We start from the raw sequence: 118,025 nt of genomic DNA, 5'->3' as shown, positions 1-118,025 counted from the left end.
TCCAAATTCTGCCTTCTCTTATAAATGCTATTGCTATATCTACAAAGAAAGGCAATTCATATTTTCAATTCAACAGGTACAATACTTTAAAATAAAATGTTAAAGTTTTTTACAATATAATGTTCAGAAACAACTATTAGGGTTCATTTTACTGGGAAATCTGAGCAATCCATTTTTCTTTTGTCTTATCACAGTCTTCGCCAGCTCTCCTATAGCAAACACTGCTTTAAATATGAAACACTTAAAATTGTGTGGTGACGTAAAATACATTTGCTTTACAAAGAGTACACCATTTGTGCAGACTGATCCTATGCATGTTTAACTTGGAAGGAAATAACACCATCAATAATAACTTATTCCCAAATAAATACTCCTAATACTGCAGCATTACAAATATATGTTTCGTCATCAGTCACAAATGCTTACAAAACAGACAAGACCCGTTACAACGTTCTTCATAATTATTTGTTTGTTATGTTATAAACGTTTTGAAAAAATGAAGTAACATGATCTTATTTTATGTCCCTTGTCAAGATTAAACACAACCAGTTTTGCTACCAGGCCAAGTTCAAGGTTCTGGTTTTGGTGTACAAAGCCCTGTGCAGCATGGGACCAGGATACCTGAAAGATCATCTTACCCCTTATATACGCAGTCAGTCATTGTGCTCGGTGAGTGAGGCCTCCTGCAGATACCATCTGATCAGGAGGTCTGTTCTGCACAACATAGGAAGTGGACCTTTAGTGTTGTAGCACTGACTCTTTGGAATTCCCTCCTCTTAAATATTAAACAAGTGCCATCCCCATTATCTTTTTGGTGCCTACTGAAGACCTTCCTCTTTCAACAAGCCTTTTAAGTAGAGACCTTATCCTCGTCTGCGTCTGTGTTGGAATTGCTTTTTTAGATGTTTTTAAAGCTTTTCTAAAAAATGTTTTTAAAGATGTTTTATTTTAATATGTTTTTAAAGATGCTTTTTAAAATATGTTTTAAAGACTTTTTTAAAATGTTTTTGTGTTTTTAGTGTTTTTGTTTGCTGCCTTGGGCTCCTTCTAGGAGGATGGGTGAGATATAAATTTAATAAATAAATAAATAAATCCATGTATATATAATTATTATGTGTGTGCCATCTCCAGTTTGAAATAACCAAAACATTCTAGAAGTAACAAGAAATGTAAATTTATTTTTGCTAGACATCCAAAATAATAGTTAACAACAAGATACATGAAAGATCTTTACATTCCTTAAATTTATAAAGCAATATTCTGCAACTACATGTATATAACATTACTTACAGGCTTGTTTATACAGCTATTTGTCTACATATACAGAACACTGAAGGTAACTTCGAGAAAAATAGGATTTGACTTGGCAAAATAAAGTCAGATGAAAAGAAAACTATGAAAACCATTTCTTTAGAATTAGATATCATATGATAAATTGGTTAAGGGCAGCTGCCATTTTGGCCAAATACTTTTTCAAAAACATTTGTTGGTATATACTGAAAAATTCAAATAATGTTTTAGAACAAGAATGGCCAACAATGGCCCATGGTCCTCATCCCAATTTTGTGTAGCCTGTATTCCAGGGTTGGGGAACCTTTGGTCCTCCAGATGCTGCTGACCTACAGCTCCCATCAGCCCTAGCAAGCATGTGGCCAGGGATGATGGAAGTTATAGTTCAGCAATATTTGGAAGGCCAGAGGTTTCCCACACACTTGCTGTATTCCATCCATCATTGAGAGAGAGGTCAAATCGGATTCCTGGACATATTGCCACATTGTAGCACCTGGAAGCAGTGCATGAGGAGCTGCTTCAGACCAGGCATGCACCTCACATAATGTGGCAGCTCACCAGATAGGCCTCTGCAATAACAGAGGTCAATGGTGTTTTCAGATTGCACATACCGCTGTGTACCAGTCCCAAAGCATCTGATTTTTGAGTCACCCACTTCCACTCCCAGAGTTGTCAGCCTTAGTTTATAATAGAATTGTTGGACCTCTTGAAATATAGCGACTAATAAGCTGAAATGTATCTCACTACCATCATCATCACCAATACAAATGGATATTACTCTGTCAGCCTGATCTAGGGGTTCCCTGTGTGTGTGTAGAAACTTCCAGTATATGTACAATGATCTTGTGTGCTTCCTTATTTACCACAGTGTCAGTAATAGAGCTATGTATACATCAGTACTACAGGGTGGGATGCCTCTGCTATTTTAGTGCATAGGGCAGTTCAGACTCATGAGAATCTCTGTGTTCACAGCAGCGCACTAGCAAAGCTTTGTAGCAGGGCAAGATCCCTTTAATCATTTAACTTATACCCAATATTGAAAGTTATTAACCCAGGGAGAAAGCTGTATCATCTAGCTTTGTTAGTGGATAAACATATAAAAGCAAGAAGCTAATGAATCTCTAGGCAGACAGAGTAAAGTGAAACAATGTCAATACTATATATTCAGTCTTAGCCTGCAACAGGTTTGACCTCTTACTTGCATTCACTGACACTGTCCATCTTGGTGCTGCAATTCTGAAGCTGTATTCTATCAAGGATGTGGTCAAGCTTATCCTATTCCCAATTAAGATTAGATTTGAAAAGATTCTAATAAAAAACTCCAGTCTGATGATATTAGTTTTTAAAATCTATATTCATTTCAAAATGGCCAACATACACTGATCATTGCTTATGAAAAAAATACAAAAGGATAAATACCTTCTCACTATTTGTCAGTTTACTTCCCAGCAATATTTTAATTTCTTTCACTATTTGAATCACATTAGAAATCTATAAAAATGCTTAAAGTGGTGATCAAGTAGTTACTCCAACATGCAACAATCAAGCTGAGCTGTAACATGATTGCAGCCAAAATTGAAAGCTTAATCTAGCAGAATATGTTGATGTATCTGCATAATTCTAAAGAGTGGAATCTTAGCTTTCAGTCAACTAAATCTAAAACGCGAGCATTTATGCAGCACTTATGGCAAGCCCAGACAGTACTGTACAATAACTCAACAATTTGTCTGTATTTAACTTGGACTTGTACTGGTTCCTACATGACCACATACTGCAGTGGTTAAATGAATGTGCTTGCACCTGTTATCCAATTCATGTTTGTCCCTCACTTCATGTACATACAGAATTAGTGCAAAGATTGATTAGAAAGTGACATCAAATCGGAACACATACATACATATGAAAAGTAAAACTCAGGGCGATAAGCGGTTTGGTGAACTATTTCCTCCTCCACTTGTGGAAAGCTTGAGAGTTGTCAGCTTATGCGGAGGGTGCTGAGGACTCTTACGAAGGTTATCATCCATCTGCAGAACAACATAAGTAGCAATTCAGCTCTTTGAAAGGTATCTATAACAAAAACGTCAGGTAGTAGCATTCATATATGTATTTTACAAGCAAGTACCCTAAATATACACGGTGCAGTCTCATTGAGGCAGTGGCGTCACTAGGGTTGGTGTCACCTGGTGCGGTAACTCATGGTGTCACCCCCATGGACCTCCTCCCATACCAGACCATACAGAATCCTTAGTAATGTTTTTTGTACTAATGTTACTCGTAAATTGTAATTCCCATATATCACTGAATGTAATGGCAATAGTAGTGACATAAACAACTAGCAAAATTAAAATTACACCTTTAAATTACAATATCATACGCACACCTCAAATTCTTGCTCTTATTACTAATGGGAGTTAATTATCTTACATACGCCCATAGTAAATTTTCAGATACTTTCAGACCCTCAGCAATTTTCAAGTGGTCTACGTAGAAGAAAGGTTTGGGAACCCCTGGAATAAGACACCTGCTTATGTCCCTATGCTGCTCTCTCCCCTCATTTAGGTGCCTGGGATGCATGCGTGTGGACACACCTCCTTACAATTATGGAAAGTGATTCTTAATAATAAGTCTCCAGACACAAAGTTACATAGGTATTTATCAGTTGTTTAGTAGAAAATTCAGAGCTGCAGGGTCCCTTCATGATAGTTACAGCCACGTACACCCTTTTTTGCTCCTGGATTAAGAATGAGATCTTTGTTAATGCATTCTCTCACAACAACAAACATCTCTAGGAGCCAATCAGGATGTAAGTGGAGAGCGTTAGCAACTGAGAAGAGTCTTCTCAGCAGCTGACTCACCTCCTTTCACTCTGAGTGACTCCAATCTGCAGAAAAGACTCTTCTCAGTGACTAACACACTCCCTTTTTATGCTGACTGTAGGATGCTTGGAGACATAGGGACCCTGCTCCTAAAAAAGCAGAGGGACTAAGATCCCCTGGGCGACTACCCTCCTGGTGCTTATGGACATGACCGTAATATATTTTGTGATGTGCAAGTTCGATATTATTTATTAAGTGTGTTTAGGATTACACTGATGGCATTCCCAAATATGTACTTTCACACAGACTTTGGTTTTCCATAACACAATGTTTGTCCAAGCCTCCACACTTGGGGGGGGCACTACTTGCACACCCCTTCCATAAGCACATCAAAGTTGGATACACACCTGAACCAAGACCCAGACAAAAGGGCACTCAAAACAAAAAGGTAATTACAGTGGCTGAGTAGATCTTGTACAGTGGTTATACTGACTGGGCAGCCACTGTCCTTCACATTTTACAAAATACTTTTTCCTATACAAAGATTAAATTTCTGTGTATGAAAAAGTAATATATGAAGTGGTCTCAATAGTGAGAAAAGTAAACAAGTGAATGTTGATCCAAATGTTTTTCATTCTCACGTTATGAAGCTAGCTGCCAGATGATGTATCACCTTCCCTACGCATGCAGCGTAGACTGAAAAAACAGCACCCAAGCCACCATTCAATATGTGCATGTGTTCTTTCCGACATGAATCTACAGGTCTCAAAAACTAATGTGTGACAAAGTCCTCAAACACCTTATAACATGCCTCAGACATGGTCTCTTGTTCTAACAGCATGCCTTCACACCATCACTTTGCCAAAACATAAGGATAGGTAAATTGCTTTTAGGGAGGTTCACAATTATGATTTCCTATTTATTTAATCTAAAAATATTTAAAATACATAAAAACAGCCAGGGGAAGATATTGGAGAAATATAAAATAAATACAAATTAAAAAGGGGGGGAGATGAAGAGACCTTAAATGTGCTACTCACCATCTCTCAGCCTATCCTCCCCTCAGGATGAAAACAATGGAGAACCATGACCACCCCCAGGAAGAAGGGCACACTTAAAATGTAGAGGAAAAAATCATCTACAACCATAGTGTGAAATCAAATACTTATTGGGACACAGTATGAAGAAATATTTATATAAACATGACTATCAAATATGTTTATGAATTACACAATCTTTAAATATATTTATAGTGCAATCCGATGTTTGTTTACTCAGAAGCAAGTCCCAATGTATTCAATGGGGCTTACTCAAACTGGGAAGTGTGCAGAGAACTACAGCCTCAAGTGATAAGGAACTTGTTCTTTCAACTTGTTCTTTTAAGTTGAGACCTTATCCAAGTCTGAGTCTGTGTTGGAATTGCTTTTTAATATGTTTTTAAGCCTTTTCTTTTTTTTAAAAAAATGTTTTTTTAAAGCTTTTAAAAAATATTTTCAAAGATGTTTTAATATATTTTAAAGTCTGTTTTTATGATGTTTTAAAGTGCTTTTAGTGCTTTTGTTTGCTGCCCTGGGCTCCTACTGGGAGGAAGGGCAGGATATAAATCAAATAATAAATAAATAAACTTCATTCACCCAACCCAAAATTCAGAATTGTTTAGGCTGTTTTCCAACTGTTTATTCTTGCTTTATGGTTATTGGATTTTAAATGGCTTTATTTCTTGTTGTGAGCTGCCTTGGTTTCCAACCCTACCTCACAGGGTTGTTGGAAAGACTACACACACACACTGCAGATGTATAAATACATACAGCCCATATAATAGTTTATTGTCAAACCAGTTGGTCATTGCAGAAAAATCAGTATTAGTTTTTAAAAAATCAGTATTTGTTTCCTACAGAATAAAAACTGTAATACCTAAGTAAGCCCTGCCTACTTGTTTTAAAATAGGACTGGAGGAGGGGGGGACAGAAAGACAACACAAACACAATTCTTTTTTACATTCACTCCAAAGTCCCATTGATTTTCAGCACATTCATAACCATGTCTACTCAAAAGTAAATCCTATTGAATTCAATGGGATTTACTCTGGAGATATGGGATTAGCAATGCTTTTACCCCCACAAAAGCAAGTATTGGGAAGGTTTTCAAAACACTGCCCAGGATCTGACTCCCACACACAAGAGGGGAAAAAACTGAAATGTATATACTTACCCAATTTATGAGATTTTCAGATAAACGGGGAGGAAACCACCATTTTCTGGCCTTGCAATGAGGTTTACTAGACACTGCCACAGGTCAAACAAACACTTCACTGATTGGCTGCAATCCTGAACGGGCAGGGTTAAAGCTACAAAGTGCTATACAGTAGTTTAAAAAAAGATTTAACGGGAGCGGCTGACGTTTTTATGTATATCTCGAGAACCGGACCACCTAGAAACTTAATTTTTTTAAATTAAAGCTGAGAGTCACCCCCCTCTGATGGTGTCACCTGGTGCGGTCCGCACCCCCCGCACCCACCTAGTGACGCCACTGCGTTGAGGTCATGGGGACCAGACCAATGTGAATGTTCAATAGATCCAGCCCCCTTTCCAATGACCATCCCTTCTTTCTACCTGATTAAAGACAAAACTGGCCCAAACGCACTAAACTGCCATTGTCAAGTCAAATTTGGTCCTTAACTTGAATAAGATCAGAAAAATGCAGAAAAATGACCTTTTCAATTAAGTTAGATTCCTTGTTTACGAGCTGTGTGAGTTTTTGTAGATTTGCATCTATCGTATCTTGACCCACTGGAGAGGGGCCTAAATAGGCAAAGCACATAGAAAGAGAAAAAAGTTAGCAGGAACTGGAACTTCTTAGAAAAAGCTTTTTCAGATTTTACACAGGGAAAAGCAATTTAAGCAATTTAACCTCCCCCTACCAACCAATACAGAGTCCTAAGTCCTCTACTATCTCAATTAAAAAAAAAAATAGAGAAACTTACAAATAATAAGACTTCTAAAATTCATGGTAAAAGAAATTAATTCTAGTGTAGATTTAATGCAAATGTAGGCATTCCTCTTTTGAAAATAGAGCACATGTTGAAAGAGAAATATATGGCTTACCTGATAAGTTTACTCTGAAGTAGCAACTCAGAATGTCATCACAGAAGCGACATAAATTGGAAAGCTGCTTCAAATGATCTTGCAACTGGACTTTGGGGAATGGTACTTTATAAAGAGGAGCAAGAAAACCAAACACAAAGGCATCAAGAGTTGTAGGCCTATAGATAACAAACATGGGACACTGCTATCTCAAATTCCGTAAGCCAATTTCTAAGTAGAGAAAAATATCAAACAAAATGTAGCTGTGTTTGAAGATTCTCACATGTAGCACAACTGCATGAGTACTAATGCAGAATTAAACTCATGATGGAAGATAAAAATATGCTTGACTCAACATACGGTGTAGGTAATTATTTTCACAATAGTTAACATTGTGTTTTGTCATTAATAACTATAAGATATCTCCATGAATGGGCTAAAAGGGACAGTTATTCAGAACATCTAACTGCTATGCCATTTTACTACAGAGACTGAGCAAGATTCAACTGCCTATGGGCTACACATATAGTTATAAAACAGAACCTGCTGTCATGTTCTAAGGCTGTTTAGAGATATTATTATCAAACACTGTCATACTTTCAAGAAGGCCAGCACCTTGCTGAAGTTAAGCAGGTTTGGGTCTGGTCAGTGCTTGGATGGGAGACCGCCTGGGTACCACATGTATGCTGCCTTGGGTTCCATGGCGAAAGAATGGCGGGGCAGAAATGTAATAAATAAATAATTTTACCTGCTTTCTTGGTACAGCTGTATAGGAACTGATAAATGAATATATCTAAATGGAATGTTGATATATAGAGGATGATCACATGGCATCAACAAAACTCAGGTTTACACAGCACTGGAGCTGCTTCAGGCTAGATCCTTCCCATGCCGTCCCAGTAACATTTAGATGCAGAAACTACATAGGCAGGACAAGTTACATAATTTTTTCCTGTGCCAGCATCACTGATTCAGCCTCATTCCATGACCATCACTGCAGTAATTTTGGAAAAAGATGTAAGATGGGTCCTTAGAAGGCAACAGTGCTTGGCACACTAGGACAGAATCACACCAACATTTGGGGCAATGCCTCTTTTCTGTCTGAAATACAGGTGGTACAGAGACCAATGCAACTTGATTCCACAGGGCACACTGTGGAACAGGAGGTCAGGCTGCAATACAGTATATCGAATGAGGATCAGATGCCATCCCAAAAACTGTGTGGATATGCTCTTATAAATAAAAATGCTATAGTTAGGGCAGGTGTGGTCTGTTTTTCATTATCCAAGTTAAAAAAAATAGTGATCACCAACAGTGCAGAGAAGATATCTAGGGAAAACGCAGACATATCAAGTATGGGGCAGTAAGGCTATGGTCAGCTACAATCTATCTATTCCTCTCAAGCTCTAAAAAAAATCCTATTTTCAAGTTTGCAACAGTAGCCAGCTTAGTGTAGCACTGATTGGCTGGCACCTGTGATTCTGCCACTATACCACCCACAACATGGAAAAGTTTTGTACTTCAAAAGGATGCTTTTAAAAAAATAATAAAGCCACAAATGAACGGATAAGCAGATTTTAAAATGGTGTGCTTTAAATTAAAAAGAAAAATACATTGCCTGCCTGAGGCATGAAGGAAGACTGATGGCTGAGCCAGCATTCAATTCACTAGCATGCAAGTATGTCATTTTACTTGCAAAGCCATGAGGATGCCAGCCTCACTGCTTGTGAGCTTTTTTATATATATTCTGTTTTTCTTCATTTCTAGTAATTTAATTGGACATCCTGTAGCCTGTGACAATCATTAGTTGAATGAAAGCTGATGTTAAAGCTTGCATTTTAAAATAAAGCATTTTTAATTCACAAGGATAAAACAACAGCAACAACATACTATTAAAAACAAGTATTTTAGCATTAATATTACCACACTATCTATGTTGTAAACATGTACGCACGTGCTTCCAAAGAAAAATGGAGATGTCCCCAGTCTGTTTGACAGAAGGTTCAGGCATTCCTTGGCATCTCTATAGATCTGAAAAGAATAGAAATCAAAGCTTATTTGTGCACCATCCTTTCTAGGAACTTACGTCAAATTAATGCAGTGCTTGCATGATAAACAGCTAAGAATCCATGTGGCACAATCCCAGATGAAAGACGGTTCAAAGTATACAACTTCAATGTGTAGTGCTAAAGGTGTGCACATACATACCCAAAGAAAATGGGTTGTATCCAACGAAGTTCTTTTCAAAGTAATTAATTAAATTAATTAATTAATAACCCCAAGGTGGTCTTGTCCACTCATTTCTATGTGTTCTGAGTAGAACTTAGCTGGATACAACCCAGTACCAGAGAATTTGAAAGCCATGTGTCCTTGGGCAGACACACAATCTGCTTGTGGCCACTCCTTTGCATGCTAACTTATTTTTCCCTTGCATGCAGGTGTGTTCCCCATCCCCCCTTGTCATTTCATGAACACATTTTCCCCATCCCCTGGGGGAAGACAGGGATCTTGTGTTTTGGAACACAGGAAGCTGCCTTATACCAAGTCAGACCATTGGTCTATCTTGCTCAGTACTGTACACACTGACTGGCAGTGGCTCTCCAGGGTTTCAGGCCCAAAGGCTTAGCTTGGGACTTTTTGGATGCAAGCGACGTGTTCTACCTCTGAGCTGCAGCCCTTCCCTTATGAGGTGTTTGTTATCTGTTGTTTTTATGATGTTTTAGAGTGTTTTTAGTGCTTTTGTTTGCCGCCCTGGGCTCCTACTGGAAGGGTGAGATACAAATCCAATAAATAAATGAATAAATAAATAAATCCATGCCTTGATGATCTCATGGATTAATTACTGCAAGTTGCTGTATGTTAGTCTGCCTTTGAAAACAGTTCAGAAACTTCAGCTGGCAGAAGAATGACTTTGTTTATTTATTCAATTTTATACCACCCTTCATCTGTTGCAATCCCAGGACAGTTTACAAAATAATTAAAATAATGCATTCGACACAAAAATATTTAAAAATTTCATTATAATTGTAAAACAATATTAAAACCATCACAGCACTACAGCAGAAGGCAGCATCAGTACATCTGGCCTAAAGCACCTGTCTCTCCCAAAGACACAAGTGAAGACATGCCAGGCAAAGAGAATGTAAGGCACCAGTTCTTTCCATCTGCGCTGGCTGACAAAGGTGATAGCTGGCACAACTCAAGGTGCTGGTTTTAGCTATAGTGCCCTATGTGGCCTGCACCTTATATACTTGAGCAGAGGTGAACAACAAGTGGATCACTTGCCAATTTCTGGTAGACCAGTGAATTCTTAAGCAAGACCATGGACTCAGGATCACATAATACAGATTGGCCATGATTTATCGCAGGGGTAGTGACCCTCTGGGCTGAGAGCCTAATTAGGCTCACCAGGCTTCGAAGACTGACACACCCCTGACTGAAATGAAAAAGAATCAGAAGTGCACTGTAAGTATGCCTCCAATTTTTCCTTTGAATCGCTGGCTTGAATTTATGCTGGTGATGCAAAGGATCTTTCTCTGTCGATACAGCTTAAGCCACAAAGGGAAAATATTCCTTTGGCTTCCAAAGGGCGGCTTGCTATAAGTGCCAATCGGCTTTGTTTTGTTTTTTGTTTATTGGAATGTTAAGGCATCTTGAGTAAATAACTAACTATACTTGGGAAATGTGCAGATTTTTTAAAAAAAGTTGATTAAGGAAGTTAATGGACGAGTAAGCTTCACTGATCCTTCCTGTGTTATCCAGTAGAAATCTGTTGTCACAGCAAGTATTAAAACAAACACCACCATATTTAGTATGCAATTCTAGTACATTTGTATCAACTTCAGACCTAAATTACCCATAAAGTGAAATATACCTGTCCTTCCACTTCAGTGAGACTGTAGAGCGGAGGGCCCCCCTTTGTCAGCAAGATCCTATTAAGTGCTTCCTCAAACATCTTTCTAGGCAGATACCAACTCAGTGGAAATGGCATCCTTGAAGCAAACCATGGTTTTGTCACATTGTAGTAATTATCAGCTTCAACCCAGAAAGTGTGCAGCTATATCATGATGATAAAGAATGTTAACATTCAAGAAAGGACATCAAGCTTCCCATTATAAAGAACCAAACTGCTGTCCTAATTTTTGTCTATCACTGGATTTTTTAAGACGCTAATAGGCTCCAGTGTTCAGGCACCAAGTTCTTTTATCAGCAGACTCAAGTTAAGATATTAGATTATTAATAGATATACATACCAATTTTTAAGTATATAGCCCAGACTAAAAGGACAAAACTGGCTAAGGGTGCAATTCTATACACTCTTACCTGGGAGTAAGTCCCACTGAACTCAATGAGGCTTACTTCTGAGTAGACATGGATAGAATTGTGTTGTAAAAGTAACTAGAAAAGGCAGCAAATACCCAGAGTATTCTATTTAGTATACCATATTTATTTATATTCAATTTTTATTATTCTCGCACATAATCCTCCTGTCATGTCAGCATTGTTTTAGTAACCAAAAGTAACCAGTTTAAAAAACACACATGCTTGCTGTGAGTTGCAAATCTTTTCTATCCATTAGTTGAACTTCTATGGTATCACTGGCCTAGCCCTTCCAAACCTTACAAATAGCAAGAAAACTACACATTAAAAACCTAGCACATTAAGAAGTCTAAGCCAGAGAAGTCTGTTCTTCTTTCATGATATTTCATATGGTGTGTAAGACCCACCTACATCAGAAAGCATTTGGGTAATGAGCTATTGCATATTGCAGCTGCTCAATTAGTTTGTTTTTTTTCTGATTTTGATGTTGTGTATTTTGTATGAGCCACCTTGAGCATTGGAAGTGTGTCATATAAACTTTTAAGTGAAATAAATAAGGCTAGAACTTTTCTTATCAATTTCTAGTTTTCTTTGTGGAAGGAAATTTTTGCATGGAAGAAAATTCAGTCATGTACAGTCTGAAGAAGGAAAATCCAGACACATCCGCTGTTTGTAAGAACTAAGCCACAGAGTAGGGGTGGAGAATCTATGGCCCTCCAGATGTTGTTGGATGCCAACTTCCATCAGTCCCAGACAGCATGGCCAATGGTCAGGAATGATGGGAGTTGGGAGTCCAACAACACCTGAAGGGTCCACTCATGTCACCAAGCTGTCCAAACTTTTGCTTCAGCTTACTGAAATAACCTTTTCTTCAACAAGCTACTTAAGTGTCTTTAATATGAATGCTAATTTTTAAAAGACCTGATTTTAATGGTGATTACTGACCTCAAAGTCAAAGTTTATTCCCTAAGGCATCTCACATATTTGTGTGTTCCTAAGAGTTCGATGCAAAGTTAAGATGCATTAACTTCAATGAGCCAACAAAGCATATGCTTGACTCCAGGCGGATGGTGCTGCAATGTATCAACTTTGGTCACAAACAATAACTGTATCTTACCAAAGCAGGGTATAGTTTTTCTTCAAGTAATGCAATGTATGCCAGTGTGTCTGCTCCTTCTTTTGTAGACAGTTCATAATCAGCATTATACTTCTGCCAGTAAAAAAGCAATACTTTAAGGCAGCAAACAGTCATATGAAACTTTCTAAAGAGAAAATAAGTACAAAACTGGAAGGTTCCTATAAAGTTAGATAATATATTCCCTGTTGCATAAAATAATAAATCCAATTGCACTCTTTACCTTTTCTTCAAGTTAATGATTTCAAAGTTTATTTAACAGTAATGTTACTGCTGAAGTTATATAGACATCTAACTCTAATCTCAATTATATCTGCATAAAGACAGACTAATGGAGATATTCTAACAAAATCAACTTGTAATATAGTTGTAACATGGCCTCCTACTAAGAGAAAGGGCAGGATATAAATCAAATAAATAAATAAAATATAGTTAAGGTGTGCTTGCCCTTAGTATTTAAATTGCTTTTAGTGATAGCATATCTTGAAAGATGAACACTTAAAAATGCATCTCCATTCCTCTAAAAGATACATTAAAACTTACTTGTGCTCTTGTTTGACCCTTTTATTGCATAAAGAGAATCTGAAAGAGTTGGAAATTTATGAGGTACAGTCCTGATCTCTTAGTGAATATATGCAGATATCTTATTGTGGAACAGCTTGCTATAGGATCCAAACAGAACCCTTCCCTCCCTGAACCTGCAGTCATATCTGAATGTGCCATCAGTGAAGCATTTTACCTTATGTAGAAGCCATTCTCTGCATTACATAGGACAATCCAGCAGCCAATTTGTCCCCTGATCTTGCCTATGCAGAGTGATGTCAACAGAAGCAGAAACTTTGCCATATGTAGGGCCAAAAGACAAGTGGACTCTGGGGTTATCCTATACAAATCACTTGAGGTAAAATGCCTAGCTATGATAAAAGTGCACAGGCAATGCTGTGGCCTGTGTGGCAAAACAGCAGCAGGGAGAGGGGAGTTCTGTTTGGCTCATGTGGTGATCCACTCTACAGATTGATTTCCACGTGCTCTCATAAGCTAGAAAAGAAGGAATGCATTCTTCAAGTTCAAGTAGTACTAAGTCTCGTTACGGTTGTTTTTAATGGTAGACAATTGATTTCTTTTTTTGCCCTCATATCTTAACAGGAGAGGAAGAGGTGGCAGTCAAACCCTAGCAAAGTCCTTTCTCCAGAACATTCCTTAGTCTTTGGTTACAGTTTTAAGAACTCTGCCTCAAAATCCTGATTTTTCAGTTTTTCATTTCCTTCATTTTCCAGTCTTCAGTGAAACTTGCAGGCTAGCCACCAACTGAATTTCTAATGTTAAAATTAAGGAGGGAAAAATCCTTAATAAATTTAAAAAAATAAGCCCCTCTCTATGAACAAAGAAGCAAACAACAGCACAAGTACTTTACCATCAGTCTTACATAGCTTGCAATTAAAGCTGGAACCGTGCTAAGCCCAAAGCCCCTTGGGCAGAAAGAACAAGTTGCACAGCTCTTTGGATACAAAGTAATACTATGCTCTGTTTGACTGTTTCTATTACATTCTATTATGTCACACAATTTCAATCATCAATGTAGATGAAAATCAAACCAAGGGAGATGAAGAAGCGTATTGTGGTGACTGGTAAGGAGCCTTAATGTATTTCTACACAGTTATGGTAAAAATAATAAATATTACAAAGGCAAGGATTGCATAGTTCAGATACACCAGGCACAGCCTGATGAACAATTAAGCTCACAGTTCTACTATCAAAATTTTCAAGCCTTTTTGAGCTTTGTGGTTGCTCCACCTTAATTTTATTAAGTTGGAGAAGGAGCATAGGTCAGTGGTAGAGTATCTGCTCTGCATTCAAAAGTTCCTAAGTTGAATCCCCAGCATCCCTGCATAGGGCTGGGAATATTTCTTGTCTAAAAGCCTGGGGAGCCACTGCCAGTCAGTGTAGACAATACTAAGCTAGATGGACCAATGATCTAATTTGGTATAAGGCAGCTTCCTATGTTCCTTTGTCAGTAAATATTAAAATTAAGGTATTTTCAAGTAATTGTTGATATTCTGTAAAATTTCAAAGAATAAATAATTATTTTAATATAACATATTTGAATTCTGCACTCTGCAGTTGTTTCATTATATACCAGCGGGAGCCTTAGAAAAGTTAGTTTTGCCTAAACTGAAACATGGGTTAACTTTCTCTGTTCTATGACTACCTTAAGAGATTTTTGTATAATTCCTAAAATTTGATTTAAAAATTCTCATCTTAATCTTCAAAGTGTTTTTTTCCTGAAAATCTGTTTTTTATTCTTTGGAACCAACATGAATAAACTAGCTAAAAAAAATACGAAAATACAATGCTATAAAAAGAATAGCCATTCAAATAAACATAGAATATGGGTAAGATCAATCTTAAGACCATTTCAGGGAAAATGTATTATGATTTTAACATGCCAGAAAAGAAAGATTGCAAAATGTTTGGCTAGGAAGAATGATGAAAGTTCTCAGTAGGTTCTTACTGCAAATAGATTGCTTATTCTAGGTACAGAATTCTGTGATTTCGAAGACAGAATGTTAGAGAACTTTGCTCTTCAAATTTAGATAACCTAAGCGTTTGATAAAGAAACAGCTACTTATTTGATTTATGAGGGATGTAGGAAGTGGGGTCCTCCAGGGATCTGTGTTGGGACTGGTGCTTCAACTTGTTCATAAATTGTCTGGAGTTAGGAGTGAGCAGTGCAGTGGCCAATTTTGCTGATGACACCAAATTGCTCAGCATGGTATAAATAAAAGGGATTGTAAGGAGCACTGTGGGAACAAGATGCTGGCCTAAATGGAAACTGGAGAAAAATAAGACCAAGGAAAGTGCTATTTATGAAACTCACCTGTTTTCTTAAGAAGTTTAGTATTTTAGCTGGCTGAGAAATAACAGTGTCATCTGATACCAATAATGGTACACTCCCTAAAAACAAATGATCAGTCAAGATCATGCAATCAAAACAACGTTATTAATAACATAACAGGTGCTTAAGTTTGCTCACATGAAAACTCTGATCAGCACAATACCAAGGATTGGTGCTGCATCAGACTTGCCTGTGCAAGGCAGTAGTATCCTATTTGGCCTATAAACTTTCACTTTTGTTACTCATCTTTTTGAATTAATGGCCTTATTTTGGAACTACAACATTGTGCCACTACAACAGAAGACTAGGGGTGGTCCTTCATCCTACTGATATGAGATAATGCTAAGAATTATTACTTCACCATCTTATCATCATTCCCTCACACCCATATTTGATTCATAAAAGGCTTTTCACAGTACAACTGCCCTCTCCTGAGTTGCTGCACTGCTATACCATCCCAGGTATTTTGCTGCACTGGTGCAACTCACAGCTTGCAGCATGAGGTCAACACAAAACTGAGTTTCATCTGATCAGATCCACTCTTTGCTTTGTACAACAGACCATAAGATTGGGCTATAAGCCAAGGCTGAGAGTCTTCCTATTTGTACAGAGTTACGTATGTATGTATGTATGTATGTATGTATGTATGTATGTGGAGGAGTGGCTGCCATGTACCAGGTACAGTAGCAGGTTGTGAGGTTGGGGCAGTTTGGGGCACAATGGCAGGAGCACCAGATTGGTTCTATTTGTGCCCCTGCACCACCCTGGTATGTGTCAGTAATGCCACTACTGAGAGGGCCAGGTATGTGGCACTTTTCCCCATTGGCCACTCCTGAGGTAGCCATTACTGAATATGTGGCCTAAAATGCTAATATACATATTTAAAATGCTAAATACCTCTTGGTGCTCTCCATGAATTATCTATAATATTCACTTTCAATGGTGCACCACAAAACCTGGCATAAGCCTGCAAGAAAGGTTACAAAATAATTAAACTCAATACTTTACCCTTCAGAATTTAGATAACCTAAATGTTACATAATGAAGCAGCTAATTTGATTTATAGCCTGTCCCATCCCCAAAGCCCAGGGTGCACAATCATATTATGCCATTGCCACAATAAGCATCACAAATGCAATACTCAACTGTTGGAATTAATGGACATTTTTATGGATTTCAATGGGATGTCAGTTGGCTACGGGGTCAAAAAAACTAGGACGGGACTAAGAACTGTGGCCCTCTCAGGGTTGCTAGATTTCAACTCCTGTCATCTCTGACCATACGCCATGCTAGCTGGGGCTGATGGGAACTGGAATCCAACAACTTGTGGAGGGCCACAGGTTCCTCAGCCCTGAACTAGAGGAAGGCATTGCTAGTTTTAAAATGCACTGATCTAAAGAGCCTTTTGACCCACACAGCTGATGACTTTTTAAATTACATACAGCTGTATACCCTCTTTGATCCGGCTGGATGTGACCTCTGATGACAAGATATGAAACCTCATTCGATACTGCCAGCTGTTGCACTACACTAGATGTACACAAATAAGAGCGTGAATTGGGCTGAGATCAACAAATAAGATCATTTTTAAATGATAATTTAAGTATCATCTATCTCTACATAGCTGTGGGATGGGCTTTTATGTAATTTATTTAATTTTGATTAGGTTAAAGTGTTGATTAGGTAAAGTGTTTGATTAGGTTAAAGTGTCATTCTGCACTTGATTACAGAATGAATTATTTTTTGCCTCATTAACCTAGGTCAGGAGTTTCCCCACTCTATCAAGTCAACAGCACAACAACACAATGGCCTGGTTCATACGTAATGCTACACCAAACTATGACTTGGCATGAAAAAGCAAGCATGCTGTTGCATATTTAGAAAATTGTGGCTACTTTCCTCCTCCCCAGGTCCTCCTGCTGCTATTCTATAGGAAGCATTCCATGTGAACACGGGCTCATGGTTTGTTTCACTACAAGTAAACCATGAGATGTAAGCAAAGTTTGTTCTTTGGCTACTGCTCATGGTTTGTTTGGGGGAGGCAAGCCATCAGCCCAGGTTCACACATAATGCCAAGCCAAACCATGGCTTAGCTCCTGGTGGTGCAGCAGCAGGACCTGTTAAGAAAACAGCCATGGTTTTCTAAATGTGCATGAGCACACTTGCTCATTCACACTTCTCCATGGTTTGGCTTATGTGAAAACTGCATGCAACTTTAAAAAGACATATAAAGGCAACCAGAAAACAAAATATCCAAGGCCCATTCTCAAATTACCATTTTCAATATATATCAGTCTGCCTTCTCTTAAAACAGATGAACAAGTTAAATCCATGACAATATGCACAAGTGACAAAAGTTAACATGCCTCATCTCAGTAGTCACAAATGCTGAAGTTTCCTTTTTTTTGAGTGAATGCTCATGTCTTGAAGTGTTGCTGTAAGAGTCAGCTCTGAAAGCAGTTGCAACCTATTCATAATTTTATTTTCCTCCCTCCCACAAAGATGCATGAAAAACGCTTTAAAAATCGGTTTTAAAGAATTTAAACAAAACTGACTTTTTAGTCAATAAACTTTTCTAACGCGAAGTTTCTAGATCTTTTGGTGCTGGACTGCACGTGATAGCTTGCAGTGTTTTCAAATTCCAGCAAGACAGCTGTTTTGCAGCACAATCCTATACACAATTCACTCAGAAGTTGTCCCACAATGTCCAATCAGGCTTACTCGTAGGTAAATGTGCACAGTATTGCAGCCACAGTCTGTTATAGCAAACACGTGATATTTTCAGGATTAATCGATTTTTGTGTGATATAAACTCTCGTGGACTAGAACTCATTTAATATTAGATCCTTCCAATGAAATGAGCTCTAATCCACGACATTTTATGTCACAATAAATGCTAGATATTACTTATTCCCAGAATTTATGCATCGCTATTGAAAGGCTCTTTATAAAGCGGCTTAAGCCTATTATTGAAGTTTTCCTTCCACACTGGAAATGTCTGAACGCCCCTTTCCCCAGGTACAATCCAGCATCGGCTACCCAAGCCAAATCTCCCATCAGAAGAAGAAAGCACAAGTCCTCAGCATGGTACTCCCGAAGCCGGCGACTCCTCACAGCACCTCCATCTCCTCCCCCCTGTATCTCGGCCTTCGCCCGCGCAACCCTTCAAAACCGCTGTTACCATGACAACGAGGCACTCCGCGTGCACAGACGGCAACCCCCAATCACCACCCCAGCAGCTCAGTTCCATGGGAGACGCCATGTTGACGCGACAAACCTTTGCCCTCGCAAAGCCCCGCCCCTAGCCCGCCCTTTCTCTCCTCACAGACAGTAGCATGGGCTGGGCAGAGAAGGCTGTTTGATTCTGCTCATGGCTGGCCGTGCAGTAGTGTGTGTGCTGTCTATAGTGCCTAGTAGTTCCTTGGGGTGGCTGTGGGGCAAAAGCAGGAGGGTGTAACTACTCGGCTGTATTCTAACTTCTAAAGACAAAGCGTTGGTGTTGAAGAACTAAGGTGTAGATGTGCAATAAACCACCTTCCAATTGCTTTGCTCAGCTTCCAGGCTGTTATTTGACAAACTGATTAATTTTAGATAAAAAGACAGGCAAGAAAAGCTGTTTTACTAATTGCATTATTAAGGAAATGAAACAGCAGAAAGGCATAATCTAAATTTATATACTGAATTCAGGTAAAAAATATACACACTAAATACGTATAACTACATCCAAATACACAATTAAAAATATAAACAGCCATAAGTTCCTGGCTCGGCATTGGAGACCCTTGTTTGTGTGCCCCCCCCAAGGAGGTGCGGATAGTGGCCTTCTAAGTGGTGGCCCCCATTTGCGGGACACTCTCCCGAGGGAGGTATGCCTAGCGCTATCATCCAGCTTTAGGCACCAGGCAAAAATATTTCTCTTCTCCCAGGCATTTGGTTCTTAACTTTGGAAGGCTTTTGCAGGACTTCTGTTGTATAGCCTTCCTAAGAAGATTTGCTCCACTGTCTATGTACAATTTTGTTTTTAACTTTTTTTTAACTTAAGTGTAATTCACTTTGAGTGCACATTTGTATGGAAAGGCGACTAACAAATTTAATAAATACTTCAAATAAAACATTTAACTTTGCACTAAAAAGAACAAAGAGTGGGTGCCAAGCAAATGCTTAGGGAGGCTATTTCATACTCTGGGTGCCACCACGGAGAAGGCCATGACCCTGGTACCATATGTCTGACCTCAAAAAGCAGGGGCATCTGGAGCAGGGTGTTGACCTTAGTAACTGGCAGGATCATACGGAAGGAGATGATAGTTCAAGGAGGCTGTTATCTATTTTGTCCTTGAAAAAGTTAACCCCAAGGAGTACACAGAAAGGAAAGACACATGGATGGGGGAATAAAGGTCTCAGAAAACAATAAACATCCTCTCTGGACAAGTCACTAAAAGCCCACTCCTAGCTTCTGAAAATTCCCCAGACCACACATTTTTAATCCTATCTTCATGGGTTTAAGGGCTAGAATAGAGGCGGTTAATGTGGCGCCCTCAAGACGTTGCTGAACTACAACTCACATCATTCCTGACCATTGGCCATGCTGCTTCAGACTGATGGGAGTCCAACAACATCTGGACTGCACAGGTTCTCCACACCTAGGCTGGAAAATTAATTTAAGGAGAGAGAGTGCTGAAGTTGCCACACTATTGAATTCTGTCCTCAGAATGAATTTTCTCTGCTTGTGTAGTGTGATCGCAAACCTGAGGACCGGCAATCCTGCATGCACACTGGCCCAAGGAAAACTTGTATATCAGGGGCAAAGAAAAGTTGCAAAAAATATTTTAATGCTAATAAAAAGATAATATTTCCATACCAATAATTAAAGTATGTGGAGTGTTTATTTAAAAAAAGTACATTCTAGAGAGAAGGACTGAAGATTACAGGAAATTTTCCTTGCACAAGTGTTATACTTGTAGAATAAAGAAACTGAGATATTTTCATATGGCTATCCTACACATGGTAGCAGCAGAAAAAGCACGGGTACAGCCTGTGCATTTTGGCTCACAGCCCATAGATTTTGGTAACCACTGCAAACACTTAAAAAAAAATGTGGTGCTTGTTTGCAAAAATCCCTGAGCATGGTGGATGTATGCAACTAGGCCACCAGAGGCTAGCAGCTAATATGTAGACAATCCTGGAGGAACCACATGCTAGTGATGTGATTTGGCTGTGAGTTACTGATCATTTAAAGCGGTGCAGGTGTCTGGAATGCAGACGGTCACAGATTCAACCCCTGGTATTTGCAACTGAATGCCATTTAGTACAGGGCTAGATAAACTAATGATCTAACTCAGTAGGAGGCAGTTTCATATGCTGTGAATTTTCTAGACTTATGTAAAGGTAAATGTTTAGCTATTGCTTCTACAGGGCTATAATCTTCATCTCACTCACTTAATTCACAGAGGTCATACTGAACAAAGTGGGGTTTAAGCCAGAATAAGTTATTTGAGAATGGCAGGATTATTTTCCTCGTAAAATACTGACTCAGAATTGTTTTTGAAAGACATTGGGTCTTTTGTGCTGCTTTATGAACAAATTGTAAAACTTGACTTAATCAATTAGTCATTTTTACATAGCTTGGAATATGAACAAGACGCTGACATTTTCTTAAATAAAATAAACAGCAATAGATAATTTTTCTACAGCCAAAAATGCAGAATTCTTTTGATTAAATAAAAAGGACAGACAAATATTTTAACAGTTGAGCTGAAACTCAAACAGATGCTTTATTAACCTTACAGTTATATGTAGCTGAAAATAGCTTTATGAAAGTCAATTGCTAAAGTCTCAGAAATGATCTACATACTTCATAAGATCAGGTAAAGTAAGGTCCTGTCCACAGGAGAACCCCTTGCTGACATATTGCTCTTCTCTAAGCAGAGAGAAATAGATCTTTGATTGTGGTTGTACATGACACTTAATGTAGTGCTGTATTCTCCATTAGTATCCCACAACATCCGCTCCCCAAGACAAAGCAAAAGTGAGTCATACATTACTGCAATCCCAAGCAAAAAAAGTCAGGTTTGCTCATTACTTTTTATTTCTATTAGTGCACGTGTGTTTTAGCACAAAAAGGATTTTTTTCTTAGCACCCTTGCACTTTAGCATAGAAACAAAATAGTTTTTGAAAAAATTTAGAAAACAAATGCCAGCAGCAGAAAAATAAAAGGACATACGGTAGGACATTTAATTGCAGAGGTTCAAGAAGCTAATGCAGGTTAAAATCCTGCCAACCCACTGTTTAGCAAGAAAGGTGAGGCTGAATCTAGCCTTTGCACCCTCTCTTGAACAGCTGATTACTTTGTAGAATTTTAATTTGTTTGAAACAGCTCCATGAGTGCAGGACAGGTAAGGTAATACAACCGGGAAATGCAGGGTAAGCAGTGCAGAAGGCAGGTCTTCACCACCCACATCACCAACTGCCTCCTGGATAACTTCTATCACCAGTCCAAACAGAAAGACTATCTCCAGGACTGCACTGAAAGAGAGAAGAATTCCCACAAAGCAGGTCTCATAAAAGCAGAGCTTGGAAAAGTTACTTTTTTGAACTACAGCTCCCATCAGCCTAATCCAGTGGCCATGTTGCCTAGGGCTGATGGGAGTTGTAGTTCAAAAAAGTAACTTTTCCAAGCTCTGCATAAAAGACAGGATGCAATAGCAAATACACTGGAATGCAATAGTTTGGCTGCAGCAACATTGTCTGGATTCTCTGAAATGAATGAATGAATGAATGAATGTCATTTCCAGAGAAAACCCAGCTAAAATGTAAATCTTCTAATATTCTAATCATGAACTCCATTATTAAACAGAATTAGACACAGAAAACAAGAACTATAAGCATAATCTTCCAACAATAGCTGCGCTGGCACACAAAGCAGTTGCCTTGTGTTTCAAGAGCATCAGCACTCAAGACTCCCCAGTCTGCCTAACCGCTGCATGAGGACATCTGTACAGATTTCACCAGTTATACACTGTTATTCATGAGAGGATAAAATAATGAAAAATAGAGTACCATTTGAGTTTGTATTTCCCTAGCAAGAGAACTGGAGGGAGAGTGGACTGAAAAAAGCCCCGGCTCCCTTTTGCAGATCCCTTGAAAGTGGAAAAACTGAACTGAGGATTCAGCATTCACTTCTTTCCCTTGTCATCTGTGCAAGGTAATGATGGAAGACCAATGCTCAGAGGCTTCATATAGTTTTCACTACTATACTGTAAACCGCCCAGAGAGCTTCGGCTGTGGGGTGGTGTATAAGTACAATAAATAAATAAATCAGGCTGTATCAGCTTACCAGAGGATCATAGCACTTCCCCAGAAACATAGTGCAGCCATTGCACTACCACCGGGTTCTCCCCCTTCCTCACAACAACCTTGTAAGGTAGATTAGGCTGAGACACAGAGACTGGCCCAAGGTCACCCAGTGAGTTCCATGGCTGAGCGAGGGTTTGAACCCTGGTCTCCCAGGCCCTAGTCTGTCACTCTAACCACTACACCACATTTTGCACTACAATAACTGTTTTGGACATTGCTGTCAGTCATTCTGCTAATCTATTTGGAGTAGCAACAATGGGCATCAGACTACTGCACCATACCAAAAATTCAAAATGATTACTCCTTCTGACGACAAACTCAGTTGTAAAGTGCCAACAGGAATGAAGCCAAATAGCACTAATGAAACACATTACATATCAGCAGGCTCAGTGGTATGTCTGCAGAAGTACAAAAACACTTTTTTTTAAAATCTGGGGAGAATCCCCCCCCCCCAAAAAACAGCCAATTAATCCTGAACATGCTCAGTCATGGAATGTAGAGTAATGGGGGAGGTGAAATGCCCTGCTTGGAGGGAATGAATGGATGGAGCCTTGAACAGGAGCATTTCTTTTGGGAAGGATACACTACAACATTTTGTTGCAGCTCTGACTGGTATGTCCTATATATAAAACTCAATTAGAAGGTGAAACTAGTTACTATTATTTAAAATTAGACCCTCAGCTGCATTGTAGCTGCAAAAATCTTGTTAATGGTTCCTCCAGAGTAAATAGCCAGGATCCCTTGGCAATACCAAAGGAAATTAATTTTCTTTAATCTGCGACAATGGACTGGATGAGAGTTAATAAACTGAAGCTCAATCCAGACAAGACTGAGATGCTGTTGGTGGACGGGTTCTCTGATCGGATGGTGGATATATACCCTGTCCTGGATGGGATTACACTCCCCGTAAAGGACCGGGTTCGTAGTCTGGGAGTCTTTTTAGACTCTTCCCTCTCACTTGAGGCTCAAGTAGCCTCGGTGGTTAGGAATGCGTTTTACCAACTTCGGTTGGTAGCCCAGCTACGTCCCTATTTGAGTAAAGAGGACCTTACATCAGTGGTACATGCTCTGGTAACCTCATGTTTGGATTACTGCAATGCGCTTTACGTAGGGCTACCTTTGAAGACAGTTCGGAAGCTACAACTAGTGCAAAATGCGGCGGCCAGATTGCTGACAAGGACCAAGCGGTCCGAGCATATAACACCTGTTCTGGCCAGCTTGCACTGGTTGCCAATATGTTTCCAGGCTAGATTCAAAGTGTTGGTATTAACCTATAAAGCCTTATACGGTGCGGGACCACGATACCTTGCGGAACGCCTCTTCCGATATGAACCGGCCCGTGCACTACGTTCTGCTACGAAGGCCCTCCTCCGGGTTCCAACTCACAGGGAGGCCCGGAGGGTGATGACAAGATCTAGGGCCTTCTCAGTGGTGGCCCCCGAACTATGGAACAGTCTCCCCGAGGAAGTATGCCTGGCGCCGACTCTGCTCTCTTTCCGGTGCCAGGTCAAAACCTTCCTATTCTCTGAAGCATTTTAAGTTACACTGATTTACTTTTAAAAATGTTTATTGTATTGGATTGTTGATTGTATTTTAGTATTATTTTGTTATTCATTGTATTTTTATGCTATTTTATGTTCACCGCCCAGAGAGCTATTGCTAGTCGGGCGGTATATAAATTTAATAAATAATAATAAATAATAATAAAATAATAATTCTGAAACCCCAGAATATGTCTTGTATTCATATTTTTTTAAAAATGCTCCCCTAAAGGTACCGGATGGCTAACATATATATATATATATATATATATATATATATATATAAAATAAACAGATAATATGGGACTTAAATCAGTGGGACTTATTTCTCAGTAGACATGTACTTGATTTATTTACTTATATACCACTTAACGCCCAGATGACTTCATGTGGAACAGGCACTGTTACCGGTGCCACATAACCTTGTTTTGCACTTCTATGAAATCGTTCTTTTAGTGTGGCAGCACCTATTCTCTGGAACTCCCTGCCTGTTGACATCAGGCAGGCGCCTTTGCTCTATTTCTTTTGTTGCCTCCTTATTTGGGCAAGCCTATCCAGACACATAGATTATTTTTTTGTTAGTATGTTTTTAATTACTTGTTCTGTTTTATTAATCAATTATAAATTATCAGTAATTTTAATGTCTTTGTTTTTTTTTTCAATAATTTTTATTCAGATTTTCATAAAACATACAAGACGAAATCATAAAACATTCAAAGACAAAAAACAAAATCAAAAATAGTTAAACAAAAAAAAAAAAGAAAAAAAAAACAAAAATAAAAAATAAAGAGTAAAATATTGACTTCCCATTTGTCAAAGATCAAATCAGTTATAAGTCTATAATATATAACAATCCTGTCTCTTAAGTCATATTATAAAATCACTTTCCTCCAGTAGTCATCTTACTTAATCATCAAATCTCATAAACATTACTTTATTCTTTCCACAAAAAGTCAAAGAGAGGTTTCAATTCTTTAAGAAATATATCTATCAATTTTTTTTTCCAGATAAGCATATCGATTAATCCATCTCATTACTAATTATGATAATCTTATTGTCATAACCATAGTCAAAATAAACATTTCAATTAATCCATCACATCAGAATCTGTTAGGTTCAGTAATTTCAGTAGCCATTGTTCTATTATCCCTATTAGTTCCATTTTCCATCTTCCATCTTCAGTAGTCTTGTTAAGTCCAGTAATTTCAGTATCCAATCTTCCATTATCAGTATTCCATAATAATCTTGCTGTCAAAGCCATAGTCATATAGTAAGAGTCTGATGGGAATTACCTCTATCCCAAATATTTTCTTGCCATCCATTCTGAATAGGTTGCTGAAATACTGCTGTAAAATCATATCTCTGTTCTTTTTTTCAAAATACACTGGGTCATCTCTTGAAAGTTTTTCCATTGTCACATGGCTGCAGTTAATTCCATAGATTTTCTCTATATTGGGCTCCATCACATCATTCCAGTCCAGAAGATTATCCATGCCATTGATAACTTTATCTCTAGAATCTTCATTAATTTCTTCAGAGATAACATTGAGTTCCAAACAATAAATTTTATTTCTAAAGTCCATAGACTCCAAATCTTGTTCCTGTTCCACGTTTGTTCCAATCTCCGGGATCTCCTCTCTCACAGGGACCCCTGTTCCAGTCTCCAGGGTCTCCTCTCTCACAGGGACCCCTGTTCCAGTCTCCAGGGTCTCCTCTCTCACAAGGACCCCTATGTCTTTAATCTCCTGTGTCTCCAAACAATAGATTTTATTTCTAAAGTCCATAGACTCCAAATCTTTTTCCTGTTCCACGTTTGTTCCAATCTCCGGGGTCTCCTCTCTCACAGGGACCCCTATATCTTTAATCTCCTGCGTCATTTTACTCAATTCAATTTTCAGCTCCTTACAACCCTGTCGCAGGTTTTGTTTCGTTATCTCAATCTCATCCATTATTTTCTGAAACATAGTTATTTCCAGATTCTCAGCCACTTTCTTAATTGCCATTTTAAAAGAAAAATATAGGAAAACCACTTCTTATTTCAGCAACAATTGGGTTAATACTCCAAACTTGGTGACATCACAGTATAAACAGAGCAGACAGCCTTATCTCTCCATGCTTAAGTAAACAAAATGCAGTTCCCAGGATCGAAACAATTAATGGCGGTCGTCAGGAAACAGATTCGTCAAAATAAAATAGACCAAAAAGAAAGTAGTCTCAGACAATATAATATTCTTCAAAATAAAAATCTGGAATAGAAATCCCTCTTCTGTGTATATCTTTAGAATGCAAATCCAGGACAGCTTTTTGCAACAAAAACAGAGATAAGCTATTAATTAGTGAGTAGCAGAGAGAAGTTATGGCTCCCCAGTGAGATGTCAAAAACCGATCAATCTGGCAAATCTCTTTTAAACAGCAACAATTTAAGTCAAGTAAAAGAAAAATATAGAAAGAGGGGTGCTTGCCTGTTAGTGCGTTCTCTCTTAGAAGATAAGATGAACGTTCGCTTTATCAGATAGAGCTTGTTGTTGAAAATCCGTCCCACCTTCGTCGGCTGGACCTCGTCCCATAAATTAATGAGATCTGGTCGTCCCAACAAAAATAGGCTTTGAGGTTAATCTCTTCGTTTCTCCCTACCCGGGAGAAGTTTAATCAGTCAAAAAAAAAAAAAATCTGACTGATATATCTGAATAAGCTTCTTTTGAGGCAGGAGCCCGTCTCAAAAGCAGGCACAGGCTAAGTCACCCTTCCCGGAAGTGTAATTTTAATGTCTTTGTAAACCGCTTTGAGGTCTTTACATTCGCACAGTATATACAATTCGTTAAATAGAATAAATAAATAAATAAATGTGCAGATGGATAATGATAACATTTTGCAGTGACGAAAGAGAAATTCCAGCACCACAGAATGAACCTTAGTGGGTGACCTTGGGCTAATCACCATCTCTCAGCCTACACACAGAGTTATTGTGATAATAAAATGGGGACAGATACGTGTCATATATAAATGTAACAATAAAATAAACAATGAAAGATCATGTTAGAATCGCACGCGCATACACATCTTGAGTTCACGTATTTTTATGTTTAAAAATGAATAATAACATCAAAATTTATTTAACATATTTGTAATAAGATGTGGAGAAGCATTTCATGCCCAGATTTTCCCAGGCAGCCAGGACCTGCTGGTGCTTTCTCCCTTATTTGGCAGAAACATATTGGTTCTTCTGAAAGTTCGCCGACTTGGAGACCTGTCTGTCTGTCTGCGCGCTCCCTGACCTTGGCAAAACCCAACCTCCCCGCCTTGCTACTAGTTTCTAGCCAATGGCTTGCAGCCTCTGTCTCTTTAGCCCCGCCTGTCATTGCCCTGGTTAGGGTTGTCTTCTCTCTCAGTTAAATAGCCCTTGCCTGGGCTGCTGCCGTTCAGAGAGCGCCCCAGTTTGCCTCTATGCTGTTCTCTTAGAGGGCAGGTCCTCGCACATCCCTCTCCATCCGAACAGAAGCGCCACAGCAGAAGACGAAGAGTAGCCTCAAGGGAACTGTAGCTCAGCTACAGGTTGGGGCATCTTCCTTCGCTGGACTGACCGGTGGGCAGGATGAACGGACGCAAAGCCGCCTTCCTTCTCTTGCAGATCGTCCTGCAACTTTGCCCTGGCTTTGCCGCTCACGCTCAGCCTGCCCCTCAAGGTAAGAAGCAGCGGACCCTCCGGTGAGGCGTTTCTGTGTGTCCCTTGTTACTGGAGCTGAACTTTGCAGACGGCGGTGATGATGTGGGAATCAGGACTCATCGAATGTTTATTGTTTGGAAAGTGGAGACTTGATGGGAAACACATGGCAGCAGCTGGATCCTCAAGTCGGGTACTCGCCCCCCACTCTTGAGCCAAGAAAGCCCAAAAGGTTGAATTTACACATCAGACTAGACAAAAGAGATTAATGTTTAAATCAGTCCTTGTAATAGGGAAGGTAGGTGTACAGAATTAGGAAGCTTTGTTGAAGGGTAAGGTATTGATAAAGCAAAATCAGAATAACTGGGCTTTTCCCTTTTTCTTTCCAAGGAATTCATTTAGAATTAAGTTAGAATAAAGATAGTAAAGCCCATTTAATTTTTCTTTTGCTTTTTGGAGTCTGATGCTTGGATATCCAGAAACACATTCCGCAGATACTTGAGAACAATCTCAACTCTTGAAAATGATCTGTAGAAGCATAAGGATGTACTTGCATCTGGTTTTATTTCTGCGCCCCTCCTTTTTTCCCTCGCTTTTGTCCAGGAATGAAATAATTCCTTGCTTTAATATATATATTAAACCAGGGCTCTGGCCTGCGAAAGGTGTCCTGTTTGAATAACAAACTGAACAATTTATGTATCTCTCTGAATTCAAACCATGTATTTAAAAATTGTGATATGAACAGTGGAATCCAATGCATGAGTAGTGAGAAATACGTTCCACTGAGTTCATTGGAACTTACTCCCAGGGAACTGAGTATAGGATTGCATGCTGTAATCCTAAACACACTAGGGCATAAGCCCCATTGAACACAGTGATACTTACTTCTGAGTAAACATGTATGGGATTGCAGTAACAGATATTATTTATTATCTTATAAAGACAAAACAACAAATAAATCAAAAGAAAATATAGACAAATAGAACAAACCATTAAGGAAAATCAGATACAGCACAAGCAAAAAAAAAAAAACCCACAAAAATTAACAGCAATAATATAAACCACAGTAGTCAACAAAAGCCCAAGTCCCAGGCTATGTCTGAAGGCACATATGTCCAGCTCCCTGGTCAGGTCTGGTCAGTGCCTGGATGGGAGACCGCCTGGGAACCATATGTAAGCCACCTTGGGTTTCATGAAAAAAGAAAGGCGGGGTATAAATGTAATAAATAAATAAATAAACCAGGATCAAATAAAGTAATTTCAATGTACCTAAAATGCTCCTTGGAAAAGCCAGGGCTTAGCCTGGTACCTAAAACGATATGATGACTGCATTCACACATCACAATAAAGAAAGTACTTTTGTGATGGAAAGGCATCTAGATGAGCCTTGAGATCTCATTCTTCCCTCTCCTCCTCCCTTCTCCTCTTCTGATGAAGCTGCAAAGAGATCAGAAGCTTATGCTTTTGATCTCATTTAACCACAGTTTAGTACTATGTCTTAGCCTTACACTGTTGTGTTGTTGAAATAGGCCAGCTTCATAGCCTATGGTTTGAAGTTGACTTGTTTCAATCAAATCAGTTAAGATTAACCGCAGTTTGCTATGTTCAGATAAAAAACAAATTTTGGTTAATCAAAGATGAAAATGAAAGCTTCTGAACTCTTCCTTGTGACTGTGCTGTGTGTGTGTGTGCGTGCGTGCAAGCCCACTGCTCACTTAGGCTTGCTCCTGCCACAATAAACTATAGTTAATTGTGACTTCCAAATTGGTGGGCTTCCCACCTCAGCACCTCAACTAAAAAAGCCCTCCTCCTAATAAAATTAACATTTGAAGCTTATTGTCATGATATAATTAAAACTGAAAAATAAGTTTGGGTTTTTTTTAAAGACTTAGACGTGCAGAAAGTAAGCACAAGGCCATGAAACAAAAGGGATTACAAATCCTAAAATTGACCCAGAGATGTGTGCAGGCAGGCTGATCCATGCATGCAGGCAGGTTTTTCCCGCTGATTTCCCTGAACTATGGCTGCCTTCTCCCCTCCCGGGGCTGTATTACTTTCACACTCCCTTGAATTGAAGGAGAAAAAAACCACTCTGTATGATATACTAGTAGAAGAGATGTGGGAAAGAGGTTTTATTTTAATTTAGGATAGTCACTAAAAAGCTCTGGTGCATTCATGCCCCCAAGCCTCTGTATTCACTGCAAATAAATAAAAATGGGCCACCATGTGTATCTGGGCTGTCTATAGCGTTTTAGGAGGAGGACAATGCTAAATGCTTAAACCCAGTGGGGTTTACTTTGAGGTGTTCAAATACATCATCCCCCCCACTGTCTTCTGGATCTGATACTAGGGCACTAAGACTTGCCTTCCCCATAACAATCTGGAAAAGCTATAATTGTATCTACGCATGTGATTGTGGCCATGACCCTCCTCGAAGAGTTTTGGAACAGGAAAATTCTCTGCTGTGAAGGATTTTTAGTTTTGTCTTAATTGATTCATTATGGTTTCCTAAATTTAAGTGCAGGCCAGTTGCTAATGAAATGCAAGATGAGCCTGCAATCCTCACTTACCTGAGTGTAAGCTCCATTAAACTCAGTAGGATGTACTTCTGAGTAGACTATTGCTCTGTTAATACAGCAGAAAAGTGAGTGAAATCTGGAAAGAAACAGAAGAAGGAAACACAGGAAAGGAAAATGGTATTTAAAGACAAAAGACAGAGTTCAAAGGAGTCCATTTTTGAGGGCACTGGAATGACACTTACTATGTCAAGAGCCAGGCCTGTAGTTGGGGGGAGCTAAGGGGGGCCCTGCCCCCTATTATTATTCTTCCCCCAATTTGTTTACAAAAATTAAATGATTTTTTTACAGAAAATAAAATTTCTCCCCCCCACACACACTTTTTTTGGTGCCTCCCACTGAATCTTTAGTCTGGCTACAGGTCTGTCAAGAGCATTACTCCATTGTAAATTGTATATTTGGGGGGGAGGATTAAGAGACTTTGAAAAAATATACTCCCTTTTAGGGAATAATGTAGTAAAATTTCCTTATTTCATTTAAAATTAAAAGGATAACCCAGGCAAAGTGAAGCATTTAACAATGCAATCATATACATTCCTATTCAGAAGTTAGTCCCTTTGAGTTCAGTGGGACTTACTCCCATTTATGTCAGCAAAGGGTTGCAGGCAGAAAGTCTTGATTCCTTGCTTGGAAATCAGTAAGCTTTAAACTTGCCTGGATTGTTTTAACTTTTAAATGTAACGTCCTCCCCTAAACTACATTTAGAACAGCTAATCCCCCCCCTCCCCAGGTTGACTTGAGGTTCATCCTTTCGGGAAAAGTTGGAGAATCTGTTTCTAAAGTTACCAATCTGTCTCCAAGTGGCCTCTGGACTGCATGAGCAATTGGTTTAATTCACTATGGGAAGTCATGCATTATTACAGGCTAATAAGCTTTTGTAGATCTTCAGCTCTGTTGTGATGACCCCTGTGAATGTCAGTAGTTAGTTTTTTAAATAAGCATGGCTAAATAAGATGACAATTTACTTAAAAGGCCATTTACCATGGCATACTATTAGCAAATGGGTGATCTGTAACAACCTGCCAACTGATGGTAAGAATTTTTCCACTTTCCTGCTCTCTTGAGTTTTAATTCAGGTGTAGATATGTGGTTAAATTCTCCACACCATTTACAGATAACCATCATGGATGCACACCATGGTAGTTTGCTGCTTTGTCAATGATTGCCCATATTCACTCAATGGCAATCTCCATAGGTCTGGTTTCACACACTGACCCTGGTGAAGGCACAGCATGATGGAGGAATGAACACACACTTTTCCTTTCCACCATGCACATAAACATAACATGTGAGATAGATTTTGGGGTTGGGGAACCTGTGTCCCTCCAGATGTTATTGGACAACAACACCCTTTATCCCTGACTATTGGCCATACTGGCTAGGGCTGATGGGAGTTGGAGTCCAAGAACATCTGGAAGACAAGAGGTTCCCCACCCCTGCTCTATATGGGAGCCCATGAAAGTGTGATTTGTATTACTTTTCTGTCCTTTTGGGGAGAGAGAATCACAGAAACGTGACAACTACATATACAGACTTCCATGTGGAGCACTTGTGTCTCACAGTGTTACAGTATGTGTCATGGAAAAGAGGGGAGTGTGCTTGTAAGCTCCTCCACTGCACAAATACGGTTCCCATCTCTGTGAGGCCACATTCATACCATACTGTATATTTATTCCACTATTAATCCACTTTGAACAGTCATGGCTTCCCCCAGAGTATCCTGGGGAGTGTCATTTATTAAAGGTGCTGAGAGTTGTTAGGAGACCCCTATTCCCATCACAGAGCTACAGTTCCCAGAGTTCCCTGGGAAGAGGGATTGAATGTTAAACCACTCTAAGAACTGTAGCTCTGCGAGGGAAATAGGAAACTTCTAACGACTCTCAGCACCTTTAACAAACAACATTCCCCAGGATTCTCTGGGGGAAGCCATGACTGTTCAAAGTGGATTAATAGTGGAATAAATGTATGGTGCGAATGTGGCCTGAATCTCTGAATAGGGCATAAATAGAAGAGACCTTGCTTGCTCCTCTCCCAATCTTCTCTGCATCTTTTCAACTTTCTTTCCCCTCAGTGGATATGACACCCTCTGTTGATGAATCATAAAGCCAAGATGTGGTTTTTAGCTTCTGAATGTGTGCGCTCCTCTATTTTATCATTCTTTACAAATATCTGGCCTTTGTTTCTTATTGTCCCTTCATATGACACTTTTAATAAGCAAAGAGTTTGATAACCTTGTCTATTCAACAACCACTCACTTCAGCAAAGTGCCATCTAACAGAATTGTGCTCTGTGGCTAAATCCAGAGTGTCTCCACCCAGAGCCAGAAATAAGCCCTGTCTGCTGTGAGAAATGTACCACCTACAGTGGAAGCTTCCAGGCAGCAGTGTTTTCTATCAACAGTGTGATTTATATTTGAGTACAGCTTTGTCAGGGAACTAGCACCATGTTAATTCCTGAAACAACAAAGTTTAATTTGATTCTTGGCATCTATAAAGTCACATCAGTTTAATTTAAAGAGCTATATACCAAGAAGAACACATTTTAACTTGACTACAATTATTAGAAAGATCATTTGACTTAAACCTTTTTTTCATATTGGACCTAAAACAATCCAACAAATTGTTTCAAAATAGTCATTAAATATGCTGGACATGATCCATCCAAAGTTAATCATCTTTAAGTCCCATTTATTTCAGTGAGGGAGATGAATACATGCTTAATTTTTTCTCAATTGAAACCAATGGGACTTTCTCAATTGAAACCAATGGGACTTAACATTGTTTAATTTTGGATAGATTGTTCCCATAGGATCGGATCTTAGAATCATAGAATTGTAGAGTTGGAAGGTCCAACCTCCTGTTCAATGCAGGAATCCAACTTAAAGCATGCCCAACAGGTGGTTGTCCAGCTGCCTTTTGAATGCTTCCAGTGTTGGGGAGCCCACCACCTCCCTAGGCAAATGTTAATTTTCTAATGTTAAAGTCTAGCATCAAATAAGCATCACCCTTATGATGTATAAAAGTTTTCTATCTTGCCAGAGTGGTTTAATATGCAGTTCTCCCAGAGAACTCTGAGAATTGTAGCTCTAGGAGAGAAATAGGGGTCTCCTAACTACTCTCAGCATCTTTCACAGGATCATCTTTCTAGGATCATTTGAGGGAAGCCATGACTGGTTAAAGTAGAATAATAGTAGAATAAATGTATGGAGTGAATGTAGTCTTAAGTTATACACACATATACATAGGCCCAAATCACATGGTTGATTCCTGAATTTTGGAGAAGAAATTGATTTTGGGCCTACATCGGTTAATTTTTATATATGTGCACCCTACTGAGATGTTACACTTACACATGAATTACCAGGGTTGTCAGAGCTTGGACAGGCTCATCCTGTGGGCAGGGTGAGAAGATGTGACCCCACTCTGTTGCTGCACATAGAGAGAAGGAGAGGGAGTATCATATAGACTGGCCCCTGGGGGCTTGGGTCTCATTCACAGGGATCCCACAGAGAGCTATGGGTGTCTGTATGCAGAGGGCTCAGAGACATATTGCCACCCCCAACCCCGAATCCTTCCAATATGGAAGCATGCATGCATACACACACACACACACACACACACACACACAGAGTATTCAGTGTAATAATGAACATTTTGTTAGTCACTCCCTCTAATAGATAACTCAGGCAATAGGTTCCAGTGGCTATGTTGGCCAAATAGGGCCACTGAGAAACATGATGAGGGTATTAGCATGTTGTGAGGAACCCTGAGGTTTGCAAAATTACTAAATAAATAAATAAAATAAACACAGCCCCCCCCCAAAGCCTCATGAGAACTGAGCATGTTCAATACCCATGGAATGTTGTGTCAGTTGGGAGAGGGATAATGCAAAGCTGGGGGTGGTAGTGGACTGACACGTCCTGTAGGAGGCCGTGGCTGGCTGAAGCCCCAAGCAGAAGCATTCCTGTTGTGAGGATACACAGCAACAATGTATTGCAACTCCCACTTGTATGTTATTTATAATCAATAACTTCTTGAAAAACTTTTTATCCCTTTATAGTTTTTGATCTTCTTTCTACACCCAACCAGAGGCTAGTAAAAACCTTCTTGCAACATACATTGACCGATTCTGGACTGAATGAAGTTTACGTGCTGTCAGCATTCAAACTGCAACCCAAAAGTACAGCTGTTGTGTTTGGTCTATATTCCTCCACTGAAAACAGAAAATATTTTGAATTCACAGTAATGGGGCGGGTGAATAAAGGTAAGTCCTACAAAAGTGTGTGCGTGTGTGTGAAAATATTTTATGCAGCTTATGTTTAATGAATAAAGTGATGTTATTGGGCACAGTCTATCAGGAAGGTCTCACAGAAAGCCCATGATCTCATACAATCCTTACATATTCTGTGATGTTTCAATTCATGTATGTATGTGATATATAAAACATAGATATTTGTACACAAAGCTTTGTGTACAAATATCTCTGTTTTATATATCACATACATGTTGAATACAATCCAAAAGAAAGATGCACTGGTTCCCCCCTTCTCCTTATGAGGGAAATGGTGGACAGTTTTTTTTATAACACCTGATTAAACTTTGCCAAGGGTTGGCTGAAATTGCTTTGGGACAAAATCCAGCTCATCAGCTGCCAATATGCTATACAAATCCTAGACTGTTCTACCATTTTTTTAGACTTCTTCTGAATCCTTTCAACCTTGTTGATACCCTCCTTGAATTGTGATGCCCAGAGAAGTCTTATCAGTGCAGGAAAGAAGGCTAATATTCTTTGGCCTAACACTTTGCTTCTGCTTTTTACTGCCTACTTGCATACTCATTGCATTCCACATTTCAGAGAAATAGGAGCATTACCTTATGGCAACAGTCTGTCTCTGCATTCTTGAACAGCCTTGATTCTCAAAAAATCAGGTAAAAAGTTTGTCTTTCTTTTTCCCCTTTGGGAAATCACTGTTTCAAATTACTGAGGAATTTGATAGATACATGCACATGCTGTATTCAGCATATGAAAGATGGGAACTTAATTTAGTTGATCCCGAAGTTTAGTTTTGACTGTTCAAGATAAACATTCCTGTTGTGGCTGATTTTATAAGGCCTGTACATGACAGACAGTGCCCTTGGTTAAGTGAATGTGCTTGTTTAGGGCCACAGTGCTGACTTGTGTGAAGTTCTGCCATGCTATGGTAAATTCATGAATGTACAGCATGAAAAATGTGCAATGTTATTTACAAAAGGAAAAACTATTGTGAAATGAGTATAAACCTAATAACTAATATTGCTTTCTAGGAAATTATTTAAAACATTTGGTTAAATTCCCTTTTAAATTAGGGCTGCTGTGCTTATTTACTAATTGGTTAGACTAGCTGATTTTAAAACTTTTGATCGGTGAAAAGGTGAGCCAATTAATTGGGCAGCAGGGTTTTTTTTTTTTTTTTTTTAAGTGTTTGGTTGGATCAGTGCAGTAATATACAAAACACATCCCACTGACTTTAATGGGATTTACTACCAGGTAAGTATCAATAGAACTGCAATCCTATATAGGTCTACTGAGAAGTAAGCCCCGTTGATTTACTCCTGGGTAAGTGGGTGTAGGTTTGCAACCTAAGGGAATAGTCTGGGGCTGTTCCTAGAGCCAATATTGTCATTCAAAGCCAAGGTGGCCTCATTGGCAAGGACTTGCCTATTTCTAGCTCCAGCTAGTTCACCACCTACAACTGTTCCTGGACTGGAATAGCCTAGCCACAATTCTACATGCTCTAGTAACCTCATGTTTAACTGTATGTGGGGCTGCCCTTGAAGATTGTCCAGAGGTTTCAGTAGGTGCAGATGCAATCATATTACACAAATCCTCAAAGAGCTGCACTGGCTGCCTGGTTGCTGTGAGGTCCAGTTCAGGTGTGCCAGTTCAGGTTTACTACTCAAATATTTGAAGGGGTATCTCTCCCATTATCTGCTGCCCCATCCAATAAATTCTGCAGGAGAGGCCCAGTTAGTGGTTCCAACAATAGGCATGGTCATTATGCAGACACAATACAATGCCTGGCTTTCTCTCTGGTGGCACCCTGGTTATGGAACTCCCTTCCATTGGAGTTATATTTTTCTGCTCCATTGACATCCTTCCCAAGTCAAGTGAAGACGCATTTATTTCTTCTGGCTTTGGGGGATAGATGAGTATGTAAGATGGTCCACTTACTGTTGCAATTATATTCTGCTGCAATTGTGTTTTTCTGGTTTTAATTTTGATGTTTTGATATATAGTATCTTACTGGGATAGTTATATACCAGTCTGGAAACCTTCAGATTGAAGGGCCATTTAGAAATGTAATATTTTAATAATTTTAATGATGTTGATGATAAATTTGTAAATACAAATATATGCTTTTTGCTTTTGAACAAAATTTAGTCATATAAAAATCAGTGCCTATATAATTAATTCGGTAATGAATTAATACTCATATGATTAATTTATTAACATTTCTTTGACCCAGTGATGGCTGTCATTTAAATATTTGGCTGATATATTGCTAAGTTCACATCTAGAGCAGGCTTGCGCAATTCATGATCCACCAAGCCAGGTGCAGCTGAGCAATAATTTATGGCAGCAGGGACATGATAATCATCTGGTTCTCTGCCCCCTGCCTGAGAACTAAAGATCCAAGGGAAAGTAAGACATCTCTTGAATTTGATAGAACAACATTGTATCTTGGAACTGTTTCTACAATTCTTAGTGCATTCTTGGGCTTTATTGCCAACCCCTCCAATCTTAGCAAATGAGAAGTGATTGAGCTTGTTATAGAGAGGATCTTGCTTGGAAGTACAAGATATGTGTATGTTGCTGGGTATGTATGAAGGTTTTCTGGCTTTGCCAGTAGAGGAACAAAGTATGGTGTATGAGTCAATGTGCTTGGGTATGCTGTCTTGGGACAGTTCCAGATGACCTGTTTATTTGGCATTCATCCTGATTTGTTTGCACAAAACTTGTGGGGAGGTTGTATGACGTCTGCTGTTCTTGAGCATTTGTTCTGATTTGTTTGTGAGATTATACAGGGTTGCAACAGGCTGTTGTTTTCTCGTTTGTTTGTTTATTTGTTTATTTATTTATTTATTGCATTTGTATACTGCCCCATAGCCGAAGCTCTCTGGGCGGTTTACAATAATTAAAAGCTTTAAAAACAAATATACAAATTAAAAACACATTTTTAACAACACATGCTAAAATGCCTGGGAGAAGAGGAAAGTGTTGACCTGGCACTGAAAAGATAACAGTGTTGACGCCAGGCACACCTCATCACCAAAATCATTCCATAATTTTCTTAACTGCAAAAAGTTTTTTTTTTTAGGGAAGCAGGTTTGTTACACCAGAGTACCAAATCCAGTTTAATTGTGCGACCTGAATTTATTGGTATATGATTGATTCCCACCAGCAAAATAATAACAACCTGGAAACAGCCTTGGTCACTCACAGATAGAGATGTTAAGGCCCAAGAAAAAAACAGAAAAATTAGGAGGGAGGTCCCCCCCTTTTTACATTTTTTTTGGGGAGAAACAATTCATTTTTTCTGGGGCTTCAGATCTCTACTCAGGTATTAATTAGTGTATGTCTCAGAGGCTAGAAGAGTGTCAGAAGATAATTTTTAAATTATTTTATAAAAACATTTATATCCTCATTTTTTCTTAACACCAATGTTATAAAATTTGTAATCCATAATAAACATTAGTAGAGATGTGAAGGCCCAGAAAAAAACCAGAAAACTGAAAAAAACCTTTCTGAAGCCTTTTTTGTTTTTTTCCCAAAAAAATGGAAAAATTGAAGAAAAAATGGATTATGGAATGTTTTATTTTAGCATGATGAATAAAATGTTCCATTGAATCTTGGTCCCCCCTTTTTCTCAGTTCTTTTTATGGGAATGGATGCTTTATGTCTGCTTGACACGGTGGAGGACTGGCAGAGACATAAATAATTTTGTTTGTTATTAATGTTGATGATTTCTTCTTTTTTTAAATTGTTTTTTGCCTGCTCCTCATAAACTGGCAAAACAAAAGAGGTTCCTTACAGTTCAGGATCTTCTAGATCCATTTGTTACAAAAAAAGTAAAAAATTTAAAAAGTAAATTCAATTTGTAATAATTGTTTGAATAAAATGTACTTTTAATATACCAAATGTGATAATTTTATGCCAAACCAACTTGTACGTAATTACATTTGATATTGCTGAAGTAACAAAGTGACTTTCAATCTGTAAAAAGTGCTAATATTGCATTTTTTTTTATTTTTCCAAAAATTTCCAGGAAAAAAATGGGGAAATTTTTTTCCCCATGGCTTCAAAATTTCCAGAAATTTTATATCTCTAAACATTAGGCAACATCAAAACCAAATTAAAATTAACAAAATAAACCCCAAAACAGCGACAAGAGATTCAGCAGCAGGAAATAACTCATAAAGGCTTTGCCTGAGTGAACAGATATACAATGTTATGAAAAAGCAAATATACATTTTAGAGATAGTGGGGAAGATTTTATCGCTAAGCACACACACTCAATTATTGTTTAATATCTGGAAAGTGGTAAAGGGAGAGTTATTCATTGTAAGAGCTTTCCAAGGATATTTTTCAGCTATTGAATACAGGTACCATAATAAAATGGCCAGACATAGCATTTCAATTTTGTAATAATAACTAGGGATGGACAAATATGTCAATATCGGTTCTCCAAGTTTTAGTTTTCCTAACTTAAATTCAGTTCTCCACATTTCTGCAACAATTTGTGCATTTAAAAAAAATCATGAAAATTTGTCAGCATTTTAGCAAATTTCTTCTAATAAATATATTTTTGCAAGCACTTTCCCCTAATATGTATTTGGTATGTTATTCTCACTAATGAATACATTTTATACACACTTTACCCTAGTATATGCATTTTTGTACACGTTACTTGACTGGAGAACTGCACTGTGATTTTTGAAGAATGGCTATATTTCAGTTCACATATTGTTTTGAAAAGTGTGAATTTGGTAAATTCACCTTTAAATGTGAACTGAACCAAATTTCCCTAGGCATTACAAAGTTGAATCTATGATTTTTGCTGATTTAACCAAGCAAAAAGAAAATTTGGGCTGCATGTTGATAATAGCCTTTTAGAGACTTAGAAGCTGTTGGTGCCTCCAGTATACACATTTAGTTTTGGGGTCCTGATGTGGGCTGTGATGAAACTGATTTTTCAGGCTTTCAAAGCACTTTACACCTGCAAAATCAAAACTAGCCTTTGGGGGCTTGAACTACAATGCTGTGATAGGCAGCGGTATATTTTGGTACAACTGTCATGGGTGCCTGTTGGACAGTGCCTGCCCCTAATGCAAGGAGCATTATTAAAAAATCACATTTATTTGCATGTTTTTAGTATGTGACAGGATGGTTTCATATCCTTACATCTACATACGTACTCAAGGAACACTTTAAAAAGAAAAATACAACAGTTAGGTATCTTTTTCCTCTCAATGATGCTCTGCTATTCCAGAACATTTGTTCTTCTCTCTCTCTCTGAAACCAATTAAAGCAGTATCTGCTTGCAGTCTGGTCTTGTCAATTTCAAAACTGTACAGTAGGGCCCCACTCATACGGTGGGTCCCCCGCTGTAAAGCGAAAACCGCTGTAAAGCAGAACTCATTGAATAGAATGGCGCACTATGTGCGCAAACCGCCGTAAAAGTGGAACAAGTGTATGAGTGGGGCTTTAGTCTAATTGTGTCTAATTGAGACTGCTGTATTAGCGAAGTGCTGTAAAGCGGGGTCCTACTGTACTGTACTTCACTAATATTTCATTCTCTAAAGAAAATAATCTTAGAAGGAAGGCTAGAATTGAATTGAATGTTTATTTCGGTCCATGACCAGCTAGAATCTGCTTGTGATTTGGTCTAGTTAATTTCACCCTTTCTATTGCCTTGGGGATTTGGAAAACAGAGTGAATGGCCTTTTTCTTCTGAAATTAGCCTTCCTTTGCTTCACCGTTAAATTTCTACAGTTATCAGTGATTGATGCTGGTCTAGAGTAGTGCTATAGTAGTATTAATGTGGATGGAACTCTTGTTGTATTACAGAAATAAACTCACCAGCATATAGCCTTGGATATCACATTAAAGTCCTTCACTAATATACTGTTCTGCAGTTGCCTTCTACACATACTGATTTGGATGGATTTTTTATATGTATTTTTATTTATTTTATTTATTTATTTGTTCCATTTTTAAACTGCTCATAGCGAATAGCTCTCTGGGCGGTGTACAAAAAGATTAAAATACAAATATCATAATAAAAACAGCCGAACAATAATAAACACAAACAGAAACCACAGAAATATAAAAGTAAACACATTAAAATGCCTGGGAGCATAGCCAGGTCTTAACCTGGCGCCGAAAAGATAGCAGCGTAGGCACCAGGCGTATTTCTTTGGGGAGGCTATTCCACGATTCAGGGGCCACTACAGAAAAGGCCCTAGATCGTGTAACTGTCCTCCGGGCTTCCTGATGTGTTGGTACCCGGAGGAGGGCCTTAGCTGCTGAGCGAAGTGACCGGGTAGGTTCATAGTGGGAGAGGCGTTCCACAAGATATTGCGGTCCCACGCCGTGTAAGGCTTTATAGGTCATGACCAGCACCTTGAATCTGGCTCGGAAACAGATGGGTAGCCAGTGCAAATGGGCCAGAACAGGTGTTATATGTGCTGACTGGCTGGTCCTTGTCAGCAGTCTGGCTGCTGCATTTTGCACTAGCTGAAGTTTCCGAACTGTCTTCAGGGGCAGCCCAACGTAGAGCGCATTACAGTAATCCAACCTAGAAGTTACCAGAGCATGAACAACTGAGGCGAGGTCATCCCTGTCAAGATAGGGGCGTAGCTGGGCTACCAACCGAAGGTGGTAGAACGCATTCCTTGCCACTGAGGCCACTTGTGCCTCAAGAGACAAGGAAGGATCGAAAAGCACCCCCAGACTACGAACCTGTTCCTTCAAGGGGAGTGTAACCCCATCTAGAACAGGGTAAACATCCACCATCTGAACAGGGAAGGCATTCACCAACAGTGTCTCGGTCTTGTCTGGATTGAGTCTCAGTTTATTAGCTCTCATCCAGTCCATTATCGCGGTCAGGCAGTGGTTCAGCACATCCACAGACTCACCTGTAAAGGATGAAAAGGAGAAATAGAGCTGCGTGTCATCAGCGTACTGGTGGCAACGCACTCCAAAACTCCTGATGACGGCACCCAGAGGCAGCATGTAGATGTTAAAAAGCATGGGGGACAAAACCGAACCCTGAGGGACTCCACAATGGAGAGTCCAAGGTGTCGAGCAATGCTCCCCAAGTACTACCTTCTGGTGACGATCCGCCAAGTAGGAGCGGAACCACTGCCACGCAGTGCCTCCAACTCCCAACTCCGCGAGTCTCCCCAGAAGGATACCATGGTCGATGGTATCAAACGCCGCTGAGAGATCAAGGAGAATCAACAGAGTCACACTCCCTCTGTCCCTCTCCCGACAAAGGTCATCGTACAGGGCGACCAAGGCTGTTCCAGTGCCAAAACCAGGCCTAAAACCGGATTGAAACGGATCCAGATAATCGGTCTCATCCAAGAGCGCCTGGAGCTGACCGGCAACCACCCGCTCTAGAACCTTGCCCAAAAAGGGGACATTCGCCACCGGTCTATAGTTGTTCAGGTCATCTGGGTCTAAGGAAGGTTTCTTTAAAAGAGGTCTTACTACTGCCTCTTTGAGGCTACTAGGGACTACTCCCTCACTCAAGGAGGCATTTATCACTTCCTTAGCCCAGCCGGTGGTACCAGTCCTACTAGCCTTCACTAGCCAAGATGGACAAGGATCCAGCACAGACGTGGTCGCACGCACCATTCCAAGCACCTTGTCCACTTCCTCAAGCTGCACCAACTGAAACTCATCCAATAATGAAGGACAAGACCGTGCTCTGGACACTTCAGTGGATTCAACTGTCATAACATCAGAGTCTAGGTCCCTACGGATGCATGCGATTTTATTTTGGAAGTGCCCTGCAATGTCGTTACAGCGAGCTTCAGATGTTTCAATGGTATCTTGAGGACCTGAATGTAAGAGTCCTCTTACAACCCTAAAAAGCTCTGCTGGGCGGCAAAGAGACGTCCTAATAGAAGCAGCGAAGTAAGACTTCTTCGCCGCCCTTACCGCTTTTATGTACGACTTAGTAGAGGCACTTACCAAAGCATAATTGCATCCGTCTGGAGTTCGTCTCCATCTGCACTCCAGCCTCCTTCTCTCTTGCTTCATCGCTCTCAGCTCCAGGGTATACCACGGAGCTGTATGAGCTCTGCAACGAAGAGGGCGCGCGGGAGCGATCGTGTCAATAGCCAGGGTCATCTCCGTATTCCACAGTTCGACCAAGGCCTCGACAGGAGCGCCAGTACTATCAGCCGGAAAAACTCCCAGAGCCCTCTGAAAACCGGTAGGATCCATGGGTCTCCGGGAGCAGACCAACTTAATAGGTCCTCCACCCTTGCAGAGGGAAAGAGTCGTCGTAAGTCTAAAACTCAGCAGGCAATGATCTGTCCATGACAATGGGGTAGATGAAAAACACCCCACCTCCAGATCACCATCTCCATGACCAGTGGCGAAGATCAAATCAAGAGTGTGACCCGACACATGCGCTGGGCCAGTAACAAATTGAGACAGCCCCATGGTTATATTGTTTATATTGTTATAAATCATTGATTTTTCCATTTGACTGTTTGATGCATTTAAATAATAAAACTGAATCCTTTTCCTTCTCTTCAAATCATAAGGAATTGTTTTTTAAAAAGTGAGAAAATTACCATTTTTTTCAACCAAGTTAAGCGTGTTCCAAAAGTGGACAATGATCACAAAACCATCTGCTAATCCATCCAGATATATGCTGCAGACTCCCCAGATACTTCCATGTCTACTTTTTTCTCTCTTCTGGTCTTCCTTCTTGCCTGGAGATATGCTTAGAGAAAGAATTGCCCACCTTTTAAAAACAGCATTTTAAGTTGTGTGAGCTTACTTAACAGCAGTACTTTGAAGCCTATTCAAATATCCTACAGAATTTCTGATATCCTAAAGTGAAATCCTTTTTACTGCCTTTAGAAGCAAAACAGCAGGGACTTTGGTGTTCTCCACAATGAATATGACTGAAGACTTCATTGTCCATTGGCACCATTAAATTCATTTTTCCCTGCAGTGGAAGGGTGTAGCAAGACGGGTGGTTTTAATATTATCATGTCTTTGGTCTTTCCTATCAAGCATTTTCCCCTCAGCTCTCTCCAAAAACAGTATTCCACCCCCTCAAATGAACCTTGATCTTCTATCCAATCCAGCTGCCCTCTGGCAATCCTGTCTCATGGCCATTGGCCAGTTGTGAGCTCTTCCACCTTTTCCCTCTCTTTCTATCTGTTTTTCTCTGATTCTCTGCTGCATTCGTCTAGTCATGCTCCAGATGCAGGGTCTTACTTATAGGTCTTGCCAGATTCTGGAGAAAGCTGGAGAATGTTCACATATCTTTAAATCTGCAGGAGATAAGCAGCTGCGGCTCTTTTTGCCCATTCCCTCCCAGGCCCTGTCATCCCTGCCATTTCACAAACTGCTGTAACAAATCATTGATGGCTTCATTTCTGGGGGAAATAGTGCAGGGGGCATTTTTCCTGGGACTGCAGCACAGGGAGAAAGGGTTAAATCCCCCCTCCCTGTTCGTCATGGCCCTGTTCCTTACTGCTGCTCTCCCTGGTGGCTTTTAATTTCAAAGTAAAAACAAGACATGTTCAAGTTTGTCTAATTTGGTTCAAAGTTAATAATAGCTTGCTACTTACGTACCACCTTTTAGTAGGCAAAATGCTTTAGTATTACCTTTGTCTGACAATCCAGCAGGGCAAAACTAGCCCTGCAGTTAGACAGTAGGGCCAGTGCCTAAGAGCCAAAGTAGACCTGGTGTCTCCCACATTACATCTAGTTTGGCCCTCAGGGAGCAGATATGGAGCAACATTAAAGGGGAAGAAATTATCAGTTATTTACTCAGTTATTGGATATTTAGCATGGGGAGGGAAATGCTATCTGGATTTTTCCTCCTCAGACACCCAGATGTCTTTGGCCAACCCTGCTATAGTCCTTCGTATTTCTGGTTAATAATAGGAAATGGAAGCTGGGAACCAGAAATTAGCCAATGACTCCCCAGTATGGTGGCCAGGTGCAAAAGAGGACTGGTCCCCTGCATCTATTTCTGTTCCACGTAATATAGAAAAATATCAGAGTGGTGCACAATATGATAGAAAACACAATAATAATAATAATAATAAAATCAGTTAATTAAATTTCTATCCTGCCCTTCCTCCCAAAGGAGCCCAGGGCAGCAAACACCAAAATGGTAAAAGAACAGAAATAAAATAAAAACATTTAAAAACAAATAAACATATACAATGAAACCACAATACAAACTACTAAAAAAAGCAATAAAAGTGCAGAAATGCATACAAGCATTGTTGCATACATAAAAAGATAGGGTCCATCTTAATAATCAGAGAAAGTCGGGGGTGGGGAAGATGCGTCTTCAAAAGATATCTCAAGCAGGTTGCTTAGTAGTTGTGCAGAAAAAGGAAATCTGCTGAAATTCCCTCTTCTACACAACTTTTAAAGGTGTAGGAGCTGTGTCCTCTTTTTGCATATCACCACCCAATGTATCTGAACATGGACAGAATTTCTACTATTGGGTTTTTTACTCCTTGTGTCAGCTATTTTATTTTTATCTGCGTCTAGCATAATGCTCCACATGGTATATGCATTTAGAAGCTATTTGGTAACTAGAACGCTGAACTGTCACAACAGACACAATCGAACTAAGAACAGCCAAGCTGGCAAGGATTTACTGTAACTTCCCATAAACTTCCTGCTCTGTTGGCAGAGGTTTCACCCTATACCAATTATATTGTATTCTCACTTTACAATAATAATGTTATTTTGTGCTAGTTTTCCTTCGGTATTTGAGGAATGATGGGAAATCAAATGCTGTGATCTTCAGCAATGTGCCATTGGCTGATGGGAAGCGCCACACAGTCCTCCTCAGGCTAAGTGGCCTGCAACGTGGCTACAGCAAAGCAGAATTGTACGTGGACTGTGTGCAGATGGATTCTATTCAAGATCTGCCTAAAGCCTTTTCAGGACGGTTGCAAAGCTCAGAGTCAGTGGAATTACGAACACTGCAGAGAAAAGCACAGGTGAGCAGCTGTAGAGAAGCAATGGAATCTTCATGCAGAAGCTCCTCTTAGGTCAGAGGGCTTGTCAATTGCTTGGATACATGCCATGTCTGAGACACATGTGCTCCAGTTGTCAGGGTCAGAATGGAGAGAGAGCAGGGAAGGTGAGTGTGCTCATCTGTCAAGTGATCCCTTTAGTCCTAATGGTTTGGAGAGTGATTTGTGAGTGTAACTTTCCCTCGAGGCTAGAGGCCTCTTGGGCATCATCAGAGATCTTCAAGAATATGTACTTATATGTATAAAAGAAGGCCAGTTAGTGTTGTCAGCTTTTGTTTTAGAAAGCTCTGGCACCTCAAGCTCAGAGCATATACTTTCCTTTTAAATGGGAAATCAGCTTCTGTTTTGGATAATGGAGTTAAAGATATGCTACATCTAGGCATGTGCAGTATTCCCTTTGCCTTTGGCGCAAATCAGCTTTTTAAAAAACACTGATGGAAACTCTGAATGCCACTGAGCATGTGCAAATTGCCCTTTTCTGCAATGAATAGAAAGCCAGGAAATAACAAAAATCCCAATAACACATACAGTTTTTCAAGTTTTATATTTATTTATTTAAAAGATTTATATCCTGCAATCATCAAGGTACCTTATAATAGGTTTAAGAATCCACATATACAGACTCACATACACCAAACCCACACAACCCAGCAGCCTTTAGTCCTCTGGCTGATGGATGGGATTGGAGTGTGCATTTGTGCATCCCTTCAGCTCTGCAACCCCACCTGAAGCCGAGTGTTTTTTCTAGCAGGAAGTAAAGAGGTGAACTCCTTATAGCTGCACATTTGCAGGCTGATAGATGATGCAGGGTTGATCTCCCCCTTGCCTTGATGCTATTCCTGGAAGGTGGGGTACAGCATCCCAGCAGCTCAAGGTCCCCTGGCCTGTGACAGAAGCCAGAGAGTGCCTATCTTCAGCTCTGCAGTCCCATTCTATCCTGGCAACAAAACTACAGTTCCCAGAGTGGCTTAACAATCCTTCTTCCCAGGGAACTCTGAGAATTATAAGTCTGTGAGGGGAATAGATTTCTGTGAGATCTCTTAAAATCTCTCAGCGCCCTTATCAAATTGCAGTTCCCAGGATTCTTTGGAGGAAGCCATGACTGTTTAAAGTGGTATCATAGTGCTTTAAATGTATGGTGTGAATGTGGTCAGAGACAGAGAGAGAGATTTGTTATAACAGTTTTGAACTGCATGTCTCTTCCTTCCTTACGTCAGCGTCTGATGCCCGAAATCTCCTTTGCCATTCCAGGACACTTTGGAGGAGTTGAAGCTAGTAGTTAGAGGATCATTCTCCCAAGTAGCCAGCCTCCAGGACTGTTTTCTTCCACAGATTGAGCCATCAGTTCAATATCCAGGTAATTTTTACATAATGAAATAAACATACTTGGCCATATGTAAAATTGTATTCTGAGCATAGAAGGGAAAAAGTATCTAATTATTTTTATCCTAGCTGTACTGCAAGAAGAAACAAACATACGCCATACTTCCAAGGGAGTGTCCTGTAATTAACCAGTAGAGTTGCTACTTCTTGTCCTGGACACCAGATGTTCTTTAATTCTCCATTTGATGGAAGAGAAAAGGCAGCCATAGAATCATAGAGTACTAGGCTATGATCTGAAGGCACATAAAGCTACCAGTTCAGTGAAACTAAGCAGAGTTGGGTCTGGTCAGTGCCTGGATGGGAACTACATGTCCGCCTCTTTCAGTTCCATGATGGAAGACAGGTGGGCTTGTGCTGGAAGGGCCCTTGGAAATCAGTCCGACCCCTTTCTCAGTGTAGGATCCACAATGCAGGATGCATCTGCAGCATCCCTGACAGATGGCCATTCAGCCTCTGCTTAAATATCTCAAGTGAAGGAAAATCCACCAACTTTCTGGGACAGGCTATTACACTGTCAGACAGCTCTTAACATTAAGAAGTTTCTCACAATGTTTAGCCAAGATCTGCTTTCCTGCAATTTCCACTCTTCGATTCTAGTGCTGCCTAATCAAGCAACGGAGGACAAGTCTGCTCCATCATCAGCATGACAGCCCTACTGATTTTTGAGGGTTAATATCACATGCCTGGTGGCCACTGCCTTTTTCACAGTTTTCTCTGGCTCCTCTGACCCATTCCCTCTGGTCCTGTCACTTGTGTTTTCTCTCCTTCTATGTCCAGTGTGACAGGAAGGGTGTTTGGAAGCAAACACAAACACCTTTGTCAAAACAACTTTTATTATAAATGAGGGAAGGAATAACTTTTCTCCAGCATATAATGCCCTTCCAAGGCTGTATCCTTTTATGTACAATGAGTCAACACTGCTGTCCATTCCCCCAGTTGAATCCTATATGATACCATGTTGTTGCCCAGGTGTTTCTGTGAGGTGATGCTCTCATTCTGCTCCTTGGCATTGCAGGCCGACGGATCCTCCTGTACTTGATTTAATATTTAATTTATTTATTGGATTTTTACCCCTCTTTTTTGCCAAGGCACCCAAGGTGGTTTACAGTTATACAATTCTCCCACCCACTCACCAGCAGATAAAAGACAAAACACAAACATAATTTTTGAGATTCCCTCTTAAGTGCCCATGCAGTGCTTTGCATGTTTGTTGGTCACACTCAGAAGAAACATGCAGGATTTTTTTGTGAGGTGCTTATGAGTAGACCTGTCATGAGTACTCAAAAGGAGGCAAGTTTCAGCTTCAGAGGCACTCCCACCCACCTTGTCATTAGTGCATCTTCTTAGTAGAAGAGGATTGTATCAAAGGAAGTTCCTCAGACAACAGGGCAGGCACAAAGGTCAGAGGAGGATGGAAACAGCCTTTCTGCCACATACATCTGTAGCTTTAAATAGGGCACTCCATGTTTTTTTTCCTCCTGTGAGAGAAGCTCACTGTCCAGCCGCCACCACAGAACATTTGAAAGAGATCAATTCAAACAGTTATCAAGCAGTTGTCTCTTGTACTCTTCCCTCCTAAGGATGAGCTGAAATGTCTTAGAAAATAAGATTTCTTTCAGTGTTCTTTTTTGAGCCTGTCCTGAACTGTTGGGGAGTTTCAGTCTTCCCCTGGTGAACATTCAGTGAAATGGCCTATCCATGAATTTTGAGCTCAAATGTGGATCCAGTTTTAATATTGTTTAATAGTTGTTTTAATATTGTTGAAGGAAACAATGGACTTTGCCCCTCCTCCTTCCAGTATCTCTCTTTATTCACCCACTGCTTGCTTCCTGTGCCAATATGAACTGATATGAACTGACAGTACAGCTGCATTCAGGGAGCTGCATTTTCTCAGAAAAGAGTTTTCTGAAGAAAAACTATTAAGGGATTTTCAACTCCCCTCTGAAGAATATTAAGCAAATCCGTCATACACCCCCATTTCATCACCCACAAATAGAGTGGGCTGTTTAAGAGGTCCTGCACACACACACACTGTATCTTCAGGCAAGTTGTTCACTTTTTAAAAACAGTTTTAAAGCTCAGCATGAACTTTTTTTTTTCATTGAAGTAGTTTTGGTGCTTTATTTTTTTAAAGAGGGTAATCAGTGCAGAAAAAGCTGGAAACTTGCACCAAGGATGTTGGGGGAAGATGGATTTGTGCACATTGCACACACCAGCCAGTCAATGTTATGCAAAGCTAATGTGTGTGGCAAGCTGACAGAACTGATTTCCCCTGAGCTTAATCATGGACAGGAAAGTGTATGTCTGCAGACTGGTGAATGCCATTTCACAGCGCTTGATCACTCAAACAGTGTATGTCTGTAAGTACCCTTTCCTTTCTGTCCCTTTCTGAGGAATGCTGCCATGTCAGCAGCAGCTTTAGTTTGATGCAGGTGCTTGTAAGATCTACCAATGAGTAAGGATGGGAATCAAGTAGCAGCAAAGCATTTCTCGGAAATGTGAAAGCTATTTTTTTTTTAAGAGTAGGTGTGTATGTTCTTACAACAGTATTAGCTTGGGTTGCATTGTACCATGGGCATGTTTTCTAGTATTTTTCTAGTAAACCTGTTCAACAGATATATCAACCTCGGAGCCAAAAACAATTTAAACTGAATTGCTTTAGCATATGTTGGGGGGGGATTGGAATCATGTCTTCACCAGTGCATGGAGGTCTCTGTGTTTTGTTTATTAGAATGAAGTCAGTGGTGGTTGACCTTGTGAGAGCTGTGGCACAGAAATCTGTAACAGCTGCATTTCTTCCACTTTGGACAGATGTGCATCTTAAGATTGCTGCACAAAACATCAATGTCACATGAGGTCTAAGGTGCTAGTACTGCTGTGTTTATGATGCCCACTTATATACTTCCTGTGAGGAAAGCCGGTATAAAACTGGTGTGTCTTTCAACAACCATAACTGTGTGCATGTGGAAGGGTGGTGGTGAATATGGAATCGGTTACATGACATCATTTCAGTGATTCCTGCCACCTCCATGTGTTGATTAGTGTCCTCCATGCAGGATTTTATTTTATTTTATTTTATTTAGGTATTTCTACAAGGCCTTTCAGAGCCACACAATCCTCTCAAGGCAGGTCATATTTTAATATACAGAGTGTTATTGAAGAGTGGCCCGCTCTAGGATGCACACCTTAACGTGGTGAGGGGGTTTGAGAGTTGAAGAAGCTGAGAGCAATGCCGTCAGGAGTCTAGACCAAGAGGCTAGACTCCTAGAAGGGGCACCCACGGCAGAATGGTCAAAGCTGAAACACCAGACTAAGGTGCATCCAAACTCAGACGAAGGTGATGGTAAATCACCTCTGGATACCTCTTACCATGAAAACCCTATGAACAGAGTATCCAAAATGCAACACGAGATAGTGCTGGAAGATGAGACCCCCAGGTTAGAAGGCATTCACCGAGCTACTGGGGAAGAACAAAGGATGAGTCCGAGTAGCTGGGTCAAAGCCGAAAGGAAGCCCAGAGGCTGATGCGCACAGATGTGAAAGGAGAGTTTGGAGTTGTACGATGCACACAATAGGAACATGGAATGTGAGAAGCATGAACCAGGGAAAGTTGGAAATTGTCAAGCAAGAAATGGAACTTATCAGCATTACAATACTGGGTGTGAGTGAATTAAAATGGATGGGAATGGGACATTTTCAATCAGGCAACTACAAAACATTTTATGCAGGAAATGAGAAATTAAGAAGAAATGGGATTGCTTTAATAGTGAGATGTGTTGTAGCAAAAGCAATTAGGAGCTACAATGCAAGGTCTGAGCGAGTGATACCAATGAGATTAAACGGGAACGCTATTAACATAAAAATCATCATCCAAATCTGTGCTCCAACAGCAAACACAGAAGAAGAGGAATTGGAAAGATTTTATGCAGAAGTACAGGAAGAAATTGATCACACACCAAAACAAGATGTGCTGATAATCATGGGGGACTGGAATGCAAAAGCAGGGAACAGAGAAGAACTAGGAATTGTGGGGAAATGGGGCTTAGGAGACAGAAATGAAGCAGGAGAAAGACTTACTGAATTCTGTGAAGCCAATAATTTGTTTCTTGCAAACACATTTTTTGAGCAACTGAAAAGACGACTGTACACGTGGACATCACCAACTGGTCAATATAGGAATCAAATTGATTATATAATTGGTAACAGAAGATGGAGAAGTTCAATAATTCTGCTTTGATTTGGATTCCTGCATTGAGCAGGGGGTTGGACTTGATGGCCTTATAGGCCCCTTCCAACTCTACTATTCTATGAAAACACGACCAGGAGCAGACTGCGGTACAGATCATGAACTGGTCATATCGAAGATCAGAATAAAGCTAAAGAAGAACAACAAAGCAATCATAATGCCAAAACACAATTTAAATAACATCCCAGGAATATAAAGATCAAATAAGGAACAGGTTTGAGGCTTTAAACTTAGTTGACAGAGAACCAGAAGAACTGTGGAGTGAAGTCAGAGACATTATCACGGAAGAATGCAAAAATGATAAAATCTTTAGCATCTGCCAGGACTTAGACTCCAGTGTTATAGCAGGTGAATCAAGCGAGGTATCCAGAGCACAACCTTGTCCCGATTTTTTGGATGAGTTTCAGTTTGTGCAGCTTGAGGACGTTGTCAAGGTGCTTGGACAGGTTCGTGCAACCACTTCTGTGCTGGATCCTTGCCCTTCTTGGCTAATAAAAACTAGCAGGGATGGAACAGCTGGCTGGGCCAGGGAAGTGATTAATGCCTCTCTGCAAGAGGGTGTGGTCCCTGGCTGCGTGAAAGAGGCAGTAGTGAGACCACTCCTGAAGAGGCCCTCCCTGGACCCAGAAAATCTTAATAACTATAGGCCGGTAGCAAATGTTCCATTCCTGGGCAAGGTCCTGGAACGAGTGGTGGCAGGCCAGCTCCAGACACTCTTGGATGAGACCGATTATCTGGATCCACTTCAGTCGGGTTTCAAGCCTGATTTTGGCACAGAAATAGCCTTGGTTGCCCTGTATGATGACCTTTGTCGGGAGAGAGACAGGGGGAGTGTGACTCTGTTGATTCTCCTTGATCTCTTAGCAGCTTTCGATGCCATCAACCATGCTATCCTCCTGGAGAGACTGGCTGAGTTAGGAGTGGGAGGGTCTTCCGGCAAGGATCTTCTTCCGGTAAGAAGCCTATCTGTAAGCTCTTGCAGACAGTAGAATTCTATAACAAATACGTGTTTTAATCTTTTACGATTTGGAACTCTGACATTACCATATTCAAGCTGCTTTTGCTTAGCATCTGCTGGTATCAGAAAGATTACAGCAAAAAGCAATAAAAGAGTGGCAGCAGGGTAAACAGAAGCCCTACAGTTGGACTAATTGCTGCCATTAATCTGGGCGACTGCTACATTCCTTGCAACTCTGCAAGAGTAATTATCTGGAATCCTTTTAAAACGTCTCTGATCTGCGGACAACTATATGCAAAAGCAGATAAGCAGATAAGCACTGCAGCTATTACGAGAGCGGAAGGTGCTAGTGTTTCAATGTAACATATCAAGCAATGGCTACAATAAGGAGAGCTAACGCTTGGGAGAGGTGAAGAGCTTGTCATGGAGAATGGAAATGGATCAAACAAACGGCAGCCCAAGATAACTATTTCCCTCGAATGCAGGATGTATTGCATCCCCTGAATACACAGAACCCTCAGACAAAGGTCCCTTTACAAGCAGTGGCACATGAATGGTCACTAGGGAAATCTTTCCTCATCAATAATCAGACAGAAAATATTGCCAATGACACGGCTATAAGTTTAGCGGAGGAGCTGTGAGATGCAGGATTTAACTGCTCTCTAAACTCTCTCAACTCATCCCACGACTCACCCCCCTTGGAGACTCTCACCATTGACTCATATTACGAACAACTCAGCGAAAACTCCCCTACCATAAAATCCTTTGGAGATTCTGGACCATGCTTCCCGGTAGCTGAGGCTAATGACGCTTTTAAAGGATTAGACTCAGATGGACAACTTATTATCTTACAGGAACTGAGACTAATCAAATCCTTCATTAATGAAACAAATAGTCTACTAACCGCCTTGGTGAAGTCCTGGGGGTCACAGTTCGTATGTGGCCATCTGGAGCAGCCAGCTCCTGTGGGGATGGGTCCTGGCTCGCCTGGCTCTGCTCAGCAGCTGGTGCCTGCAAAAGGAACAGCTAAGAAAGAAGAAACAAAGGCAAACAAAGAATTGTAAGAAATCCAAGGAAATGGACTTCAAACCATTATTCAAATTACTTGAACCACAAAAACCGACCTCTACTATGAGAGAGCATGTTTTGTCACTACCATCTAAACCAAGCAACCTCCAGGAAGTATCTCCTTCACACCCTAGAGGGAGCTCTCTCAGCGAACCTATTTCTGACGAAGAGAGCTTTACTTCAATGTCTGCACAACAGAACCAAAAGACATTTTATACTAAAATGCAGCCTCATCCTTGGAATTTGGTTCTGCAGCCTGGGAAATTGGTACTATCATATAACTCTAGGGCGACAAGGAGCTGGCCCTCTTTTCCAAATATAAACTATCTGGATAACTGTTTTGCCCAAATTTTACATCCTGGACAACCTACTAATTATATTAAATCCATGATCAATGTATCCACTAGACCTGGAACATGGCGCTTAATTGTGACATTACATTCCACGGTAATAACTAATCAGATATTTCGGAAAAGAGAAGAATTATATGGCAGAGGCTTTTTGATACAACGTTATTATACCAATTCTGCAGCTCCAGAACCACTGTGGCCTCACCTTGGAAGCTCAATGAGTCCACATTACTCAGAGACAGAAACAGAGGCAACTCTGTATCCTGTATATCCACAACATAAAGAACGAACTCTGCCTGACATACCACCTGTCCTGGCCCTACCCCTCTCGACCTTACTGGGGGAGCTGGAACTGGAAGAGATTCAACTGACGGATCTATACTCTCAATTAACAGAACTGGAGAGAGTATGGTTATCAATAAACTATACTGTCTAATACAACGCCTTTTAGATACGAATCAACCAAAGAGCTCCACTGAGGAAGTGCCTACCTCCTCCACTCCGGATACGACCTACTCTTCAACTGAACTATCTTTGTCCCAGCCCACAACCTCGAAATCGCGCCTACCCTCTGGGGCAGCACACAAGGGAGGAATGAACCTACTGAACCATACTGAAATGCTGCATTGACCTTCCCAGCATAAGCTACCCGCACTAGAGGCAACTTACCCTACATGTAAATCTAACACCTTACCGTTTACTGTATGTATATTACGGATGCTGTCCTGGAACATAGCTGGCTGGCCTGCTAAACAAAATGTCCCAGACTTTATCAACTTCTTAAAACATCAGGATGTAATCTGCTTACAGGAGACTTGGCATACCAACGACTTAAATATTGATGGCTTTAACTCTATATCCTTACCTGCAGTCCCACAACCAATTCTATCTAAGGGACGCCCTAAAGGAGGGTCGGCAATCCTGATCTCCACAGCATTAAATGCCCATTGTAATAGGATCCCATCTTGCCACAATTTGGCCATGGCTGTTCACTTGACCTTTGACACGCTATCTTTCTTACTAATTAATGTTTACATTCCCCCGGCCACCTCTAAGGCACTTACAGAGCAAATATGGGAGGACTTAGATCACTTCCTTATAGAGCTGGAGGCACGATTCCCCAAAGCCCTGGTAATTATCCTGGGGGATTTTAATGCTAGGATTGGCCAGAACAATGAGAGCCTCTTGGCTTCTAACCTATGGAGGGGTGAAGCTAACGCACATCTAGTTCCTGAGCCAGAGAGAACCTCCAAAGATCACAGCATTAACTATCTGGGAATATGTCTGACTCGCATTACCGGCAGTCATAATCTTACCATCCTTAACGGCCTAAACCCCCTCGATGCCTGTGCGGAATATACATACATTTCAAATAGAGGAAGTAGTGTGATCGATTACGCGATCATTTCGCACCATCTTCTGAATTCAATAATGGACTTTTCAGTTGGCAATAGACTAGACAGTGATCACCTTCCTCTATCTCTTTCATTGCGATTAAAGACGAATGGCCGGCTAGAGGCAAAATGTAATCAGGCTGTCAATCACTTGCTCCAATACAAATGCCCTATATGGACTCAGATAGTTGCCTCCAAAATAGCGGAATTTATAACATCTCCCCTGGCGAAGACCTTACAGGAGTCTATTGAGAACTCCCCCAATCTTTCCCAAACGCTAAATATATTCGATTCCCTGGTTGAGATATTTCAACCATTATTAGCACCTAATAACATTCCCAGACGAGTAAATGTCCATTCAGGCCCACACAGATGGTATGATCAAGAATGTTTAGACCTAAAGAGACAACTAAAAAAGATATATATTCGCTATCGCCACCAAAATGCCAAAGCCTTGCCTGAGGCTTATTACACGACCAAGCGGGACTATAAGGCTCTTATAGTTACTAAAAAACGGCTAGCGCTACACAAAGAGTGGGAATCCCTGAGACAAGCAGCCCAAGATAAAAATCCCAAAAGATTTTGGTCATTAGTCAACGGTGCTACCAGACCCTTCAATTCAGCCCCTTGTAATATCCTCCCAAGTGTTTGGGAGCAACATTTTGCGGACTTCCAAAAGGATCTGCAGCATCCCCTCCCAGTGCTCCCTCCAGCAGACAATTATGAACCTCTCCCTACATGGCCACCGGTCTCGCAGACAGAAATAATTGACTTGATCAAAAATCTAAGACCGGCTAAAGCACCTGGTGGTGACAATTTATTTATTTATTTATTTATTGTGCTTTTATACCGCCCTTTAGCAATAAGCTCTCAGGGCAGTGTACAACAATAAAAACAGGTTAAAATACAAGTGAGTATAAATAAAATGCACTATAAAACATATGTGAAAACAAGATTGCAACAACAAAAAAATTAAAATTTGAAATTTAAAATTTAAATTTAAAAAGCCTGGGCAAAGAGGTAGGTCTTTACCTGGCGCCGAAAAGATAACAAAGAAGGCGCCAGGCGTATCTCATCAGGGAGGTCGTTCCATAATTTGGGGGCCACTACTGAGAAGGCCCTAGTTCTAGTTATTGCTGTCCGGGCCTCGCTATGCGTTGGAACCCAGAGAAGGGCCTTCGACGTCAAGCGCAGCGAGCGGGTAGATACATAGCAGGAGAGGCATTCCACCAGGTATTGCGGTCCGATGCAGAGATCTTAAAATCACATCCAGACTGGTGGGCACCCATTTTGGCCAATCTTTTCACCTTGATTAATAATAAAGGACACTTTCCACAGTCTTGGAAGGAAGCCATAGTTGTGCCTATCTATAAGAAAGGACCTAGGAATAAGCCCGCCAGCTATAGACCTATTAGCCTACTTTCGGTGATTGGCAAGCTTTATGCCACTTACCTTAAGAGGAAACTGTCCAACTGGATGGAGGAGGAAAACGTGATGGGATGGGAACAGACAGGCTTCAGGAGCGGCAGATCGGTAATGGACCACTGCCTTCTATTAAATCATCTAGCTGAAAAATACAGAAACCAGGTAGGGAGTGGCCTATACGTTGCCTTCATTGATTTGAAGTCGGCGTTCGACTCTATTCCGAGGGATATTCTGTGGGCCAAATTGGCTAAAACATCTATTGACAGGAGGCTGCTGTTTTTGATATGCAATTTGCATTTGAATACTTCCCTCCGAGTCCGCTGCGGCCCTAAGGGAGACCTCTCCAATTCAATTACTACGTCAAGAGGGGTCAGACAGGGATGTGTGCTGGCCCCTCTCCTCTTCAGTTTTTTTTTTCCTGAATGATTTGGCTCCCAAATGCCTCTCGCCGGACCTACACCCGCCCAAAATTGGAGGAAAGAGCTGTCCCATCCTGCTCTATGCGGATGCTGCTGCTCTGCTTTCTTTTACTAAAGTTGGCCTTAAACGCCTGATTAGGATTTTCATGACCTACTGCTCAGAGAATTCCCTCACAATTAATTTTTCAAAAACCAAAATCCTAGCATTTGCAAAATCCTCCTCAACCCCTGTATGGAAAATCAACGGACATACTATTGAGCAAGTTAGATCCTATAAATATCTAGGCATTGTATTTCATTCCTCCCTTTCTTGGGTGCCACACATACGTGCGTCAGTGGCGACGGCATGGACAGCGATGAAGAGTATTATACGCTACTTCTATAAAAATGGGGGACAATACATACCGGCAGCCATCCAGGTGTTTAGAGCTAAAATACTACCCCAATTACTGTATGGTGTCCAACTTTGGGTACATGCTTTCAATCCTTCGGTTGAATCAGTATTTTCTTACTTTCTCCGACGGATTTTTGGAGTCCCCAATTGTGTTCCAAATGCTGTTTTGAGAGTAGAGGCGGGATCTAGCTCGGTCGAATGCTGAGCTTGGTCCCTTGCCTTTAATCTCTGGATCCAAATTACTTTTGTACGTCCGTCAGGCTTCCTGTCGCTCCTTGGGGAAGATCGGTACCTTTCCACTTGGATGAAATGCTTTCTAGAAAAGCTTCCTTATCTAGGCCTATCCACAGAACCTCTTGCCTCCCAAGATCCCAGTAAGGCTAGGCAGATTATCAGGTCCCGGCTTAAGGACATTGACAGTCAATCCACAATGCAAGCTGCAGCTAAAGTCTGCTCCCCCCTTCAACACAACTTGAATGTTAACTTTCCAAAACATGCTCCCTATTTAGACATCTTAACGAACCCTAAATACAGATTAGCCTTCTCTAAGGCCCGTTTCAACTGCCTAGAGTCAGTCCTACTGGAGGGTAGATTTAAGGGAATCCCACTAGCACAATGCCTTTGTCTGTGTAAAGAAGGACATGTAGAAACACTTTCCCATGTTCTCTTTGCTTGCCCGTTATATGCTGAGGAAAGGGACCGATATATTACACCCCTCATACAAAAGCACCCTCACAGATCTCTAAAGCAGTGGATGACATGGTTGCTAGCCGGCAATGATAGTCCCCATTTGATTGCTGTGGCTAAATATTTTAATGCAGCTCAGAGCAAACGACCGTTATTTACTCTTAACCTTCTCTTGTAGTTGATTTATTGCCACTCTAGTATTTGAGTGCGAATTTTATTTTAATTGATGCACTGTTTGTAAATTTTATGCGTTTGATGGGTCGTTGACCGCAATAAAGAATGATGATGATGATGATGGGAGTGGGAGGTACTGCATGGCAGTGGTTCCGCTCCTACTTGGCAGGTCGCCTCCAGAAGGTGGTGCTCGGGGAACATTACTCAGCACCCTGGACTCTCCAGTATGGGGTTCCTCGGGGGTCAGTTCTGTCCCCCATGCTGTTCAACATCTACATGAAACCTTTGGGTGTGGTCATCCGGAGCTTTGGAGTGCGTTGCCATCAGTATGCTGATGACATGCAGCTCTATTTCTCCTTTTCATCTTCTTCAGGTGAGGCTGTCAATGTGCTGAACCGGTGCCTGGCTGAGACAATGGACTGGATGAGGGCTAATAAACTGAAGCTCAATCCAGGCAAGACTGAGATGCTGCTAGTGGGTAGTTCTTCTGACCGGATGGTGGATGTCCAATCTGTCCTGGATGGGGTTGCACTCCCCCTGAAGGAGCAGGTTTGTAGCTTGGGGGTTCTCCTAGAACCATCTCTGTCACTTGAGGCTCAGGTAGCCTCGGTGGCACGGAGTGCCTTCTACCAGCTTCGGTTGGTGGCCCAGCTACGTCCCTATCTGGACAGGGATAACCTGGCTTCAGTTGCCCATGCTCTGGTAACCTCCAAATTAGATTACTGCAATGCACTCTACATGGGGCTGCCTTTGAAGATGGTTTGGAAACTGCAGTTTGTGCAAAATGCAATGGCCAGATTGGTCACAGGGATCAGACGGTCCGAAGCTATTCTGTCCGCTTGCATTGGCTACCTGTATGTTTCCGAGCTCGATTCAAGGTGCTGGTTTTGACCTATAAAGCCTTACACGGCTTGGGACCACAATACCCGATGGAACGCCTCTCCCAATACGAACCCACCCGTACACTACGTTCAAGATCAAAGGCCCTCCTCTGGATGCCTACTCCAAGGGAAGCTGGGAGTCTGGCAACAAGGGAGAGGGCCTTCTCAGTGGTGGCCCCCAAATTATGGAATGATCTCCCTGATAAGGTGCTCCTGGCGCCAACACTGTTATCTTTTCGGCGCCAGTTAAGACTTTCCTCTTCTCCCAGGCATTTTAGCATGTGTTTTAAATTGTTTTAAATTTTTAAATTGTGTTTTAAATTGTTTTTAAAATATGTGTTTTAAATTGTATATTTGTTTTAATGTTTTTGGTTGCTGTAAACCGCCCAGAGAGCTTCGGCTGTGGGGCGGTATAAAAGTGCAATAAATAAATAAAAGACAATGCCTCTAGTTAAAAAGAGAAAGACCTCAATGGATGACTGATGAAACTCGTTAAATTTTTAGAGAGAGAGAAGGAAAGCAAAAGGAGATAGAAACACGGTTAGAACCCTAAATGCAACAATACAGCGATTAGTATATAGGGACGAAGAGAACGATTACAATTGTTATTCTATAGAAATAGAAGAGGACAACAAAAAGGTAAGAACAAGAGCCCTATTCTAAAAGAATAGAGAAATGAAAGGGAAATTTAAACAAAGAGTAGGGATGTTGAATAATCAACAGGGAAACACACTGACTGACCCAGATGAAATAAAAGGAAGATGGAAGCAATACACTGAAGAACTCTATAAAAGAGATGCAAGGATGACAGATTCATTCATGGAGGCACCGTATGCTGATGAACCAGAAATTTTAGCATGTGAGGTGAAAGCTGTTCTTAAAATACTTGGAAGAAACAAATCAGCAGAAACAGATGGCATACCAATAGAGTAGCTATTTGCTACTGAGACTGAATCTGTCCAAATTTTGACAAAAGCTTGCCAACAAATATGGAAAACTAAGCAATGGCCTACAGACTGGAAGCGTTCAATATACATCCCAATTGCAAAGAAAGGGGATCCCAGGGAATGCAGTAATTATCAAACTATTGCCTTAAAATCGCATGCAAGTAAAGTAATGCTCAAGAGCCTACAACAAAGGCTGTTACCATATATGGAGCAAGAAATGCCAGATGTCCAAGCTGGATTCAGAAAGGGAAGAGGCACCAGAGATCATATTGCAAACATATGTTGGATAATGGAATGGACCAAGGAATTTCAGAAGAAAATCACCCTGTGCTTTATAGATTACAGCAAAGCCTTTGACTGTGTAGATCATGAAAAACTATGGAATGCTTTAAAAGAAATGGGGGTGCCATAGCATCTGATTGTCCTATACTGTGGACAAGAGGGTACTGTACGGACAGAATATGGAGAAACTGATTGGTTCCCCATCGGAAAGGGTGTGAGACAGGGGTGTATTTTATCACCCTATTTATTTAATCTATACGCAGAACAAATCATACGGAAAGCAGGATTGGACCAAGATGAAGGAGGTGTGAAAATTGGAGGGAGAAATATCAATTATTTAAGATATGCAGATGATACCATACTACTAGCAGAAACGAGTAATGATTTGAAATGAATGCTGATGAAAGTTAAAGAAGAAAGCACAAAAGGAGGACTACAGCTGGACCTCAAGAAGACTAAAGTAATGACAACAGAAGAGATGTGATTTTAAAGTTGACAATGAGGACATTGAACTTGTCAAGGATTATCAATAACTTGGCACAGTTATTAACCAAAATGGAGTCAATAGTGCTTCCTTGAAAGAGGGTGCACTGCCATCTGCCCTCAAGGAGGCGGTAATAAAACCTATTTTAAAAAAGTCCTCCTTGGATCCCCAAGAGCTGAACAACTTTCGCCCAGTCTCTAACTTACCATTTCTGGGCAAGGTGATTGAGCGAGTGGTGGCCAAGCAGTTACAGACACACTTGGAGGAAACAGACTATCTAGATCCATTCCAGTCGGGCTTCAGGACTGGATATGGATATGATTTGAAGAGGGCGTTAGACAGGGGAGAACATTCTTTCCTCGTCGTCCTTGATCTCTCAGCGGCTTTCGATACCGTCGACCACGGTATCCTGTTGGATCGCCTGCGGGGAATAAGAATAGGGGGCACGGTTCTACGGTGGTTCCATTCCTATCTCTCAGACAGGCATCAACGGGTAGCTTTGGGAGATGAGGTTTCAGACCCTTGGCCTCTCAACTGTGGTGTGCCACAGGGTTCTATCCTCTCTCCCATGCTATTTAACATCTATGTAAAGCTGCTGGGGGCAATCATCAGGAGATTTGGGTTGCAGTGTCACCAATATGCGGATGACACTCAGCTCTATCTCTCATTCAAGTCCTCACCAGAGTTGGCTGTGGATACTATTTCCAAGTGCCTGGAGTCCGTAAGTGATTGGATGGGAGGTAATAGGCTGAAGCTGAACCCCGACAAGACCGAGGTACTGCTTGTGGGAGATAGGAGTAGGTTGGGGGATATTGACCTGGTGCTGAATGGGGTAAAATTGCCCCTGAAGGACCAGGTTCGTAGCCTCGGGGTCATTCTTGACTCCAAGCTGTCCATGGAAGCTCAGGTTTCTGCGGTGAGCCGGGCAGCTTGGTATCAACTACTTCTGATACGGAGGCTGTGACCCTACCTTCCTGTCCATCTGCTCCCACGGGTAGTACATGCCCTGGTCTCCTCTCGCTTAGACTACTGTAATGCGCTCTACGTTGGGTTACCCTTGAAGACAGTCCGGAAATTACAGCTGGTACAGAACGCGGCGGCTCGGTTGATTAAAAACGGCCGCCGCTATGATCATATTACTCCTGTGTTAGAAGAACTACACTGGCTACCAGTTGTTTACTGAGCCCAATTCAAGGTGTTGGTTTTAACCTTTAAAGCCCTACACGGTTTCGGTCCAATTTATCTAAAGGAGCGCCTTCAGCATCACCAAATATCCCGCCTGACGAGAGCTGCCTCACAAGACCTTCTCTCGGTCCCACCAGCTAAAACAGCTAAGCTGGTGCGGACCAGAGAGAGGGCCTTTTCGATTGTGGCCCCCACCCTCTGGAATTCTCTGCCATATGAACTTCGTCATGCCCCCTCCCTAGTAGGTTTTTGCAAAGGATTAAAAACTTGGTTGTTTCGGCGAGCCTACGGGACTCCTGGGTAATCTGGCAGACCCTGATGTGGGGGGGTTGATTGATCAGAGATGTTATTTTGTATTCATATTTTGTATTTTAATTCTCATTTTATGTACGTCGCCTAGAGTGGCCGTTGGTTCGGCCAGATAGGCGGCTTAAAATAAAATTTTATTTTTTATTTATTATTATTATAAGAAATCAGAAGAAGGCTAGGACTGGGTAGGGCAGCTGTGAGAATACTAGAAAAGGTCCTCAAATGCAAAGATGTATCACTGAACACTAAAGTCAGGATCATTCAGACCATGGTATTGCCGATCTCTATGTATGGATATGAAAGCGGGATGGTGAAAAAAGTGGATAAGAGAAAAATCAACTCATTTGAAATGTGGTGTTGGAGGACAACTTTGCAGATACCATGGACTGCGAAAAAGACAAATAATTGGGTGTTAGAACAAATTAAACCAGAACTATCATTGAAGCTAAAATGATAAAAGTGAGGTTATCATACTTTGGACACATAATGAGAAGACATGATTCAGTAGAAAAGACAATAATGCTGGGAAAAACAGAAGGGAGTAGAAAAAGAGGAAGGCCAAACAAGAGATGGATTGATTCCATAAAGGAAGCCACAGACCTGACCTTACAAGATCTGAGCAGGGTGGTTCACAACAGATGCTCTTGGAGGTCACTGATTCATAGGGTCGCCATAAGTCGTAGTCGACTTGAAGGCACATAACAACAACAACATTGAAGAGTGGTATTGTCATTGATGGCTGGTGACATCATTTCCAGCTTTGCTGCCATCTCCATGTGCAAACATTATATCTTTAATGCTTGATCTGTGATGGTTCACTAACACCTTTAAGTGATCATTTGATACTGTGTTATTGGGTTGGTCCTGTAGGGCTGATCCATGCATGCCTCGATCAGCCCTTATGCTGCAACGCAGTGTTTAAACTACAAGACTAAGGCTTTAATCCTATGCACAGTTACTTGGGAGTAAGCCCCACTGGAACAGTGGGACTTATTTCTAAATAAACATGCATAAAATTGTGCTGCATTGTTTCATTGCTAATCATACTTACTTAGAAATGAATCCTGTTGAAACTAATGGGACCTCAGTAAACATGTTTGGAGTCAAATGGTAAATTTGTTGGCCTAGATTCTAGATTAACAGGATAGGGTTAACTTACATGAAACACTGTGAAGACTGGATGTGTTAATATTGCTAGATTTATGAACTTCTGCATTACACATTTTTGTGTTTTCATTTTATTATTGTAGGTGTCTCTACAGATGACTTTAATAGGCAATTATTAGGTCACATGATGCAAATGAATCAAATTCTAAGTGATGTGAAAGATCTTCTCAGACAACAGGTATAGTACACATTTTTATGTAATACATACTTTGCTGATCACTAGTCAAATGGGTATCTTTTTAATTCTGCAGAAAATTAACCTACACTGAAGTGTCTGAGCTCTTTGCTTCACATTACAAAATGTATAACCAGTTCTAGAGAGAGAACTGATTGTTTTTAGATATGCATGTCATAGTTCATTCCTGAATCACACCATTGGCCTCCATGGACTAAATTCCGGGAAAGAATATGGCTCAGAACATGGTGATACTTGACTTTATAAAGATATTTATGACTGGTGAGGGCCTGATCCTGCACAATTTTCCAGACTTGGCAAAATTACGGAGCCCCTCCGGTGCTAATTTTATGACATGTGACAGCAATAAAATGAGGCAAGATTGAGGTCAGGCGTTTTTTATTAAATGTATATCCTGCCCTTCCTCCCAGAAGGCATGTGCCTACAGTTCACTCCAAATTATCTCAGAAAAATTTAACCACCTGATCACCACCTAGTCAGTGTCTAGTTCCAAATGCTTTGCTTGTATATGACATAAACTAGTTTTGGCCAATTTTAACATTTGGGAGTTCAGCGATTAATTTAAGCACAGAATGTAGGTGGTAATTCTTTCAGCAAAGGTTTAAAGCCCAAATCAAAGTTCAAGCACAGCATTAATATTTCTGATTGATGTGCAGTGGCTTTTAAGCTGAGGCAAATGCTATGTGCTTTAAGTAGTTCTGCTGAAGAAAACAGAAGGCTAAATATGAAATTATGACTGTTTACATGGAGTAGACTTGTCGCGTGGTCCAATATGGACAATTACACCAATCTAATAGAGTATGGAAAAATCAGTACTGTTTGAAAAACCAGGTTGTACTATTGCTTCAATTGTATTCTCTGCAATTCAAGATAACAAGTCTGATGAATGTACTTATTTTATATACTTTAAAGGTTAAAGAAACAACATTTTTGAGGAATACAATAGCTGAATGCCAGGCATGTGGTGAGTGCTTTTGTATTTCATGATTTAAAATATGTTTTGATAAACCATATGATCAAACAGAGGAAGGCACGTTTCTTGTCCTTAGCCATGCTAACTATGCACATGTACTTGGGAATAAGGTTCACTGAATGTAAGTATACATGGAATTGGATAGCATAGTTTTAATTGATTGATTGACTGATTAAAACAATATACAGCCCAGTCCTATGCATGTTTACTCAGAAATAAGTGCCACAGTATTCAGCAGTGTTTACCCCGAGGTAAGTGTGCACAGAACTGCAGTCTAAATGAATGTCAAAATAAAGAGATGCTTAACAGCCTTCTGAACATACTGATTGTCTGAACACTGAATGGGAAATAACCCAGTTCTGGATAGTTTTGGGCATATTTTAATACACACATCAGCACAAACAACAAAATTGTGGCACCTTGAACATAAAAACTGATTATGGCACAAATGTTTGTGGAATTGATTTCATGGGAGCTTCTGCCATAGCAAATTTATTAGCCTTTAATACTGTTGCTTTGTTGCAAGAGGCTAACATGGTTCCCCTCTGCCAACTGGTCAGTACTAATCTCTTAAGCAAGAAGCAGATGAATTCTCAGAAGCCACAGCTAAATTGCCATGCAGAATTCAGAATCACACCTTTTAGATTCCCTATGCAGTTATTATTTTCTGCAGAAAATTGTACCCTGGGTTTTTGTGTATTGAGATGTGTAACACAAACACGTTTCCCCCTGCCCCACAATGACATGCAGGGCAGAGTGGTCTGCAGGGCTGGCATCAAAAGTCAGCATTGTTGGGCACCTGATATGGCCAACACCCCAGAAGGGCGAGCACCACTGACCCCTAGAGCCCTGTAGCCCTACTCTTCATCTTCCTTGCTGTTGCTACCTGTTTACCTGTCCTCTCCAAGCATAAGAGCAATGCCAAGAGCAAGGAGAAGGAGCACTTGCTTTGCCCTCTTCTTCTGAACAGCTGTAGGGGGCAAGTAAATGGGTAACTGAATCTGGAGCCAGTAATGGTGACTGGCAGTGGTGGTGAGTGGTTCCTGTGGCATGTGTAAGCAGCAAAATAGATACACATTGCATTCTTCACATGATTATCTCAGATGATCCAACATGAGGATTAATCCACTACATTGCTGGGTGCAATTTTTTAACATTTATCTCAAGTTTTACCAATCAGCAGGTGATCATTAAAAAAATGCTGTACTTAAAATCATAGGTTTGGGAGCCGAAAATTTTCCCACTCCACCCCCACAGCCCCCTAAGCCCAAATGCGAAGACAGCACTTGTTTCCGAGGGGTGCGATGCACTGACACGGCAGATGGATTTCAGTGCGGGCCTTGTCCTGAAGGCTTCACTGGAAATGGAGTTATATGCACAGATATTGATGAGGTAAAATGTTTAAAATAATTTATGCTCAGCCCAGTAAGAAAGCGCGGGGAGCATGTGAATTTTGGAGCTGCTTGAGAAATCTAGGAAGTCTCCTTGTTTGTCGACTGAAAGTAATCTGGTGCCCAGAGGACAGAGGCCCTGAGGGTGAAATTTGTAATATCCCCCAGGTATTGCATTAGAAAACAGGTGGGGAACCTGCAGGCCAGGTATCCCATCCAGCTCTTGGCCTGATTTAATGTAGCCTGTGGAGTTAATTGATTCATGTGCCTTTCTTTTCGGGTTCAGGTATCTGCATTGAAAGAGTAAGGTCACATCCACACCATACTTTTAAAACACTCTTCTACCACTTGAACAGTCATGGCTTCCCCCAAAGAATCCTGGGAACTGTAGTTTGTTAAGGATGCTGAGAGTTGTTAGGAAACCCCTCACAGAGCTACAGTTCCCAGCAACTTTTACAAGCTACAGTTCCTAGGATTCTTTGGAGGAAGCCATGAATGTTAAAGTGGTATAAGAGTGCTTTAAAAGTATGATGTGGATATGACCTGAGGCAGAGAGGTAAGGAGGGGGGAAAAAGCTGATAGAGAAGTGGAGAGAAAGGAGAGGAAAAAGCATCATATATACTGTAACTATGGGCTTTTCCGCACTTACCATTTATAGTGGTATGGTTACTGGTTTTCCTCAGATTTTTTGGCATGCTGCCACATGATGATGTCATGATTTCGTTAGTATTCTGGAATAATGTGCTGAAAACCCTGTTTCTTCTCCTACTGCAAAAAAATTCAACTTTTGTGAAAGATTTGGCATGGATTATCAGTATGTTCATGTGTGTGGCATGCTTACAAGCATCATCCCTTTTTCTGTGGGGAGAGAGTGTTGGTGGGCATGGTTTTGGAGACGTTTCGTGGCACTTCCCTCTGACAGGTGCAAGCTATCATTTTGCCAGCTCAGTTCAGAGGAGAAAGATGGCAGATAGTGATGGGAGCCATAGTGGCAGACACACAGAGTTCCTCTTGTTTAACCTCTTCTAATCTCTTATACCCCCATGAGAATAGAATTCCGGAATACTAGGCACTGTGGTGTGTGTGTATGATGTGTATGTCCTGTAAAAGGGCTATCCCCGTGTGCCTGCTCACAACTCTGACATATCCTGGCTGGAGAAACTTGAGGGTTCACAATAGTTTAGTTTAGTTTAGTTTAGTTTAGTTTAGTTTAATTTCATTTATAAACCGCCCATAACCAACGGCTCCCTGGGCGGTGTACAACATAAGATAATACAATAAATCAACAAAAATCACGAAATATAAAAATACAGATACATAATAACAATAATGTAATATTAAGATCACTAAACCATTAAAACATTAAAATACTTTAACATGAATTAAAATGCCTGGGAGAATAGAAAGGTTTTAGCCTGGCGCCGAAAGGATAACAACATAGGCGCCAGGCGTACCTCCTCGGGGAGACTATTCCACAATTCGGGGGCCACCACCGAAAAGGCCCTGGATCTTGTCACTACCCTCCGAGCTTCTCGATGAGTCGGTACTCGGAGGAGGGCCTTAGATGTCGAACGAAGTGCATGGGTAGGTTTGTAGCGGGAGAGGCGTTCCATCAGGTATTGCGGACCCGCACCGTGTAAGGCTTTATAGGTCAATACGAGCACCTTGAATCTAGCCCGGAAACAAATCAGCAACCAGTGCAAACGGGCCAGAACAGGTGTAATATGTGAGGACCGATTGGTCCTCGTCAACAGTCTGGCTGCTGCGTTTTGCACTAGCAGCAGCTTCCGAACCGTCTTCAAGGGCAGCCCCACGTAGAGTGCATTACAGTAGTCCAATCTAGAGGTCACCAGAGCATAAACAACTGAGGCGAGGTTGTCACTGCCCAGATAGGGGCGTAGTTGGACTACCAACCGAAGGTGGTAGAACGCATTCCGAGCCACCGAGGCTACCTGAGCCTCCAGTGACAAGGAAGGGTCGAAAAGAACCCCCAGACTACGAACCTGTTCCTTCAGGGGGAGTGTAACCCCATCCAGAATGGGATGACTACAGCCACAGCACTTTCCTCAGTTTGGGCACAACTCTCAGTAATGTGGAAAGGAAAATTCCACACCCACTCTCTTATAACACGAGCTAGAGGGAGCCCCAGCTGACAAAGCGTCAAGGCGAGTTAAGCAGCAGAGCGAGTTCGGCAGCAGGGCGAGGAGGCCAGGGCCCCCCACTCTGCCCGTCTGTTCCCTGACCTCAACTAAACCGCAGTCTCCAACCCATTGACGTAATAAACCTTAAACAAAACTATGCAGGTAAGAAGCCAGCAGGGGTGTGGGGGCTTTCCAGTGTTTTGCACCGCCTGCAGCATGTACGACTATCTGCCTGTTGGACAGAAGTCACAGGTATGCTCTCGGTGCAATGAGCTCCTGGCTCTCCGGGAACGACTTCATTTCCTTGAGGCCAAGGTGGCGGACCTGGAAAAGCTGAGAGAGGCAGAGATGTGTGTGGAGGAGGCCTTCAGGGACGTTATAGCTGTGTCCCACTCCAACGATGATAGCTCTCCTGCTATCATGGACAACGATGGTCTCGGGGAAGGAGAGCATCCAGCTGAGGAAGAGGGAAACGATCCCTTAGAAGGGACCCATTCCTTGGGGGATGAGCAGCTATCCTCTCGTGCCGAGGATATATCTCCAGGGGGTGGAGGGATCCTTGTAGTGGGTGATTCGATCATTAGGAACATAGACAGTGGGGTGTGTGATGGGTGTGTAGACCGCAAGGTGTTTTGCCTGCCTGGTGCGAAGGTTGCGGATATCGCCCGTCGTTTAGATAGTTTGGTAGACAGTGCTGGGAAGGAGTCAGTGGTCGTGGTGCACGTTGGCACCAACGACATGGGGAAATGCAGCCGTGAGGTCCTGGAAGCAAAATTTAGGTTGCTAGGTAGGATGCTGAAAGCCAGGACCTCCAAGGTGGCTTTCTCTGAAATGCTACCAGTTCCACGCGCAGGACCAGCCAGACAGGCCCAGCTTCGCAGTCTCAATGCGTGGATGAGACGATGGTGTCGGGTGGAAGGGTTCGGATTTGTTAGGCACTGGGGAACATTCTGGGACAAGCCGGGCCTGTACAAAAGGGACGGGCTCCACTTGAACCAGAATGGAACCAGACTGCTGGCACTTAAAATTAAAAAGGTAGCAGAGCAGCTTTTAAACTGACTGAGGGGGGAAACCCGACAGGAGCTGAGAAAGGTCCGGTTCAGAATAAACCTCCCCCCTGGGATAAAAACCAAAGAAATGATGAAATTTTAAAAGGGGTAGGCCTAGAAGTAGGCATTGTGAGAGCAGGGGCACAGGATATAAATTCAGAAGAGCAAAATTACCACAGGCCTAACCACAAGTGCCAAAGACACTTGAAGAGAGACACTGCTTACAAGTGCCTGTACGCTAATGCTAGGAGCCTGCGAACCAAGATGGGAGAACTGGAGTGCTTGGTCTTAGAGAAGAGCATTGATATAGTGAGCATAACCGAGACCTGGTGGAATGGAGAAAACCAGTGGGATACGGTTATCCCTGGATATAAACTATATCGGAAGGACAGGGAAGGACATATTGGTGGTGGAGTCGCTCTATACGTGAAAGAAGGCATTGAATCCAGCAAGCTCGAAACCCCAAAAGAGGCAGACTCCTCCACAGAATCGTTGTGGGTGGTGATACCGTGCCCCAGGAGGGACTTAATACTGGGAACGATCTATCGTCCCCCTGATCAAAATGCTCAGGGAGACCTGGAGATGAGATATGAAATTGAGGAAGCATCCAAACTAGGAAATGTGGTAGTAATGGGTGACTTCAACTACCCGGACATAGACTGGCTGCAAATGTGTTCCAGTCATGACAAAGAAGCAAAGTTTCTAGATATTCTAAATGACTATTCCCTAGACCAGTTGGTCATGGAACCAACCAGAGGGACGGCAACCCTGGACTTAATCCTCAGTGGGGACCGGGACCTGGTGCGAGATGTAAGTGTTGTTGAACCGATTGGGAGCAGTGACCACAGTGCTATTAAATTAAACATACATGTAACTGGCCAATTGCCAAGAAAATCCAACACGGTCACATTTGACTTCAAAAGAGGAAACTTCACAAAAATGAGGGGATTGGTAAAAAGAAAGCTGAAAAACAAAGTCCAGAGGGTCACATCACTCGAAAATGCTTGGAAGTTGTTTAAAAACACTATATTAGAAGCTCAACTGGAGTGCATACCGCAGATCAGAAAAGGTACCGCCAGGGCCAAGAAGATGCCAGCATGGTTAACGAGCAAAGTCAAGGAAGCTCTTAGAGGCAAAAAGTCTTCCTTCAGAAAATGGAAGTCTTGTCCGAATGAAGAAAATAAAAAAGAACACAAACTCTGGCAAAAGAAATGCAAGAAGACAATAAGGGATGCTAAAAAAGAATTTGAGGAGCACATTGCTAAGAACATAAAAACCAACAACAAAAAATTCTATAAATACATTCAAAGCAGGAGACCATCTAGGGAGACAATTGGACCCTTGGATGATAAGGGAGTCAAAGGTGTCCTAAAGAACGATAAGGAGATTGCAGAGAAGCTAAATAAATTCTTTGCATCTGTCTTCACAGTGGAAGATATAGGGCAGATCCCTGAACCTGAACTAACATTTGCAGGAAGGGATTCTGAGGAACTAAGACAAATAGTGGTAACGAGAGAGGAAGTTCTAAGCTTAATGGACAATATAAAAACTGACAAATCACCGGGCCCGGATGGCATCCACCCGAGAGTTCTCAAAGAACTCAAATGTGAAATTGCTGATCTGCTAACTAAAATATGTAACTTGTCCCTTGGGTCCTCCTCCGTGCCTGAGGACTGGAAAGTGGCAAATGTAACGCCAATCTTCAAAAAGGGATCCAGAGGGGATCCCGGAAATTACAGGCCAGTTAGCTTAACTTCTGTCCCTGGAAAAGTGGTAGAAAGTATTATTAAAGCTAGATTAACTAAGCACATAGAAGAACAAGCCTTGCTGAAGCAGAGCCAGCATGGCTTCTGCAACGGAAAGTCCTGTCTCAGTAACCTATTAGAATTCTTTGAGAGTGTCAACAAGCATATAGATAGAGGTGATCCAGTGGACATAGTGTACTTAGACTTTCAAAAAGCATTTGACAAGGTACCTCACCAAAGGCTTCTGAGGAAGCTTAGCAGTCATGGAATAAGAGGAGAGGTCCTCTTGTGGATAAGGAATTGGTTAAGAAGCAGAAAGCAGAGAGTAGGAATAAACGGACAGTTCTCCCAATGGAGGGCTGTAGAAAGTGGAGTCCCTCAAGGATCGGTATTGGGACCTGTACTTTTCAACTTGTTCATTAATGACCTAGAATTAGGAGTGAGCAGTGAAGTGGCCAAGTTTGCTGACGACACTAAATTGTTCAGGGTTGTTAAAACAAAAAGGGATTGCGAAGAGCTCCAAAAAGACCTCTCCAAACTGAGTGAATGGGCAGAAAAATGGCAAATGCAATTCAATATAAACAAGTGTAAAATTATGCATATTGGAGCAAAAAATCTGAATTTCACATATACGCTCATGGGGTCTGAACTGGCGGTGACCGACCAGGAGAGAGACCTCGGGGTTGTAGTGGACAGCACGATGAAAATGTCGACCCAGTGTGCGGCAGCTGTGAAAAAGGCAAATTCCATGCTAGCAATAATTAGGAAAGGTATTGAAAATAAAACAGCTGATATCATAATGCCGTTGTATAAATCTATGGTGCGGCCGCATTTGGAATACTGTGTACAGTTCTGGTCGCCTCATCTCAAAAAGGATATTCTAGAGTTGGAAAAGGTTCAGAAGAGGGCAACCAGAATGATCAAGGGGATGGAGCGACTCCCTTACGAGGAAAGGTTGCAGCATTTGGGGCTTTTTAGTTTAGAGAAAAGGCGGGTTAGAGGAGACATGATAGAAGTGTATAAAATTATGCATGGCATTGAGAAAGTGGATAGAGAAAAGTTCTTCTCCCTCTCTCATAATACTAGAACTCGTGGACATTCAAAGAAGCTGAATGTTGGAAGATTCAGGACAGACAAAAGGAAGTACTTCTTTACTCAGCGCATAGTTAAACTATGGAATTTGCTCCCACAAGATGCAGTAATGGCCACCAGCTTGGATGGCTTTAAAAGAAGATTAGACAAATTCATGGAGGACAGGGCTATCAATGGCTACTAGCCATGATGGCTGTGCTCTGCCACCCTAGTCAGAGGCAGCATGCTTCTGAAAACCAGTTGCTGGAAGCCTCAGGAGGGGAGAGTGTTCTTGCACTCGGGTCCTGCTTGCGGGCTTCCCCCAGGCACCTGGTTGGCCACTGTGAGAACAGGATGCTGGACTAGATGGGCCACTGGCCTGATCCAGCAGGCTCTTCTTATGTTCTTATGTTCTTAACAGCAATATTATTATTAGCTTTATTATTAAATGTATATCCTGCGCTTCCTCCCAGAAGGAGCCCAAGGCAACAACCAAAAAACACTAAAAGCACTCTAAAACAGCACTAAAACAAATGACTTTAAAACATATTAAAAACAAAACAGCTATAAAAACATTTTTAAAAGTTAAAAGAAACAGCTTTAAAAACATCTTGAAAAGCAGTTCCAAGCACAGACACAGACTGGGATAAGGTGTCTACTTAAAAGGCTTGTTGAAAGAGGAAGGTCTTCAGTAGGTGCCGAAAAAATAACAGAGATGGTGCCTAATATTTAAGGGGAGGGAATTCCAAAGTGTCGGTGCCACAACATGTCACCAAAGGTACAGACAATCAGGTACAAATTCACTCTTGAAAACGTTGTATCAAATAGCAACTATCCCTATAAATAGTAAGTATGGAAAGGCCCTATTACTGCCCTTCCTGTAATGGTATAACCTTGGTCCTACCCACTGCCAGTTCTGACCCATGCCCTCATCACCCTTCAGGGGAATGTGGCCCCAAGAGAAAAAAGGCTGCCCACTGTATTGTAAAAAGTAGTTTATGCTTCTAATCAGTGTCCAAATGGGCTCTTCTTTGCTGGCTGATGCTGTACAATTTGTACTTAATTCTGACACGGATGGTTTGACTTTTAGTGCCGATATCATCCATGCTTCCCAGGGGTGAGATGTGTGAACACAGCTCCAGGTTTCAGATGTGAGGCCTGCCCACCAGGATACAAAGGGCAAATTATTCAAGGAGTGGGAATCAACTCTGCCAAAGATAACAAACAGGTGTGTGATCTCACTGCAATCCATCAAAAGCAAGTAAAAGTCTGGTACTCTATGTTTTTGGGTGGATTACACAGCTGAATGTATTTTTCTTCTTAAAGAGCTTAACAGATGTCTGCAAAAATGTCTACATTGTTTCTGAATATTAAAGACTGTATTAATAGGTTTGTTTGTTTGGCAGTGATGTGGGGTTTCCAGAAAAAAGTCATATGCAAATTAGGGTAATTTGCACAGGGAATTTTTCAGTCTATATCAAAACTTTTTTTGATGCTGTGTAGAGTGATCTTATTTATCATGCCTGTTTTACTTGTATTTAGTAAACAAAGCTCAGAACATTGAAACTGCCAAGCTTGCCTAATACTGTATTTGCAGTTGGCATCCATTCATTGTTACTAATGAACTTACAAAATAGAATATTTTCCATGGGAAAATAAAGCACTGAAAAAAATCTGTTTAAATTAACACCCAATCTATCTCATAGCTTCAAAGTGTTTTATAACATTTTAGGAGCATTTATTCTTGATATGTTTCTGTCCTTTTTCCCTTTTTAAAAAACGTATGTTTAAAACATTAAGTTCAAACCATTAAAAAAAAGTCAGTATACTGCTTATCTTGTGCTTATTCTTTCCCTTTTCCTTTTGGGTATGGGATAAACCAGGAATGAGAGGGGGAAAGGTCCGTTTAAAGAAACCATATCCATCTATATGCAGGCAAAAACATTTGATTATGTTTTTCCTGGCTCGTGTATTGTACAAAATCATACCAACTCAAAATAAATGTAATTCTTTTACTTCAACCTCTAGAGACTCTCAGTTTTTGTGTTAGTTTGTCTAACAATGCTTCATTCCAGACCAGCTTATACCAATATTCTATGTTAGCACCAGATAGGTCCTTCCAAAAACATGCCACTGTGAAACAAGCTGTGTGTAGTAAGCAGTATACTGAAAATTGTAAATGAACATATCCCAGCTTTAAAAGTTGAATTTCATAAATGCGCTGTAACACCAACTAATGTGAGTTTATTTTAAATTATTTTTGAGTATTTAAGTTTGTTAATGTTGTATGATTTATATATGACATTTTGATGATACTTCATTATGTTTAATAATGTTATAAAATGAATAAAGATTGATAAAAAAATAAAATGCAACAAAAACATGCCATCTCCATGGCAACTCACACATAAATCAATCTTTTCAAAACAACAAGCTTTCACAAAAATGGTGATTATAAAGTACACAATTTTCAAATCAATACTAGAGTTAAGCTCACCAAAAAATATCTCTCCATAGTATAGTAGGGGTTGTTGGAGGCTGATAAAAGGTGTTGCTTCTGAAAAATGGAAACCATATAGTGTAAAACTTGTCATGTTTGACTGCACCTTTCATTACTCTACTGTGATGAGTCAAGTATGTCTGAGAGAGCTACTTCCCACACTTTGCCTCACCACCGTTTCTTCAGTCTGTTCTGATGCCATTCTTCCTACTAGCTCTCTTCAACCTCCAGATAATTTTTTTTAAAAAAACCTAGAAATTCTAACTTAATGTCTTACCATCTTCACCACGCAGAAGCACCTGTTTTTCCAAATATAGTAAATACTTCCCCATGATTCAGGAGCTAGTGTAGTGTTATTTTGAGTGCTGTGTGAATGGAATTGAGTCATCATTATGGACACTTGTTTGAATATTGTTGTGTTTGCAGTTAGTGGCAAGAGACACAGCTTTCCTGTTTCACTTTTTTTATATATACGTATTTCTGGTTAAATAACCACAAATGTAAATGATCACAAGTTTTTCAGTACTACAGAGTCTGAGTTGCTGTACCTCTCCAGCAATAAGAGTACTCATCTAGCCTTCCAAACACATACTACAGTGTAAATTTTCCTCCTGCAGTTGTGGATACCACTGTATGAAAAATGGAATGTACAAATTGGAGACTTCATATCTGGCACAGATATGAACCCGGGTCTCTGTTGTACTAGCTCAGCAGCTACAGCAGGGACTAATAGATCTACCTACTGCTGTGGAAAGATCAAATGACCTTTTACTGTGCTTGTTTGATACATTTTTAAAGACTTAAGCTAGTCATTTTATACCTGGATAGCTGACTCATTGTAATTAACTTGTTTTTGTTTCAATTGTGTTAGATCTGCTCGGACATAGATGAATGTCAGAACAGTGGAAATGGAGGTTGTGTCCGCAATTCCCAGTGTATAAACACTGTGGTAAGCTCATGGTTATTTCAGATTGTTTGAATCTCATCTATGTTTCATTACTTGTCCCCAAAACAGCAGACTTAATGAAGTGCCTTTTGCAACCACAAGAGACTCCAAGTGGGCCATGAAATTCCCTTCTCCCCAGAGAATTTCCTCCTTCTCAACCACAGTTATAGGGATATTAAAGGTTCAGAAGATCCTCTTCATTGCATCTGAACCAGTACATTGTATTACTCTTGTAATTCTTTGTCATCTATAAATATACCTTCTAAGTAAATGAAGCATGTGCTTGAACCTGTCTTTCACAGTGTTGATGGACACTTCGAAAAACAAGCAAGCATGGAGTAAGTAAGCATGCAAGTGGTGATCAGGTACTCTTCATGCACTCTGGCATTTTTGTACTTGGATATCCACATCTGAATCTCAGACCTCTCAAGAGAAGCAACTTTGAGTTAATCAGAAGTGCAAGTGTATCCAGCTGTGTTCTCCTATTAATGGAAGGTTCTTTGATCCCCAAAAGGTCCTATGATTGGAAAAGGGAGACAGGCAATTGTCACAAATCTCCCCCCACTCAACCTCTCATGATGTTCAGGGGAGGGGTGTCCACCAGCCTTCTGGAGCTATGCGTTCCACTGGATGAAAGAACTTTTTGTGAAAAGAAGGCCACCGTTAGATATAACAGTGCAGGTTCACCTCTCCTACATGGCTTAAGGCAGGCCTTCACAGCTGGTGACCCACCAAATCGAATGTGGCCAGCTAACTGCATATTGTGACTTAATATGCATTTGACAACATGTCTGTTTTGGGAGCGACAAATATGGGGCTGAGGTTGTCCGCATATGATTATCATACACGGCTGGTTGCTGAGTTTGGATTAGTTGGTTGCATGATTTGATCATGGCATAAGCTTACAAGGATAGGGACTCTGTGCTGCTCCAGATGTTCTTGGTCCCAGTGGTGAACATCTGGAGGGCCACAAGGTCCCTGTCCCTGGCTTCCAAAATTAAACAGATCAGTGACACTACTGTTCTGAGAAAATGTCCTTATCTTGAAGCAACAAAGAGAAGGGCTGAAACTTTTAATCAATTAATTGTTTAGATCCATCAATTTAATTTTTTGGAAGGATTAAAAAGTTGCCTCCAGTTAATCAGGCAGCAATCTCTCTCTTTTTCTCTCTCTTGTTTTTAATAAACATGTTTGACAAGCACCATGTTAAAAGAGGCATTCTCTGTTCAATGATGCCTCCTATGATATGGTGTGTGCACCATTTAAAAACAAAGGATTTTTTTTATACTTCAGAACTATTGTTTTTACACCTATGCATATTTAACCAATTAATTAATCAATCAAGTCAGATTTCTTCAGTTGGGTGACAGGCTTAGTTAATAGCAATGACTGTCTGGATAGTTTATGCACTTGCTTGCTTGCTTCTGTCAAAGGGCTCCTACCGATGTGGAGCATGTAAACCGGGATTTACTGGAGACCAGATCAGGGGATGCAAGACTGAAAGAAGCTGCAGAAGTCAAGCTCTGAACCCTTGCAGTATCCATGCACAATGCTCTGAAGTACGGCAAGGAGACATCTCATGTATTGTAAGTGGATCTTGCAGATTTTGTTTAACTTGATCCCAGAGCAATAAATCCCATTTTGACATTCTTCAGTAAAATCATACTTTGTAATTAATTCATGCTAAAAAGCAAAAACAAAACATGCATTGTACTGTCTTTTGGGGTGAATTGTATTTCCCAGTATCAAAAAAAATCCACATTAATTTGACTCTGTCCTTAGTATGTATTTACACCGTCCTGGTCAGAGCATATTCTAAGTTTTCTATTTACATATACAGAATTTGTAGAACGGTCTCCTCAGCCAGACTTTATTCTGTAACACTTTTGTTCACAGTGTGGGATTGGCTGGGCTGGCGATGGTTTTGTGTGTGGAAAAGATGTTGATATTGATGGCTATCCTGATGAAGAACTTCCATGCTCAGCTGAAAGCTGCAGAAAGGTAAAAAGATTTGGGGGTGGGGTGGGGAACTTCTCTCTAGTTATTTGCCCATTTAAAATCACAATTCTATTTAGGGAAGTGCATAGGAGGGCAAGAAACTAGACACATGTGGGTACTGCTTGTGGGTGCACCCAGGTCCCAAGTGGTCTTCTCTGGGACCCACAGGGTCCTATCCTTCCACCCCTTCCCTGCTGAAATTAGGCTTGAGAAAATTAACTCTTCCCCCCTCAGCTGCCGGCACGTTCATCCCTCAATTAGGATTGAAAAAAGTGAAAATACTTTTTCAAGCCTAAATGCTGATGGGGAGTGGGGAGATGAATGTGCATGTATGTGCACAATTGTGGCATGTACATAGTGCCCATTATAGCTTCTCCTTTTGCAAATGTGACCATAGGCCCAAAAAGGTTGGCAACCCCACTCTAAAACATTGATTCTATCTCTTCATCTTGGTTTCCCCATAGGACAACTGTAAGTTCGTTCCAAACTCTGGACAAGAAGATGCTGATGGGGATGGAATAGGAGATGCCTGCGATGATGATTCTGATGGGGATGGCATTCCTAATGATCAGGTACATATATTATTTATGGTAGTAATTTACATCTCTTCTATACTCAAGCAACACTATCATGAAAGTAGACAGCATCAACCTTCCTATCAAGCACCTACACAGCTTCTAATGCCATCATTTATCAACAGTGCCCTTTTGCTATTTACATAGGTCAGACAAGTTCATTTATATGAAACAGGACTCAAATTAGAAATTGAAAATGGTAATAGAAATCAGCAGGGGAGCATTTCAGTCACACAGGACACTGTGCAGCAGACCCTTGAAGAATTGTCATGTATCAACACTAACAACAAAGTTTCAAAAGGGGATTCCTGTGTGAACCCTCTCAGCTGAATTCATTAGCAAATTTGACACTATAGAACTTGGCCTCAAAAGAGATGGGCAATATCTTGCTCACGCTGCAGAAAATTACAATCCCTTTGTACATGCTTATGTATTTATATTTTATTTAACACAATTTATATACCACTTGATTGTAATAAAACCTCTAAGTGATTTACAAAATAATTACAAAAAGCAATTAAAACATTTAAAAGATATTTAAAATTAAGAGTAAGCTAAACAGATATTAAAGCACATCAACATCTATGTGTCTGGATAGGCTTACCTAAATAAAAATGTTTTGAGCAGGCACCAAAAAGTGTAAAATGAAGGCCTCTGTCTGATGTCAATAGTGTTGCAAAGTGTAAGTGCTGCTGCACTAAAATATCAGTTTCTTACAAGTGCAGAACAAATATTATGCGGCACCTGTAATAGTACCAGTTTCACAAAGTGAAGCAGCCGAGTGGGCACATATGAGGTGGAAGGCAAGTAAACTAGCCAAAGCTGTTAAGGGCTTTATATTCCAGTATACCAATTGTAACGCCTTGAACTTGGGCTGGTAACAAATTGGCAACCAGTGCAGATCCCCGAGCAGAGGTGTAATAGTTTACAGAGTCGAACACCTGTCAGCAACCGCGGTGCAGCATTCTATACTAACTCCGTTTCCAGATCATGCACAAGGGAAGCCCCACATAGAGTGCATTGCAGTAATCTAGTCTTGAAGTCACCAGTGCCTGAAGTACTGTGATCAAGCTGTCCTGGTTCAGGAATGGTAGCTGTCATACCAGGTGCAGCTGGTGAAAGGTGCTTCCAGCCACTGGGGCTACCTGGGCCTCCAGTGACAAAGCTGGATCCAGAAGCACCTCCAGACTGTGTACCTGCTCCTTCAGGAGGAGTGCAACTCCATCTAGGGCAGGTAATTGACCAGTTTTCTTGGACACAGGAACCATTCACCCACAGTGTCTCCATCTTGCCAGGATTCAAGTTCAGCTTATTTCCCTTCATCCATCCCACAGCTGTGTCCAGGCGCCAGTCCAGGGCCCATATGGCCTCTCCTGATTCAGATGTTATGGAGAAATAGAGCTGAGTTATCAGCGTACTGATGCCACCTTGCCCCAAAACTCCTAATGACCACTCCCAGAAACTTCATATGAATGTTACGTAGCATTGGGGATAAAATAATGCCCTGCGGCACTCCATATTGCCAGGGGGCTGAAAAGCACTCTCTTAACTCTACTGTCTGGCCTTGGTCCCATAAGTAGGACCAGAACGATTGTAACACAGTACCCCCGATTCTGATTTCATGGAGGTTATCCAGGAGGTTACCATGGTCAATTATACTGAAAGCCACAGAGAGATCAGGAAGCAGGAGCAAGGTCGCATTCCTGCTATGCCATGTGATCAGCAGCAGCTACTAGTTAGAAGTGGGTCACGCACACTTGGTTTGGATCTTGTATTCATTTGATTGGTTTCTGCATTTCTTTGTAGTCTGCATAGTCATGTGACACACATACTGCTACACAGGAACATGGGAAGCTGCCACGTACCAAGTCGGATGACTGGTCCAACTAGCATTGTCAACAGTGACTGACAGCAACTCTCCAGGCATCAGGGATTGATGTTGGGTCTGTCTGCATGCAAAAGCATGTACTCTACCACTGAGCTACATTTGTCTTAGGCCCATACGGAGACAGAACCTGCAACCTTGGTGTTACTAGCACCACACTCTAACCAGCTGAGCTAACTGGCCTCTGGCATTTCTTGACCTATAGGCCAGTGGTTCCCAGCCTGGGAGCTGTGACCCCCAGGGGGCCTGAGAAATAATTGGGGGGGGCATGAACAGTAAAGAAATGAATTATTTATTTATTTATTTATTTAAAAGCCTTCACTCTCTGGATGCTGCCTGCTCCCCACTGCCGCTGCAAACGACACCTCCCCCTTGCTCCAAACGAGAGGGGAGGACTTCTGCTGAAGCGCCAGAGCGTCTTTCAGGCGCACAGAGGGCAGGCCTATAAAACACGTGGCAGACGCCGAAGGAGGCTGAGGGCAGAGTTACCAGGAAAACAAGGGGATTACTATCACCGATTCCCGTCTCCTTGCATGGCAGCTGCTGACGACACCCTTGCTCAGAACGAGAGGAGAGGGCTTTTCGTGAAGCAAAAAGAAGCAAGGCTGCAAGGAAAGGCTGCTTTCCTCCTTCCTTCCTGGCAGCCAGCCTGTTTTGCCTTTCTTGGCTCCTGCTTCGCTGCCACCTCCTTTTAAAAATTATTCTTATTATTCTTATTTGTGAGGCCACCCAGATCTTGCCTTCAGCCCAGACAGAGCCAAGGAGCAGTGAGGAAGCTCAGGACTTGCTTGCCCCCCATTTCTGAGGCTCAGTGTGTGTGCGCTAGTGTCCCTCCTTTCTTCCACCCACACTTTGCCCCCTTCAATCTCTCTCTCCAAGACGCTACCACAGTTGAGGGCTTTTCCCCTCCCACGTGCCTGAATGCCTGCCTGCCTGCAGGAGGGGCAGGTGTTTTGTGTCTGTGCATGTGCGGATCTGTCTTCTGCTCCACTCTCATTCCCCAAGTGCACGCTAACCAAGTCATCAGTTCCGATAATCACCCCAAGACCTCAAAGCACTAACCTCCCCTCCTCAATCTATCTACCCTGTTGTCTGCAGTGCACAATCTAGCATCCCCATCACCACCACATTGCTGCTTCTTGGTGATTATTAATTAAAAAAAAAAAAAAGCTCAGCAGGTTGGCTGACTGGGATCCAGATATTGCAGCAGAAATGTATTTATTTATATAATTACTGCATTTATATCCTCCAAGTTGCTCAAGGTGGTGCACATGGTCCATCCCCCCCTTTCCATTTTATCCTTAAACTCTGTGAGATAGGTCAGGCTGAGAGACTGTTTGGTCGAAGGTCACCCAGTGGGCTTCATGGCTGGTTGGGGATTTGAACCTGGTTCTTAGTCCAACACTGAAACCCACTGGTGTTGGGAAACAGGACTGTACATCTTCAGACTGTGTGTCGGGGGGAGAGGAATACCAATTTGATGAATCTTTGCATTAAGAAAAGAAAGCAACACCTCCCTATCTGGAAAGGGATATTTGGAGATGTGATTTTGCCATGCACCTTTTTTCAATTAACAGAGACTAAAATTACAATTAACGGGGGGGGGGGGCACAACATTTTTTGACCTTACGAAGGGGGTCCTGTACTCATAAAGGTTGGGAACCACTGCTTTAGGCCTCGTTTTGTAAAAACAGGACAAACAAATGGTCTCTCTCTCCTTAGGATATATATACCTATCCACTTGTTGATGTGGGCTCTCGCCCACCAGAGCTTATGCTACAACCGCAGTATACTTGTTATTATTTAAAATGGCCCAATACTCTTCATTTGTTGTCACTTGTAAAATCAAAGTCAGTAGAGAGTGATGATGAGTGGTGTTGCTCTAGGGAGATGGAAGTCCAGAGCACTTTGCCTTTCTCTGTTTCAGGATAACTGTGTGCTGTCTCCTAACGTCGACCAGAGGAACAGTGATCAAGATATCTTTGGTGATGCTTGTGACAATTGCCACACGGTCTTAAATAATGACCAGCGAGACACAGATGGAGACGGTGAAGGAGATGCCTGTGATGATGACATGGATGGAGATGGCGAGTATTCATGTATTAATATCCTCTGCAGAAGGGCATCAAAGCTTGTGTTTTCCCCATCAGCTTTTTAGGCCACGGAAGCCTATGGGAGGATCCAAAGGACCAGAGCTTTTCACACCCCTCTTTCCCAAAGCAGCTCCCACAGCACCCCCAAAAGCTGCTTCTGAACGTTGAGAGGCAGTAACCACATCATGAGGGCCCTTGGTCACAAGTGAGAATTAGCAAAGCCCTGATTTTTTTTCTGGGTACACAGCCCTCTTTGGCTCCTTGCCTATCTATGGTTTCATTTCATTTCATGTTTAATTCGTATACTACATTTCTGCATTACTGTACTCAAGGTGGTTTACAACCATAGCAGTGACAAAAATTGGCCAAAAAAATGACACTGTCATCCTGTAATAATAATTCTTATTGTGATGATTTTGATTCTGATGACTGTTGTTGTTTTGTATCCCTCCCCTTTCCCCAAAGAGCGCAGGGGGCTATCGCAAGAACCCTCTGAGGCAGGTTAAGCACAGAGATTGCAACTAGCCCAAGGTTAGTCAGTGAACTTAATGGCCAAGTAGTGATTTGAAACAAGGTCTTCTGTGGTCCACATCTAATCTGCTATCCATTATGCCACACTGGCTTTGTTTCTGGCCTTACGAATCCAAAGACAACATTGATTATATGTCATCATTTCCTGCAGGTATTAAGAATGTTTTGGACAACTGTCAGAGGGTTGCAAATGAGGAACAGAAAGACAGGGATAATGATGGTGTTGGTGATGCTTGTGACAGCTGCCCAGATATTAGCAACCCAAATCAGGTGAGTGCCAGCAGCAAAAAAAACTATAAACCAGGATAGGCAACCTGTGGCCCTCCAAATATTTTTGGCCTATAGCTTCCATTATCCCTGACCATTGGTTATGCTGACTGGGACTGATGGGACTTTATGCCCAACAATATCTAGATGGCACTCGATTGGGCAATTGAAGACTTTGGTTCTGAGTGAAAGCAAAAACGGAATTGTAAATTTAAGATAATTAAAATCCCATGTGTGTTGGACAGTTGTGGAAATATTTGGAAAGAAAGTATAGCACTGTGAAAGCTTTCATTTGAACTATGACAATGCTGTAGATCCCGTATGATATGAATTTGGCCTGACATTTAATCAACCCACGCATAGAGGTGCCCTTGTAGATGTGAAAGATAAAATTTTATCTGAGAAATCTATAACAGTTATGCTGAATACCCAAAGCTGTGTTACATTAAGCCCAATGATGTCACTATCTAACTATAACTAATTGCACTCAATTGTTTTTTTAAAAAAAATTAAATTGTGTTTTTAAATCGTTTTTTGTGTTTTAAAATTTGTATATTTGTTTTTAATGTTTTTAATTGCTGTAAATCGCCCAGAGAGCTTTGGCTATGGGGCAGTAGACAGACAGACAAATAGATAGATAGATAGATAGATAGATAGATAGATAGATAGATAGATAGATAGATAGATAGATAGATAGATAGATAGATAGATAGATAGATAGATAGATAGATAGGGCAAGTTGATCGTCCTTTGTGACTAGCCGGGCCCACCCCCCAGCAGCCATTTTGTGACTAATCATGACTCAATTATAGCCATTTTATGATAGTGTCCAAAACTGTTTTTCAAGTTTTCACATGTGCCCACAAGCCCAAACTGGATTGCTACCTCAACTTAAGCAGTAGCAGGTATCTAAGGATCTGAGGAAGTGTTCTTTCCCAGTTCTATTACCAGAAAGCCATTATTTGAAGATGTCAGATTGAACCTGGGACTTTCTCCTTTCAAAACATACTCTCCACTCCTGAACCCTCATTTGTCCAAATCACTGAGACTAAGCCCAATGTCAACAAATGTTCTCACTGAATAAATCTTCATAGGGATTTAATTTCAATCTTCTTTAATTGCAAAACAAACAAACAAACAAACAAACAAAACCACTCCAAAAACGGAAAAGGATTATAGAATACTGAATTTATGAACAGCTGGGATCAAATCTGTCTTTCCACCTTTTCAGATATTAGTCCTCTGCTAATATAGATGATTGAAAGAATTGTGTTGAATGTTTATGACTTTCAGCAATGTAATCATGTTCTTTTTCTCTCCACACTAGTACTGTAATCTTTTTTCTATTTTTGTTTACAGTCAGATATTGACAATGATCTGGTAGGGGATTCCTGTGACACCAATCAAGACAGGTAAGGTAAATCTGTCCAGCACGGTGGTATGCTGCTACTGATTTCACTGAAGTTGCACCTATGTCTCTACCAGGATCAAATTTAAGCTTAATATCCATTGTACTCATTGGAACTTACACATATTTACAATCTTTTTCCACAAAACATCTCTTGTAATTTATGTTAAAAGTGCCCTCACAGGCAGAGGTGAATAGTCATTAACCTTACCCATGTGCTGTTTGTCAGATGTATATTGGCCTCCCCAGGCTGCTATTCGCCCAGCTATGGAAAACAGAGGCTCGGATGTCCTTTGGGAAAACAGCATGGCAGAAAGGGTTAACCTCTCCCCAGCACTGAAGTCTTCCCCCTGGTTATTAAAAAAAACAAACTAAAGAGATCAGAGGCCCAATCAAATATCTCTTAAATCTCACCTTTTGTGTGTGTGTGTGTGTGTGTGTATGTATGATGTATAATGTGCTGCTTGTTTCCTACAGAAAACAGATTTTCCTTGTGCCAAAAACAAATATAACAAAAGTCCATTTGGGCTTTACTTCATATGTGTGAAATAAGCAAAGATTGCCACAAGGATTGAAATAATTTGCTGGATCCCTCCTTTATCAATAATATGCCAAGGGTGGTGTTAATTATAGACCTTACTGTGGAGATGACTCCCCTCAGGGTTGAGGACTTCAGTCCAGGATGTGCACTGATACCATAATTTGGGCAGGAATTTGGACATCAGAGGTGCCCTTCATGCCTAGTTCCAGCTTGTAGTAATCCCAGATGTATTATGAATGGAGAAGATTCAGGCAGCTCCTTGAGATCACATGCATCTCCCAGTTGTTTCCTCAAATGAGAAAGTTTTGTCTCCTAGGACTGTCACAACATGCCTTCATTAGATGTCTTGCAGTGCAATAATGAAACAGGAAAATTAACAAATGTTCTAGTAGTGGCAAACATTCCTATACTTAGGAAGATAGAAATAAGAAATAGGAACAAACAGACATTTGTTTGTTTTTTAATTCCCCTTGCTTTCCTCCTAGCGATGGAGATGGACACCAGGACAGTACAGACAACTGCCCCACGGTCATTAACAGTTCCCAGCTAGACACAGATAAAGATGGGCTGGGGGACGAATGTGATGAGGATGATGATAATGATGGAATTCCAGACCTTGTTCCTCCAGGCCCAGATAATTGCCGGCTTGTTCCTAACCCGGGACAGGAAGATGACAACAGTAAGGCAGACATTTCTTCTTCCTTCTCCTTCTACCTCAGTTTTTTAAAAATGTATTGCATATGTTGACAATGTGGTGCCTTATAATCATTAAAGAAAACTGATAATTTTATTTATTATTTAATTTATATCCTGCCCTTCCTGCCAGCAGGAGCCCAGGGCGGCATTTCCTCTAAGGCACCTATAATCATTGCATAGAAGGCACAGGGACCTGGTCCCAGGCTATGGTCTGAAGGCACATGAGGCCACCACCTTCCTGAAGCTAAGCAGGTCTGGGTCTGGTCAGTGCCTGGACGGGTGATGCCTGGGAACCACATGTATGCTACCTTGGGTTCCAGGGTGAAAGAAAGGCAGGGTATAAATGAAACAAACAAACACATAATATATGTTCCATGGAAGGGGCAGTCAGAGTCCTGTGCACAAGATCTCAGAGCATTTTCCAGAGAGCAGAAGGCTGTTTCTCAAACTAGACTCTACCTCAAGTGTTAACAATTTGATGAAGGTTGCAAAAGGCCATGAGAGAGCAGTGATGGAAGGATTTGGTATGAAGCAAATAAAGCCAAGACTACATCCTCTTAGTTAAATTTAGTTGTAGTGTGATGTTAAAACCCAAAACATTTATGTAGAACTACATATATAATTTTATTTATAAAGAAGAACATTCACTATTACAGAGTAATTCACTCTAGAGTAATTATTCTAGACTCAGTGATTCATTCATAATAATTAACATTCTCTGATGTTGTACACAGCCACAAACATAGTTACACATACACTGAAATTGTTACCGACAGGGGAAGCAGACTGTTCCCATGCTACCGGTCTGAAGTACCAGGGCAATGGACCATCTGCTAGACTTGCTTTATTGACTTCACAGCAAGGCGATAACATCTGCTACTTTTTCTCACCTACGATTTTGCCAGGCGGTGTCCCTATGGCTGCCCTATCTGTCATGTGCTTTATTGTAATAAATGAAACGTGAAATTGAGTCAGTTTCAACCAGAGTCTCATACAGTGATTTACTACTCAGCTTAATGCAACTCTCAGGACTGCTTCCTCAACTTATCGTTCGAATGCTTCTCTTTGGTCTCACGTCTTGCCTACCTGGCCAGCGTGCTCTGACCCACTAGGGTTGCTCCATCTCTCCCTTCCACTATGAGAGGCAATGAGAAACTGGGCCTGATGCAATTCCTGTATATCTATGAGGTTTGCAAATGAACATAAACAGTTTTTCTGGTAGCTATTTCGCCAAACAGCTGTTTAAATAGCAGCTATCGAACGACATCCGTTGAGTTTTGTGCTTGTGTATCCAGGTGATGGAATTGGTGATATTTGTGAATCGGATTTTGATCAAGACGCTGTGATCGATAGGATTGATGTTTGTCCTGAGAATGCAGAGATCACCCTGACAGATTTCAGGGCTTATCAGACTGTCGTTCTGGATCCAGAAGGTGATGCTCAGATTGATCCAAACTGGGTGGTTCTGAACCAGGTAAAATGTTTTATCTAAAAGCAGCCATGAATGATAGACAGGAAAACAGAACAAAAACCTCTCTCTAAACTTGAACTCCAAATTTGCTCACAAATAATCCATTTCTAAAAATATCCATTAATTCAAATATTTCTTCATAAATATACTCCAAGGTGGAGATAGTGCTGGTGAGCTCAGGTCCTGCTTGCGGGCTTCCCACAGAGCAGCTGGTTGGTCCCTGTGAGAACAGGATGCTGAACTACTATAGATGGGCCATTGGCCTGATCCAGCAGGGCACTTCTGTTTTTAAGGTTGGGACCCACTTGCACAGTCAGACAGAGGCAAAGAGGCCTCAGACAGACAGAGGCCAGAGCAAAGCGTTTCCACTAGCCACATCTAGAGGGGGAATGGGTTGATCTGCTGATCAGTTGCGAAATCTCAAGCTGAATTTAAAAGAAAATGCTCCCACCAGGTTTTACAGTAAAGGGCTGGGGTTTGACTAGCGTTGTTTTCAGGAGAGAGAGGTGGAGACGCACTGGAACCGGGAAAACAATGAGTACATTTCTACTGCTCCTCATGTGCCTGGCTGGCTGGCTGGCCCCTGATATTCTCTCCAGCTGCAACCCCCAGTGCCACACTGCATGTGGTTCTGAGGATCCCCTGGTTCCTTGGTGAAGCTTTTCTGGGATAGGTGGGGTGGGAGACCGCTGTGAGTTGGTGCAGAACTGGCCACTCCTCATGTGTGAATGGAAGGGCTGCTACTTTGCAAAGGGCAAGGATTGGATCCAAGTCCAAATCCAGCAACTGTGTTGTTGTAATGACTTTTTACACAGGGGGCAAAGAAGATAAAGAGATGTGGGATGTATGGTGGGGGTGAGGCGGCTTCAGGAAAGGGAGGAGGACCTGTGCCAGACAGAATGTCATCTTCTGAAGACTGAGGAGGTAGAAGCCACCTCAAACTTGCAAACTTCACCCAAATCAGGAAAGCTACATGTTGGCTTTTTGAAAAACAATTAAGAAATGACCAGGAAGCCAAATTCTATTTCCTGTACTATAATTGCCAATGGTTAAAGTTGAGCTAATGGGGGTGTTATGGCAAATTTTTATTTGCCATAATAATCTGTGGGGGGTTTATGGCAAATCTGTGGGGGCTGTATTCATTGGAGCAAGAGCTCTTTGAAATACAGCCAAAGGAGGCTTGTGATACAGATGGGAATGGACAAGGAATGCAGTCTTGCCCATTGTCTTCAGTATGACTTCAGCAAACAAATAATCCTTACTGTAGTTTCATTAATTATATTGCTTATGTTGTACAGGGCATGGAGATTGTGCAGACCATGAACAGTGATCCTGGACTTGCTGTAGGTATGTGTACTTTTTTCTGTACATGCACGCACGCACGCACGCCAGAGAGAGAGAGAGAGAGAGAGAGAGAGAGAGAGAGCAATCCACAAGCAGAAATAGGTTGAAACTATTAGCTCAAAAGATGGCTATAGGTCTTCCCATTCCGCAGTCTACGTCCAGCTTCAGGGTGCATGCAGAGTCCTCTTTCACCGTGCAGAAACAGCCTAATGGGTGCTTAGCTCTGAGAGCATCAGAAACTTGTTAGGGAGGAGACGAAGGGAGTGCTGCAGTCAGATCATTGATCCAGTTCTCCCCTGAGGACAGGTCTGTAGTTTAGTGCTAGATGAATGGTTTGCATGTGTAAAAGCCCAGATATAATCTCCAGTATCTCTGGTTGAAGCAGGGGTGGTGTATTGCAGGCCTGGGGGGCTACAAGTGGCCATCCACTCCTCTCGATCCAGCCCTTGGGGCTCTCCCCAGTGCATACCCCTCCATATTCCTGCTCTTTTGGAGTGTTTTTGAATGACTATAATGTGTCTCTGGAGAGCCCTTGGGGCTCTCCCCAGTGCATACCCCTCCATATTCCTGCTCTTTTGGAGTGTTTTTGAATGACTATAATGTGTCTCTGGACTGTGATGATGCCTCTTGCTTGCCTGGGTGCAGAGAGGTGTGTAGGGAAGTGCATGTAGATATCGTACAAAAGTAAGTGTCACATCCATTGGTCTGTCCACTTTTGCCTCTGGCCACTCTTGTCAGTGGCATGCAGCCTCTGAAAAAGGTTCCCCACCCCTGGTTTAAATGCTTTCCAAGTAGTAGAAGTAGGGGGCAAACTCTGCCTTGAAGCCTCAGAGAGTTACTGCCACTCAGAGTAGGCAATATGGCAGTAAATGGACCAATAGTCGGACAGTATTTAGGGCACTTGTCACCTGTTAATGAAATGCATGGCTTACAAACCTTCTTGTTGCTTTTGATTGGGCCTATTGCATTAAAAGAAAGAACAAATATTAGTGTAACATGCTTGCAATTGGTTTGGTCTTGATGTGCATCCCTATGTATTTATTGAACAGGTTACACAGCTTTCAATGGAGTTGATTTTGAAGGTACTTTCCATGTGAACACTGCAACGGATGATGACTATGCTGGCTTCATTTTTGGTTATCAAGACAGCTCCAGCTTTTATGTGGTGATGTGGAAACAGACTGAGCAGACCTATTGGCAGGCAACTCCATTTAGAGCTGTTGCAGAACCTGGGATTCAGCTGAAGGTACCGGCTGGAGCCAAAATGACCAAAATCTCATTAATGCAGTCATCTAGCGTTATGCTAAGATAAAATTGGCAGGGGGCTTGTGTGGCATGATTTCTAACGTTAGTTTATTTGGGTGCATGTGCCTGTTTCCATTACAGAATGGAAAGATATTTAAAACTTAGAGAAATGTTATTGTTATTAGAGATTTCTTATTTTTCATTTGCCTTTGTACTTGATTCTGTGTAGGCTGTTAAATCCAAAACTGGGCCTGGAGAACACCTTAGGAACTCACTTTGGCACACTGGGGACACTAATGATCAAGTCAGACTGTTGTGGAAGGACCCTCGCAATGTAGGCTGGAAAGATAAAGTTTCCTATCGCTGGTTCCTGCAGCACAGACCTCAGGTTGGATATATTAGGTAAGGAGATGGTGCAAAAGAGGAAATGCAAAATTATGTATAAAACCTATTTGTTAAAAAGAGTATGAAAGCTTTTCAGATAACAAACACTCTGTGTCTGTGAAATTTAAAGATAATGTTTTCACTGGCAGATGCTGTTCTAGAAGATGTCTCCTTGTTATACAGCAACGAGAGTGGCTGCACACTATAGCCAGTATGGATTTTTCACATTCCACTATGTTAAATTGAAAATACCCCCCCCGCCATTCTGCTGCTTCCCATGAGCTCATTTCGCTCAGAAACACTTGCTTAACAACCCTCTTAAGTTTTCATGATGATACACAAAACACCCAGAGACAATAGAGAGTTTAAAGTGTAAAACAAGAGGGGAAAAATTCAGACCCTTGTTGGACTTTTTCTGTCAGTGGTCTCATAATTTGTTGACATGTGTTGAAATGAATTAAAAATCAGCCATGTTCACAGAGTACCTGTAGTCCTATCACTAACCTTGCCCCATACTCTGACCTTCATCTTCTGCAGTTTAAAAGTTTTTTTTAAAAATGCATGGCTGATTTTTTATCAGCCAGCTGTTGCTGTTATCCACCTGTCCCTTCCCTGGAGGGGATACGTAAGCTGGCTGGCTGAGGTGGCTTGGGAGACCCCAGTGCCTGCAGGAGGAAGGCGACCACCAGCACCCAGGGAAGAAGGAGAGCTGTTTGCTGCTGCTGCCTGCTTGTCTGCCTGCCTGCTAGCTGCTGCTGCTGCTGCTTGGCTACCACCACTGCCCTCTCCCTGTTGGACTTCTGCTTGGCAGGTGTCACGCCTTGCAGGACCAGGTCCCTAGGTTGCTGATATCATCCACCTATCCCTTCCCTGGAGGGAATACATAAGCCGGCTGGTTAAGGTGGCTCCTGCTTTGCAGATTGCCTGGCTTTTTGCGGGTCTTGAGTCATGTGCCTGGGAAAGAGGACTCAGAGCCAAGTGGGGAGACTTGAGGGCCCCCCAATCGTTGTAGTGATGGGTAGAGGAAGATATGGCGTGAGGAGGACTTGCCAGGTAAGGGGAACGCAGCCCAGGCAGCTAACGACTGTGCCTTGTTCCGGTCCTCCCCACACCCGCAGGTTTGTTGGTTGCCCTATCAGCCGGCTCGCAGACTTCCAGATGCTGCTCCTAAATGCCAGCTCGGTGCATAATAAGATCTCCCTCATTCATGATTTAATTGTGGATGAGGCAGCCAATCTGGCATGTATAACCGAGACCTGGGTGGGTGAGCAGGGAGGAGTCAGTCTCTCCCAGCTATGTCTGCCAGGTACCTGGTTCAGCATCAGGGTAGACCTGAGGGTCTGGGAGGGGTTTGCTGTGGTCTATAGGAGCTCCATCTCCCTCTGCAAGCACCCAGTCCATGTGACTACTGGTCTGGAGTGTTTGCACCTTGTGTTGGGTCAGCGGGATAGACTGGGGATTCTGTTAGTGTATCACCCACCCCGCTGCCCCTAGCTGAGCTGAGACTCCCTAGCTGAGCTGACGGAGGTGGTCTCGGGTGTACTGTTGAGATCCCCCAGACTGTTGGTTCTGGGGGATGTCAACATCCATGCCGAGGCCACCTTATCCGGGGCGGCTCAGGATTTCATGGTTTCCATGACAGCCACGGTACTGTCCCAATATGTCATTGGCCCAACACATGCAGCAGGGCATACTCTAGACTTGGTTTTTGCAACTGGACATGGAGATGGTGATCTGAATATGTGGGGGGCTTACATCAGTCCCTCTGTCGTGGACAGATCACTGCTTGCTGAAGTTTAGACTTACAGTGGCCTTTCCCCTCTGCAAGGGTGGGGGACCTATTAAGTTGGTCCGCCCCCAGAGACTAATGGATCTGGATGGTTTCCAAAGGGCTCTGGGGAGTTTTCCAGCTGATAGTGCTGGCGCTCCTGTCGAAACCATGGTTGAACTGTGGAATACAGAAATGACCCTGGGCGGTTGACATGATTGCTCCTGAGCGCCCTCTGCTGTGTAGAGCTCATATGGCTCCATGGTATACGCCAGAGCTGAGAGCGATGAAACAATATAGGAGACTGCTTGAGTGCAGATGGAGACGAACTCCTGGTGGGTGCAATTACACACTGGTAAGTGCCTATGGTAAGCTGTATTTAGGGGCAGTGAGGGCAGCAAAAAAAACAATATTTTGCTGACGCTATCAAATCATCAATCTGCCGCCCAGTGGAGCTCTTCAGAATTGTCCAAGGGCTATAACACGCTGGCCCCAAGGACATTGCAGAACCATCTGAGGCCCACTGTAATGAATTTGCTAGGCACTTCCAGGATAAAATCTTTTAAGTTGTTTTAAATTGTGTTTTAAATTGTTTTTAAAAGATGTGTTTTTAAATTTGTATATTTGTTTTTAATGTTTTTAGTTATTGTAAACCACCCAGAGAGCTTTGGCTATGGGCCTGTATATAAATACAATAAATAAATAAATAAATTTAGCATCTGCCAGGACTTAGACTCCAGTGTTATAGCAGGTGAATCAAGTGTAGTATCCAGAGCACAGCCTTGTCCTGATTTCTTGGATGAGTTTCAGTTGGTACAGCTTGAGGACTTTGGCAAGGTGCTTGGACAGGCTCGTGCAACCACTTCTGTGCTGGATCCTTGCTCTTCTTGGCTAATAAAAGCTAGCAGGGATGGAACAGCTGGCTGGGCCTGGGAAGTGATTAATGCCTCTCTGCGAGAGGGTGTGGTCCCTGGCTGCCTGAAAGAGGCGGTAGTGAGACCGCTCCTGAAGAGACCCTCTCCCTGGACCCAGAAAATCTTAATAACTATAGGCCAGTAGCAAATGTTCCATTCCTAGGCAAGGTCCTGGAACAAGTGGTGGCAGGCCAGCTCCAGACACTCTTGGATGAGACCGATTATCTGGATCCACTTCAGTCGGGTTTCAGGCCTGATTTTGGCACGGAAACAGCCTTGGTCACACCCTGTATGATGACCTCTGTCAGGAGAGAGACGGGTAGTGTGACTATGTTGCTTCTTGATCTCTCAGCGGCTTTCGATGCCATCAACCATGGTATCCTTCTGGGGAGACTGACTGAGTTGGGAATGGGAGGGACTGCATGGCAGTGGTTCAGCTCCTACTTGGCGGGTCGATTCCAGAAGGTGGTGCTTGGGGAACATTACTCGGCACCCTGGACTCTCCAGTATGGGGTTCCTCAGGGGTCAGTTCTGTCCCCCATGCTGTTCAACATCTACATGAAACCGTTGGGTGCAGTCATCCGGAGCTTTGGAGTGCGCTGCCATCAGTATGCTGATGACACGCAGCTCTATTTCTCCTTTTCATCTTCTTCAGGTGAGGCTGTCAATGTGCTGAACCGGTGCCTGGCTGCGACAATGGGCTGGATGAGGGCTAATAAACTGAGGCTCACTCCAGACAAGACTGAGAAGCTGCTAGTGGGTGGTTCTTCTGACCGGATGGTGGATGTTCAACCTGTCCTGGATGGGGGTGCACTCCCCCTGAAGGAGCAGGTTTGTAGCTTGGGGGTTCTCCTAGAACCATCTCTGTCACTTGAGGCTCAGGTAGCCTCGGTGGCACGGAGTGCCTTCTACCAACTTCGTTTGGTGGCCCAGCTATGCCCCTATTTGGACAGGGATAACTTGGCTTCAGTTGTCCATGCTCTAGTAACCTCCAAGTTAGATTACTGCAATGCACTCTACGTGGGGCTGCCTTTGAAGACGGTTCGGAAGCTACAGCTTGTGCAAAATGCAGCAGCCAGATTGATAACAGGGACCAGACGGTTCGAACATACAAAACTGATTCTGGCCCGCTTCCATTGGCTGCCTGTATGTTTCTGAGCTCGATTCAAAGTGCTGGTTTTAACTCATAAAACCTTACACGGCTTAGGACCACAGTACCTGATGGAATGCCTCTCCCAACACAAACCCACCCGTACACTATGGTCAACATCCAAGGCCCTCCTCCGGGTGCCTACTCGGAGGGAAGCTTGGAGGCTGGCAACAAGGGAGAGGGCCTTCTCAGTGGTGGCCCGCAAATTATGGAATGATGTCTCTGACGAGGTGCACCTGGCGCCAACACTGTTAACTTTTCAGCACCAGGTCAAGACTTTCCTCTTCTCCCAGGCATTTTAGCATGTGTCTTTAAATTGCTTTTTAAAAAATGTGTTTTTAAATTTGTATATTTGTTTTTAATGTTTTTAATTGTTGTAAACCACCCAGAGAGCTTTGGCTATGGGGCAGTATGCAAATGCAATAAATAAATAATTTAAGAAATTGGAGTTTATAATAGCACATTTATGCTCAGTAAAAGCCAACTGTCAGTGTTCTAAAAGCCAGACTCACAGTTTGACTCCCACCAGATATTTTTTCCACTTTAAACAGATGTGACTTCCCTCAAAGAATCCTGGAAAGTATAGCTTATGAAGGGTGCTGAGAGTTGTTAGGAGACTCCTATTCCCCTGACAGAGCTCTAGTGCCCAGAGTGGTTTAACAGTGAGCCCCTTTTCCCAGAGAATTCTGGTGATTGCAGCTCTGTGAGGGGAATAGGGTGTCTCCTAACAACTTAGCACCCTTTACAAATTACACTTCCCAGGATTCTTTGAGGGAAGCCATGACGAAGTGGAATAAACACTTGGTGTGGATGTGGTAATGATCTGCTTTGGTTTCAGTTTGGGTGGGAGACTACATATGTCTGCTGTAGAATGAAAAGTTGGGGGAAACCCTGAAAAATAATGGTACTGTTCACAGTGTTTTCCTTTTGGAAAGGAATGGGGCTTTACCTCTGCCTAGAGCCTGTCCACCCAATCTCCTCTCCTCCCAACCCCTACCCCTACCACCTTCCTCTCTACCTGTACCCTTCCTCTCCTCGCACTCCCTGCCCCTCCTCCAAATCAGTTTCACTTATCCTAAGCATGATTGCACAGGAGTAAATCCCACTGAATGCAATAAGCATGCAAATGATCAAACCTACTCTCCCCTCCTGCCCCCTCTCCCCCTCTCAATCCCCTCCCCCTCCTTTCCCTTCCCAATCCCCTCCTCCTTCTCCCCTCTCCCCTCCCAATCCTCTCCTCTTCCCTCCCTCTCCCTTCCTCCTCCTTCCCCATGGTCACTTTCACATATCCTAAGCATTATTGCATGGGAGTAAATCCTATTGAACTCAATAAGCATGTGAATGATCAGACCTGTCTTCCCCGTCTCTCCTTCCCCTCTCACCTTTTGCTTCTCCTCCCCCTCTTCTTTCTCCCCTGCCCACTCCAGACCTCCCTCCCCTGTGGTCAGTTTCACGTATCCTAAGCATGATTGCAGGAGAGTAGATCTCATTGAACTCAATGAGCATGCAATTGATCAATCCATTCTCAGCAAACTTGCACAGGATCCCATTTCTTCCCTTCTGGATTAAAAAGCAGAGAAATTCACTAATAGGCAAAAATGTTTGCAGTTTAAGATTGTATCTATAGCCAACAGATATTTCTATCAAACTTTTAAAAGCAGGGAAATTGGGCAGCTACAGTGAATGCACCAGGGGAACAAGAGACCTGACCTCCTCTCTGAGATACTGTACTGCCCTACAAATTTGTCAAAATGCAAACACAATATGGGTTGGTCTTTCACAGTCCAAATCTATTTCCTGTGTAGCTTGGAAGAATTTGGTAACATGTGCCTCTGAGCATATGATGAGTGATGGTAGCACCTGCAATCAGGACTGCATCTCCAGAACTGGAGAATTACATTTTTTGTGTGTTTGTTGGTATTCTTCTTTATTTACTTCTTTCCTGTGTTACTACTGTTTCTACAGAGACACTCCTCATGTCCACTGGAGACTACTCTGCAGAATAGTCAATGCCATTATTCCACAATTGTTTTTGGAGCATTTTTAGTGTTGCAAAGTGTTGCTGTACTTCACATATTCACAGAAAGAGAAGCAAAAGAAAATAATTTACCATAGGAAAGTTCTCTAAAATTGAAAAGTAAATCAAACGTCTGAACTATATCAACTAAATCAAACGTCTGAACTATATCAACTGTCAACTGTCTTAATATTGTTGCTTCCTCCCTGCTAAGACCAGCACAGCACATGTCTTGTTTCTGTTATTTGGGCTGATTGTATGTATTGCACCACTCGCCAAATGCTCAGAGACACATGTTACCAAATTCTTCCAAGCTACACAGGAAGTAGATTGGACTGTGAAAGACCAACTCAAATTGTGCTTCCATTTTTACAAATTTTATAGGGCAGTACAATAACTCAGAGAGGAGGTCAGGTCTCATGTTCCCCTGGTGCATTCACTAAAACTGCCCGATTTCTTTGCTTTTTAAAGTTTGATAGAAATATCTGTTGGCTATACATTCTTAAACTGCAAGGGTTTTTTGCCTATTAGTGAAACTATGCTAAGGATCATTTTGTGTAATGCTGTTTTAAATGTACATCTATTATGATGTATGTGTGTACCTAAAATGTGAATGCAACCCCCCCCCATGTATTTCAACATATACCAGTTCATTTGTAAGGTAGCCAGAATTGACTGCAGTTTCCTCTGGAGTGTATATTCTGTATGTATAATATGTCTACAGCAAACTCAGGCTTGTCACCATGTTATTTAATTAATGTATTTTTTCAAAATATTTTTAGGCCTTCTTTAAGGTCAATCCCTCTCATGGCAGCTTACGCAATAAAATAAAGTATTATCGCAACTTCAATTAATTAACTAAAGCCAACAAACTTAATAAAACGGACAAATGGTAAAATCCAATACAAAAATGCATTGTGAGTCTTAATATTATCATTAACCCCAAGACAATCTGCATTGTGCAAGGTTTATACATTATACAAATCAAAAGAAAAATGTTACAGGGTGCTCTTCCCTGGTCACTGAAAATACTTTTCAGGTCCCCTCTTGCTGGCTTCTGAGATTTTACTAGGTGTTGCCTGCGTGCTTTGAAGCTGCAAGTTCTTAAAATTATGCTGTCACAGAATATACAAATAGACACGAATCAGCTCCAAGTTTCCAAATCTTCCCCTTTACTCGGTGCCCTTACTATTCACCTAGATACTCCCTTTGGGGAGGGCTTGTGGCACAGTGATAGAGCATTTGTTTTGCATGCATAAGTCTCAGGCTGAATCCCTAACATCTCAGCATAGGGCCAGGAGAAACCCATCTGAAGCCCTGGAGAGCTACAGCTGGTTACTGTAGACAACCCTGAGCTGTAATAGTCTGGGTTGGTATAAGACAGCTCCCTATGATTCCCTTTATGTTTTTAAGGCCATGCCTGTGATTGATAGTGTTCTTTATTCACAAATGTCTCTCTAAAGAGCCTTCAGTCAGTGAGACATAAAGCACAAAGGCCTGTCATGTGTAGTTCCAAATGATTTTGCCAGCTTACAGTAATGTGGGGACAGGACGGAGTTTCCTGGGGAGAATCAGTGGGTAAGAGTGAGATGCTTAATCATTTCTCCGCCCACCAGTTCTCTATTGCACACAGTCCCCATAATGATGCTACCATAGATTTTCTGTCTGGTTTGATATTTGGTATTTTTTTGTCTAATTTGATATTTAGCCTCTCTGATCAAATTAGGCAAGCTACTGCTACACATATTTGTCTAGGAAAAAGCTCACTGAACATAGAGGGATTTGCTTCTGTGTATGTAGGCATATATCTTTAACAGTATTATTTGTTCCACTTTCAAAGAGCAAGATTTTATGAAGGTTCTGAACTGGTGGCAGATTCTGGAGTAACCATAGACACTACCATGCGTGGAGGAAGACTCGGTGTCTTCTGCTTCTCTCAGGAAAACATTATTTGGTCCAATCTGAAGTATCGCTGCAATGGTAACATTTATCTCACATCACCCTCTTGCCTAATCAAATGAGCAGTTGTAGAGAAGAAAATTGTTTTAGGAAGGTTCCGTGAATGACTTTAGATTTGGGAAACATATGAAATGTCTTGTATCTAATGTGGGCTTAGTATGGCTGAGATGTAAGTTTACTTGATACCTGATCTGCTGTATAAATGTAAGCTGCTGCAGAAGGCACACTTAGGAGATCTAAAAGTGTGCAATTAGCCATCACATTAAAGTCAACAACAGTAATCTTTGCACAATGCTGAACGTTTTGGAAATATTAAAACCGTTCTTACAAAAATCATTGTCAAGAAGCAGTGGGTGCATTTAGGGACATACTAGGACAGGGATTATTTCCTTCAGGTTGCCATATCCCTAGGTTTCTTGAGCCGCATAATAGGAAACAATTGGCAATAACAAGCCCTCAGGTACAGACTTACCATTAGAGCTTATTCATAGAAACTGTCTGACACATTACTAACAAAAGTGTACAGACATGGACAGCTAAATTTGCAATCCTAGTACACAGTCTTATCTGGGAGTAAGTCCACAGGATTCAGTAGGGTGTATTTCTAAGTAAATATAGCACTGGCCTGCATATCCTTATTTGCTTTTATGGCTTCTTGGATGAGACAAGCCCTGTTTTAAGCAGAGAGATGTGTAGTCTTCAACAATTCTGCTCTCCATGGCATGTGTATGCCACCCTCTGGCACTCGTGATGAGTGGCAAACCATTGAAATGCCAACTTTGAAATGGCAGAGAGGGGCAGAGATTGTCCTGGCAGTTGCGTGGAAGGAGGTCTGGGAATTGTTTGTCAGATGCATGACCAAGGTGCCTGGATTGCCTGGGCCATGCACATCAAAACTAGCAAAAAAAGAAAACCTTGCCTTACTCTGGGACAGGGAACGGGGTTGGACACTGCTGCCCGAAAGCATGCAGGGAACTTTTGAGCAGTGGTGTCTAACTACTGGCCACACTCTCCATTGACCCCTCCCCCAGGAAAGACTTTGGGAGTGTGTGGCTGTGACGCCCTTCCCTGGCTCTCCCTGTCAGGTTCCTACCTGCTCGTGGTTACTGCCTGTCACTAGGCACCACCAGGGACTCCACCAGTCCAGACTGTCCTTTTTTATGGTTTCTCTCCCCGCTCTAGCACAGATCTCAACAGATCCCCCTGCTAGGCAGCACCACCACTCACGTCCTATAACCAGTATCCCCAGAGACTCTGCCTGAGTGTCTCTATCAGGTTACCTCTGTGACTGAGTGCTCAAGCTGTCCCACTCCCTTCGTATCAATGCAGATAATTCTGGTTTGCTCTGAATACTTGTGGTGTTATATTCTCCCCTTCACCGCTGCCACCATTTGTTACAGTTTCCCTTCAGCCTTGGTCATTACCTTACCCTCCCTTCTGGTCTGTGAAACCCCAGCCAAGGATCAGGCCTTTGGTAAACCAAATATATTTATTAAATAACAAAGATAACAAGATTTCTTCATAAAGGCACTTAAGCATATGGTTACATCTATTCCTGAGGTACTGGTCTTAGTATTAATCCGAACTCCACACTCTCCACCCAATCTCCTCTCAAAAACCCACCAAAACAACCCACTTCACGCTCACCGTCCACCCAGATTCAACTGTCATCCTTCCATTTATACTCTCCAGCCATCCAAACACTCAGCCAATCATCCAGCATTCTACTGCCCATTTACTCCCCCCTCCTCTTTCATTCCACTTACCATGTATCTTCTATTCAAACAGCACTTACCATATATACACTAATACAGGAACATCACAGTGGCCTGCCCTGCACAGAGGTGAGCAGAATTGCTGAAGATTGCATATCTGCTTGCTTAAGACTGAAATTGTCTCATGTAAGAACCTACAACATTTTTACCCCTGCAGATGTGGCATGTCTAGTAACTAGGGATGAGTAAGCATTTCACCAAAATTAGACTTTGGACTGACTTTTTTGAAAATCCACACACCAACTCTCTTTGCAGACCAATCCTGGATGCTTTGAATTTCCACAGCTTTCCCCAAAACTGGATTTTTAAAAAATAAACTGTATCAAATACCATTGTATTCCCTATTTCCCTTAGCTTCAGGCAGTTAGGTGTTCAGCCTATGTCTTTGCTTTGCTAACATGAAACTGAGAGTCTACGTGTTTTTGATTTGCTAAGGAGGAGGCGGAGGCAAAGGGAGAAATGATAATGATAATTGAGTGCCAGCAACTTTGCTTTGCTAATTTGAAACTGACCAGATGATCTCTTGCTTTCTTCCATGGTGGGGTGGGAAGGATTTTGCTAATGAAGAGGAAGAGGGGGTGAAAGGGGGGTTAGAAATAATGACAAATCACCAACCTGTCTGGAAGCATAGTGTTCAAAGGGTTAATACCAGGGATTAAAACAGAAGCCTAGAGAGTCTACATTAAGGCAAACCTAGAAAATCTTGAAACGGGTAAGATTCTCTAGGCTTCCCTGTTAATCTCTGTGGTATTAACCCTTTAACTATCCTTCCACCTTGTTCCTACCTACACACTTAAATTGAACCAGATGAAAGCAGAAGTTAGCAGAAAGAAAGACAGAATGTGAGTCCTGGTCAAGCTGATGCAGTTCTTTTGAAAGTATGTTTAAACTGTAATAGTTCCTATGTCATTTTAAATGTTGCCAAATTTTTAAGCATAGTTATTGACACTAGGGCTAAAATGCTTGCTGATTACCAGTTTATAGAGCAACTGGTTTTAATGCTTGTTCAATTGTTTGTAATGGTTGCTGGATCCATAAACATATTAGACATGAATATGAGTGGGTCAGGACCAGCAAGCAGATCCCAACCCTACTAATAAATAACACAGGAGTTCACAATACTGGCTTTGTGGTGTGCTCTTTTCCCCTGAAAAGACCAAGCTCATATTTAGTGAAAGGATTTGTAAAACAGAACCTTGTAAAAATGTTACAGCTGTGTGTAATAAGCCTGCACCATTTCCTAATCTGAGCTTTGAAAATGAAATGCTCAGAAGTTTCATAGCAACAATAAAGCCTGATCTTTTGTCTCCTGCTTTCTTGTTTTCAGATACTATCCCAGAAGACTTCCAAGAATTTCAGGCTCAACAGCATGGAGTTGGAAATATTTAAGAGAGACTGAAAATACAAATTGATATAGCATACAGTAAAGCAATATATATTAACTTCTTATATGACTTTTGCAAATCCACACTACACTTGTTATGATTATATATATAAATGTGAAAATAAAAAATATAAAATAAGGTGGGGTTTCATTTTGTTCTGAATTTCTTTTTAAAGTTGAAACAGTTAGGGTATAATCAGTTGGTTTGTTCCTGTAGATCTGGGGTGCAGAACCCTGTTTTAGACTGAGGGCCACATTCCTTCATGGGAAGCTTTCCAAGGGCCTCACGCCAGGCAAAAGTGGACGGAGCAACGGATGTGATTCTTACCTTTGCACAGTGTGGCAGTGGCAGCTGGTGGCGCCATAGAATCATGGAACGGTGGGGCAGTGGAATCTGCTCTGGATTTTAGTCTGAACTTTCAAGAAGCTGTCCAAAGTACTTCAGTTGAGTAGCATTCCCGTCATGCAAAAGTCAGAGGTTTTCTGCATCCATTCATCCACCCATATCTGACTATCCTCCAGCCAGGTAAAAGCACTGGAGGAGAGCACAGAGTAGAAATAAATGGAAATAAAAGGGCTAATTACATGTTACACAAAAATGTATGTTGAGAGTCTTACCAATGCCTTCTTAAAACAAAACAAGAAGCTGCTTTCAGAGGGGGACTTTAGAAAGGAGAAGTGTGGAATAGAGGGAGGATGTTTAACCCATTTTCTCCACTTTAAACCACGCTCTGGTTTCCTTCTTCCCCACCCATGACAGCATCCTTGTTAGGTGGTTACAAGCACATGCAGCGCCGTGAAAAAGTATTGTCCCCTGTCTGATTTTCTGCGTTGTTGCATATTTTTGGTACTGAATGTTGTCGGATCTTGAACCAAAATCTAATATTTATTTATTTATTACATTTATATACTGCCTCATAGCCGCAGCTCTCTGGGCGGTTTACAGCAATTAAAAACATTAAAAACAAATACACAAATTTTAAAACACAAAAACAGTTTAAAAACACAATTTAAAAACACATGCTAAAATGCCTGGGAGAAAAGGGAACCTGAGTGAACAAACAACACAAAATTTTGATATTTCATTTATTTATTAAAGGAAGTTAGGCAATACCCAATGCCCCTGTGTGAAAAAATAATTGCTCCCCTATGAACTCAACCCAATGAAAGGGATTATTAGAGCCAGGTGTTTGAATACCTTGGTAAACAATCAGGCCTGATTTGGGCCAGCCTTGCCCGATATAAATCTGACTAACTTTGGCCCTTGCCATCAGACTGAAGTTGCCAGCACACAAGTTCCAAAGCCGCATCATGCCACAATCAAAAGAAATCCCTGAACACCTCTGGAAAAACAGCTGTTGATGCATATCTGTCTGGAAAGGGTTACAAAACCATTTCTAAGGCTCGGGGGCTCCACCAAACCACAGTCAGCCATATTGACCAAATGGAGGTTTGGAGAAATTGTGAATCTTCCCAGGAATGGCCATCCTGCCCAAATCCCTCCAAGAGCAAGGTGTAAAATCATCCACGAAGTCACGAAGGACCCCAGAACAACATCTAGGGATCTGCAGGCCTCTCTCTCCTCAACCAAGGTCAGTGTTCATGACTGAAAGACACTGCAAACATGGGATTCATGGCAGAGTATCAAGAATATGAATGCTTATCTAGAGTTTGCCAACAAGCACCTGGATGATCCTCAAGAGTTCTGAAACAATGTTCTATAGACAGATGAGTCAAAGATGGAACTTTTTGGGTGAAATGGGCCCGTTATGTCTGGCGAAAACCAAACTGCATTCCACATGAAGAACCTCATACCAACAGTCAAGCATGGTGGTGGTAGAGTCATGGTTTGGGGATGCTTTGCTGCATCAGGACCTGGACAACTTGCCATCACTGAAGGAACCATGAATTCTGCTTTGTCTCAGAACATTCTACAGGTGAATGTCAGGTCATCTGTCCATCAGCTGAAGATGAAGCACAGCTGGGTCATGAAGCAATACAATGATCTGAAACACACAAGCAAGTCTACACCAGAATGGCTGAAGAAGAAGAAATTTAAGGTTTTGGAATGGCCTAGTCAAAGTCCAGACCTAAACCCCACTGAGATGGGGCAGGACCTGAAAGGAGCAGTTCATGCTCAAAACCCCACAAATGTCACTGAGTTAAAGCAGTTCTGCATGGAGTGGGCCAAAATTCCACCACAGTGCTGTGAGAGACTGATCAGGAAATACAGGAAGAGTTTGGTTGCAGTCATTGCTGCTAAAGGTGACGTAACCAGGTTTTGAGTCTTAAGGGGACAATTACTTTTTCACATGGGGGCATTGGGTGTTGCTTAATTTTCTTTAATAAATAAATGAAATAAGTATCAGAAGTTTTGAGTTGTTAGTTCACTCAGGTTCCCTTTTCTCTAATATTACGTTTTGGTTCAAGATCTGACAACATTCAGTGCCAAAAATATGCAACAAAGCAGAAAATCAGATGGGGGCAAATACTTTTCCACAGCACTGTAATTGAAGCTGAGCTTGGGGTGGGGGAATCATTCAGAGCAGGAAAAGGAGGCAGAAAAGGACTAAGTTTCTCTTCCCTCCCCATTCTTCTTTCTAAATTTCCCTCTACCAAAAATGGAACCAAGGCTCTTGTATATACTGTGGGAGGCTGTGTGGATCCACAATTGGCTTCCACAGTCACTTACGGACCCACTGTTAAAGACCTTATCTTGGAAGACAATCTTCCATGGCCATGACTGATTGCCAATGAAAATTAATGATACACGTTTGTACATATCATCTAAGCCCTCTGTTAGGTTTTGTGTCTAAACAAGTGTAGAGGATGTTGGGGGCCTGCACACCACCCCTGCCTCCAACGTCCCCAACTTGTGATGGTCTGAAGTGTGTGTGAAAAGCTTGTAAGTGTGTTTTACTGGACATGCTTGGAGGTCTCCATGCAATCAGGGGTCCTGATAAGGCAGGGGTCCTGGCCACACAGACTTCTAAAAGCATTCAATTAACTGGGAAGGCCCATGGTGGAGTATGGAGGTGATGCATGCAGCTGTGGGGTTGGCATGCACGCTCCCAGCATTCCCTGATCATGTTTTACGCTCCCTAGTCAGGCATTAATGCCTGAACAGGGCTGTTGTTACCCCATGTCTTTGTCCATGGCAGCTCAATGCAACCATATCTAGCTAGACAAACATAGAAGCCAGGTGTCCATACCTAGTATGGAAAAACCTGTCAGTTTTGGTTCTCTCCATTTCCCATTCTTCCAATCTTAAATTTAGATCTCCACATTTCTGCAGCAGTGTGCATTCTTTTTTTAAAAAAACGGATGAAAATTCTCCAGCTTTTTAGTGTGAATTTGTCCTAATAATAAACACATTAGGAGTGGCAGTTTAGACTCATGTACACATTTTTGCAAGCCATTTCTCATATAATGCATTTTTGTGTTATTTTCACTCATATATTCATTTTTATGCACACTTCTACGCAACTTTATGGTTGGTGAACTACATTGGAAAATTCAAATAGGTGTGAATTTTGAAGGATGGCTGTGTTTATGTTCTCATATTGTTTCGGAAAGTACAAATTTGATAGATTTGGCTCAAAATGCAAACTGAATCAAATTTCTCGCCCATCCCTAGTCCATACACATAGCCCATGCTGGCAGGGCTAGCCCTATGAGTAGGCAGGAACTGGGTGGATGCCTCAGTACCTGATTATGGATATCATGAAAAGACAGCAAATTGTTAATCTAATTTACTGCTTTGGTATTTTTACTGCTAGGGCAGGAAAAAGTTACTTGTGCTATTTTTATTTATTTATTTAGTCACTTCTTTTCACAAAAGTGAATCCAAAGTGACTTGCAATCAATAAACTAGATGGATAAATTCCTATAAGATTTAATTTCTACTTGGAAGGACGTGGAAAAGCTATCTCAACTGGAAATTCAGGACAGTATTATATTTTTAAGCCAGTGCTAGTCAGACACAAAACAATGAGAAATGTACATTGATAGTTTTGATGTTGCAGAAATTCTCTGGTAAGGAAAAGAACACAGAACGTGAGTATATGTCTGGTACAATTACAGAGCTGAAGTGATGCTAAACAAATGCACTGCCTCTTTTTTGTTTTGTTTTTTAATAGGGATTTATATAAACATTTTTTTATAAAGCACACTTTGTTTACAATCGTTCTTTATAACGGGGGTTATAATTTTGTTAAGAACCCAGAATGCATTCTATACAAAGAAATGGCAAGTTATGTAGCTATCAAGATTTTACATGTAGTTTTCTTTTTCTTTTTTTGTACCATTGCATAGATGTGTAAAACCTGCTATTGTTATCAAAACAATAACAGACTTAAGAAACTACTGAAATCTATAGTATAGTACCACTACCCTTCACAAAAATATAGATTTGTTTTCGTGTAAACTCTTACAATCTAATCCTTTTGTCATATGAATATTATAAAAACCATGTGAGTACTGAAGTTGTAAAACACATCTGTTTTGTGCCTCAGGGTCCAAAATTATTTAACTGGCTTTGGGTACTATGTTCCTTGACTTGGTGGGTGTGCTATCTCATGCAGCAAAATGTCTTAGCCTTGTCCTGGAAGCTAGATAAAGGAACTGTGCATACTAACTGTTGCTCTGCGCATGATTCCCTAGCCAGATCTAACATCAAGGGCTGAAGTCCTTTAAAGAAATTAAAGCCCTGCCAACCAGCTGTTTGGGAGGAGCAGCAGCTGGAGTGTATTCTCCCTCCCTGTACCTTTCAAACAGCTGTTTAGTGCAATCCTGTCAAAATAGCTGATCTACTACTCTATCCCCTCATCTTCGGATGCACAACTTAACGTGGTGAGGGGGTTTGAGAGTGTTGAAGAAGCTAAGAACAATGCCGTCAGGAGCCTAGACCAAGAGGCTAGACTCCTAGCAGGGGCACCCACGGCGGAATGGTCAAAGCTGAAACACCAGACTAAGATGCATCCAAATTCAGACGAAGGCAATGGTAAACCACCTCTGAATATCTCTTACCACGAAAACCCTATGAACAGAGTATCCAAAATGCAATACACAACAGTGCTGGAAGATGAGACCCCCAGGTCAGAAGGCACTCACCAAGTTACTGGGGAAGAACAAAGGACAAGTACGAGTAGCGCTGTGACTAATGATGCAGCTGGGTCAAAGCCGAAAGGAAGCCCAGAGGCTGATGCGCACAGATGCGAAAGGAGAGTCCAGAGTTGTACGACGCACACAATAGGAACATGGAATGTGAGAAGCATGAACCAGGGAAAGTTAGAAATTGTTGATGCGTTCCATTTCCTGCTTGACATTACAATACTTGGTGTGAGCGAACTAAAATGGACGGGAATGGGACATTTCCAATCAGTCAACTACAAAATATTTTATGCAAGAAATGAGAAATTAAGAAGAAATGGGGTTGCTTTAATAAGTGAGAAGTGATGTAGCTAGAGCAATTAGGAGCTACAACGCAAGATCTGAGTGAGTTATATCAATGAGATTAAACGGAAACCTATCAATGTAACCATCATCCAAGTCTATGCTCCGACGGCAAACGCAGAAGAAGAGGAATTGGAGAGATTTTACGCAGAAGTACAGGAAGAAATTGATCACACACCAAAACAAGATGTGCTGATAATTATGGGGGACTGGAATGCAAAAGCAGGGAACAGAGAAGAACTAGGAATTGTGGGGAAATGGGGCCTAGGAGACAGAAATGAAGCAGGAGAAAGACTTACTGAATTCTGTGAAGCCAATTAATTTGTTTCTTGCAAACACATTTTATGAACAACCAAAAAGATGACTGTAATAATAATAATAATAATAATAATAATAATAATAATAATAATAATAATAATAATAATAATAATAATAATAATAATAATAATAATAATATTTTATTTATTGGTCGCCTATCTGTCCAGGGTGGTGGACACTCTAGGCAACTTACAATAACAAAAAGCTATACATAATATACATATACAAAAACAAACCACAGTCCTAAACAATTTAAAACCAATTTCCAATTAAAACATCATAAAAAAAAGCAGCACACAAAAAACAAACAAAAAACATTCAGACCATGGTATTTCTGATCTCTATGTATGGATGTGAAAGTTGGACAGTGAAAAAAGCTGATAAGAGAAAAATCAACTCATTTGAAATGTGTTGGAGAAGAGCTTTGCGTATACCATGGACTGCGAAAAAGACAAATAATTGGGTGTTAGAACAAATTAAATCAGAACTATCACTAGAAGCTAAAATGATGAAACTGAGGTTATCGTATTTTGGACACATAATGAGAAGACATGATTGATTAGAAAAAATAATAATGCTGGGAAAAACAGAAGGAAGTAGAAAAAGAGGAAGGCCAAACAAGAGATGGATTGATTCCATAAAGGAAGTCACAGACCTGAACTTACAAGATCTGAGCAGGGTGGTTCATGACAGATGCTCTTGGAGGTCACTGATTCATAGGGTCGCCATAAGTCATAGTCGACTTGGAGGCACATAACAACAAACTGCTCTATCCAGTTGAAGCTTTTACACTGACTTGGATCAGTAACATCATGCAAGGAATTTGACCAGTAATTGGCTTTGTCTTGATGCTTGTGCTTCTCCCCTAATACCCCATTACCTTTCACCCAGTCCCTACTTCAGTACTGAATGCCATCTGGCCCCCATTGGCTTCAGACATGAAAAGTAGCCAGCATTACTTTCACATGAAGTCATCTAGCTTGCTGAGTGCTAGAACAGCTGCTAAGGACTTTTGTTGGGAGGCCCCCTAAGCCTTTTCCCCACAATACATGGCACAAGGTGTCTGGTGTCTGTTTCAGGATGTTTTGCATATATCCTGGACAGCTACAGGCTTTGCACAGCAGCTTTGAGAAGATGTTTATTTGTCCATCTTGCATACGATTATCAGTGTGCAGAACAGTACACTAGTTTCTCATTGATTGCATAGGCTGTCATAGTCTTGTGGCTCCAATAGTCAGGAGGGTCCCGTTTGTGTGTGAAAGTATCCGATTACATAAGAAAATTGAGTTTAAAATGATAACTTGAAATTTACAGTGCAATCCTATGCATGCCTACCCAGAAGTAAGCCCCACTGTATTCAATGGGACATACTCCCAGGTACGGACGTATACAACTTTAAGCCATAGCAATCTAAATCAGGGTGATTAGCTGCTGTGGTTTCGTATGAGGAAACTTACAAACAAGCCTGACTAAAATAACCAGAAACTCACACTCAGTTTATCAGAGGGTTTTTTAATGCTACAGGAGGTTATCGGAAGTGTGCCTGATGCATAGTACAGAAGAGTCCACAAGAATACCTAGTACTATTATATAGATGTTTTATGTTCTTGGTATAATAATTCACTTCCAATGACCATGTTAGCATAAAGAGTACCTGTCTGTCTGAAAGTCTGATTACCTAAAAGCTGTTTGTTCTCTCCAAGGCAACTGGAGCATTATAATTAGTTATACGTGACTTTCCCTGTGAAAAGGGGTAAATCGCTATGTAAAGAACTTCATCTCAGAAATGAATGCATCAGGCAGCTCTGAGTGACTTGCTAACTTAGGGTTAAGGAAGCCCCCCCCCCAAATAAGAGTTTCAAATTAACAAATTAAGCATGTGAACATATGGGCCCTCTGATAGATTCAATAACCCTCTCTCACATTGATGTCTAATAGGGATATCCAGGGTTGCAGCCTCTCACCCCAAAGATGCCAGCTCCCCTGAAACACTGGCCCAAGCAACGTCAGAGCTCCAACATGCAAAAAAGGGGCCTTCTGAAGGTGTTCGAGGAAGCAGCTGAGATCCAAAGGATTCTGAGCCCTCCTAGTCTCTTGGCACCAACCTCTGGCCAAATTAGGAGAAAATTCGTACAGGCTTTTGAGTGTTTATACCCTCTCCTTCTTTCTCTTCCATTCTTTCCAATGGACAAGGAAAAAGGAGGGTGCGTTATTGTTTTAGGCCAGAAACAGATGAAAGAATGCACAGCCTCAGTTCTACCCTGCCTGTGAGAGACCAGCAGGATGCAAGCATCAATATGTATGTCCAAAGAAGAATGTGAAAACCTTATCCAATTGGTTTATCAAACTTTTCAAGGGGTAGGGGCCTCTGAATAGATTATTGGTTGCTCTGAGACAACCCTGTCTTAGCTTGACTGAAGAAGAAATGGCCTTGAGTTGGCCTGCTGCTGTGATCAGATGTCCTCCTGGGGTTGTATTGAACTGAGGAAAAGTGTGTGAACAAAAAGCCTTTCGTGCAGGGCTGCCAGTTGGGCGGTTTTAAATTGATTCTTTTTGTTGTCTTTTTGACATTTAAAAGTTCAGTCACAATCTTTTAATTTAAATGGAAATTTAAATTAATTTGCACATGCCAAAGAGAAGCAGCTCCCCTTCCTCAACCTTTGGGCCTGGTCACACATCTATTTTTCAGATTTATTTTTTTTCTTTTTTAAACAAAATAACCGGATTAAGATTTTCATTGCAATATGCCGGGATACCTCTGTAGGAAACAGTACCTTCCCTTGAGATAAGGTTGCCAGGCTCAGGACCTGAGACTGATCCTGTATCTTTAGGAGAAGAGAAAGTCAGCCAAGTGCAGGTGTTTTTGCAACATTGTAATGGGAAAAACCACAAGTTGGAATTCTCCTTCTCCCTGCACAACTTTTAAAGATACAGAAGACCTCTTGATTGCCAGGCCCGGCCTCCAAGAGGACTTCTGTATTTTTAAAAGTTGTGCAGGGGGGAGGGAGAATTCCACCTTGTGGTTTTTCCCATTACAGAGTTGCAAGAACACCTGCACTTGGCTGACTTTCTCTTCTCCTAAAGATACAGGATCAGTCTCAGGCCCTGAACCTGGCAACCCTAGATACCACCATAGTTTCATCCAGATACTGTTTCATCAAGAAGATAGCTGAGCTTCAGATTCCAGCTATCATACCGCCTACAACTGTAAAAGGTCCAAACACTAAGTTATAACAGCAGTTTCAAGTGATAAAGCTGAACTGTACTATTTCAAATTCCAGTTGTGGTCTCATGACAGAATTCTGTGTCTTTTTTTTAATTCTGTGTCTTTGTACAGAGGAGCAAAACAAATGTCAGGTGAAAAGGGTTCTAGCCTAGCCTAGCCGCCTTTTCTGTGGCAGGCTACTTTTCAAGGTGTAAGTCTCCCCCACCCTAAAATTCCTTTCATCCTGTGAACCCCAGCCGGTCTCTGAAGAGGTACAGTCTAACATCAGAACATAGGAAGTTGCCTTAAGCCAAGTCAGACCTGCCTATCTTGACTGATTGGCAGTGGCTCTGCTGGATTTCAGGCAGGAGTCTCTGTCAATCCTACTTGGAGATGCCAGGGATTTAAATTGGGGCTTTTTGCATGCAGAGCAGATGCTCTACTACTGTACTATGATCATTCTGGAGACTCTGGATTAATTAACCATCTCATCAGCTGTTAGTGAGAATTAGGCCTAAGACTTATTGTAATGTCTCTACGCTACAATTCTCCAGCAATTTGAAGGGGAGGCTTTTTTTAGCATATGGAGTTTAACTGTCCACTAGGTGGCAACAGTTAGCCTATTTTGTTGTTGTTGTTATGTGCCTTCAAGCCGATTACGACTTATGGCGACCCTATGAATTAGCGACCTCCAAGAGCATCCGTCATGAACCACCCTGTTCAGATCTTGTAAGTTCAGGTCTGTGGCTTCCTTTATGGAATCAATCCATCTCTTGTTTGGCCTTCCTCTTTTTCTACTCCCTTCTGTTTTCCCCAGCATTATTGTCTTTTCTAATGAATCATGTCTCCTCATTATGTGTCCAAAGTATGATAACCTCAATTTCATCATTTTAGCTTCTAGTGATAGTTCTGGCTTAATTTGTTCTAACACCCAATTATTTGTCTTTTTCGCAGTCCATGGTATGTGCAAAGCTCTCCTCCAGCACCACATTTCAAATGAGTTGTTTTTCCCTTATCAGCTTTTTTCACTGTCCAACTTTCACATCCATACATACAGATTGGGAATACCATGGCCTGAATGATCCTGACTTTAGTGTTCAGTGATACATCTTTACATTTGAGGACCTTTTCTAGTTCTCTCACAGCTGCCCTCCCCAGTCCTAGCCTTCTTCTGCTTTCTTGACTATTCTCTCCATTTCGGTTAATGACTGTGCCGAGGTATTGATAATCCTTGACAAGTTCAATGTCCTCATTGTCAACTTTAAAGTTACATAAATCTTCTGTTATTACTTTAGTCTTTTTGACGTTCAGCTGTAGTCCTGCTTTTGTGCTTTCTGCCATAAATTTAAAATACTTCTGAAGTTTTGGTTTATTAAAAAATGCCTCACCAGATTTTAAAAATTGTCCTGATTTCCTGAAGTTTAAATAGAGGCCTTTACTACATGACACAGTCATTTTTTTAAAGCTCCACTTTTCAGGCCAAAAGGCAACCAGAATTACTCATCATCAACAAATAACAGGGTAGCCCCTGCCCCCAGGTTTACAATCTAAAAGGCATGACATAAAAAGAAAAAGATATGGGAAGGGAAGAGAAAAAAGCAAACTGAGGCACCGGTTCTTAAAGTTATATTACTTAGAGCAACCAGCTTCAATGGAAACAGTTTGGGTAGCCTGATGGAATGGCTGCTGCTAGACTGAGGGAGCGGCAAAGGCAGCTGGCCTCTTAGCAGAGCAAGTGAAATAGCCCTGCCTCCCTTCTATCCCTCTCCTCTGCAGTCTGATGGAATTGCTGCTGCTAGGTAAACCACTTGGGGAGGTTTGTTTGTTTGTTTGTTTGTTTCTTGGAAACCACTTAGAAGTTTTTTACAATCACGTGGTACATACATTTTGTAAAATAAATAGGTAGCAGATAAACACCTGATGCCTTTCAGACAAAATATGCAAATAGATATTTTCCAAATGCCCATGATTCCAAACTTTATATTTTTGTTACTGCTACATTTCTTTATCCTACCTTTCTCCATGGAGTTCAGTGGCATAATGGTTCCCATCACAACATCTAAACCAGGGATGGGGATCCCTGAGAGGGTACTCCCACCATCTGTAAGCCATGTTGCATTTGGAAGGCCACAGATTTTTCATCCCTCTGAACAGTGGGCAGTTATGTAATTACTCAGTTTAAGTCCTAGACTTAACGGTCTTATGCCCTCCCCCTTTAGCTGGCTATGTGTGAAGCACATAGTTAACATTTATCTCTCCCCCTCTCCCCTGCCATTCCACACTTTATATACACTTCTGTATTCCTGTTATGTTAGAGAAAACAAAACTAAGCAAAACAACATTTTGCCAACCCTGATAAAACTCTGACCACGTTCCATTTTGCATTGGGCTACTTATGGAAACACTACTTTATTTGCGGGTGGCCCTATTTTGCTTCCAAACTAATAGACATTTGACCATACTCAATCATGGAATGATGATTTCCATGGATCCCCAACCTTTTTGCTCCAGGGGCACATTTGGAAATTACGCAACTGTCATGGGCACTACAAAATAGCTGTTTTACAAAGTAAGAACTGGTGATGCTCAGAATCCCTCCCAAATGACAAAACACCATCCCAAAAGCATGGACTATGCATTTAAGAGATACCTTGTCAAAAATAACTGAAAACACAGGACAGCTGCAGATCATTCTGGACTCTGTTCATAAAGTTTCATGATGGGTGTGATTAAAGAGAAGATGGGCATAGAATTGCTTAATTAATATCCGATAGCGTAAAACTTCTCAGCTTCAATCCTTAGCACACTTATTGAGGAGTAAGTCCACTTGAGCTCTGTGGGTCTTACTTTTAAAGAAACATGTTTAGGATTGCATGGTCACACTCTGTCCTACATACAGACATTCCCTGCCTCCCCTCAGTCAAAGAGTTTAGTGAATTATACAGCCACAAGAGCCATTCTGAAAAGCTTATTTCAAAACAAAACCTTACAAGACTTATAGTCCTGAACAACCCTCTAAATTTTCAAGGCGATACACAAAACAGTCAGAGAGAATTGAGAGTTCAAAGAGAGAAACAGACCCCTTTGGCACTTTTTTCTATCAGAGTTCTCATAATCTGTTGACATTCATTAAAAATCAGCCATGTTCACAGAGTACCTGTAAGCCTATTACTGACATTGCCCCATACTCTGACTTTCATCTTCTGCAATTTAAAAGTTTTTAAAAATGCCTAGCAGATTTTTAATTAATTTAAGAAATTGAGCATTGAACTCACTGATAAGGCTGGGCATGCTCAGTAAGAACCAACTGTCAGTGTTCTAAAAGCCAGACTCCCAGCTGCTTAACTTGCCTAATCAGGGGGCTGCACCCGCACCAGACCTTGATTTCACTTTAGATAGTCATGGTTTTCCCCAAAGAATCCAGAGAAGTGTAGCTTGTGAAGGGTGCTGAGAGGAGACTCCTGTTCCCCTGACAGAGCTCCAGTGGCCAGAGTGATTTAACAGTCAGCTACTCTGATTGAAGCTCTATGAGGGGAACAGGGCATCTCCTAGCAACTCTCAGCATCCTTCACTAACTACACTTCCAAGGATTCTTTGGGAGAAGCCATGACAGTCTAAAGTTAAATAAAGGTCTGGCGTAGGTGTGGCCAGGGATAGCTTTGGTTTAAATTTGGATAGGAGGCTACATGTGCCTGCTATAGAATAAAAAGATGGGGGAAACCCTGAAAAAAAAAAGATACTGTTCACAATGTTTTCCTTTTGGAAAGGGAAGGGGCTTCCCCTCTGCCCAGTACCCACCCATCCAATCTCCTCCTCTCCCCTTTCCTCCCTCCCCCTTCCTGCCCTCCTCCTCCCCTTCCTGCCCTCCTCCTCCCCTCCCTGCCCTTCCCCCAGATCAGTTTCATCTATCCTAAGCATGATTGCACAAGAGTAAATCCCACTGAACTCAAAAAGCATGCAAATGATCAAACCTGTCCTCCCCTCCCCCTCTCCTATCCCTCTTGCCCCTTCCCTCCACTTTCCTTCATCCTCCCTTCCCTTCCCCATCCCCTTCCAATCCCTTTCTTCCCCCTCCTCCCCCCCTCTACCAGCCCCCTTCCCCATGATCAGTTTTACCTATCCTAAGCATGATTGCACAGGAGTAAATCCCACTGAACTCAAAAAGCATGCAAATGATCAAACCTGTCCTCCCCTCCCCCTCTCCTATCCCTCTTGCCCCTTCCCTCCACTTTCCTTCATCCTCCCTTCCCTTCCCCATCCCCTTCCAATCCCTTTCTTCCCCCTCCTCCCCCCCTCTACCAGCCCCCTTCCCCATGATCAGTTTTACCTATCCTGAGCATGATTGCACAGGAGTAAATCCCACTGAACTCAATAAGCATGTAAGTGATCAAACCTGCCCTCCCCCTCCCCTCCCTTTTGCCCCTCCCCCCTCCCCTCCCCTCCATTTCCATTCATAGCTAACAGATATTTCTATCAAACTTTAAAAAGCAGGGAGATTGGGCAGCTATAGTGAATGCACCGGGGAGCAAGAGACCTGACCTCCTCTCTGAGATATTGTACTGCCCTACAAATTTGTCAAAATGCATACACAATTTTGGTTGGTCTTTCACAGTCCAATCCATTTCCTGTGTAGCTTGGAAGAATTTGGTAACATGTGCCTCTGAGCATACGGTGAGTGGTGCAATACCTGCAACTGCTATATGGCACAGAGCTTTGGGGGTATACAAATGTCTCTACTCTTGAGATAGTGCAGAATTTGTTCATGAGATCCCTGTTAGCTGTCCTTCAAAGTACACTTGCATTTCTTTTGAGGGCAGAAACAGGGCTCTATTCTATAGAATTCTGTGCTCATGCTTCACTTGCCTTGTATTGGCTGAAGTTGGCTTGTATGAATAATTTGCGCCTGCCAAAGAAATGTTTTCTAGAACAACTGCAACCTCCAACCCAAACCTGCCGGGTAAATTCTGTTAAATCTAGTCTGTCTGCTTATGGGATCAACAAGGAAGATTTACCTACTTTCTCTTCTGTTAAACAGCTGTTCAAAGAAAGAATCCATCTTTATTCTCAACGATGGGACTCTTTTCAGTTACCCAAATGTCATATTCTATTTGGTACCCACTATATAAAACAACATTTGGCATGGAGCAATACTTCACATTTCTGACAGTGGCACCCGAGAAAATCATTCACAGCTTTATGACTTCAGACTATGCCCTCTGCTTTTCTAGATGGGAGGTTTTCTAACATTCCAACCCAATAAAGAGTTTGTATCTGTCAATCTGGTGAAGTTGAGGACATTATACATTACTTACTAAACTGCCCCCTATATAAGTTCCCAAGGTCAAAATTTCTTCCCTGCATCCTTCGTTCCTTGTCAAATACCCTCCCCTGGAGCAGATATGCATTCTGCTAGCAGGCAATGACATATTTATAACTACTGAGGTGGCAAAATTTGCTCCAGCTGCAGGAAAAGTAAGAGTTAGACACCAAAACACCTTGTGGGATGAGCGGGATGTGCCCCAGCGCTATTATGACCATAGCATCTATACAATAAGACATGGGGTGGTTCAGGGTATCTTTCGCCCAGGAGAAGAAAGTTTATTTGAAATGTATTGTTGTACTTCTCTATGTTGTCGAACGGTGTTTTGTTGTAATATGACCTGTATTTTAATATGTATTTTGTATTTGCCTTTTACATGTGTTTAATTGTGGTAGTCTATGGCTCTGAACAACAGATTCATTTTACATAGCTGTCCAATTTCCCTGCTTTTTAAAGTTTGATAGAAATATCTGTTGACTATAGGTACATTCTTAACACGCAAGGTTTTTTGCCTATTAGTGAATGATAGCCTATGCATGTATATGATCTATGTTGAATCACTGGCTGAATAAAGCAGATCTTGAATTTAATGATTTTTTTCTGAATCGAATTCTGCTTAACTAGGCTGTCATTGAGAGAGAGAGAGAGAGAGAGAGAGAGAGAGAGAGAGAGAGATTGAGAGAGAGAGAGAGAGAGAGTAGTGGGGAGTAGAGCCTGGCTGGGAGTCCAGAGTCCATGAGTTCAAATCCCCGCTCGTCTCTCCTGGGTGTCAAGGGCCAGCTAAAGATCACCCCCACAGTGAGTGGCTCAGGGGTTACGTGCCCTGCCACCTGTGCAGCCATGGGCAAGCTGCATAGTCCCAAGGAGCCCAGTTGTCCCCCAGCTAGCAGTTGTGGACAAGGAAGGGGCTGGCTTGTGCAGCTGTGACAAGCTAAGCAGGCTCTAGCCAGCTGGGGAGGACTAGCCTCAGAGGGAGGCAATGGTAAACCCCCTCTGAACACCACTTATCATGAAAACCCTATGTATAGGGTAGCCATAAATCAGGATCGACTTGAAGGCAGTCCATTTATATATATATATATATATGGACCCCCCCATTCTTTTGACTGTATTTGTATAAAAATGAATTTAATGTTTTATTTTAAATTGCTAGGACCTTGTGATGAAGAACAGGTAAGGCATTGATTATTATAATGATAATAATAATAAAATGATGATGACAGTAGCAGCTTTATATCATCTCCAAGATGAGAGGCAATTGATACAATAGAACATACTATTGATACAATAGAACATACTATTGATACAACAGAACATACTATACAACAGACTGTTACATAAGTAATCAATAGCAAGCCAAATGCAGATATGAACTTACACAGTCTGTATATATGTGCATAGTACTGCAATATGTAGGGCAGGGGTTGCCAGCTTTGCATCTATCGGTGCTCATGTGCCAACAGAGGCCTTTCTCAGTGATTGCGGGGTCCCTTCCCCCCTTCTAAATTAGGTTTGAAGGAAGAATTTTGTTGTAGCCAATACACTTGGTTGCGGTGTGTGATGCCCACAACAGTTTTCCAGTTTACAAATGTGCCCCGGCTCAAAAAGGTTGATGATCAGTGCCATTATCCCTAGCAATGAAATTCTGCATATTCACTATTTTTTGGCAATGCTACCATAAGGTTGCACTCAAAACATGAATCCAGTCCTTCCAAAATCTGAGAAGCATGACTGTCACCTTCTGTCATACAAATGAAAATCCATTCTGGTTGTATTTCATTTACATAAGCAAATTCATTTAGATATGCATAAATTCTAAGCCATCCATTGATTACTGCTGTGGAGGCACGGCATTGAAAAAGAGTCAGAAAGCTCTTGTATAAATGTATAATATAAGAGGATAAAGCGGCTATGTACAATGCTATTCAGGGAGCAGATGGAACAATTTCTCCCCTTTTCAGCTTTATGGAGGGACAATAATTTATTATTTAAACAAACTAATCTGTTTAAGCTTTTGAATTGACAAGAGCCTAATTGTAAGATTTTGCGAAGTATAGAACTCAACAGCTTGGAAGATGGGTTTCAACATACTTTTTGTCAACTTGAAGCCAATTGGTTGCTCTGAGACTGCAATTTTATTTTTATTTATTTGCTATTTAATATTGAACATACTCAAGAGCAGGCCTTTTGACTTTTGTCCCATCCTGTTAAGTCCACTAATTTCATTGGCCACCTAATGGAAACAGAAATGGTATAGCTGCTGCAAACTAAATAATTAAAATGGTCCGAAATGGATTTCTAGGGTTCAACTCTGGCATCAGGGATTGGCACTGTTGAGCACCTGGTAAGGCCTTCATCCCCTTCTGCTGACCCTCAGGACACCTGCTCCCTTCTACCTCCTCCTTATTATTGCTATCTGTTCACCTGCTCCTCTCGAAGTTTAGGGACAGTGACAAGAGCAAAGACAACAAGCAGCTTCCACTTCCCTTGCACTCTTGTTTTGAGCAACAGTACAGATGGAGACCAGGGGGACAGAACAACGCAATGGTGTGACTCGTGGGGTAGGTGGGAGAAGGGTATTTTGCCCAAG

General features: G+C 41.5%; 2 protein-coding genes across 2 annotated transcripts; one reads left to right on the top strand and one right to left on the bottom strand.

Annotated features, from left to right (window-relative positions):
* Positions 1 to 1,188: 1,188 nt before the first annotated feature.
* On the bottom strand, positions 1,189 to 18,838 carry MTX3 (metaxin 3). Its single transcript, XM_061619779.1, has 9 exons — positions 18,722 to 18,838; positions 16,438 to 16,507; positions 15,523 to 15,599; positions 12,627 to 12,719; positions 11,064 to 11,246; positions 9,144 to 9,220; positions 7,211 to 7,368; positions 6,819 to 6,907; positions 1,189 to 3,314 (listed from the first exon to the last, which is right to left on the bottom strand). Exons 1-9 carry the CDS (start codon positions 18,800 to 18,802, stop codon positions 3,204 to 3,206), a joined length of 939 nt encoding a protein of 312 aa, XP_061475763.1. The 5' UTR covers positions 18,803 to 18,838; the 3' UTR covers positions 1,189 to 3,203.
* A 9,010-nt stretch (positions 18,839 to 27,848) lies between these two features.
* On the top strand, positions 27,849 to 101,247 carry THBS4 (thrombospondin 4). Its single transcript, XM_061619766.1, has 22 exons — positions 27,849 to 28,118; positions 34,732 to 34,935; positions 45,685 to 45,932; positions 47,220 to 47,325; positions 63,805 to 63,899; positions 64,830 to 64,881; positions 66,110 to 66,282; positions 73,378 to 73,515; positions 75,659 to 75,736; positions 77,167 to 77,319; positions 77,630 to 77,734; positions 78,196 to 78,303; positions 82,119 to 82,278; positions 82,967 to 83,085; positions 84,442 to 84,494; positions 85,517 to 85,710; positions 87,023 to 87,201; positions 88,497 to 88,545; positions 89,592 to 89,788; positions 90,017 to 90,189; positions 97,861 to 98,000; positions 101,082 to 101,247. Exons 1-22 carry the CDS (start codon positions 28,028 to 28,030, stop codon positions 101,141 to 101,143), a joined length of 2,877 nt encoding a protein of 958 aa, XP_061475750.1. The 5' UTR covers positions 27,849 to 28,027; the 3' UTR covers positions 101,144 to 101,247.
* Positions 101,248 to 118,025: the final 16,778 nt, after the last annotated feature.

Source organism: Rhineura floridana, chromosome 1 (genome assembly GCF_030035675.1).
Source record: "Rhineura floridana isolate rRhiFlo1 chromosome 1, rRhiFlo1.hap2, whole genome shotgun sequence".
Taxonomy (NCBI): Eukaryota; Metazoa; Chordata; class Lepidosauria; order Squamata; family Rhineuridae; genus Rhineura; species Rhineura floridana.
Note: the sequence above shows the minus strand (reverse complement) of the source record. Positions and strands in the feature narration are given on the sequence as shown.

Excerpts from the sequence above, each read along its gene's own strand:
- THBS4 (XM_061619766.1), top strand. The coding sequence starts at position 28,028 with ATGAACGGACGCAAAGCCGCCTTCCTTCTCTTGCAGATCGTCCTGCAA. Across the intron at positions 28,119-34,731 it reads CGCTCAGCCTGCCCCTCAAG|TTTTTGATCTTCTTTCTACA; the intron begins GTAAGAAGCAGC and ends ATCCCTTTATAG. Across the intron at positions 66,283-73,377 it reads TATGCACAGATATTGATGAG|TGCCGATATCATCCATGCTT; the intron begins GTAAAATGTTTA and ends TTTGACTTTTAG.
- MTX3 (XM_061619779.1), bottom strand. The coding sequence starts at position 18,802 with ATGGCGTCTCCCATGGAACTGAGCTGCTGGGGTGGTGATTGGGGGTTG. Across the intron at positions 15,600-16,437 it reads TTCATGGAGAGCACCAAGAG|GGAGTGTACCATTATTGGTA; the intron begins GTATTTAGCATT and ends ATTTGTTTTTAG. Across the intron at positions 6,908-7,210 it reads CTTCAGAGTAAACTTATCAG|GCCCCTCTCCAGTGGGTCAA; the intron begins GTAAGCCATATA and ends TTGCCTATTTAG.